The sequence below is a fragment of the Muscardinus avellanarius genome (assembly GCF_963383645.1).
Source record: "Muscardinus avellanarius genome assembly, chromosome: 4".
NCBI lineage: Eukaryota > Metazoa > Chordata > Mammalia > Rodentia > Gliridae > Muscardinus > Muscardinus avellanarius.
Window position 1 is genome coordinate 94,199,807 of NC_137789.1, and position 144,179 is coordinate 94,343,985.

Here is a 144,179-nt window from a genome sequence, read left to right on the forward strand (position 1 = left end):
AAAGTTAGAGCTCATACAAATCCCAACTATCTGCTTCACAAACTATGAAAATGACTGCTATAGTTTTATATACAGCAAGTTTTTCTTCTTTTGCATTTTGGTACAAAAATAGAGGTATGTCAACAAACAGCAAAAATTCAAGAAAAATAATCATTATTGTGTGAGGTTTAATCAGACATGACACAATGTGACTACACATGTTTAAACCCTAAAATAGAAATATGGCACCATAATTTGACACAGACCCAGATAGACTCCAGAATGTCTCCCACCGCAAAGTGCTGAACACAGCAGGGGGCTGCAGTCAGGAGCTCTCTCCCCTAGCTCCCCATGGACTCAAGATGTGGAAAGGGGAAACGCTGGACCTCACTAGTGGGAAATACAGAATACTGTTCATGAGTCACAATTGAACTCTTTTCCTTATTTTCAAAGGCCAGAGCACAACATCTGGACCTTGGGCTGAGCTCACTGTTGAGAATTCACTGGTGTCAAGTCTTTGGAGTCCATGCTGGCATAAAGCCCAGTGCCAAGGCAGAGCAGATGTTCAGCAGAGCAAACTTTTAATACCCAGCCGCACAACATAGTGAGCAGAGAAGGGCTTACCCACCAACGCCACCTGTGGCAGGGTTGGTCCTGGCAGGAGGGGCGGTGTCCTCTGCACATACAGCTTCCCGGCAGGCGATGCACTCCTTTAGTAACCACAACACGCTGCCCTACGCCCGAGGGTACCCCAGAGTGTCAGATGCTGACCTCCACCAGTCACATGCTTGTGCCCAAATGTCAGTGCTACCTGAGGACTTGCTCAAGCAGGACAAGCCTCCCAGAGGCAGGTCACGTGTGCACTTCAAGTACGTGTCACCAGAACCCTGGTGGGCGCCTGTGGTGCTGCCCCACCCTCCTGTCAAGGCATACAGTTCACTGCTGATCAGGTCTGTGGCTTCCTGCCCACATGACTGTGTGCCTATGGAGTGCTTCTGTGGGTCTTCCTGGGATGCATGAGCACTGCCCTCCCTGGAGTGTGGAAACCCTGAGTTGGCAATTGTTAACAGCTTTCATCCTCTGCTGTGACCTGAGGCGGGGTGGGAGATTTAAGAAAAGCAGCATTTTAGCCGGGTGTTGGTGGCACATGCTTTGGAGGCTGAGACAAGAGGACCACAGGTTCAGCCTCAGCAACCTGGCGAGGCCTTTAGTAACTTAATGAGACCCTGTTTTGAAACAAAAAATAAAATAGGGCTGAGGATATAGTGCAAAGGTAGAATGTCTCTGAGCTACACCTCCAACCCCCTTCCCTTTATTATTCTGAGCTGTCTCACTAAGTTGCTGAGGTTGGTGAAGAACCTGCCATCTTCCCCCCTCAGTCTCCCAAATACTGGGATTACAGGTGTGCGCTACCAGGCCCGGCAAAAACTCTTATCTCTTGAGTTGGGGCTGTGGTTTCTTCCAGTGGTGGAGACACTTAGAGCCTCTGTTATTACAGAAGTGGGACTTCAGAAGAACATGGAGCCAGAGAGTCATTGAGCCAAACCTTCCACTCCCCAGGGAGGGAAGAAGAGCTGGCACCAGGGGAGCCATCTGGGCAGGGAAGGGCCCACAGGATGTACTGTAGGGGGAGGGAGCTGCAGCCACTGCCACTTCTCCCTGGCCCTAGGCCAATCCCACTGAGCAAATCCAGCACAAAGAACACTGTCTCCAGAAACATACCCCCTTGGAGAAGATGAACTTATATTTCTTTCCTAGGTGGCATGAAACCTCCTTCAAAGCCCTGACAAACCCTCAGCAACTGTGCAGGCCCTGTGCAGCAGCATGAGCAATTAAACATGGGTCTTCCCGGATACTCAGCTGGCTTTTTCCTCACAGCCTGTCTGCTTCCTATTGTCATAGGAGATTTACACTCTTCAAGGGACCTGCCGCTGCCAACTGGGGCATGCCACCAGTGCCAGCTGATGCCCACCCCATGTGGGCCTCCTCTTTCCCGTCCGCCCATTGGAGCTCGTGTCTGCTTGTGCCCAGGGCACTGCTCTCCTGCCACTGCTTCTGGGGTACTCTAGGCCATCAGTTCTATACCAGCCCCACACCCTTCTCAGCTCTGAAGAGTGTGGACACAGCAGAAGGCCACACTGGCAGCCGGGACCAGCTGTACGTCATCTCTGTGGATAACCAGGCTCCAAACTCCAGCGAGGCTGCTCCAGGCATGCAGAATGGATTTGGCTCTGGCACAAGCTAGCGCTCCCATGGAGGTCATAGAGCACTTACAGAAGACATGTCAGAGCAGCATGGGCCTCACGATGATCTTGGCCCAGTCACAAATTCTAGATGGTCCTATTTGCTTAATCAGTTTTTCCAGTGACACTTTGATGCTGGCTTTTTTAGTTTCTATAACATCTTGGTTTCAAAATTAAACAAATAACATCAAAGGTTCCAAATCCCTCAAATAGAACAAATAAATAATAACAATATTTACATGAGTATGTCTCATTGAGAGATTCCAGTACTGAGGAGTAGAAACACCAGGATTGTGTCCTGGCCGGTGTGGGCCTTAGACCAGGTTCAGGGCCTGGTGTGAAGACACATGGATGCTGGAGGAGGGATGCAGTGAGGAGGGTGGTAGGAGGTGCTGCGCCACCCCCAGGTGAGGTGACAAACATTCAAGTCCTTAGCTGGCCAGATGGGTTGCTCCCTATCAGAGCACTCCGACCCCCGGCACAGGTGGGTGCATCAGGGCTTCTGTCTTAGGGAGCACAAAGCTCTTTAAGCCAGCCACAAAGGACACAGAGGTGAGGTCAGGAATGGTCCCTTCTTCCTCAGGCTATGTGACCAGGGGGATGTGGAATTCATTTGTGTCGAAGATCAGGGGCCTCCTAGGAGGGCTGGGGTCCCGGTCAGCCTTGTGGAGGAGCTTGAAGAGTCCAGTTCCAATGTTCATCGGGATTCCCATGATGATGCACTCGGACACCCCTGGAACCAACCAGAATCGAGGTTAGAGAACTGCTTGGAACACAGCTGGGTTTTCCAGTGCCTACTAATTTGGGTGCTGGAAAGATGAATGCCAACTTCACTGCACATTAGGTGGTTGAACTGGGCAAATCACTTTCCTTCCCAGCCATAAAGTGCAGGGTGGGGGCGGGGGGGGAGGGAGGAAGCAATGGCCCAGGAGGCTGTTGAAGACTAAAAGTCATCTCAGCCAGTTCTCTTCCCTCATCTGTGCCAAAGGCATCCTGTAGGCTCCGCCTTTGGGAACACTCAGCTTAGACAGCGTGGATGCCAAACGCTGCTTGGGAAATGGAGTTTGCCACCCAGTGTGCCTGTAGCTTACGGCCTGGCACAGAAGCAAACAACTGGGATGGCAGAGAGCAGATGACAGTGCCCTTGGCAACTGTAGCAGGTGTTTCCAGCTGTGCTCAGAGGAAGAAGCTGGGCCAGGATTAGCGGAGCCCGAGCATGGAGAGAAAAACTCGGATGGTGGGCTCCTACAGAGTTCTAGGAGTGAGGGGCCATGGGGATTCTCTCTCAAGCTCCAGTTTGGCTTTTAGAGGATGCAAATGCTGGCTCTGCACCAGGCCTCTCATTCTACACAGGAAGTGGTGACTGTGTTCCATGCTTGGTGCTAACAAGAAACACACTGAGTGCTAACAGGAGAAGGGGAAAAGTTCACAGTGGGGTAGGGCAGCGGTGCTGGGTCGGAAGGGGGTGGGGTCGGTGGTGGGGAGAGGCACCAAGCAGAAAGCAAGGCTTCAGTAAAAGCCCAACATCCTGAGGTGCTGGTACTCAGTTCCACAGTCACATAGACTTCCCCTTCTTGTCTGAACCTCTATCCACTCCTATTCTCTGAATTTCCTTCTTTTTGCCTATACCAATCTCTGCTCCTCCTCTCTTTTTACCCTTTTTTACCTTAAAGAATTGTGTTATTTCCCTCTCCCTTTACCTCCAACCTGTCTCCCACCCCTGCTTTTGCTACTGAGGATCAAACGCAGACCTTCACACATGCTAGGAAGTGTTCTACCTCTGACCTTGTGCCCAGTTCCTGTGTCCCTTTTGAAAAGAGAAAGGGCAAAAACGGGTCAACACTGAATGCTTACCTGACCACACCCCATTCGGCAATTCCATAGAAGGAAGGGGAGTATGGCAGGAAACAGCTACCAGAAGCAGGGCTGTGGCTTGGGAATGGCCACTGTGGCTGTAGCTCCTGCTTGGACTGACATAGAACCGGGGGGCAGGTTCCTAAACCTCCTGTGCTCCACCCCCGCACCAGCTCCCACCTGGGGCCCGCAGGGTCTTATGGAGTAAGAAAGACTGCACTGAAGGCCAGTGCTCACTGCTGGCCTCTGGAGAAGGGGCGGCCTGCCAGAAACTCTTTCCTAGGTCAGCACGCCCATCAGAGACATACTTTGTGGTGTGGGAAGGACAGGTGTAGAGCAGGGCAAGGTAAGCTGGCAAGCAAGTTAGGTGGCCCTCGGTCTCACTTCGTTAGAAAGGGCTGGATACCTGCCGGACAGGCTGGGATACCTGGCAAATACGATGTCTAGCACAGGGCTTGATAATGTAAGTGGCATGCCTGCTGCCCTTCCTGGGATGCAGGGACAGCCCTGCTGCCGCCCAGGCCCTGCAGCACTGTGCTCTCTTGTCAACATGCACAGGCTGCAGGCTCAACTCCCACATGCTTTGAGCCCGTCTTTCTTCTTGGACCCTAAGTTGTCAGTACCTACAGAGAGAAGCCTCCTCATAGGTGGGGCAGGAGGGAACGGGGAGTTATAGTCAGGCTTTGGAGAAAAAGGTCCATCAGTTCCAATTCTGAGACCTGGGATTTTACTCGAAGGCTTTGCTTACCCCCAATAAGCCCTGGTCATGGGTTAAGCTGTACATAATAAAGGCATTTTATTTTTCTTTTCTTGGGGTATTAGAAATGGAGCCCAGGGTATCAGACATGCTAACCAAGAGCTCTATCGCTGAGCTACATCTCCAGCCCCTTTTATTTTGGTACAGTATCTTGCTAAGTTGTTCAGACTGGCCTTGAACTTCTGATCAATCTGCCTCAGCCTACTAAGTAGCTGGGGCTACAGGCACGCACAGAGGAGCCCGGCTCAATAAAGGCATTTGATACCACTCCAAGAAACATCAAACCTACCGCACACAGAGTCCTTTTGCCCAAAGTAGGCAGCATCAAAGAGATGGTCAGCAGTCTTCTCAAAGGAGGCCAGCATCAGCACACTCTCCTTCATCTTGGCCAGGCCAAACCTGGTGATGCCCAGGACTTCACCCTGCATCAGGGGAGACAGAGGGTTCTCTAGCCACTCACAAAGTGCCAAACCAAGGCGCCACCTAACCCCTCAACATCAGTAGAAATCAGTTAAGTAACTGTGTTGCAACTGCAGGTTTGAGGTTATCAGTTCAGCCTTACTGTCAAGGGGCAGCTGGTCCCTGAACACATGGAGCCTTAGCCAGGTGCTGTATAAAATTAAGAATTGCTGTATAACAAAAATTAAGAATCTAACTTAAAAAGGGGGAGTGCTTCTTTTGTATTATGGTTCAAAGAACTAAAACCATAATGAGTTTATTTATTATTTTTAATTTTTTTGTGGTAATGAGGGTGGAACCCAGGGGCTTTTCTACCTCTGGGCCATACTCCCAGACCTATTTTATACTTTATTTGGAAACAGGGTCTCACTAAGTTGCTGAGAGCCTCAGTAAGTAGCTGAGGCTGGCTTCGAACCTGTACGATCCTCTTGTTTCAGCCTCCCAAAGGTGCACCACCATGCCCAACTAAACCATAATGAATTTAAAAGCTTCAAGTAGGAAAAGAGTCAATTCAATTTAGACACTGCCATATGAAGGGATATTGTGCCATTATTACAAAGGAATATTTATAGCTGGGCATGATAGTCCATACCTGAAATCCCAGTACTTGGGAGGCTGAGATAGGAGGACTGAAGGTTGGCAGCCAGCCTCAGGAAGTAGTGAGACTTACAACAACTTAGCGAGTTGTTCAAAAAACAAACAAAAAATAAATACATAAATAAAAAGGGCCTGGGGTGTAGCTCAGAGGAAGAATGCCACTGGGTTCAATTTCTAGTATCACACACATATAAGAGTCAGAATAAAAGCTGCATGCACACTGTCTACTCTGACCACATACAGAAAAGTGGTGTATGGATATAGTGTAAGACTGGGGGGAGGATGTGGAACTAATGGCCTTTCCTTGCTGGTGCCCAGCTTTCTCACTTGGTTTCTTTCCTTTTTTTTTGTGATACTGGGGATTGAATCCAGGGGCATTCTACTTCTGAGCTACACCCCTGACCCTATTTTTTATTTTTGTTTTTTCAATACTGGGGATGGAAGCCAGGGACATTCTACCTCCAAGCTACACTCCCAGCCCTATTTTTTTTATTCTTTTTTTTTTTGTGTGATGGTGGTACTGGGATTCCTGGAAACCCTTCTGCCTCCAGGCTACACTCCCAGACCTATTTTATATTTTAATTGGAAACAGGGTCTCTTAAGCCAGAGAGGCTGGCTTCAAACCTGCAGGATCCTCCTGTCTCCGCCTCCCAAGTACAGGGATTACAAGCATGTACCACCATGCCCAGCCTTTATTCTTTATTTTAAAACAGGGTCTCACTATGTTGCAGAGGGCCTCACTAAGTAGCTGAGGCTGTCCACGAACCACAATCCTCTGGTCTCAGCCTCCCGAATGATAGGATTACAAGTGTGTGCCACCACGCCTGGCTCTTATTTTCTTTATTTTGAAGCAACTTAGTGAGGCCCTGTTTCAAAATAAATAATAAACTGGCCATGGTGGCGCACATTTGTAATCCCAGCATTTAGGAGGCTGAGACAGGAGGACGGCGGTTCGAGGACAGCCTCAGCTATTTAATGAGGCCCTTTGTAACTCAATGAGACCCTATTCTTTATTTTGAAACAGGGCCTAAATTGCAAAGGGCCTCACACTAAGTAGCTGAGACTGGCTGTGAAGAGTACTGGGATTACATGCCTGTGCCAAGTATGCTCGGCTCTCACCTGGTGTCAAAAGACATGCAACACAGCGCAGGCTTGTTTGGGAGGCCACCAACACCTGCTGCCCTCTAGCACTGCTAGACATAATGTGGTTTTTTGTGAAAAGGGGAAGAAAAAGAGATCAACCAATCTCAGCAGCACCCTACCTCCAGCATCCCACTTCAGATCATGTTAACTTATTTTCTGCCTAGAAATGGCTATAGAAGTGATGAATGGGTTTAACAGGAAATAATCATACCAGCTCACCAAGAGAATCTCTGAGCTTTTGGAAATGGTCAGTTCTACTTTAGGATAGAAGTCAGGATAGAGATTAAAACAAAACAAACAACAAAATAAACATGCTCTAGCTCTCCTGCTCGCTTGGCCACCTAGGTGTGTTTTCTAGTTCTCAGGTCGGGATTTTACCAGAATACCTGGCCCTACCAAGCTTTTGTTTTTGGGCGAGGGTGACATTTTATTTTCTCTCCATGATGGTCCTCAGTGGTGTATTCTATGTACCTTGAAGCCCCACTTTCTCCTGAGTAGATTTCGAGATGCCCAGGTGGCCAAGGAGCCTACCCCGCCCGCACGAACCTTGTAGGTCATCAGGTCAGACAGCAGCATCACGTGCCTCCTGTCGATGCTCATGCCATGGTTGACCATCGTGTACTGGATTTCATTGATGATGGTTGTCCGGGCAGCCTCGATGCCCAGAGTTTTCTCCACCTAGCGAGAGCAAGGGGGATGAATGGACACAGCCCCTTCTGGATGCTTCTACAATTTCTGCTGACTTCCTCTTCTGTCCAGTGAGTTAGAAGCAAACCCTTTTCCTTTCCTTGAAAACAAACTGCTGGGAAATTTTAGTGGTGGACCCAGAGCAAAAGTGAGGCTCAGGTAAGGGTGCTGGGAGCTACTAAGGGTTTACAGGTGGCATGAGTGAGGGAGACAGCCTGAACCTCAGGTGACCCTGTGTGCTGAGCAGTACCTCATAGGTGTTATTGGAGCTGGTCCGGGTACCCTTCACGCCGTGGGTGGCCATGACTGCACGAAGGTTGTCCCCTTCCACCAGAAGCTTGTACTTCTCCTTCCCACTCTGTTCGTCGATGTGGATGACAGCCCTGGACACCTCTGGGATGCCCTGAACCACCACCTGTATTTAGACACAGAAGCTTGAAACCTGGCAGCTTTCCTGGTCCTGCTAATCGGAGAGCCTCAGAAACCACAGCGCTAAGCCAGGCGTGGCGGCGCACGCTTGTAATCCCAGCATTGGGGAGGCTGAGACTGGAGGATCAGGGTTCGCGGACAGCCTCAGCTACTCAGTGGGGCCCTCTGCAACTTAGTGAGACCCTGTTTCAAAATAAAGAATAGGAAACAAGGCAGGGGGTGTAGCTCGGAGGTCAAATGCCTCTGGGTTCCATTCCCAGACCCGCAAAAAAAAAAAAAAGAAAGAAAGAAAAAAAAAAGAAACCACAGCACTAAGCCAGGCATGGTGGCACATGCTTGTAATCCCAGCATTCAGGAGGGTAAGACCAGAGGATCGCAGTTCGTGGACAGCCTCAGCTACTTAGTGAGGCTCTCTGCAACTCAGTGAGACCCTGTTTCAAAACAAAGAATAAAAAATAGGGTAGGGGGTGTAGCTCGGAAGTTGAATGTCCCTGGGTTCCATACCCAGACCCGCAAAAAAAAAAAAAAAAAAAAAAAAACCACAGCACTGTAAGAACCAGCCTCATCATCCTGCTTGCTGGCAGTGATTATTAAGAATGTACTACACTCAAGAATGCCTGCGTGCTGGGGTCCAGAGAAGAGCACAGGTTCAGGGGACTGTACACCGTCTATAATCAGTCTTTTTCTTTTTCTGTTTTTTTGTTTTTGTGGTCTTGGGGATGGAACCCAGGGTCCTCTACCTCAGAGCTATGCCCCCAACCTGTTTTATATCTTATTTTGAAATAGGGTCTCACTAAGTTGCTGAGAGCCTCACTAAGTAGGCTGGCTTTGAACCTGTGCGATCCTCCTGTCTCAGCCTCCTTCTTTTTCTTTTTGTGGACTGGAGATTGAACCCAGAGGCATTCTACCTCTGAGCTACACCCAAGACTTTTTTTTTTTAAATTAGAAACAGGTTTCCATTAAGTTGCGGAGGGCCTCAATAAATTATTGGGGCTAGCTTTGAAATGGTGATCCTCCCACCTCAGCCTCCCAAGTACAGAAATTACAGTGCCACCACATCCGGCTTTATAATCAGTCTTCTGACACAGCAGAATGGAATCTAACAGGTAGAGTTGGTGTGGCGGTGCTCAGAAGAAAACGGGACCCTGTCCCGTCTTGGGAGTGAACAAGTCCTCAGGCCCGCCTGAGTGTTCACACTGTGGTCTCTTCTGTCTCTTCAGGAGGGCGATCGTGCCTTACCTTGGGAAGATCCTCCTTCAGAAACTGCAGCACATAGTACATGGAACTCTTGCTGTTCTCTCTGGGCGTGACGCACACCACAGCCTCGCCGTGCACGGCCACATCGCCGGGCTTCACGCGGAGCTTGGACGTGCAGATGGAGTACCGCACTGTCTCGGCGTTCACCTGCAGGTGCCAGGTGGGCCTTACTGATGGAGGCTGGAGGCGCCCACCCCAGCGCTTTTCACCCTTTGGTTTGTCCCTACCCATCTAAGGAGCCTTTTTTTTTTGGTGCTGCTGGGAATGGAAGCCAGAGGCATTCTACCTTTGAGCTACATCACTGACTACTTTTATTTTGAAACAAGGATACACTAAGATATTGAGGGCCTCACTAAGTTGTTGAGGCTGGCCTCAAAGCTGGATCCTTTTGTCTTGTCTCAGCCTCCCAAGGTTTGGGATTTCAGGTGTGTGCTACCACCCTCAACTCTAAGAAGGCTTTTTAGTTATTTCCCTCTTACTTATTATCCCTTAACCATTATATTCTAACACCACAGATAAACTACATATCTATTTAAATACTATGTGTATATCTGTGCAGAGATTTTTTCAAACCAAGAATGAATATTTAAGCCGGGTGTGGTGGCACATGCTTGTAATACCAGCATTTGGGAGGCTGAGACTGGAGGATCGTGGTTTGAGGAGAGCCAAAGCTACTACTTAGTGAGGCCCTTTACAACTCAGTAAGACCCTGTTTCAAAATAAATAAAAAATAAAAAATAGGGCTGGGGGTGTAGCTCAGAGGTAGAATGCCCCTGGGTTCCATCCCCAGTACTGCAAAAAAAAGGGGGGGGGTGGAGAGACAATATTTACCCATGAAAATTCATGCTCAGTTCATGACAACACATGTAGCCATTATGAAGGAACTATTTAAAGCTTTGGCAGGGCCATGGCCATTCCTATGCTATGCTCCTGGAGGCAACTAAGACTTCTGATACGGGAGGCTCAAGGCAGGCAGCAAGAGAAAAAAGCTAGAGGAGTCCCTGAACTAGAGAATCGGCAGCTACTCACACTCCACTTTCATACAGGCACCACGTGAGTTTGGTACCTGATGGTGGGCTGACGGATGCTTCGAAGGCTCAGCTCCTGGGGATCTGGGAAGGTACCAGGGAGGTGCCCAGTCTGCCCTGTGCACCTGCCTGTCCCTGAGAAGGACTGCACGTAGTGACTGCTCTCTACCCACAAAGGCGAGGTTCACCTAGCCATCTAAGAAGACTGACTGAGCGGGGAGTAAGGCACACCCGGACCAGGGTCCTCCAGAAACTGAGACAACAGTTATCATAATTCCATGCGTTATGTTTAGATCTGATTTTTTTTTTTTTTCTTTTTTTGCGGGTCTGGGGATGGAACCCAGGGGCATTCGACCTTCGAGCTACACCCCCTGCCCTATTTTTTATTCTTATATTTTGAAACCAGGTCTCACTGAGTTGCAGAGGGCCTCGCTAAGTAGCTGAGCTGTCCGTGAACCGTGATCCTCCAGTCTCAGCCTCCTGAATGCTGGGATTACAAGTGTGCGCCACCACGTCTGGCCTTAGATCTTTTTTGTGTGTGGTTGTGTGATACTGGGGGTGGAACCCAGGGGCTTTCTACCTCCAGGGTATATTCCCAGACCTATTTTATGTTTTGTTTGGAAACAGGGTCTCATTAAGTTACCGAGAGCCTCACTAAGTAGCTGAGGCTGGCCTGGAACCCAGATCCTCCTGTCTCAGCCTCCCAAGTACTGGGATTACAACAAGTATACGCTGTCAAACCCAGTTTTATGTTTAGATCTTAAGTACCCCCAAAGCCCATGTGCTAGAGGCCTGGCTCCCCTTGGTGCTATTGGGAGATGGTACGAACTTTTAACAGGTGGGGCCTAGTGGAAAATCTTTCAGTATGGTGGCGGCAGGGGTGGGGGTGGGGGTGTGTTCTCTTGAAAGGGATAGTGGGGATCCGGACTCTTTCTCTCCCTCTTTTTTGCATTCCAGCTATGGGTTTAGTATTTGCCAAAGTCCAACTGACTGAACCTCCCCTTGAAACCATAAGCCAAAATAAACCTTGCCTCTTTCTCAGGTGACTATCTCAGGTATTTGTTACAATAATGGAAGGCTGACCAACACATAATGCCATGGAAAAATGGGATTAGGGCCCACACAAGGCCTCAACAGGTTTCTCTGTATCCCTAAGATGGCCATGTCTGTCAGGGTCAGCTCAGAAAGACAGAATGTGATGGTATTCGGAGATCACCAACGCCACAAGCCGCGCCGAAGCCTCCACGCCGCTGCTTCTGCCTTGCCTAGCTCTTGCCCTCGTTTGTCAGCACCTCTCTCGGGCTGACAAAATGACTTCCTCCACACATCTAATTATGTGACTCACTTCCAGCCTCAGAAGTCTGATCCGTTCCAGGGAGAGCTTGACGAGAATAAAGCAGTCATCAGGAAGAAACACCTCTTCAATGTACTCTGAGATCTGTGGTGTGGAAAGAGTAGAACGTTAACCACGAGGCTGGCTCCTGGGAAGAGCTAGGGTGGCGGAGCCTGGACAGACCGTTCTGGACAGAAGTCCATGTGCTTCTCCTTTCCTTCTTATCAATAGGAATCTCTCTCTCTCTCTCTCTCTCTTTTTTGTGGTACTGAGGGCTAGAACCCAGGGGCTTTCTACCTCTGGGCTACACCTCCAGCCCTATTTTTTTTTTTTTTAATAATTTCTTTGGAAACAGGGTCTCACTAAGTTGCTGAAAGCCTCACTAAGTAGCTGGGATTGGCTACGAACCTGTGCAGTCCTCCTGTCTCAGCCTCCCAAGCGCTGGGATTACAAGCGTGCGCCACCACTCCCAGCTCCAAGAATAATCTCAAGCCTGGTGTGGTGGTGCACGCTCGTAATCCCAATACTTGGGAGGCCAAGACAGGAGGATCAAAGGTTCATGGCCAGCCTCAGCTACTTAGTGAGGCCCTCTGCAATTTAGTGAAACCCTATTTCAAAATAAAAAATAAAAAATGAGGCGAGGGTATAGCTTGGAGGTAGAATGCCACTGGGTTCCATCCCCAGTACTGCAAAAAAAAAAGTCTTACCTCCCCCAGGAGAGTTTTCTCAATTCTGCCTTTCACGAGGCGAGCGTAATCTGCATCGTCATCCTTGTCCAGCTGTGCTGTGATAATTGGTGTGCTGTGAGGAGGAGAGACGATTACTGCACAAAGCCTATTTGCAGCACTGCCGTGTGACCTCTGAGTGCCGCTGTCATTATATAGCAGTATCTGCAAGTTACTGGGCATTTTTTGGGTGCCAGGCCTGCCACAAGGGCTTGGTGGATGCTCTGACTTAGGCTTACTATTTTTTTTTCAAGCTACCCAGGCAACCTACTCCATCAGTGAATGAAAAGACTTTCAGAAAATTCTTCCTGATGGAGGAAGCCCTATCTTTTCCCCTTCGGTCCTAAGAAGCAGTTTAGTTTTCTATTTTTCCTTCCTTCCTCCCCCTCTTCTTTTTTGTGGTGCTGAGATGGAAGCCTCGGGCATTCTAGCTCTGACTATACCTCTAGCCCTATTTTATTCTTTTTCTAAATTTTGAAACATGGTCTCACTAAATTGCTGAGGCTGGCCACAAACCTGAGATCCTCCTGTCTTAGCCTCCCAAGCACTGAGATTACAAGCATGTGCCACCAGCCCAGTGAGAAGCAGTTACTGTAATTCTTTTCCTTGAGTACAGAGACCACCGCCCCATCTATTTCACCTTCCTCCATCTTCTCCATGAACGTCTCCCTGACCACCAGCCATGAGCTTCAGGCCTTACTGCTCCAGTGTCCCCTGAACACACACAGGGACTAGTCTGACCTGCTACTCTGAATGTCCACAGGTGCTTGTCTAGAACCTGGGCCAACTACTTAACATTAACTGCCATTAGATCACAGGAGAAATAATGATTTTGTCACTGACGGCAATATAATACGTTTCTATTTCTTCTAGTTTCAGATCACCCACAGATCCTATCATAAAATCACCACGGGATTACAGAAGATGGTATGACATCAGGCTTATTTAGGCTAGGGATAATGACTTCAAAGGGATGAATTTCTGACACACTGCTCCAATATTTCCAGTCATTTTTGAGGATGGAACCCAGAGGCATTTTACCTCTGAGCTACACCCCCTGCCCTATTTTTTATTCTTTATTTGGAAACAGGGTCTCACTGAGTTGCAGAGGGCCTCACTAAGTAGCTGTCCGCAAACCGCGATCCTCTGGTCTCAGCCTCCCAAATGCTGGGATTACAAGCGTGCGCCACCACACCCGGCTCCAGTCATTTTTAACATTTCCTTTTTCTTGGGATCTGTGGCCACACACAAAAAAAACTCATTGCTTCCATTTTACTGTATCCATTTTTTTTTTAACAATACTGAGGATTGAACCCAGGGATACTCTGCGACTGACTACACCCCCCTATTTTATTTATTTTGAAACAGGGTCTCATGAAGTTGTGGAGGGCCTCGCTAAGTTGCTGAGGCTGGCAGTGAACCTGTGATCCTCCTGTCTCAGCCTCCCAAGTACTGGGATTACAGGTATATAACATTACACCTGGCTCTGTATCATTTTTATGTGATTTTGAAATAGGATCTTGCTAAGTTGCTCAGGCTGGCCTTGAATTTGGCATCAGCCTCTTTGGCCTCCCAGGTACTCAAGTGACTTTTTAGTCAAAATATGATAAATATAGTAAATATGCTCCCCAGAGGGTGTGAAACAGTTCCATTAGAGCATCACAGGTATGTACAGGAGTCTAGGATTTCTGTTTCTCAAGAAATGGGGCAGGGCCAGAGGAGTCAGAAACCCTGTTTTAAAATAAACAATAAGGCCAGGCGTTGTGGCGCACACTTGTAATCCCAGCATTCAGGAGGCTGAGACCAGAGGATCAAGGTTCGCAGACAGCCTCAGCTACTTAGTGAGGTCCTCTGCAACTTAGCAAGACCCTGTTTCCAAATAAAATATAAAAATAGGTCTGGGAGCATAGCCCGGAGCTAGAAAGCCCCTGGGTTCCATCCCCTGTACAAAAAAAAAAAAAAAAAAAAAAAAAAAGGCAGAGGGTGTAGCTTGGAGGTAAAATGCCCCTGGGTTCCAGAGCTAAAAAAAAAAAAGCCGGGTGTGGTGGCACACGCTTTTAATCCCAGTACTTGAGGCGTTGAGAAAGGAGGATCCAGGTTTGTAGCCAGCCTTATCTACTTAGTAAGGCCCTCTGCAATTTAGTGAGACCCTGTTTCAAAATAAAGGGTAAAAAAAGAACTGGGAGTTTAGGCTCAAAGGCAGAATGCCCTTGGGTCCAATTTCCAGCACCTAAAAAAAAAAAAAAAAAATCCAGGCATGGTGGTGCAGGCCTATAATCCCTGTACTTAGGAGGCAGAGACAGGAGGATGGCAGGTTTGAGGAAAGCTTCAGTTAGTAGTGAGACTCGCATCAACCTAGTGACACCCTGTTTCCAAATAAGAAATAAAATCAGGCTGAGGGTTTAGCTCAAAGGTAGAATGCCTCTGGGTTCAATCCCCAGTAACACACACACACACACACACACACAACACACACACACACACACACACACACACACACGGCTGGGGTGTCAACCGGAGGCAGAATGCTCCTGGGTTCAATCCCAGTACCACAAGCAAGCAAATAGAACCCAGGTGGGGAGGTGGCACCTGATGGCCTTGGAAGCGTTGATGATCTCTTTGATCCGGGGCACGCCCAGGGTGATGTTCATGGAGGCCACACCTGCGAAGTGGAAAGTCTTCAGGGTCATCTGGGTGCCTGGCTCACCAATGCTCTGTGCACAGAGTGCACCTACTGCAGAACCTGGCTCCATCTGTGCCCTAAAAGTAAGCCACTGGTGAGGATACAATGCAACAAAGAAAAGCCTGGCAAAAGTACTAGAGACAGAAAGTACACAGATGCCACTGAGGTGAGGGAGGAATTGGCAACAGGCCAGGCTATGTGTAGGACAGAGGAACAACCCGGCACAAACTAGGAACAGGTGCAGACAGGGGAGTGAGCTGGTCACTGAGGGATCAACAATGTGTCTGTATTCTGTGTGGTCAGCATGCAATGAATGGGCCCCAAATCCACAGCCCAGAGACCTAAGTGGTCTTCTAACAAATGGCACAGAAGGGGGACAGAGAAGCTGGCATCTACTGTATAAAGAGGGGGTTTCTTCATGGCAAGATAACACTGAGAAATTTCTTATCTCTATGTGAAGGAGCATCCAGCCTAGAGACCCACTGTGGCTCTCAAGACAAGGTGATGGATCTGCTCAAACCTGACGTGAGCAAGTGGTGCTGGTGCAGGATTCTGTACCCCTGGGGAGCAGGATGGACACAATACCCATGTGGATGCCTGACAGCCAACAACAATCAGCACGCCCACCTCATGTACTTGTCCCTACAGGTCTCCAGAAATTTTTCTATCTGGGTAGGGGTGATTCGGTCCAACTGGTACAGCACACGGGGCTGAAAGAACAAAATCCAAACGCCTAGTTAGGGCTGTGGCTCCGGCAAAACCCTGTGTCCTAACACATGTGGGAAGGCCATTACCTACCTCTGTTGTGCCGTTATCGTTGATGCCGTATTTATCTCGGGTTTTCTTGATCCTCTCAGAAACCCCCTTGATAAATTTTTTTATTTCCTGAAAGATTACATAGGAAACATCAATTGCATGTCTCTCAGTAACTTGGAAATGATTATTTTCATAAACTTTAGTTATGTGACTTTTATGCCAAATGTGAGTTTTTCATTTGGTATAAAAGATTCAATATAGAGCCGGGTGTGGTGGCACACACTTGTAATCCCAGCATTTGGGAGGCTGAGACAGGAGGATCCGGGATTGTAGCCAGCCTCAGTTACTTAGTAAGGCACTTTGCAAAGTAAAGAATTAAAAATAGGGCTGGGGGTGTCGCTCAGAGAAAGAATGCCCCTGGGTTACACCCTCAGTACCAAAAAATAAATAAATAAATAAATAAAATAAAATTCAATATAGGTACTTTTTTTGTGTGTGGTACTGAGGCTGGAACCCAGAGGCATTCTACCTCTAAGTGACACTCCCAGCTCTATTTTAATTTATTTTAAAACAGGTCACACTGAGTTGCATAGGGCCTCACTAAGTAGTAGCTGAGGCTGTCTGCAAACTGCGATCCTCCTGTCTCAGCCTCTCAAATGCTGGGATTACAAGTGTGTGCCACCATGCCTGGCTTGGTTCTTTTGCAAAATGGTTTGTCAGGGAGCACTCCATTCCGACACCCAGACTCCAGAGGTGAAGGTGCTGCTCAGGCCTCTGTCCAGCCACTCTCACGGCATGCTAGCCCATGCGCACAGGAGTGCTCATTCTGGGGCTCTCCTGGCATTCCCTGTGGCCTACATTCATACCCCCTGCCCCCAGAACAGGCACAACCATTATACTTCTGATCTCTAAACTGATTCTTTTTTGTGGGTGTGGTACTGAGAATTGAAACCAGGGGCATTCTATCTTGGAACTATATACCCCAGACCTATTTTATTTTTATTTCAAAACAAGGTCTCACTAAGTGACTAAGGTTGGCCTCAAACTCATGATCCTCCTGTCTCAGCCTCCCAAGTACTGGGATTACGGGCATGTACCATCATGCCTGCTTAGACTGATTCTTCAAGGTTTCTTCTAAAGTTACGGCGATCGTCAAAAACATCATTGCTATTGTGCAGCTCTGCAGACACTTCATGCATTTCAATCTCATGCGCCAAGCTGATCTCCATTTCTAACCATGCTCGCCAATCCCTGCTTCTCTCCTAGACCCTCACCTCTGCACCATGACCCCACACACACTTAGAGCTGTGCTAGGATTCCTGGAAAACTTTCTCACAGCAGACACGAGAGTCAGTGTATGTGCTGTCCTCTAGAGCAGCACTCTAAGACTCTGGATGATGAAAACACAGGGCAAGGAGGAAAGTGAAAAATACCTCCCTGGGGTGGAGGTCCACAGCACAGGGTCGGAGAGCCCTACTCCCTGTCTTATGGCAACCACTCTAAGGAGAAAACCTGCTTTACTATTCGCAGAGCATCCAGGAGAGAATTCTTTCTCACCATCTCTGCTAAAACCAGAGTGGCCAGTAGCACTCTTGGGCCACACACGCTGGCCAGGGGCCTGGCTCGGGACACGCTCCCAGCTCAGCCAATGCACACAACACGGGGCAGCAATGATTTAGAGGACACCGTGTCACAGCCCTGAAAGCTGGCAGTGGCTGTCCTGTCTTGACCCAGGGATGGTTCTGAGAACACGAGGAAGAGGAAGAGAGGAGAGAGGGTACTTCCCTTCAGAAGCCTTTGGAAATAAAACTTCCAATGATTTTGGACAAATCATGGTGGCAGTGAGCTTAAATGGCACTCTGCTGTATGTGGCTGGCCAACCAGACAGACACACACACATACACAACCAGACACACACACACACAAGTGGGCTTGCATGAGGGTGGAACACATAGTGTGTAGGCCAAAAAGCCTCTTGGGGGCTGCCTTGTCCCTCTCCCCTTTGCTCTCTCAGTAGTACTAGGAATTGAACCCAGAGGTGCTCTACTACTGAACTATATCCCAGTCCACCATTTGTCTTGTCTGTCTATCTATCTATCTATCTATCTATCTATCTATCTATCTATCTATCTATCATCTATTTATTGGTTCTTGGGATTGAACCCAGGGACTTTCTACTTCTGAGTTATACATCCAGTTCTTTTTAAAATTTTTTATTTTGAAACAGGGTCTCAGTAGGTTAATTAGAGTCTTGCTATTGCTGAACCTGTGATCCTCCTATCTCAGCCTCCCAAGTACTGGGATCACAGGTATGCACCACCATACCCAGCTTATTTTTAATTTTAAGACAGTTTTATTACATTGCCCAGGTTGGCCTTGAACTTTCTATCCTCCTGTCTCAGCCTCCCAAGTACTGGGTTCTTATTTCCAGATAGGCTAAAGGGCTGTGGGGAGAAGGTCAGCCTGTAGCCCAGTGTCCAGTCTAGTGGAAGCATCTAGTGGAAGCATCCAGTCCTGAAAAACATTTCAAACACACTGAACCAGACGCCCAGTTTTGCAAAAATGTAAAGTTCTGCAAGGCTTCTATAGAGAAAGTGTGACTTCCTAGCCCAGGTCTACCTTAATACTGCAAGAACAAAATCTTTCCATAGGCTACCTAGCAATTTCTATAACTACCTTTCCCGAAAGCAAAACCCTAGCACTTTATGTTCTTTTTTCTTCTGAGACAAGGTCTGTGCTGCTTGCCCTTAGCTCGGGCGCTCCTCCGGCCTCGCCCTCTTGGGAGCTGAGGTGTCAGGTGCATGCCACTGTGCTTGGGTATGCTCTTATGTCAACAGTGCAGTACCTGCATCCACACAGCCCACGGCGTACATGCCTTCCCCACCCAGGTGCTCTCTGGCTTTCGAGAGTTCCCCATGAAGGCAGCTTGGCACGCGCCCAATAGCCTCGAGGTGGAGGGTCCTGGGGGTGCCTAAGGCCAGAAGCTTTCTCCAGAGTCTGCTGTCTGGGCAGGGGTTTCTGCCGTGTTATCATTGCCCACTGAGAAATAATGCATCCCCCAGGAGCCCAGGTGGACAAGGACTATCTGTGGGGCAGGGGAGGGTGTCTGACACACTCTGGTTGTCCCTTTCCTACGGCCATGGCTTTCTTATGACTGCTTGTGCCCGGCACCCGTCCACATGCTTGCACGGTACCTCCTTATACTTCTCATAGCCTGTCTCAGTAAAGGTCTTGAGGGCGAACAGAAAAGAAGTGAACATAAGCATGTAGAAGTTACAACTCTAATTTATCTTAAAAAATTAAAACAAAGAGAGATTAAGAAAACTGAGGGTAAACCAAAACAAACAACACTGGGAACAGTGGGGAGAGAGTTATGTGGAGGTATGTGGAGGCTGACTGTATAGCTCAGCCATCCTTTTACGAAGAAATGGCTTTAGTAATTCCCTATGAATCTGAAAATCTAAGAGGCAGTGCGTGTGTGTGTGTGTGTGTGTGTGTGTGTTACTGGGGATAACGCAGGGGCATTCTACTTCTGAGTTATATCCCCAGCCCTATTTTTAATTTTTTTAAAACTTTGAAACAGTGTCTCAGTAAGTTGAGGTAACTGTGCCAAGTTGCTGATGAGGCTGGCTGCTATCCTGTGATCCTCCTGTCTCAGCCTCCCTAGTACTGGGATTACAAGTGTGCACCACCACACCTGGCTAAGAGGCAGTTTTAAAAGAAAAACCCTCCAGGCTCATTAATCAGGAGTCTGAGGCCACATTTTCAGTATCAGTTATTGCCAACAGAGCTGGGGGCAGGAGGACGCTATCTCCTGGGGTGCTCTAAGAGCAGGACTATCCTTTGACCCTCCACACCATTTAGTGGGAGAAATTCTTCCACATTAGTGTCTTTTGACCCTTTCCACGGGTCTGGCTGTGGCTGATCCTTATTGCTCCAGAAGTGGCTCTTTGGCCTCTGAGGTAGAAGGTTGCTTCAAGTATTGGCACAGGGTAACAGGAGTGACACCTAAGACCATAAAGCCCAGGGGTTTTTAGTGGTGAGGAGTGGTCAAAACCCAAACCAGCTCCTGGCACCAGGAGTGATACTTTGCAGCTGCTACCACAGAGACAAGCTCCCAGTGGATGTGCCAAAAGAAATGACTCTTTACACTAAGGTTAGAGCAGATACTCTGAAAGTTAGGTTTTAGAAAGCAGACAAAAGCTTACTTTGTGGGAATGGAAACTGAAGTAAGCTACTAAGAATTCGGCAGAATCAACCCATGCATACTAGAGGAAGCCACAGCACAGCAACTGGCAGGCAATTAATCACACAACTAACCAGGCCTTAGACACCACACTCACTCCACAGCCTGCCTGCGAGCACGGGCCCCAGCCTCTGCAGGGCCAGGGCCAGGGCCTCAGGAGGTGCCTGTCGCCAGCTCTGGCATGGGCGAGGGCTGGAGAATGTTTCAGGACTCGGATCTCCCCGAGTCTGTCAGATTGAGAGCTACCAGGGGTGAGAATACGTTCACCCATCTTCACAGCCCAGATCGCAGTGACACATGGTGCAGCCACACCAGTGTTATCTGACAAGACACACAGTGCCAGTCGGGACACCTGTTAAACTCAGTGGCAAGCAAGGCACCAGTCTAAGGGGACGCCCATGCTTGCCAGACCAGGAGGGAAACGTGTCCCCTGGGATGCTGGCAAAGAGCTGGACGCTGCAGGAGTTAACCCCTTCATGCCCGGCACCCGTCCACATGCTTGCACGGTACCTCCTTATACTTCTCATAGCCTGTCTCAGTAAAGGTCTTGAGGGCGAACAGAAAAAGAAGTGAATATAAGCATGTAGAAGTTACAACTCTAATTTATCTAAAAAAACTAAACAAAGAGAGATTAAGAAAACTGAGGGTAAACCCAAACAAACAACAAAAACCCAAAGGCATCCAGCCACACTCTGGATGTTAAACACCTGAAGACCTAGACGAGGCCCTTTGAACCCCTGGTGCCTCCACTCGGAGACTGACCGAGCGCAGAGCACCCCGGACAAAAGCATTTTTACTGGAGCTTCATTTTCCTTTTGACTTTTTGGTTTTGGTGGCACTGGAGATTGAACCCATGAGCATTCTACATGCACGCTACACACACTCCCAGCCCTATTTTACTTTTACCTTGAAACAGGGTCTTGCTTGGTTGATGAGGGTCTCACTACTTGCTGAGGCTGTCCTCGAACACTGATCCTAGCTCAGCCTCCCAAACACTGGGATTAGAGGCATGTGCCACTATGCTGGGCTCTCGTTTGATTTCTGACGGACTAGAAGTACTCTTTCTTGGCTTGCTGATCGTGCTGCGTGTGCATCAGCATCAGTACACAAAGACTGACTTTGGAATCCCTTTGCTTTTGATCCTGTTTATGATTATAAATATCAGGAGCTTTTGGAGCTGGTCAGTACAACTGAAAAACAAAAAACCAACTGACCAAAAGCCCTCAAGAGGGGATCAGGGTACCTGCTCCAGGAAGAATAAGAAGGCTGTCTCAATGCACTGCTATCCATACTAGTAAGAGAAGGAGCAACTAAACACACCTGTCATGTGTTTAGGTATGGTGGCACACGCATGGAATCCTACAACTTGGAAGGTTGAGACATTGCTGGTTTGAAGCCAGCCTAGGAACTTAGTGAGCCCCTCAACAACTTACTAAGACCCTGTTTCAAAAAAAAAAAAAAAAAAAAAAAAGCCAGGTGTGGTGATGCACGCTTGTAATCCCAGCATTTGGGAGGCTAAGACCGGAGAATCGCGGTTCGTGGACAGCCTCAGCTGCTTAGTGAGGCCCTCTGCAACTCAGTGAGAGCCTGTTTCAAAATACAGAATAAAACACTGGGCAGGGGGTGTACCTCAGAGGTCAAATGCCTCTGGGTTCCATCCCCAGATCCACACACACACAAAAAATAGAGTGAAAGTGTAATTCTGAGGTAGAACGTCCTTGCGTTCAAGCCCTAGTACTACAAAAAATAAAAAAAATAAAAAATAAAATAAAAAAAACATGACAGTAAAACAAAACTATCAACCCTAAGGGTGACTGGGAGAAGAAATGGACCACAGGACAAGAAGGTGGGGAGTGGGTTGCTGATAGGGATAAGGTTCAAAAGAGTCAGTTCTCTGCTGGGTGTGGTGGTGCACTACTGTAATCCTTGGGAGGCTGAGATAGGAGGACTGAAGTTTCAAGGATAGTCTCAGCAGCATAGCAAGAATACCAACAACCTAGTGAGATCTTGTTTCAAAATAAAAAGGGAGCCCGGCAAGGGGGTGCACGCTTGTAATCCCAGCATTTGGGAGGCTGAGACAGGAGGATCACAGTTCATAGACAGCCTCAGCTACTACTTAGGGAGGCCCTTTGCAATTCAGTGAGACCCTGTTTCAAAATAAAGAATAAAAAAATAGGGCTGGGGGTGTAGCTCAGAGGTAGAATGCCCCTGATTTCAACCTCAAGTACTGGGGGGGGGGGGAAGAAAAGAAAAAGGGCTGTAGGTATAGATAGCTTGGAGGTAGAATTCCCCTGGATTAAATCTCTAAGACTACACACACACAAACACACAGAAAAAAAATCAGTTCTCTAATGTATTTTTCTTCTAATAAGAAACCGTTTGTGTGAAAGACATGAGACAAATTCTTCATGTTGGCTAGTGAGACTTTTGTCCAGGCCATTCGTGAGCTTGTTTGTTTGTTTACTTACTTATTTGTGGTACTGGGGAAGGAACTCAGGGGTCTTCCACCTCTGGGTTACACTCCCAGACCTATTTTATATTTTCATTAAGTTGCTGAGAGCCTCACTAAGTATCTAAGGCTGGCTTTGAACCTGTGCAATTCTCCTATCTCAGCCTCCCAAGTACTGGGATTACAAGTGTACCCTACCATGCCTGGTGATTATTTTTTTGAGTTTATTAATGAAATGAACGATTATAAGTTAAAAACCAAAGAAAAACCAAACAAAAATGCTACTTTATAATATCCACCTGCTACCGCAGGGCCAACAGACCCCAGTGCTGGTGGCGCATACCTGAAGGAAGCTGTCCTGGCAGCAGAGAAACTCGCTCTTTTTCATGATAGACTCGGTGGTCAGGGTCAGTTCGTTTTTACTGAGTGCAGGCTCGCTCTGACATGGGAACACTGCCTGGGTACCAAGAGAAAATGGTGTTATGTGTGTAGAGCAAGTGAGGAGAGGGGCAGTATTATGATAGAAATTTACAAGAGAAAATGACCTTACCAAGAGGGAGAGTTTAGCAATCTGGTTTCTCTTCCAAAACAAATGGTGTATTCTACCTTTTGTATGAAGGTAAAACCAGTTAAATGGGTTCTCTGCCTTACACAAAGACTTCCGTGCTATTTCCTAACCTTCACCCCAGCCCAGATTTGCATTAAAAGTACATTGTTCTTTCTTTTGGTTCTGGGAATTGAATCCAGAGGCATTCTACCCCCAAATTATATCCCCAACCTGATTTTATTTCTTATTTGAAAACAGTCTCACTAAGTTGTGGAGGGCCTCACTAAATTGCCAAGGCTGGTTTCGAACCTGAGATCTTCTTATTGAAGACTTCCAAATACTGGGATTAAAAGTGTGTGCCACCATGCTTGGCTATGTTGTTCTTAAAAAATAAAAATAAAACCACAGCCAGGTGTGGTGGCACATGCTTGTAATCCCAGCAGTTGGGAGGCTGAGACCAGAGGATCGCGGTTTGCGGACAGCCTCAGCTATTTAGTGAGGCCCTCTGCAACTTAGTGAGGCCCTGTTTCAAAATAAAGAATAAAAAATAGGGAAGGGGTGTAGCTTGGAGGTCAAATACTCCTGGGTTCCTTCCCCAGACCCGCAAAAAGATAAAAAAATAAAAATAAAATAAAAAATAAAAAATAGCCGGGCATGGTGGCACACGCTTGTAATTCCAGCATTTGGAAAGCTGAGACAGGAGGATTCAAGTTTGAGGACAGCCTCAGCTACTTAGTGAGGCCCTCTACAACACAGTGAGACTCTGTTTCAAAATAAAGAATAAGCTGGGCATGGCGGTGCACGTTTGTAATCCCAGCATTCTATTCTAAATAAAGAATAAAACATTTTAAATAAAGAATAAAAAAATAGGGCTGGGGGTGTCATTCAGAGGTAGAATGCTCCTGGGTTCAATCCTCAGTTCCAAAAACAAAACTAAACAAAACCCAGCCGGGCATGGTGGTGCACACTTATAATTCCAGTATTTGGGAGGCTGAGACAGGAGGATCCGGGTTTGTGACCAGCCTTGGCTACTTAGTGAGGTGCTCTGCAACTTAGTGAGACCTGTTTCAAAATAAAGAAAAAAAATGGGGCTGGGGGTGTGGTTCAGAGGTAGACTGCCCCTGGGCTCAATCCCCAGAACCACACACAAAAGAAAAAACAAAAGTCTGGCGTGGTGGCACACACTTGCAATCCCAGCATTTGGGAGGCTGAGGTAGGAGTATCGAGGTTTGCAGGCAGCTTCAGCCCTCTGCAACTCAGTGAGACCCTGTTTCAAAATAAAGACTAAAAAATAGGGCAGGGGGTGTAGCTCGGAGGTAGAATGCCCCTGGGTTCCATCCCCAGTACCTCAAACAAAACAAAACAAAACAAACAACAACAGCAACAACAACAACAACAAAAATCCACCAAATATTTCTAGAGTGAAAATACTTTAACATTTCTCAGGCTCATGATACTTCCACAAATTTTCAAAGGCTGGACATTACGCTGTGTGGGCAGGTCACACTGTCTTTGACCTATCCTCTATTGATAGCTTGCCTTTCCTGTAAACAACTCGGACAAAAATACTCTTGACATGTTAGGCCACTTTGGTAGGGCAAATTTCTTTTAAGTGTAACTGTTGGGTCAAAAGGCATGAATATTTAAACCCAGATCAATACTGTCAAACTATCCTACCAAGTGGCCATTCCAAATTATATCTCAGCTCAAGTATGTGAAATGAGCCTGCCTTTTTACAACTAGGACTTATAAAACTAGTCTCTAGTATGCTCTACTAGACGAAAAGAGAAACCAAAGTCTCTTCTATTGGTGTTTGATTATTACCAATATTAGACTTTCAAATGAAAAATTCTTTCCTTTTAATATTAAGCAATTATGTAGATAGAGCAACACAAGGAGAAAACATATCAATTCCGTGCTTAGGTAGAGATGACTGCAGTATGATTTGTGGTATTCCAAATGGCACCTACATTCTAAAAAGAAAAATCTCCAGAAACACTCTATCTCCCATATAATACTAAACCTTACTTTGATGTTGTCCAGAACTCTTTTAAACTCCAAAGGCTCATCCTTCCCTTCCATAGCTGCAGGATCCAAGCCATCTCCCCCATAAATGAACTGGATGATATCACCGGTGGAGCTTCGGACCGTCAGATCATACTGGGAGCAAAGATCTTCAAGGGATTTGACGAGCCTTCTCTAAAAGGAAAGGAGGAGAAAGCTCAGCTGCTTTGAGAGGACTGATGACACTGCACAGGATGACAGCTGACAGCTACAACTCAAAGGTCCAAGCTTACAGGCACCTCAGTTATTTTTTTGTGGTACTGGAGATTGAGCCCAGAAACATTCTACCTTTGAGCTACGCTCCCAGCCCTATTTTTATTTTTCATTTTGCAACAGGGTCTCACTAAGTTGTGAAGGGCCTCGCTAAATTACCGAGGCTGGTCATAAACCTGTGACTTTCCTGTCTCAGCCTCCCATATACTGAGATCACAAGCCAGTGTCACAATGCCCAGCTTTTTTTTTTTAAACTTTGTGTGTGTGTGTGTGCACGCGCACGCATGCATGTGTGCTGTGGATTAAACTTGCCTAGCATGCGTGCTAGGCAAGTGCTCTACCACTGAGCCACATGCCCCTCCCAAGGTTACAGGCACTTTTTTTGGTGTTACTGGGTATTGAACTCAGAAGCATTCTACCTCCAAGCTACACCCCCAGTCCCTTTTAACATGTTGAAACAGGTTCTCTCTAGGTTGCTGAGAGTTTTGCTAAGTTGTTAAGGCCGGTTTGGAACCTGTGATCCTCTTGTCTCCTGCCCAGCTATAAGCACTTTAATCACAAAAAGCACCTTATTAAGCAAGCTAGGTGTGGTGGCACGCAACTGTAATTGTAGTACTTAAGAGGCTGAGACAGGTTTGAGACCAGCCTCAGCAACTTAAGAGATCCTGTTTCAAAAGAAAAAATAAAATAGGCTGCTCAGAGTTAGAATGCCCCTCAGTTCAATCCCCAGTACCAAAAAAACAAAACAAACACTTTATTAGAAATCCCTTAAAAGCATTCCCTCGCCAGAGAACAAGACCAAGAGGGCCCCACTAGCCCATGTGGTGAAATTCAGAACACGCTCTGACTTCTAACAGGCAGTGTATTTTAGAACACCTGCAATTTAAACTGCATCACCCCCCACAAAGGCCTCTGCAAATGCTGTTTTCCTAGGCTGATTTGCCTTCCCCTCCTTCTCCCTGAGGTATAAATTAATGCAATAGCTTTGCATTTCCAAACACAACTTAAGCCAGGACCCCTGCAGACTTCAATAAGAATTACAGAAGACCAGGCAGAGGCCTTTTTCTGCGACAGAGGAGGAAAGAGGAGAGAACAGGGACAGCATTGTGTCTGAACCAGCAGGCAGCAATCATTTCTCAAATCTGCTGGGGAGAACCTTCCACTAGCAGAACACTCCAGACAGCAGTGATGGTGGCTCGGTGAATGAGAGAGAGAGAGAGATCAAGATTTCCCTCCAGGCAATGTAAAAGAACAAAAGCCCCCTGTGCCAGAACTAATTTCTTCTAGGTTGACATGCTGCTCTGGGAAAGTCATACTATCTATTAGGAAAAGGGAGAGACAAAAAAAACAAAGTCCAAACACATCATGGCAAGACAGGTAAAAGCATTTCAATCTGTTGGGTTTTTGACAAAAGAAGCAAACTCCAAAGCTGAAGGGCAACTTCCCATGAGAAGATGACCAAGACAGTGCCAAGGATCACAGAAGAGCTATGGAGACACGTTTCCTGACTCCCTTTCTCCCTCACCACCCTTGAGCACTCTGGCCTGTCCGTCCGTACCCCTGTTCATGAATTCTGGTTTCCCAGCTCACCAAGGTCATGCTTCCACAGTGAGGACAGACAGAATACAAGGCCAAAGCAAGCGCATGGCCCAGCAACTTGGAGTGCCAATTAACTGACGCTGTAAGGAGTTAAAAACATTAAATTTGGGGGGTGGGAGGAAGCTGGGGCTAGGCCGTAGCTCAAAGGCAAAGTACTTACCTGGCACATAAAAGGTCGTGGGTTCTGCGCATGGTGGCGCACGCTTTTAATCCCAGCATTTGGGAGGCCTAGACAAGAGGATCGTGGTTCTCAGACAGCTTCAGCTACTTAGTAAGACCCTGTTTCAGAGTAAAGAATACAAAATGGCGCTGGGGTGTATCTTGGAGGTTGACTGCCCCTGGGTTCCATTTCCAGTACCGCCAAAAAAAAAAAAAAAAAAAAGAAAAGAAAGAAAAAAAAGGCCTTGGGTTTGATCCCTAGTACTGAAAAAAATTTTCTTCTTTTTCTTTTTTTTTGTGGTACTGGGTATGGAACCCAGGGGCATTCCACCTCCAAACTACACCCCCAGCCCTATTTTTTATTCTTTACTTTGAAACAGGGTCTCACTGAGTTGCTAAGGTCCTCACTATGTGGTAGCTGAGGTTGTCCTCGAAACGCGATCCTCCTGTCTCAGCCTCCCAAACTCTGGGATTACAAGCATGTGCCACCACGCCCAGCTTCAGAAATTTTTTTAAAAACAAATATAGTTAAATTATGGTGTAGATACTAAAAACAAATCCTTTCCTGTGGTCTTATGGAAGAAGAGGAAAGGGATGGACTTTCACTCCTCTGTCATTTGTGGCAGAGTGTGAGAATCAGAAGCACAACTCTCTAGTTTAGCCCTGTGCTCTGGAGCCTGTCATCCTAGAGCTGTGCATCACTGGAGAAGCAGTTTCCCAGCCCTCTGCGGGCCGTGGAGTGGGTGTTGGTGCCAGTTAGCGTGACATTAATAATAAATGACATGCCAGTAATGGTGACTCAGGTGGGAGGCCGAGGCAAGAGGATGGCAAATTTGAGGCCAGCCTTGACAACTTGGCAAGACCCTGTTTCAAAATGAACACAAAGGCTGGGGAAGTGACTCGGAGGTAGTACGCTCCTGGGTTTAATGGCAGAACCGAAAAAAAGAAAGAATAATTGCAGGGTGGAAGCTGAATCCTTTCTCTCACTAATCTCCCCCACCCCACATCGTGTGCTGGGAAAGGGAGGCTCAGAGAGGCTGACTGAGGTGTGCTGGAAACACTCCCAGCACACATTCTCCTCTACGGTGCCCTGGCCTGTGTGGCTCCAGCCTGGTCTTCCTTGTTCCAGGTACACAAGACCACTTGGAACTTAGTACCTTTTCTGGGGTTGCTATTCTTTCTTTCCAGGGCACCTATATTTCTAAAAATTTTCCCTTTAATATTAAGATTGGATAAATGATAGCTCATGTGCAAAGCATATACACACTCAGCAGCCAGAACCCACAGAGCCCCATCCTGCTGTGCTGCTAATGGCCTGCATTTCTTCAGGTTACCTGCATGTATCCTGTTTCAGCTGTCTTTACGGCTGTGTCGACTAAACCTTCCCGACCGGCCATTGTGTGGAAGAAAAACTCCGTTGGTGTTAAGCCGGAATAAAAGCTATTAGCTACAAAGCCTTTGGCAGCTGGGAGCTAAAGAGAAGTAGGAAAAAGAAAAATCAAACACAAAAAAGTTCAAGGTCCACAATTCTAAAATCCATTCAAATCAGAAAATGCCCCACCTTTAGACTATAAATATCTGGCCAATATACGCTCATGAAAAGGCAGGCTTTATATGCCCTTGCCTAAAGGAGAAATAATTTGGACAGATCATCCTTACTAGAGACAAGGAAGGTGAGGTCCCAGCTGGCGCTGGCACTGGAGCAGGTGCCAGTGTCAGGAAGGGCCCGGATAGGGAAACCTAAGCTTGGGCTGCTATCCTGAAAGCAGTTCAGTAGTCAAGGACCACAGGGGTGCCTGTTCCCTGGGAAACGACTCCTTTTAAGACATCCTCCTGCTGCTCATATTTATGGGGTCTCATCCTGGGACACAGACCATCTTTTAAAAGTAGAATGTGGCTGTGGGTACATGATCTGTGAATATACTAACAGTCACTTGGCTTTACACTCAAAAATGAGTGAATAGTATGATATATGAAGTATATATCAACACAATGATGAAAAATATATATACTGGGATGAAATGCCACTTGAATGGCCAATGACTTTGATCTGGATGGGTCTGTGTTCCTCATAGGACAATCTAACAGGCATTCAAAGTTCTACCCGATGCACTACCACTTACCTTTGAGTGTTTCTCAAAGTGAGGCAAAGACCTGTTTTCAAAGCCATCTGGTACCCGAGAGCCACTGATGGCTTGCTGCCCCACACAGGCAATCATCTGTGATATGTTAATGAAGGATCCTAGGGAAACAGGTCAGAAATATAACATCACTTACTGAAATGCAAGCAGACTGGTGGGATAAGACAGGAATATGACTGCAGAGGTCCTTACACTCAACAAGCTCAGACTCCACAGTAAAGGAGAGTAAAACAAGGTAGAGAGAAAGGTAGGTGAATGTCTGAAGTTTGGGCTGGAGAGAAGGCCGGGGGAGCCAGTAAGTCATTAAGAAGGTGGTAGCAGCCGGGAGCAGTGACGCACGTTTGTAATCCCAGCGTTTGGGAGGCTGAGACCGGAGGATCGCGGTTCGCGGACAGCCTCAGCTACTCAGTGAGGCCCTCTGCAACTTAGTGAGACCCTGCTTCAAAATAAAGAATAAAAAATAGGGCAGGGGGTGTAGCTTGGAGGTCAAATGCCTCTGGGTTCCATCCCCAGACTGCAAAAAAAAAAAAAAAAAAAAAAAAAAAAAGCTGAGGATGTAGTTCAGTGCTATATAGTGTTGGCAATCATGAGGAAAGGTACTGGGGAAAAAAGTTCTAATATACATCTAGTTCTACTACACGGCGGCATACATCTGTAATCCTAGCGACTTTGGAGGCTAAGGCAGGAGGACTGCAAGTTCAAGGCCAACCTCAGTGACTTAGGCCTGAGGATGGTACTCAGCAACAACACCCACAAAAAAAAAAAAAACAAACAAACAAACAAAAAAAAAACCAAAAAAACTGCAGTAGCTGCCGGCCATAAATTGGACATCTGGAGACACAAAGGAGGAAGGAAAAAATTAAAAATTTGAAAGTGGGCAGAAGATTGAGATGCAAAGACAAAGGAATGGGAGTATCTGGTATGCACTGGGAGCAGGGATAGGAAAACAATGGGGTCAAAGGCAACAACGTTAAAAAAGAGACTGGGCTTTATTCTGTAACAACAACAACAACAACAACAACCTTATAAACCGGGCAAGGTGGTGCATGCTTGTCATCCCAGTACTTGGGATGCCGACACAGGAGGACTACAGGCTCACAGCCAGCCTCTGCAACTTAGTGAGACCCTATTTCAAAATGAAGATTTAAAAAATAGGGCTGGGAGTGTAGCTCAGAGGTAGTATGCCCCTTGGTTCAATCCACAGTACCACAAAAACAAAACAAAAAATTAGAAACAGGAGAAGCCTGGAGGTTCTGAACGGAATGTAGTATCATGAAACCTAGTGTTTTAAGGGCCTGGGTCATTATGAAATTAAAGAACTTTGTACTTTGTTACTAAATATGTTTTAAAAACCCCTGGCTCAGCTGGGCGTGGTGGAGGCAGAGACAGGAAGATCCCACTGGTCCACTGGTCTGAAGTCAGCCTCTCTGGTTTAAGAGACCCTGTTTCCAAATAAAAAAATATAAAACAGGTCTGGGAGTATAGCCCAAAGGTAGAAAGGTTTCCAGGAACCCCAGTACCAAAAAAACAAACAACAACAACAACAACAACAACAACAACAACAACAACCCTAGCTCTGACAGGAGGATCGCAGGTTCAAGGACAGTCTCAGTAAGTTAGTGAGACTCATCAACCTAGCATGATCCTGTTTCAAAATAAGAAATAAAATCAGATTGGGTGTGTACCTCAAAGGTAGAATGCCCCTGGGTTCAATCCCCAGTACCACAAAACAAAAATAAAAAACAAAAAAGCAAATAACAACAAAAAACCCCTTAGCATTCCTTCTAAAATCAATTTTGCTCAAAGTGTCTTCCAAATCAGAAATCCACCCACATTACCAACCAGTTCCTCCAAAGAACTTAAACTTCCTAAAATATGTAAAATTAAGAAACTATCAATTTATTTTTGTGGTGTTAGGGATTAAACTCAGGTACATTCTACATCCCCAGTCCTATTTTTTATTTGAAACAAAAGCTGGGTGTGTCATTAAGAAGGTGGCAGCTGGGCTGGGGATGTAGCTCAGTGCTATATAATACATTACACTTATAATCCCAATAGTTAGGAGGCTGAGACAGGAGGATCACAGGTTCGCGGCCAGCCTCAGATACTTAGTGAGGTCCTCTGCAACGTAGTGAGACCCTGTTCCCAAATAAAGAATAAAAAACCAGGCTGGGGATGTAGTTTAGCGGTAGAATGCCCCTGGGTTCAATCCTCAGTATCAAAACAAAACAAAACAAAACAGGGTCTGAGTTGCTGAGGGCTTTACCAAGATGACAAGTTTGGCCTTGAACCTGCAATCTTGCTATTTCAGCCTTTCAAGTACTAGAATTACAGGGATGTGTAATTCACATCCAGCTTTTCTGTCTTTGGGATGATTCAAAATATAAGCCCTTAAAGAAATAAAGATCCTCTGCTTGATGTTACGTTATGTTTATATGTGTGTGTGGTACTGGGGATTTAACCCAGGGGCATTCTATCTCTAGCTATACTCTCATCCCCATTGTATTTTTATTTTGAAACAAGTTCTCAGTAAGTTGCTGAGGCTGTTTTTGAACCTACAATTCTCCCATCTCAACCTCCCAAGTATGGAGCTCACAGGTGTGCCATCAACATCCTTAGCTGAAATATACTACTGAAGTAAGGTCTTCTAGAACCCTGCTCACACAGAGGAGCCGGCGCACCTTTGGAGCCGCAGAGAGCCATGGTGAGAGGGCTGTTGCTCTTGTCCAGCTCTCGGAGGCAGGCGCTGCCAGCGTGGTCACGGATCACAGACAGCTCCTTCAGGATCAGTGCCTGGTGGGAGAAAGGAAATCTGTGAGGGTCGGTCCCAGTGACTCTGTGTATCACACATCTTCAATTGGACATTGAGAGGAAAGTGAATACTTAAGCAAGCTGTCAGATTCCCAGTCAATGAAGGTTTCTATGCCTCAGAGGACCAAGATGCTCCAGCTACCTCAAAACTTACATCTTTGGTTCTGGAGTCATTGTACTTGGCCAAAAACACATAACAAAAATCTAAAAAACCCTTTCTTTCTTCTTCTTCTTTTTTTTTTTTTTTTGTGGTGCTGGGGATTGAACCCAGGGGCATTCTACCTCTGAGCTACACCCCCAGACCAATTTTTTTTTTATTGTTTATTTTGAAACAGGGTCTCACTGAATTGCAAAGGGCATCACTAAGTAGCTGAGGCTGGCTGTGAACCCGTGATCCTCCTGTCTCAGCCTCTCAAATGCTGGGATTACAAGCGTGTGCCACAACACCTGGCTCTAAAAAACCCTTTCAATATACCTTAAAGTAGAATGCTCATGGCTTTGTGTACAGTACTTTCACAACAATACTTAATTAATATATACAGCTATGTGTACACTCCCCCCATATAAATATGTAAAAGAGGATTGATTATACTCTCTCTCTCTCTCTCTCTTTCTTTTCCTTCCTTCGTTCCTTTCTTTTTTTTTTTTTTTGCGGGTCTGGGGATGGAACCCAGGGGCATTCAACCTCCGAGCTACACCCCCTGCCCTATTTTTTATTCTTTATTTTGAAACCAGGTCTCACTGAGCTGCAGAGGGCCTCACTAAGTAGCTTTCAGTAGCTTTCAGCCCACCCTCTGTGGACATCCTTTTAGCCAGTGTGAGTGCACTGTGACTGAGCCCAACCACAGGGCCGGTCTAACCTCCAGCGTCTCCTCTGCAGTGCAGCCAGGCTGTTGCTGCAGCTTGCCCGTGTTCAGGGCTTCGATGTACTCGTCACACTTCTTGTAGCCAGCATTCAGCAACTCATACTTGGCTTTCAGCAGTCCCTGGCCAGGTGTGACGTCACCGATCCCAATCGAGAATCCTCGGTTAGCTGTAGGAGAGTTAGCAGGTAGAGCAGGAAGAGAGCCATGTTATTCCGCAAAGCTACTAGGTACAATTTATACTTATTATATACAGCTGGTTCTATACACTAGTCCCCTTTGTCTGCAGAGGATATATTTCAAGACCCCTGCTGACTGCCTGAAACTGCAGAGTACCAAACTCTATTATAAACCCTGAATAAACTTCCCTACACATACATTTCTTCTTTTCTTTTCTTTTTTTGTGATACTGAGGATGGAACCCAGGCATATTTTACCTCTGAGTGACACCTCAGCCCTATTTTTTATTCTTTATTTATTTTTTATTTTTTAATTTTTTTATACTTTATTTGGAAACAGGGTCTCACTAAGTTGCTGAGAGCCTCACTCAGTAGCTGAGGCTGGCTTCGAACCTGTGCGATCCTCCTGTCTCAGCCTCCCAAGCGCAGGGATTACAAGCATGCGCCACCACGCCCAGCTTTATTCTTTACTTTGAAACAGGGTCTCACTGAGTTGCAAAGGGCCTCACTAAGTAGTTAAGGCTGTCTGTGAACTGCGATCCTCCTGTCTCAGCCTCAAATGCTGGAGTTACAGGTGTGCGCCACCACACACAGCTCCCCTATACATACATTTTTATGAAAGTTTGACTCATAAATTAGGTACTGTAAGAGATGAACAATAACTAATAATAAAGTATAATAATTATAACAAAGTACTAAATGAAATACATGGTGAATATGATTCTCTTCTTTTAAATACCTTACTGTCCTGTATTCTCTTTTTTAGATCCTGGTTGACTGTTGGTAACTAAAATTGTGACAAACACAAGCACAGAGAAGGGGGAAACACTGCATATAAACTACTATGTACAGTTTGAAGTACAAAAAGGTTCTTGAAGCCGGGAGTGGTGACGCACGCTTATAATCCCAGTGCTTGGGAGGCTGAGACAGGAGGATTGCACAGGTTCGAAGCCAGCCTTGGCTACTTAGTGAGGCTCTCAGCAACTTAGTGAGACCCTGTTTTCAAAACAAATATAAAATCGGTCTGGGAGTATAGCTCGGAGGTAGGAGGCCCCTGGGCTCCATCCCCAGTACCACAAAAAAAAAAAAAAAAAAAAAAAAAAAAGTTTTTGATTCAAGAGGCTGAGGAGAGGACTGCAAGTTCCAGGCTAGCCTCAGCAACTTGGCGAGACCATGTCTCAAAATAAAAACCAAGGAATGTAACTCAGTGGTAAAGCACCTCTGGGTTCAATCCATAGTACTGAAAAAAAAAAAAAAAAAAAAAAGATTTTTATAGGATTTGTCACAAGTCGATTCAGTAAGAGCTTCCTGTCTCAGTTCCCAGAAAGTTACATAAAATGACTTACTGACTCTTACAACCCCATGGAAAACACAATAATATTCTCAACTAGCTGTAACAGAGCAGAATATTACATTTATATTAATAACACAAATACTAATGAGTGACCTGCAATTGAGCTCTCTGACCTCAGGGTTTAAAATGGCATGGCAGAAACCTGTCTGCCCTTCTATTCCCAGAACTTCTATTCCCAGAAATCACTCCAAAACACAAAGAATAAGAAGTAAATGGGGGTGCTGGTGGTGTAGTTCAGTGGGACAGGGTGTGCGCAGCATGTATGAGACCTGCCTGAGTTCAATCCCTAGCACCCAAAAGGAGGGAAAAGAAAGAGTAACTGTAAACTCCATCTTTGATGAAACTAGGTACCACTGACAATCCTAACTGTAATATACAAAGAAATAAAGCAGGTGATTAAGTGACCTTAATAGGGTTGGAAAGGAGATGCCCAATAGTTTCTACAGGTGAAGGACTAATGTGCCTGTAAAGGCTGAGATGAGACCACCACATTCTGCAGATGCTGGAGAAGATGAAAATGCTGGAGTGGAGAAAAATGACTTCATATTATGAACTTTATTCATATAGTGGCTTAAAATAGGGTCCTTTCTGGACAAAGAGTTTTAAGAAATATAAGTCAGAATTACCCTCTTTGAGGTGAACAGTTTGCTTTGGCTTAAAAGAGATAGAGTACGTTAATCACATCTTTTATCCTATGACTTTTTCTTGGAATGGGATAATTTCCGGATTTCTTTCTTTCTTTTTTTTTTTTTGGTGGTACTAGGGGTGGAACCAAGAGGCTTTCTACCTCCGGGCTATATTCCCAGACTTTTTTTATATTTTATTTGGAAACAGGGTCTCACTAAGTTGCTGAAAGCCTCACTAAGTAGCTGAGGCTGGCTTCGAACCTGTGCGATCCTCCTGTCTCAGCCTCCCAAGCGCGGGGATTACAAGCGTGTGCCACCACGCCCGGCTAATTCCCGGATTTCTTAAAGCAAAATAGTAATAAGTATATTTATTTTCTGCATTTTCCTAATTTTTAGCCTTTGAGATAATTGGTAATTATGAAGATATTCTGCATTTTTAAACCTAATTTTATAAAGAATCCTACTATCTTGGTTATGTAGAATACCACCTACTGGATTTAACAATTTTTGTACTTAGGAACACTGTATTTTCTTAGGAATAAGTTGTTTAGAAGAGTAACATTATAACCTAAAGCTTGCAGTAAAAATGCCAAATACTGTAGTAACTTGGAACCAGTATTTTCTTGTGGTAACAAGAACTGTGAAATAGTTAAAATGTCTTAGCACATAATTAGATTATATACACTTTTTTTTTTGCAGTATCGGAGATGAAGCCCAGGGGCATTCTTACCTCTGAGCCATACCCCCAGCTCTATTTTTTCCAGTTTTTTTTTTGAAACAGGGTCTCACTGAGTTGTGAAGGGCCTCGCTAAGTAGCTGAGGCTGTCCGTGAACTGCGACCCTCCGGTCTCACCTTCCCAAATGCTGGGATTATAAATATGCATCACCACACTTTTGATTTTATTCAACTAACTCACATGGTAATGATGTCCTATACTTTTGGATCAGTTTGGGGGTGAAAATTACAATTTCAGATTTCTTTTAAAGAACTCTTATTTTTTGGTGGGTCTGGGGATAGAACTCAGGAGCATTCGACCTCCAAGCTACAACCCCTGCCCTATATTTTTTATTCTTTATTGTGAGATAGGGTCTCACTAAGTTGCAGAGGGCTTCATTAAGTCGCTGAGGCTGTCCGTGAACCACAATCCTCCAGTCTCAGCCTCCTAAATGCTGGGATTACAAGCGTGCGCCACCACGCCCGGCTTAAAGAACTCTTAAAGAGTTAACAGTAAGTTATACTTCCTAAGTAGTAAAGAAAGATTTAAAATTTTGGAAACTTTTGTAATTGTGCAAATAGGATAAATTATGTTAAAAATGAGAGTGTGGTATAATGAGAAGTACAGAGCTAACGGATCTTTGAGTTAAATAGTATTGTAAGTGGAACTTCTGACTAAAACATGATTTTTCTAAAAGCATGGTCTAGTAATTTTATTCAGTATAATATTTATTAGTATTTTCTGCACATCTGGTAATGAATTTTATGTTGCAGTAATTGTCCAATAATTCTGATTTAAAAATGAAACAAGCTGGGCATAGTGGCTCTGCTTGTAACCTCAGTACTTGAAAGGCTGAGACAGGAGGATTGCAGGTTCACAGCCAGCTTCAGCTACTTGGTGAGGTCTCTGCAACTTAGTGGAATCCTGTTTCAAAATAAAGAATAAAAGAGCTGGGTGTGATGGCACATGCTTGTAAGCCCCCTGCTTGGGAGGCTGAGATAAGTGGATCGCACAGGTTCAAAGCAAGCCTCAGCTACTTAGTGAGGTTCTCAGCAACCTAGTGAGACCCTGTTTCCAAATAAAATATAAAAAAATAGGCCTGGGAGTACAGCCTGGAGGTAGAAAGCCTCTGGGTTGTTCCATCCCCAGTACCCCCCACACACACACACCAAAAAAAAAAAAAAAAAAAAAAAGGGGGGTGGGTGGGTGTGTAACTCAGAGGAAGAATGCCCCTGGATTAATTCCCAGTACTACAAAAAATAAAGAGCTGGGCGTGGTGGTGTGTGCTTGTAATCCCAGCATTCGGGAGGCTGAGACCAGAGGATTGTGGTTTGTGGACAGCCTCAGCTACTTAGTGAGTCCCTCCGCAACTTAGTGAGACCCTGTTTCAAAAAACAGAATACAAAATAGGGCAGGGGGTGTAGCTCGGAGGTCAATTGCCCCTGGGTTCTATCCCCAGACCTAAAAAAAAAAAGAAAAAGACGAGAAAGCCTAAAAAATGAAAACTAGCCAACCAAACAAAAAAGCCCACCATCTACTTTCAAATAAGGGTGATGAAGCCAGGTGTGGTGGTACACGCCTGAAATCTCAGTACTTGGGAGGCTGAGACAGGAAGACTGTAGATTTGAGGCCAGTCTCAGCAAGTCAGCAAGCCTCTTAGCAACCTAGCAAAACCCAAAACAAAAATATAAAAAAACAGCTTGGGTTGTAGCTTGGAGATAGAATGCCCCTGGGTTCAATTCCTTGTCTCTCTCATACACACACACACACACACACACACACACACACACACACACACACAGAAAAAAGAAAAATAGAGAGTCAATCCAGGAGCTCTAAAATGCAGTCAATGAAGTTCCAAAAAGAGTGAACAGGGAGCGGGTGTGGTGGTGATTGTGATGTTTGCCTGTAATCTAGTACTTGGAAGGCTGAGACAGGAAGATTGCAGGTTCAAGGCCACCCTCAACTCAGCAACTAAGTGAGACCCTGCTTCAAAATAAAAAAGGGCTGTAGCTGTAGCTTGCAGGTAGAACACCCCTGTGTGAAATCCCCAGTACCAGAAAAACAAAATAAAAAAAGTGAACTGGGAAGTAAGGGAGAAAATCACCAAATAAAATAAGAAAATTTCTAAAGAACCCATAACCTCAGATTACACAAGTTTAGCGAGCTCCATGAGGGGTATAACTCACTGGTAGGACATGTGCTCAGCATGTATGAGACCCTGGAGGAAGGGGATGCTTAGTCAGTACTTAGCACAATGAATGGAAAAACCTGCATTAAGGATATATTAGTGAACTTTCAGAAGAAAACCAAGAGCGAATTCTATATTTCTAGAATGGAAAAAAAAAAAAACAGTTCAAATACAATATTTGGGAATAAAAATGGCTATCTACTTTAACAGCAGAACAGAGTAGAGTAATACCTTCAAAATTCTGAGGGAAAATATTCTTTCAATGTACAATTTTATATCCAGAGTTGGTCAATCATATGAGCAGAATAAAGATTTGGCATGCCAATCTCATTTGATATATGTCACACTCTAAGTATTAGCAAAGAAAGAAATCAGAAGGAAAAAAAAAAAGAAAGGAAACAGAAGAGAGCAGGCACAGTAAGGCAAAAAATCCTCCGCTCAGACTGAATCATGACAGGCGGGTCTGGGGGTGGAACCCAGAAGCATTCCTCCGAGTTACACCCCCTGTCCTTTTTTTTTTTTTTTTTTTTGCGGGTCTGAGGATGGAACCCAGGGGCATTCGACCTCTGAGCTACACCCCCAGCCCTATTTTTTTTTTTTTTTACTTTGAAACAGTCTCTTGCAAGTGACCCATGAAGGCCTTGATGTAATACAACCCTCTCTGATTAAAAAAAAAAATTGAGTTAATATCATTAATAAAATCGGACATGCTTTAGCCTAGAACAAGCGTGAATGTGCGATGAATCAACAGTAAAGAACAAGTATCACAGGTACCAGGACTCTAACAAGTGTGGTCACAGCATGAAGACGCTGGGGACTCACACAGGTAGACGGGAGCCAGCCGGGCCAGCCGAGACATGGCATCCGCAGCTTCATTCTGCCCCCAGTCTCGCAGCAAAATGTAGAAGATGTTGTTCTTAGATCCGGATCCCAGAGTTCCTTTGTCCATGCTGCCACTCATCAACTCACTGTTCTGGATTGTAACATCTGGAACAATAATACTGATTAATGCACTTAGACAAATTATTACTTTTTTTGTGTATGGTACTAGGGATTGAACCCAGGGGCATTCTACTTCTAACATTACAATCCCAAGCCTATTTTATTTCTTATTTTGAAATAGGGTCTTGCTAGGTTGATCAGTCTCACTACTTGCTAAGGCTATCCTTGAATCTGCTATTCTTCTGTCTTGGCCTCCCACGTACTAGGATTATCAGGTGTGTGCCACCATATCCGGCCTAAATGATAACTAATTACCTGTCTCATTCTAAAGATGAATTTAAGGTAGCTAAGAAAAATATACTTCCAGCCAGGCACAGTGGTGCATGTTTGTAATCCCAGTACTTGGAAGGCTGAGACAGGAGGATCGCAGGTTCCTGGCTAGCCTTAGCTATTATTTGGAAACAGGGTCTCACTAAGTTGCTGAGAGCCTCACTAAGTAGCTGAGGCTGGCTTTGAACCTGTGCGATCCTCCTGTCTCAGCCTCCCAAGCGCTGGGATTACAAGCGTGTGTCACCATGCCCGGCCTTAGTGAGGCCTTTTGGAAACTGTTTCAAAGTAAAAAAGAATAAAATAGGGCTGGGGGTGTAGCTCAGAGGTCGAATGCCCTTGGGTTCCATCCCCAGACCCACACACACACACAAAATGTCGGGCGTGGTGGCGCACGCTTGTAATCCCCGTGCTTGGGAGGCAGAGACAGAAGGATCGCGCAGGTTCGGGCCAGCCGTGCGTGCTGGCTTAGGAGACCCTGTTTTCAAATAAAAATGTAAAAATAGGTCTGGGAGTGTAGCCCGGAGGTAGAAGGGCTTCCAGGAACCCCAGTACCACCACCAAAAAAAAAAAAAAAAAAAAAAAAAAAGAATAATTTCCTGCCAGAGGATTTGGAGAAAGCTCGGATGTGTCATGTGACAAAGCTCATTTCTGGCCACATGTGCTTCTGCCACATGACTGCTCCCCACCACCCCAGTCCCTTCAACTCACAGGAATCATTGACGCAGAGGTCCTCCCCCTTGCCACAGTACTGCTTGCCCTTGGTCCGGAGGTTGGCCCTCACTGGATTGTCATCACTGGGTCTGAGGATGACGCTGAAGATCTGCTTTCCAGTCCACAGGGTTACAGGCTGCAGGGGGCAAGGAAGCTGACAATCAAACACCCTTCACATAAGTAATGTCAGAAGGTCCAGGGGTTGCACGCAAGCCTGGCACCAACATGGTTACACTTATTCCACCAGATGATCCACGCAGACACAAGCATACCCGAGTGCATACCCACACACCTCCTACACACACCTTTAATATTGTAGGGTGTGGGAGGCGAACTTTAATTTTCTCATCCTTGCCAACCAATATTGAAGCAATGATTTGGCATGCCTTGGCTCGGTCGAAGAAAGTGTCCTTGAGCGTGAGGAGGTACGCACCTAAGAGTGGTAAGAGCAGAAACAAAACAAAACAAAAGTAACGTGATTAGAAGAAACACAAGCTTTCAATTTTTTTGTGTGGTACTGGGAATGGAACCCAGGGGCTTTTCTACCTCTGGGCTATACTCCCAGACCTTTTTTATACTTTATTTAGAAACAGGGTCTCACTAAGTTGCTGAGAGCCTCACTATGTAGCTGAGGCTGGCTTCAAACCTGTGTGATCCTCCTGTCTCAGCCTCCTAAGCGTGCACCACCACACCCAGCTTGCTTTCAATTTTAAAATACCAACAGGGTCATATTAAACATAAAACTGCATATTGGCTTTCGCTTCCAACTAGAATTTAAGCTCCACAGTAAAGTGTCTGTTATTTTTAAATTTTATTTTTTATATATACTTTTATTGGTGTAAAAGTATTTTTTTTTTTTTTTTTTTTGGTGGTACTGGGGTGGAACCCAGAGGCTTTCTACCTCCGGGCTATACTCCCAGACCTATTTTATATTTATTTGGAAACACGGTCTCACTAAGTTGCTGAGAGCCTCACTCAGTAGCTGAGGCTGGCTTCGAACCTGTGCGATCCTCCTGTCTCAGTCTCCCAAGCGCAAGGATTACAAGCGTGCGCCACCACGCCCTGCTTAAAAGTATCTATTTTATTCATTGCTATATCTCCTGATACAGGGACAGATTCTAGGCCATCAGACACCAGGCCTCAGAAAATGCCCAGATCATGATGAGAGCTCACTAAGTACTTGTTGATTCAGTGAATAACCAACCAATTAAAAATACCTCAAATAGGCTCACAAGTGAACTTAGTCAACAACAACCAAATTAAACACAGGCAATTAAATAGCTTTTCAAGTTGTTGCATGAATCACTGTGAATGAGAGATACCATATTCCAGTGAGAAGCCTCCCACAAACCTACCTGTTAGAAAATCCTGAATAGCAGCAATGAGTGGTTCCCCATTCCTCGGGGTTACCAGATTTGCTTTAGTCTGAAGGAAAAATAAGCAAAATTAAGTTAAAATAAACACAGTAAGTTAGTAAGTCCAAAGATCTGCATCACAAGGTTTTCAAACTGTGAGCAAATAAAGAACAGCAGGAAGAGAAGCCATCTTATTGCAGAGGGTCCCTGAACCCTAACTCTGCCACTCACTCCCATTTCTTTCATCTGTCAAGGCGAGGTTCAGATTTCTATAAAGAATTCTACATGTGTAGCTGGATGTGATGGCATACACCTATAATCCCAGCACATGGGAGGCTGGGACAGGAGGATCACAGTTTTATGACCATCCTCTGCAACTTAGTGAGACTTTGTTTTAAAATAAAAATAAAAGGACTGGAGGTACAGTTCAGTAGTAGAGGGTCCCTGAGTTCCATCCCCCATAATAGGAGAAAAAAAATTCTACACACTTAAGACTTCATTTATTATTAAAGTGTAGTTCTCCAAAGAAATTTACATCTGTGAATGCTAAGGAGTGATGTGTTACCTCTCAAGTCAACTAATTACTTCCATGTAGTATCTCCACGATGATGGCAGAATTGTTAGACTTCTCATTGTTGAGACACTAAGCTTTAACAATAATAAATTTGACAACAGAATTTAGTTCTGTGGAGCTGGGCATGTAGCTGAGTAGTAGAGCCTAGCTTGCTTGAGGCCCCGGGTTCCATCCCTAGCACTGCAGAAGGAAAGGGAGGGGGCTCTGTGGAGGTCTCTTCTGCATCTGGGGGTTTTTCTGGGCCTCTTCATCCAAGAAGGCAAGGTCCTCTGAGGAAAAGCCTTGATTTACTGCCTGTTTTTAAACCACTACTCAGAGCAGTGACCCTTCACCTGGGATGGGAACAGGACATACTCTACTGTTTTTCTCACTCCTGATTAGAGAACCTCTCTGATGGCACGACAGCAGGTGGTCTGTAGGCAAAAGTAGAGAGGATCGAGTGGAGTTTTATATATTTTGGAAAAATCTCTTAGGTCTAGAGCCTTACTTCCTTTACTGAGAACTGAATCAGAATGGTAGAGAACAAATTTTCTCCCATGAAACTATGGGGATTTGTTAAGTTGGTAAGTAAGGGTTCTTTCACTCCCTATCACAGGAGTCTGTGTTTTATTTACCTTTAGGGGTACTTAGTGAGGCTCTTAGCAACTTAGTGAGACTCTGTTTCCAAATAAAATATAAAATAGGTCTGAAAGTATAGCCCGGTGGTAGAAAAAGCCCCTGGGTTCCACTCCCAGTACCATACAACCACACACACACACACACACACACACACAAAAACACACACAACCCCCCAAAAAAATTATGGAGGGAATATTAATATGTCTAAACCAAAATAAAAGTGTTACATAAAAAAATGGAAACAAATGGGTGCTGGGGTGTGGTTCAGTGACTGAGTGTTTGCCTGGCACACTTGTCAGGCCTTAGTTTCCATACCAAGCACCATAAAAAACAGAATACAACAACAAAAAGTAAAAATATAAATAAAATAAAAGCCGGGCGTGGTGGCACATGCTTGTAATCCCAGCATTCGGGAGGCTGAGACCTGGAGGATCACGGTTCGTGGGCAGCCTCAGCTACTTAGTAAGGCCCTCTGCAACTCAGTGAGACCCGGTTTCAAAATAAAGAATAAAAAAAAGTAGGGCAGGGGGTGTAGCTCGGAGGTCAAATGCCCCTGGGTTCCATCCCAAACCCGCAAAAAAAAAAAAAATAAAAAAATAAAAAAATAAAAATAAAAATAAAAATAAAATAAAATAAAAAATAAAAAATAGTCTCAGTGGTTTTGGAGGTGGGAACATTTATAAGGATAAGACTGAGCAATTTATAGTAGAGAAAGCTGAGCTGGGCACAGTGGCACATGCTTGTAATCCCAGTACTTGAGAGGCTGAGACAGGAGAATTGCAGGTTCGAGGACAGCCTCAGCAAGTAGTGACACTCCCATCGACCTAGCAAGATCTTGCTTCCAAATAAGAAATAAACAGCCAGGCATGGTGGCACACGGTTGTAATCCCCGTGCTTGGGAGTCTGAGACAGGAGGTTCGCACAGGTTCAAAGCCAGCCTCAGCTACTTAGTGAGACCTTGTTTCCAAATAAAGTATAAAAGAGGTCTGGAAGTATGGCCCGGAGGTAGAAAGTCCCTGGGTTCCACCCCCAGTACCACCAAAAAAAAAAAAAATTCCCAGTCCAAATAAGAAATAAAATCGGTCTGGAGCTATATATAGCTCAGAGGTAGCCTGCCTCTGGTTTCAATTCCTAATAACACACACACACACACACACACACACACACACACACACACACAACAGCTGGAATGCTGAAAAAATAAAGCCTGAAGCTCCAATATTTCAATGGCAAAGGACCATTAGGTCTGGGAGGGCAGAGCTGGGCATGCAGGTGCCGTGTCCCACTGTGCTCTGCAGTGCTCAGGAGTGAACAGCACTAACAGTACAGCAGGCAGAGCCAGGTGTGCACTCCCTAAGGGCAACAACAAGCTGTGCTCATCATGGAACCCCTGTAGCTTGAAATGGGTGCACCTTATCCACCTGTAAAACCAGACTGTGGTAAGAGCCATTACAAAATGACTCTCCTTTAAGAAGACAAGGAAGCATGTAATACACGTTAGGAAGTTTTCCATTCAGAATGTCCAGTACTGGTGTATGAAGAATCTTCGGCTACTAGAAAATCCACCTACGTAGGAAATCATCTTCCTGACACTCAATACTGGCATTGCAATACCCTTATCTTTTCTTTTTTTTTCCTTTGAAGATTTAAATGAGTTTACCCTATCTTTTCATAGCTGGTCCTTGTGTACATATTTTTTCTCCCAAGAATCCACACTATAGGTCAGAAAATACCCTTGGCCCCCAATATATACCTGGTAGAATCACTAATTCACTTACATACTAAAATTTCCAGAGATTATTCAAAGGCTCAAAAGAAATCAACGAATAAAACAGATGACATAACACAGGCAGTTGGGGAGTATTAAGAACAGAAAGGACGGCTTCTCTGGTGTTGCGAGTCATGGTGGTGTTTTCACATAGGGTCACCCCCTGCCCCCCTTTCTCAGGAGCTGTCTCACGAAAGTGGGTAACATCTCCTACATACCCCCATCAGAACAAGGGCTTCTGCTTTCGCTTCTTCTGTCTGAGGAAGATGAAGGTTCATTTCATCACCGTCAAAGTCCGCGTTGTAGGGGGTACAGACACACTCGTTAAATCTGAAGGTCCGGTGGGGTTTGACCCTGGCCTAGGAAACACAGAACAAACAAGAAAAGCATTCAGGCACACATTGGAGAGCATCTCTGTTTTGAAACATTAAAACATGGTTCCTGGGAGACTGGACAATTTGGATTAAGGAAATACATTTCTAGCATGTTCTGTTGAAACATCTATATCTATCTCATGGACTCATGGAAGAAACTAGGTAAGATCAAAACAAATCAGTGAAGTCAGGCGTGTTGGCACATGCCTGGAAGCTGAGAGAAGAGGATCGCAGGTTTGAGACCAGCCTGGAAAACTTAGCAAGACTCTGTTTTGAAGTAAAAAATAAGCCAGGTGTGGTGGTGTGTGCCTATAATTCAGTACTTGGGAGGCTGAGATAGAAGGATTGCAGGTTCAAAGCAACTTTGTGAGGCTTTGCAACTTAGCGAGACCTTATTTCAAATAAAAAAAATAAAATAGGGCTAGGAGTATAGCCCAGAGGTAGAATGCTCCTTGGTTCCATCCTCAGTACCACAAAATAAAGTAAAATAAAATAAAAAAATAAAGGGCTGGTGATGTAGCTCAGAGGTAGAATGGTGCATGCTTGCAATCCCAGCATTTGGGAGGCTGAGACAGGAGGATCGCAGTTCACGGACAGCCTCAACTACTTAGTGAGGCCCTTTGCAACTCAGTGAGAACCTGTTTCAAAATAAAGAATAAAAAAAAAAAAAATAAGACGGGATGTAGCTCAGAGGTAGAATGCCCTTGGGTTCAATCCCCAGTACCGCAACAAAATAAAATAAAATATAAAAACTACAACCACTGACAAAAACCCAGGAGATTTAATACTATGAAGCAAATACCAACATGAGAGTCAATGTGAATAGCTCCCACTGGCAAGGATGTTGTGGCTTCATGTACTAAAATGTGTAATAGTAGCCAGGTACACTGGGAGCCAGCTACTGGGAACCCAAGGGAGGAGGCTCTCCAGATTGAGCACAGGCTGGCAACTTAGCAAGATCCTGTCTCAAAAACCAACATAAGTTGATTAAAACACACTGGTAAGCTGGGCGTGGTGGCGCACGCTTGTAATCCCCGCGCTTGGGAGGCTGAGACAGGAGGATTGCACAGGTTCGAAGCCAGCCTCAGCTACTTAGTGAGACCCTGTTTCCAAATAAAATATAAAATGGGTCTGGGAGTATAGCCCAGAAGTAGAAAGCCTCTGGGTTCCACCCCCAGTACCACCAAAAAAATAAAATTAAATTAAAATTTAAAAAACACTGATAAAATCCCTAGCCACACGTGGTGGTACATCCTTGTAATCCCAGTACTTGGAAGGCTGAGACAGGAGGATCACAGGTTTGCATTCAGCCTCAGCTATTTAGTGAGGCCCTCTGCAACTTAGTGGGATTCTGTTTCAAAATAAAGACTAAAAAAGCTGGACGTGGTGGTGCATGCTTGTGACCCCCGCGCTTAGGAGGCGGAGACAGGAGGATCGCGCAGGTTCGAAGTCAGCCTCGCTTGCTTAAGAGACCCTGTTTCCAAATAAAAAAGTATAAAAATAGGTCTGGGAGTGTAGCCCGGAGGTAGAAGGGTTTCCAGGAACCCCAGTACCACCAAAAACAAAACAAAAAAGACTAAAAAATAGGACTGGAAATATAACTCAGAGGTAGAATACCCCAGAGTATCAATCCCAGTTCCGCAAAACAAAAACAAAAAAACCCCTGAGCTTATAATGACAATGGAAAGGGGAAGCCAAAACACAGAAGAAACCCACACCACTTTTTTTTTTTTTTGGTGGTACTGGGGTTCCTGGAAGCCCTTCTACCTCCGGGCTACACTCCTAGACCTATTTTTACATTTTTATTTGGAAACAGGGTCTCCTAAGCCAGCGCTCACGGCTGGCTTCGAACCTGCGCGATCCTCCTGTCTCTGCCTCCCAAGCGCGGGGATTACAAGCGTGCGCCACCACACCCGGCTGAAACCCACACCACTTTAGCTGGCAGCAGTTGGGCACCAAACTTATGCCTTCAACTGATAATAAAGGAAAGAATGAGCCATCCATGTTGCTTTCCTTTATGAGCTATAGTTGTAGGTAAGCAAAGGACCCTAGTTGACAAAGGAAAAAAACTTTGTTACTGGAATTTGAGGTAGTAAATGTGAAAGGAACAAGTGAGACTCCATTTTGCAGCCCTGAAACGCCTGAATCTCTAACCTTAGCACAAGTGGACTTGGGGCAGCCAGACCAAACATGCCCCAAGTGAGCCAAGAGGAAATAACCTGCATGACTTACTCTTGCCAAACAGCTGAACCGCAACCTGGTCACGTCTTCAGACTAATTTCCAGATTTTAGGAATAAAAGAAAAAAGTGAAGAAATACTTCACCTCTACAGGCGAACGGAGAACATGAGATATTCTTCAGAAATGACTTGGCTTCTCCAGCAATGGCACTGGAATTTATTTATTTATTTACTTACTTATTTCTTTTTGTGCTACTAGGGATGGAACCTAAAAGCTTTCTACCTCTGGGCTATACTCCCAGAGACTATTTTCTATTTTATTTGGAAACAGGGTCTCACTGAGTTGCTAGGAGCCTCACTAAGTAGCCGAGGCTGGCTTTAAAACTGGGCCATCCTTCTGTCTCCGCCTCCCAAGAGCTGGGATCACAAGCGTGTGCTACCACGCCCAGCTGACACTGGAATTTAAAGAAGGGAGGGCGAGGGCTGTTCAAGAGCAACAGAACAGAGACATGTAGCAACTAAGTGTAAATACTCTTCATGCTGACTGAACACACTGCAGTCAACACTGCAAAAATTAAACAAAGGCCAGCCAGGCACTGTGGCATATGCCTGTGATCTCAGAACATGAGAGGCCACAAGAGGAGGATCCCAGGTTTGAAGCCAGCCTCAACAATTCAGTGACATTCTGTTTCCAAAAAGGAAGAAGTTTTGTTAACTTTCTGCATCCCTACAATCACAAACTGCTTCTTTGGTTTTTTTTATTAAGTAATGAAACTGATGTAATGTGTTCATAAGCTACTCCCAAACTAAATCTAGAAAAATTACTGCCATAAGAGTCTGCTTAAACACTGTTTGCAAAGGCGCTCAGATTTTTTTTTTGTTTGTTTTTTTTTTGGTGGTACGGGGGTTCCTGGAAACCCTCCTGCCTCAGGGCTACACTCCCAGACCTATTTTATTTTTTAAAATTTTTTTATTTTTTATTTTTATTTTTTTGGTGGCACTGGGGGTGGAACCCAGAGGCTTTCTACCTCTGGGCTATACTCCCAGACCTATTTTATATTGTATGTGGAAACAGGGTCTCACTAAGTTGCTGAGAGCCTCACTCAGTAGCTGAGGCTGGCTTCGAACCTGTGTGATCCTCCTGTCTCTGCCTCCCAAGCACGGGGACCACCAAGCGTGCACCACCATGCCTGGCTTCCCAGAACTATTTATATTTTTTATTTGGAAACAGGGTCTCTTAAGCCAGCGAGGCTGGCTTCGAACCAGCGTGACCCTCCTGTCTCCACTTCCCAAGTGTGGGGGATTACAAGCGTATGCCACCATGCCCGGCAAAGGCTCTCAGATTTAACAGCTTTGCAGATAGAAAAACTTATATTTAGCAAATTAAAGTTCCATCTTGGCGCACGCTTGTAATCCCCACGCTTGGAAGGCTGAGACAGGAGGATCGCGCAGGTTCGAAGCCAGCATCAGCTACTTAGTGAGGCTCTCAGCAACTTAGTAAGACCCAGTTTCCAAATAAAATATAAAAATGGGTCTGGGAGTATAGCCTGGAGGTAGAAAGCCTCTGGGTTCTACCCCCAGTACCACCAAAAAAATAAAAAATAAAAAATAAAAATAAAGTTCCATCTCATTACCATTTCATTTTTTATTTTATTTTATTTTTTTTGCGGTACTGGGGATGGAACCCAGGGGCATTCTACCTCCAAGCTACACTCCTAGCTCTATTTTTTAGTCTTTATTTTGAAATAGGGCCTCACTGAGTTACAAAGGATCTCATTAAGTAGTAGCTAAGGCTGTCTTTAAACTGTGATCTTCCTATCTCAGCCTCCCAAATGCTGGGATTACAAGCTTGTGCCACCACACCTGGCTTCATTTCCATTTTAAATCTCCAGAAACAAAAACTGCTTTATAAAACTAAATCACACACACAGGCTTTAAGGTTAAAGTTGAAGTACTACAGTGAAAAATCTTTTAAGCATTTTATTTACTTCCTTAGTTAATATGCAAAGTTATATCAAAAGTTAAGTGTGTGCCATATCTACTTTACATAAGTTTGTGCACCCAAGACACACACATTTTTGTTTGCAAGTGAAATCATGCTAGTCACTTTCACACTAATTTTCAATTAGATCCTCTCTGCTGTAGTGATATGTATAAATATTACATTATACATATTAAAACACTGAAAGAAAGCTTGAAATTAAAAAGTTTGACTTCAACTAAAAAGTGAGTAGAAGAGGGAGGGCAAAAGTTATGGAAATTTGAGATTTCAGACAATTTTGATTTTGAGTCGAGAATTTAGCACAGTAAATTCCACTTGCCAGAAAACAATACAGCAAGCTCTCACTCACCAGATGAGCCATGATGCTCAGCTTGTGAAGCGAGGGCTGCCGATTGAATAGCACCACATCTCCATCTATGAGGTGTCTCTCCACAATATCACCAAACTTCAGCTCCTGAGCCATTTTTTCTCGATTCCCGTATTTCAAAAACCTGAATGTACAGTGATAGAGAAGATCTGTGAGGTCACGGTTCTCTTCCCAGATTTCTTCCACTTCAGATCAGGATTCCATCTCTACAATGAATGTTGTTCATTAAATCTAGGTGCTTCCACTTGTCAGTCATAACATTGTATGTGCCACCAAACAAAAGCTATCTATTAAACTAGGACAAAAGCTAAGCATGGTGGCACACGCTTGTAATCCCAGCATTCGGGAGGCTGAGACCAAAGGATCGCAGTTCACAGACAGCATCAGCTACTTAGTGAGCCCTCCGCAACTTAGTGAGACCCTGTTTCAAAATAAAGAATAAAAAAATAGGGCAGGGGATGTAGCTCAGAGGTCAAATGCCCCTGGGTTCCATCCCCAGACCTGCAAAAAATATAAAATATAAAAAATAAAAAATAAAAAAATAAACTAGGACAAGCCGGGCGTGGTGGCGCATACTTGAAATCCCTGCATTTGGGAGGCTGAGACAAGAGGATTGCAGTTCAGTTCGAGGCCAGCCTCAGCTACTTAGTGAGGCCCTTTGCAACTCAGTGAGACCTTGTTTCAAAATAAAGAATAACAAATAGGGGTGTGGGGGGGTGTGTGGCCTGGAAGTAGAATGCCACTGGGCTCATGCCAGAGCCAGCCAGCAAAAGTACGGGTTCCAAAGAGAGGAGTGAGGATGAAATAATATAACTCTAAGAATTTAATTCAAATAATATTTATTTCTAACATGGAAGGATCGCCATTCCACTCCTGGGTCGATATCTCTACTGGCTGATCATGGGGTTCATTCTCTTTTGGTATTTATAGTTTTTAGCTTCAGGTTACCCCGATGAAAAAGAAAAGTCCAAAGTCCGCACAGGTCAAACAATACCCTGGTGCAACGCAAACAACACAAACCTAATCTTAGCTCAGACAGAATAGCATCATTAGTTCTGAGAGAGTCTTAATTACTTTGAAACCTCTATGACCCCAAACCTTGTTGACTCTGGATGGAAGGACAGTCAGAAGTATACTTTTAGTAAAGATAAGGGGAAGACCTTAATGGCTCCCCACAGGTTCAATCCCCAGTACTGCAAAAATAAGTAAGTAAATAAATAAACTAGGACAAATTGATGTAAGATATATCCCAGTTCCAGAAATTTTAAATCATAAAAACAATGTTTCTAAGAATCACAGATATATAGATGTAGCTTCTCCCACAGGGGTCTGGTGATCAAAGCCACTCCTGAGACACTTCATCTGGCCGTCCAAGCCAGGCGTGGTGAGATGTGTGCCACTGGGCTGGAGTGCTGCGCAAGCCTCAAGAGCACAGCCACACAGGGAACGGCCGCTCCCATAACCCCAGGTGTTCAGGCCAGGAAGCCAACGAGTACTTCATGGATATTCACAAATCAAGCACAGCAAATGACGCGCACTAGCCTACTAAAATTGAAACAGGTACTTTTTTTTTTTGGTGGTACCGGGGATGGAACTCTGAGGCTTTCTACCTCTGGGCTACACTCCCAGACCTATTTTATATTTTATTTGAAAACAGGGTCTCACTAAGTTGATGAGAGCCTCACTAAGTAGCTGAGGCTGGCTTCAACCCGAGAGATCCTCCTGTCTCAGCCTCCCAAGTACTGGAATTATAAGTGTGCGCCACCACGTCCAGCTGAAACAGGTATTTTTCATGTACTAAAATGTCAGTCGTTGTACTCTAGACTGCATTCTATGGTTGAGGATAGTGATGGTGAACTCTGTTATGAGAAGGCAGTTAACTTCAACGAGACTGAGAAGTATTACCTTTTCATCTGTGTATGTCTCTGCTGGATGAAATTAGCCCCTGGGTGAACTTCAGGGCCATTTCGAACCAGTTTCCTCATAAAATTGATGTTTGCTTTGTTTACCTGCAGGACCACAATAAAAAACAATGTAAGATACTCTCAGGTTTCTAGAAGATAGCAAACCATATTGATCGCGACCTAATCTTTCCTTGTGTAGATTCTAGGAGAAAGAGAGGCACCCCTCGGCAGCCTGCTGCCTCTGTCCTTACGTGTAATGTTCTTGAGTCAACATTAACAATTGACTGGCCAGCAGGAGCCCAAGATCAGTCTCCACTTGGTCATGTGGTTGTTGAGAGACTGGCCAAATTATTTCCTGGCCTTTGATTTGCCCATCAGTAAAAGGAATAGGTTGGATGATGTATAGGGCTCTTTCAGCATGTTCTGTGGCCCTACAAACAGGTGGTAACTTCATTTGCAGGTCTTTACTAGGGGCTTCTAGCTGTGATAGCAGCACATGTCTCGGAGACGTTTTATAACCTCTTGGGCAGCTGTCTCGTGGAACCGCATTTCAGAGAAAGAAACTAGGATCATTTTGAACTCAACTGAAGACACTCAGCACAAGCATTACTAGAAGTATCTCTAATTTGGGCTATTGAGAACTGAAAGGGCACAGCCAATCACTATGCTTATTGTTATCAGCAGGCCCTGGAAAGAAAGAAACTGTAAATACCATTTCACACATACTAAGCGTAGGAACTGACTGAGCACTGCTATAGCCTTTCTGGTACTCAGAAATGACCTTAAAATGTTCATCGGCCAGGCACAATGGTGCATCCCTGTAATCCCAGTACTTAGGAGGCTGAGAAAGGATTTTAGGTGGTAGGACAGTCACAGCAACTTAGCAAGACCCTGTTTCAAAACAAAAAATAAAAAAGGGCTTGGGGTTGGGGTGTAGATTGAAGGTAGAATGCCCCTGGGTTCAATCCCCTGTACCAAAAAAATAAAAAAGAGTATCTTTGTCTATTAAGCGAGGACAGTTCCAGACCTATTTTTTTATGTCTTATTTTGACCAGGGCTCACTAAATTGCATGGTCTGACTTAAGCTGCTGAGGCTGGCTGCAATCCTGCGATCCTCTTGTCTTAGACTCTCAAGTACTAGGATTACAGGTGTGAATCACCATGCCCAGCTTAAAAAAAAAAGCTGTAAAATAATAATTCATTCCAAGAAAATTACTAGGGATGGTTTACCATTTGGTTACTTTAAAATATGAGCCTTAAATCAACACAGAATGGTGTCCAAAATGTTAAGAAGAAAAAAGTTGCTGGGTGTGGTAGTACAGGCCTGTAATCCCAGTTCTTGGGAGGCTGAGACAGAGGATCTCAGGTTTGAGGCCAACCTCAACAGTTTAGGAAGACCCTGTTTCAAAATAAAAAATAAAGCTGGGCGTGGTGGCGCACACCTGTAATCCCAGCATTTGGGAGGCTGAGGCAGGAGGATCCAGATTTGCAGACAGCCTCAGCTACTCAGTAATGCCTTTGCAACTCAATGAGATACTGTTTCAAAATAAAGAATAAAAAACAGAGCTTGGGATATAGCTCGGAAGTAGAATGCTCCTGGGTTCCATCCTCAGTACTGAAAAAAAAAAAAAAAAAAAAAAAAAAGAAAGAAAAGAAAGAAAAGGGGGGTATAGCTCAGAGAGAGAATGTTCCTGGGTTCAATTCCTAGTACCACACACACACAAGGGGAAAAAAAAGAGAAAAGCTGTAGAACAGTATGTATACCAAACATATACACATATATATTAATATATATCAATATATGTATATATATGCAAAGCCAAATATAACTATGTTTGTATATGTGATAGACATTATGCTTTATTTATTTATTTTTTATTTTTTAGTGGTGCTGGGGATGGAACCCACAGGCTTTCTACCTTCAGGCTACATTCCCAGACCTATTTTCTATTTTAACTGGAAACAGGTTCTAACTAAGTTGTTGAGAGCCTCACTAAGTAGCTGAGGCTGGCTTTGAACCTATGCAATCCTCCTGTCTCAGCCTCCCAAGCACTGGGATTATAAGCATGTGCCACCATACCCGGCTGACATTATGCTTGCTTGCTTTATTTATTTATTTATTTATTTATTTATTTAGTGTGTGTGTGTGTGTGTGTGTGGTACTGAGGGATGGAACCCAGGGGCATTCTACCTCTGAGTGACACCTTCAACCCTATTTTTTATTCTTTATTTTGAAACAGGGTCTCACTGAGTTGCAAAGGGCCTCACTAAGTAGCTGAGGCTGGCTTCGAACCTGTGTAATCCTCCTGTCTCAGTCTCCCAAATGCTGGGATTACAAGTGTGTGCCACCATACCCAGCAGACATTATATTTTAAAACAAATGGAAAGGATATATGGATATACTCATATAAAACAAACTGTGGGTTGGGTTGGTTAATTGGAGCTTTCTTCTGTGTGTAGTTTGGAATACCAAAATACAATACAAAAGATTGGATTTAAAATAAAGGATATTGAGACTTCCGGGAAGATGGCGACCGAGAAAAGCGGGGCTTAAGAGTCCCGCTAACAACCAATCTCCATTACCACAAAATCAGCGCCTTTCATAGCCAGAAAACACCATCACCAGAAAAACAAAAAAACCACCAGGCTCCAGAGAGAAAGCGGACTGAGAACAGAGCTCAGGGCCACAGAGGAGACACACGCGCCCGAGGACGCGGCAGCAGCGCCATACTGCCGGCGGCAGCGGCGAACTCAGCGGACGGCTACAGCAAGCCGAGGTGAGCCGATGCGGAACAGCCAGGCGGGATCTTTCAGCGCAGAGAGCATTTAAAGCTCCCAGTGGCTGAGCTCAGCACACGCTGCAGGGATTCAGAGTAGAAATCAAAACCAGAGAAGAAAAAATACGCCAGCCTCATGGCCGAGGGCGTGGCAGAGGCGCCATATTGCCACCGGCGGCGGCAGCAGCAGTGAATTCACCGAGTCCAGTACAGCTACATCTACGTACTCAAGAACAGTGAGTCAAATTGCGGGCCACAGAGGAGAAATCCCAGTATTGTGCCTCCTGGGACTTGACCCAGTGAGGGAGTGGTGGTGGCAGAGATATCACACCATAGGAGAGCGTGCAACCTGGCACCCCCCGTAGTTTAAAGCAGCCTCTATCGACTCCCTGGGTCGGAGACTCTGTGATACAACCCAGTAAAGGAGTAGTAGGGTCTGAGATAATACAGACTCGAGATCCAGAGCACCTTAAGTGAAGCCATAGTGACCCAAGGGAAGAACCCAGAGAAGGCACAAACCTCCGAAATCATGGGAAAGAGGAATAACACTGAAGTAATGAATGTGCACAACCCCACAACATCAGAACCTGATAAAACAGAAAATCAGAGATTGCTAGAAGATCAAATCAGGAAAATAACTGTAGAAATAATAGAGGTGCTTCGAAAAGAACTCAGAGAGAGCCAAAAAGAGATAAAGGATGCAATTAATGAAGTAAAGGCCTCAATTCAAAGCACAAACAACCGATTAGACCACATGGAGAACAGAATCTCGCTCTTAGAAGATGAGCAATCCAAAAATGAATGCATAGTTTCTAATCTAGAAAAAGATATCCAACAGCAGGAATCTGACATTGAAGAAATATGGGCCCATCTTAAGAGAGCTAACCTAAGAATAATTGGAATAGAGGAGGGAAAAGAAAGTGATACCAAAGGGATCAACAATCTCTTCAAGGAAGTAATAGCAGAAAATTTTCCAAATATAGAGCAAGAGGTTGATACACAGATCCAGGAAACTTATAGAACTCCCTTTAGACAGGATCCGAGAAGAGGATCCCCACGCCATATAATTGTCAAAATGACCAATGTGGAAGCCAAGCAGAGAATCTTAAAGGCAACAAAAACAAAGGGCCAACTGACATTCAGAGGCAAACCAATTAGAATCACTCCAGACTTCCCAAACCAAGTCATGAGAGCCAGAAGGGCTTGGAGTAACATATTCCAAACTCTGAAAGAAAACAACTTCCAGCCAAAAATTTCCTATCCAGCAAAACTTTCTATCAAATTAGATGGAGAAATAAGAAGCTTCCATGACAAACAGAAACTGAAGGAATATATGTCTTCAAAACCAGCGCTAGAGAAAATACTCAAAGAGATTAACTACAAAGAAGAAATAGGTAACACTCACCAGAACCAGAGAAACAAGAGTTTCCATCCAACAGACAACTAAGATTGGTTATCTGTGGAGATTCATTATTTATGTTAGTCTTTTACCTATCTCTAAATTGTATTGTTTGCCTTTATTGTTGTTAATTTTTAGGATTTCTAGTTGGAATATTAATATATCTTCAGATATAGCATTTGGAAATATTTTATCCAATTCTATTAGTAACTTTTAACTCTGTTTACATTGTCTTTGGATATACAATATTTTCTTTTATTTTTTAGGGAGTTTGTATATTCTTCTGTTGCCTGTGCCATTGAAATCATATCCAAGAAATCACTGCCAATTTCAATGTTGTGAGGTTTTATGACCCAGATTTTCTCCTAAAAGTTTATAGTCTTAAGATTTATATTTAGGTCTTTTATCTATTTTGAGTTAATACTTGTATATGGGATTAGGTAAGGGTCCAATTTTATTCTTTTCCATGTAATTATTATTTTTCAACAATATTTAGTTAAAAGAGTATTATTTCTACCACCAAATCTTCGTGGAAACCTTGTCAAAAATAACTTGACAATATAGGGAAGAATTTAGCTCTAGGCTTGTATTTAACTCCAATGGTCTATATATCTGCCTTTAGAACAGTACTACACTGTTTCAATTATTGTAGCTTTATATGGTTTGAAATCAGAAAATATACATCTTCTAGCTTTGTTTTTGCTTCGAGATTGTTTTGGGTATCTAGAGTCCATATTCCATATCAGGATAGATTTTTTTTTCTGAAAAATAAATATATGATAGTTTCACCTAAAAAAAAGAAAAAAATATTCTCTGGTAAGAAAGAAAGCAAAAAGAAATATTGAAATGTTATCTTTAAGTCATCAAAAGCTTGGTATCAGACAAATGAAACTGTTATGTGAGATTATCATTTTTAATTTTGGATAAATTGCTATAATACTAGATGTCAACCACTAAGCCAAGCATGGGAGGGAGGGATGGGGAGAGAATGGGGTGGGGATCGGGTGGGGGCTGACTGGGCGATGTGTGCATGTATGTCTACAAAAGTTTGTATCCCACTATGATGTATGAATACAGTGCACCAATAAAATAAAATAAAATAAAATAAAATAAAGGATATTCAGTGGCACTTACCTTCTCAGGGAACGTTAGAATTTTGGCCACGTGAACTGGTACAGCTACCTCATCAATCCGCAGGTTGGGGTCAGGAGAGATAACTGTTCTGCCAGAAAAATCCACTCTTTTCCCTGAGAGATTGCCTCGAAATCGACCTTAAAAAAAAAAAAAAAAAAATATATATATATATATATATATATCTACACACAATATATATATATATATATATATATATATATATATATGTATACACACACATATATGACATAGGTCCTCATGGCATAAACGCCCTATTTAGAAGTAATATGAACCTTAACATTAAGAAAACCTGTGATTTCCAACTAGATAAGCCAGATACACACTCCACAGAAAGGTACCCAAGTCCACACAAGAAAGCTTCACCATCAGTCTCACTAACACACACGGGGAGTGAAGAAGGGAGAGGTGACTAATGGAGGGACATACTCCAAGCGAGGTGTACATGTATGTTTGTATCACTTTGAATCTCAGTATGATATATGATTATGTTGCACCAATTAAAAAACAGAAAAACAACAGAAATAATGGTACCTAAGGCAGTGGGCTGTCTTCTGGGTGACTTGTCAGAAACCTACCCTGCTTTCCCTTCAGGCGCTGGACAAAGCCTCTGGTCCACTTTTTGGGTGCCATGTTGAGGGGAATGCCTGAGAGCTCACTGTTGATGTAGAGGGCGCACTGCAGCTGCAGGAAATCCCAGTCCTCCATGATCATCTGGGTCTTGGCTCCAGAGATTCGATGCTAAATGAGCAGTGCCATATAGAAATCTGGTCAGTTTGACTTTTCTTGCATTTTCTTGACCAGAGTTTTTGTGTAGATATACCTTGAACCTTACAAGCCAATGGGAAGCACTGACCTTCTTAATGACATCATTTAGGAAAATGATTTCAGTCAGTTTCATCGTTAGGTCATCCTCATTGGTGCCAGACTTCAAATCACTCACAACGGAGGGTCTGATGCATAAGGGAGGCACCAAAAGCCGCGTGAGAATCAAATCGGAGGGCTTCCCAGCCTCGGGGTTCATCAGAAGCAGTGGGACATCTTCAGCTGGGATTCGTTTAAACAAATTCAGAACTATTAAGGGATTCAAGTTTTCCTAAGGGAAGGAGGAAGGGAAGGAACGGACAGAGTAGGTTAGCTTCCTAGAGGTCAGGCAAGGTTTTCCTTCTCCATGCTCTCTAACCTACCACTACTTAGTTTAGGATAAGCATACATGATACCAGAGAGTTCTGTTGACATGCTAAGCTTAATGAACCTTAAAAATGGGCAGGTAGCAGCACCATGATGATACATGCCTGGAATCCCAGTACTTGGGAGGCTAAAACAGGGGCTTGCAGGTTTGAGGCCAGCCTCAGCAACTCAGAGACACCCTGTTTCAAAATAAACCATAAGATAGGGTTGGGAGTGTAGTTCAGAGGTCAAATTCCCCTGGGTTCAATTCCTATTACATCACCTTAAAAGAAAGTAACAGGCTTTTCTTTTTTCTTTTTTTGGTGGTACTGGGGTTCCTGGAAGCCCTTCTACCTCCAGGCTAAACTCTCAGACTGATTTTTTATATATTTTTTTGGAAACAGGGTTCTTAAGCCAGCGCGGCTGGCTTCGAACCTGCGTGATCCTCCTGTCTCCGCCTCCCAAGTGCGGGGATTACAAGCGTGTGCCACCACAGCAGTAACAGGCTTTTTAATCCTAAATATCTAAGCCAATAATTCCACCCTTGTAATTATTCCAAAGCATATAACTTCAGAAATGAACACAATATTCAGCTACAAAGATGTTTGCAATAGCTGTTCCTCCCCCTCCCCTCCTCAAATAATACTAGGGATTGAACCCAGGGCCTCATCCATGCCAGGCACACATTCTACCAGAGCTACATCCCCAGCCCTTTCCTTTCTTTTCTTTTCTTTTTCTTTTTTTTGGTGGTACTGGGGTTCCTGGAAGCCCTTCTACCTCCGGGCTACACTCTCAGACCTATTTTATATTTTTGAAACAGGGTCTCTTATGCCAGTGTGGCTGGCTTTGAATCTGCGCTATCCTCCTATCTCCACCTCCCAAGCGTGGGAATTACAAGCGTGCGCCACCACGCCCGGCTTCATCCCCAGCCCTTTCTACATTTTTATTTTTGATAATACAGGAGATGGAACCTAGGGGCATTCTACCTCCAAGCTACACACCAGCCCTATTTTTTTTATTCTTTATTTTGAAACAGGGTCTCACTGAGTTGCAAAGGGCCTCATTAAGTAGCTGAGCCTGTCCTCGAACTGCAATCCTCCTGTCTCAGCCTCCCCAATGCTGGGATACAAGTGTGTGCCACCATGCCCGGCTCTGCTTTTATTTTGATAGGGTCTCACTAAGCTCATCCAGCCTCAGCCTCTTGAGTTGCTGGGATTATAGGCCTGTGCCACTGTGCCTGGCTAAAAGCTGCTCTTAGTGGTGAAACAACAGAAATAGCCTAATGGGTTATTGCCAGATGAAAATAACAGTATAAGCCGGGCGTGGTGGCTCACACTTGTAATCCCAGCATTCGGGAGGCTGAGACAGGAGGATCACGGTTCGTGGACAGCCTCAGCTACTTAGTGAGGCCCTTCGCAACTCAGTGAGATCCTGTTTCAAAAAAAAAAAAAATGGGCAGGGGTTGTAGCTCAGAGGTCAAATGCCTCTGGATTCCAGCCCCAGACCCTCAAAAAAAAAAAAAAATCACAGTATATCCATACTGGAAGACTATGAAGCTATATAAGAAGAAGCTATAGAAATACAGTTATTAGCTGGGTGTGGTGGTGCACGCTTGTAATTCCAGCATTCAGGAGGCTGAGACAGGAGGATCACGGTTCGCAGACAGCCTCAGCTACTTAGTGAGGCTCCCTGCAACTTAGTGAGAACCTGTTTCAAAATAAAGAATAAAAAAATAGGGCAGGGGGTGTAGCTTGGAGGTCAAATGCCCCTGGGTTCCATTCCCCAGACCCACAAAAAAAAAAAAAAAAAGAAATACAGTTATTGACATGAAAGCTATTCATAAGATATTGACAAAGCCAGGTGTGGTGGCGCATGCTTGTAATTCCATTACTTGGAAGGCTGAGACAGGAGGATTGTGCAGGTTTAAAGCCAGCTTCAGCTACTTATTCAGGCTTTCAACCACTTAGTGAGACCATTTCCAAATAAAATAGGTCTGGGAGTGTAGTCTGAACGTAGAACCCCTGGGTTCCATTCCCAGTACCACAAAATAAATAAATAAGTAAATAAATAAATTAATTAATTATTGAAAAATGAAATAAGCATGTATGTGTCATCTCAGAGAAAAATGTACATCTTTGAAGTAAAGAATGGAAACATTTACTGAGGTATTAACAGCTGTCTTTAGATGAGGAGAGCAGAATTATAATTTTTTTGATACTTAAATATTTTAAAGGAGCTTAAAATGCCTTTAAATCAACTTCATTAATTAAAGTGCTATGCTGTTAAAATCTTACTCATAGGAACTATGAAAATGATCAGAGATCCAAAAATCACCACATGTCTACTAATTAGTAACTTCCTAGGGACCTAAGATTAAGTGATATATATGTACATGTGATGCAGGAAGGGCAAGGTCAAAGGGCAATGTTGAGACGGCATGCAAGCAGCTAAGGGACAGGGAATTTAGCGGAGGGGCAGGACTCCCTGAGCTGAGGGATACTGTGAGCAGGAGCACACAGAAGGGGATGGGATGGAACCACACCTATTTTATTGGGATTATGATAGGAGTGACGGAAGCAATGTCAGTGCTACTGCAGTAGGTAAGCTGCGTGAAGCACTTGCCATGTGCCAGGCCCCATGCTAAGCACCTGACCTGAAATTCACCTCTTCATCCTCACAGTAGCCCTACAGTGGTTACTTTGAGAGAGAGACAGAGAGAGGGGGAGAGAGAGAGAGAGAGAGAGAGAGAGAGAGAGAGAGTGTGTGTGTGTGTGTGTGTGTGTGTGTGTGCATGCGTTATGAGGGATTGAACTCAGGGGTGTTCAACCTCAGAGTTATGTGCCCAGCCCTATTTTCTTTTCATTTGGAAACAGGGTCTTGCTAGGTTTATGACAGTCTCACTATTGCTGAAGCCGTCCTCAAACCTACAATCTTCCTGTTTCAGCCTCTCACGTACTGGGATTACAGGCCTGTGCCACAGACATCTAGTTTTTCTCCTCCTCTTCCTCCTCCTCCTCCTTTTTTTGTGGTACTAAAGGTGGAACCCAGGGGCACTCTCCTTCTGAGCTACACACCCAGCCCTTTTTATTTTGAAATAGAGTCTAGGTTGCTGAGAGTCTTACAGTGTTGCTGAGGCTGGCCCCAAACCCGCGATTCTCCTGCCTCAGCCTACCAAGTACTGGTATTACAAGTGTGTCCAACCACAGCAGATACTCAATTCCTGCTATAAAAAAAAGAAACTAAAATCCAGGTTGGGTCACATGTCCCAGGTCAGAGTGGGTAAGCAGCAGAGTTGGGCTTTAATCTCAGCTCTGTCTGATCCTGAAGCCAAGCTCTCGTCCAGCGCTCTCAATTGCTAGTGTCAGCTTGGGGCAAGTGGTGTGGGATGGACAGAAAGCAGCAGTGGGATGTCCTGAGGGTCAAACTGGATGCACTGGACAGGAGTGGGGGGTCTGCTGGGCCAAATCGCTAGGAAACTTTTTCAAAGAAAATGCTTCCTAGGCCCTGGAAAACAATTGGTGCTATGCAGAGAATGGATGGGGTAGAAGAGGTCCCCAAAACCAAGGATACTGCACACAGGTTCCTGAGCAGAGAACTAGCAGGAGGGTCGCAGTGGGTGTCATGGAGGCAGTCTGGGGGCAGAGTAGAATGAGTGCAGAAAACTGCAGACAAGGCACAGTCAGGAGAACGCATTACCCCTCAGGCTCACTGAGCAAGGCAGCCACTAGCTTGGAGAGCTCCTTATTTCCATGGTGGTAGGACAAATTTGCCTTCTTAGGGTGTACTAACCTCCTTCTGGAGGCCCTAATTCTAACTACCTTGGGGACACCTTACCCTGAGTCATTTGCTAAAGCTGATGCCCTTTTCCGGGAGCACCATCCTTGGCTTTTTTTTTGGTGTGTGTGGTACTGGGGACGGAACCCAGGGCATTCTACCTCCAAGCAACACCCCAAACCCTATTTTTTTAGTCTTTATTTTGAAACAGGGTCTCACTGAGTTGCAAAGAGCCTCACTAAGTATTAATTGAGGTTGTCCGTGAACCGTGATCCTCCTGTCTCAGCCTCCCAAATGCTGGGATTACAAGCATGAATTATAAGCGTGCCCGGCTCCTTGGCTCATATTTTATTCCTTCCCTCCCAACTGTGTCTCCTCAGTGATTGACCAATAACCCATGTCTATTCTTATTACATAATTTTTTTTCTTTTCTTTGGTACTAGGAACTGGACCCATGGCCACTCTACCATTGAGCTACATTCCCAGCCCTTTTTTTTCCTAGAGGTACAACAGCAGGTTCATTTTCGGGTTCCTCAAAGTGCCTCAGGGGATGGAAGATGAGACAGAAGAGAATGTAAACATTGGGTTCCACCCCCTGGAGCACAAGGGAAGACCCCTTACTCAGAGAGGGGCATGAGGGATGGAAGGGAACAAGAGGAAAGGTGGAGGGTCCTGGTGAAACAGAGCAGAGGAGGCCTGAGAACGCAAAGCAAGGTGAGTCCCCCAGCCCTTTTTATTTAGAGACAAGCTCTTGCTAAATTGCTCAAGTGGCCTCAAACTTGTATTCTTCCTGCCCAGCTTCCTAAATTGTTGGGATTACAGGTGTGCGCCACTACATCTGGCCCTTTTTATTTGGGGGTGGGGTCTCCCTAAATTGCCCAGGATGGCCTTGAAATTTTGTTCTCCCTCCTTCAGCCTCTCGAGGAGCTGAAATTACAGGGATGTACAACTGTATCCAGCCTGCACTGATTTTCTTGAACTTCATTATCTAAGTGAGGAATGTGGGCTTTCTCGGCTTATGCCCTTTACAGCTATAAAACAATCTTGTACAATGAAGAAACACTTGTCACCATCACATGAGTGTTTCTGGGAGCTATCTACTTAAGTGAACTTCTGGCTTGGGAAGAAGTGGCTATAGCGAGGGCGGGAGGTGTGAGCAGGGAACAGGCATGACTTGTGGGATGGTGCATGTGCAGGGCGGGCATGTGTGCTCAGGCTCACCTGTGCCCTTCCCAGCAGTGGCTCTACTTCTTTGTTATGCTCAATGGCTGTTTCAAAAGACTGAAGAAAATTTGATACAATAGGATCCACCACTTTTTTGTTGGTCTTGTACTTCTCATGAATTATCTTCAGTAAGCCACACTTCTTTACAGTACCTATAAGAGTCAATTCATTTATCAAGGATAACACATTAGGTACTCAGACTGGCCAGGTCAGAGTCGGGTTAATGGAATCACAAAAATTGCCGCAGTGATGGTAAGCTAGTAGGCCTGCTGCTAGGCTCTTATGCTAATCCACAGGGAAAGAGCTGACTTGAAGGCATTCCACAGAAAGAATTTACTAGAGAGAAGAGAGCGAATGAAGGGTGGGGCTGAGCTCCAGCACAGCCCACTCACCGTTGAAGGCACCGCAGTGGTGGCAGGTGCTTTTTTTCCGGCATTTGTCAGAGATTTTCTTTTTCAGGCCTCGCTTCTGTAGGTAGGTCAGGCCAGGCCTCTTTAGGTAATCCAGAAACTGCTGCCTCTCCTCCTGAGACAGCATAATGTGACAGCAGGTTTTGCAGATCATCTTATCAAATTTAAAGAGAAGAGATAAAAAGGTAAGAGAGGATGAGTTCTTTCCTTTCTAAAATTCCATCCCAGCCGGGCATAGCGGTGCACTCCTGTAATCTCAGTATTTATTTTTTTCCTCTGGTTCTAGAAATTGAACCGAGGGGCATTCTACCACCTCTGAACTACACACTGGCCCTATTTTACTTTTTATTTGGAAACAGAACTGCTAAGTTGAACCCGCCATCCTCCTGTTTTAGCCTCCCAAACATTGAGATTACAGGTGTGGGCCACCACACCCAGCTTAATCCCAATATTTAGGAGGCTGAGACAGGAGGACTGCAGGTTTGAGACCAGCCTTAGCAAATCAGTAAGGCCCTGTTTCAAATTAAAATGGGCTGGGGGTGTACCTTAGAGGTGGAATGCCCCTGGGTTCCATCTTCAGTACAAAACAAAACAAATAAACAAAAAATAAATAGAATGCCACCCCCTCATCCTGTACATAGAAATGGGTGACCACCTACACAGACCTGCATTAGGTCCACAGTGAGAGGCAGCCTACGTCCCCAGAATGTTAGCAGTACTCAAGGGTTAGGTGGAAGAATTTTTGCTAACTTCTTTTTCTTCTTGCTGTTCTGTATGGCTTGAATTACTATTATTGTTATTTTTTTTTGCCATTTATAGTTGCCATCTTCTCAAGGGAAATAAAGGGGAAAAAATGTTAAAGAACTTAATATAACATAAGAAGAAAATATTAGGTACCTAGCATAAAAATTTTCCTTGGATGCATCCCTCATTGCTCACACTCCTGAGGAATGCCCCTGCTCTACTGCTCTAGACATTATCTCTTGGCTAACCCGACTTGTGTGCTTACCTGTAAGATGCCTATGACGGCTCTGAAGTACCCCACATGAAAACAGGGCAACTCCAGGTCGATGTACCCATAGTGGCCCAGGCAGTCAGCTAAGTTTTTCCCACAGGTTTCACAAGGACGGTCTTTCTCACTCGTACCCTTTGGAGGAAAGCACAGGCAATGATCAGTGGAGACCACCGGACGGGCCGGGAGCTCAGCATCAGAGCTGAATGGGAAGCTGCAGTATCTTCACATCTGGCTGACTGAAGGCTGGAGGCCCTGACTGCTCTCAGATGTACAAGGGGAGCAAGGGAAATGAAATAAGCCTTGGCTCCTCTAATCTGGTAACCACCAGGTTTCTCAGCAGGTCAAGACTCAGACACTGGGAGAGGGCAGAGGCCTTACCATCCTATGGTCAAGCACCCCATAGAGCAAGGGGGCATGGTTGTTGTCCTGGCTGTACAGGTTCTTACTCACAACCTGGATGTGCGCCTGCTGACGCATCTCCTCGGGTGACTTCATCCCAAAACAAATGTGGCTTCTGGAATGAAAAGAAACAGGGAACTACTATATCAAAACCTGTTACCAACCCAACCATTGTACTTAGGACTTACCAGAACCAACCTGTCCTTCCAACTCTCTCTACCAGCTCTTCCCACAGTATTAAAGTCACTCAAACCTCTTCTATCTTCCCTTCAAAACATCCCTGAATCCCACTGGAGTCAGTTTCTTCTCTTCCCATCACATAAATGGTCCTCACCAAGGTTACAGGGGTGACCTGCTTACTGCTGAGTTGTAAGAAATCTCTCATTTTACTGCTCTGTGGAGTTAGTAGTCCCTCTCAGTGGTCTTGAAACCCTTCCCTCTCTAGGTTCCAGTGACACCAGCCTCCTCCCTTTCTAGCTGCTTCTCTAATCTTTTTGTGTCCCATCCTGTCCATGGTTACAACCTTCACCCTATTTTTTCATCCTACACATTCCTCCTAAGTGATCAAATTACTTGAGGTATGTCAGTATCTGCCACATCTCTATCTGTAGATCAGCCCCCTTCATTCAGGTGGAGGCTGCACAACACAACCACACTGGACATTTCCACTTGGATACCTCACAGGCACCTCAAACTAGACTTATCTAAATTAGACCCCAATGCTTTCTCTCCCACATCTGTCCAATCATTCATTCTTCCAAGAACCTGGGTCTTTACTATGTGCTAGGCACCATTCTAGGTGCTGAGGATACAGAGTAGGTAACACAGGCAAGGTGCTTGCCAACGTGGAGCTCACAGTTCAGGGTGGGAAAGACAAATACTATACACATAGGTACTACCGGACTTCGGTGCCCATGGATTCTGCATCCACAAATGTGACCAACTATGGTGGAAAACATTAAAAAAAAAAAATTGTGTAGCTGGGCATGGTGGCGCATGCATGTCTGCAATCCCAGTACCTGGGATGTTGAGACAGGAGGATCGTTGGTTCATAGTCAGCCTCAGCATCTCAGCAAGACCCTCAGCAACTTAATGAGACTCTGTTTCAAAATTTAAAAAAATTAAAAGGAGGCTGAAGGTGTAGCTCAGAGGTAGCATACTCCTGAGTTCAATCCCAACTATTACACACACACACACACACACACACACACACACACACACACACACTGCATGCCTGCCCAGAACCATGCCATGGCCCGCAAGATCTCCCTATGTTAATTCTTTCCCTGGTGAACCAAATAAGAACTTCCAGAAGGAGAATTCTTCTGAAGACACTCCCTGGGTTATTTCTACCTGCTAACTTCTTTCTTTGGGTCAGCAAAAACTGCCTGGGCCTGCAGCAAAACCCGACGTAGTCAGTCCGTGCCCTTCAGAGGTTCCCCACTGCCAGAAAGATAACTCCTTCCCAGCGTCGTTGGGTTCGTTCTCACCATGCACCCTCCTTCCCTCCAGCATGCCTGAACCCATGACCTGCTCTCACAACCCCTTTTGCTAACCCTGCTGTTGTACCCATACCCAAGGCTGACTGGTCTACCTTCTCCTACTAGACTAGGCAGCTGAGTTCACGTGCATGCCGTGTCTTCAGTGCCCAACCGCGGGCGTACCACACAGCACCCTCAGTATCTGCTGATCCCCCTCAGTATCATCTGAACGATGGATTCACTTTTTACCGGGAACACTGAGGGGTCATACCTAGTAAATAAGCTCGGAAGAAGAAAGCCCAGATGAGCAGCTTCAATTCTGAGACTGTCACCCATCAGGCAATGGGTGATTTCTACCTGCTAACTTCATCCTTTGGTCAGCAAAAACTGCCTGGGCCTGCGGCAAAACCCGACTTAGGCCGTCCCCGCCCCAGACCGCTCTCCTCGCTGCTGCGGGGAGAAGGCTCGCTGAAAGAAGGGGCTTCGCGCGACCCCGGGGGGCCCGCGCTGGGTCGGGGAGCGCGCTCGCCCAGGCTCCGCCATCAGCCGCTGCGCCAAGCCCAGGGACCCCGGGAGCCAAGCCCTCCGCCTGCCCAAGGGTCTGAGTCTCCCGGTGCGTCGACGTTTCGGGGACGCTTCCCGCTCACTCCTGGCCCCCCGTGACCCTTCGAGGTCCGGGACCCCTAACCTCGCCCCTGGGCAACCTCGTCCCTCGGCCCTTTGGCCCCGTCTTACATTTTCTTGGCCACATCGGTCTCTCGGAACTGTTCCTTCACCATGGTAGCGGCAGCCCGAGCGGCCTCCTCGGGGCTCAGATCAGAGAGAACAGTACTCCTCAGACTTCTCGGGGTGCTTCTGGCCTCCGGACTCACATCTGCGGAGCCCCTCGGCCACCGTAGAGCGCCCCACGTGTCTGCTTCCTTTTCCGCCCCGAGTGTCTGTCAAGAGAGGCTTGGTGCGCGCCTCTTTTTGCCTTCTCCCTATACCGCCACCTGGCGGCCCCTTCTCGAAATACACTAAGGCCTCACAGATCTTCAAAAATAGCATTTTTTTTTTTTTACATTTCTCCAGGCCTTAGACAAAGCGGAGAAAGTACAATCCTTTGCCTCAGCGCTTTTAGACTTCTTTTGTGTGTGTGGTACTGAGGGTGGAACCCAGGGGCTTTTCTACCTCCGGGCTATACTCCCAGGCCTTTTATACTTTATTTGGAAACAGGGTCTCACTAAGTTGCTGAGAGCCTCACTAAATAGCTGAGGCTGGCTTCGAACCTGTGTGATCCTCCTGTCTCAGCCTCCCAAGCGCTGGGATTACAAGCGTGCACCACCACGCCCGGCTACCTCAGGACTTTTAGACAGCTAGAGAGACAAAATTTGCATAAAATGGAAAATCATAATCAGCATCATTGTGTGTTTGTGTGTGTGTGTGTGTGTGTGTGTGTGTGTGTGTGTGTGTGTGTGTGTGGTACTGGGGATTTTTTCTTTTTTTAGGGACTGGAGATGGAATCCAGGGGCATTCTCCCTCTGAGAGACACCCTTAACCCTATTTTTTATTCTTTATTTTGAAACAGGGTCTCAATGAATTGCAAAGGGCGTAAGTAGCTGAGGCTGTCCATGAACCGTGTTCCTTCTGTCTCAACCTCCCAAATGCTGGGATTACAAGCATGTACCACCACACCCGGCTGGTACTGGGGATTGAATCCAGGGGCTTTCTACCTCTGAACTACACCCCCTAGCTCTTTTTAAAATTTTTATTTATTTTTATATTTATCTTTATTTATTTGTTTATTTTGGGTACTTGTATGGAACCCAGGGGCATTCTACCTCTGAGCGACACCCCTAGCTCTATTTTTAGTTTGAAATAGGGTCTCACTGAGTTGTAAAGGGCCTCACTAAGTAGTAGTTGAAGCTGTCCGCAAACTATGATCCTCCTGTCTCAGCCTCCCAAATGCTGGGATTACAAGCATGTGTCACTGTGCCCGGCTACTTATTATTTTTATATGTGTTTATTTGTGCATTATAGTCTCACATCATAATATTTTAATTTTTATTTTGGAACAGGGTTTCCCTAGGACGATGAGTGTCTCACTACTTGCTGAGGCTGTCCTTCAACCTGTGATCTTCTGTCTCAGCTTCTAAGTACTGGGATTGCAGGTGTGTGCCACCACTCCCAGATCAACATCAATATTTTGTGAACTAAGAGCTTCTAATAGTTTATGGAAAGGTGGAAACTAAAATCAACTTGCCCAAGGAACTGAAGGGCATAATCTTGTCAACTCAAAAGAAAAATAAATGGCAGAAAACACCTGCATGTGAGCCTCCAGTTCATAAAGTTATTATTTTGTAGTACTGGGGACTGAACCCAGGGGCATTCTATCTTTGAGCTACACTCCTAGCCTTATTTTATTCTTTATTTTGAAACAAGATCTTTTCACTAAGTTGTGGAGGGCCTCACAAGTTGCTGAGTCTGGCCACAAACCTGTGATCCTCCTGTCTCAGTCTCCCAAGTACTGGGATTACAAGCGTAAGCCACTACACCTGGCTCATAAAACTTATTTAGTGGGAAAAATTAAACAGGTAAAGAATCTGGAACGGATTCCTCACTATTTGTGAGAAACTATAAACAAACGAAGTCAGCCTCAGGTACTTAGTGAGACCCTGTTTCCAAATAAAGTATAAAAAATATGCCTGGGAGTATAGCCCCGAGGTAGAAAAGCCCCTGGGTTCCACCCCCAGTATCACAAAAATAAATAAATAAATAAATTAATTAATAAATAAAAATAGGGCTGGGATGTAGCTCAGAGGTAAGAATGCCCTTGGGCTCATTCCCCAGTACCACTAAAAGAAATTAAAAATTCTATGCATCATGGATCCCCACTAGTAAAACAGAGTCACAAACAGAAGCAAAGCAAATCACGTTTTACTATCCTATTTGAGTAGCCAAGCACCCAATATATCTTTGTACAATTGTATCTTTAGGTTTCACATCTGCAGTGGATTCAATCAAATGCAGATTGAAAATATTAAAAAATATGCAAGCCAGGTGTAGTGGCACACACTTATGATACCAGTACATCTTAGTGAGACCCTGTTTCCAAAATAGGAAAAAATAGCCTGGCGTGGTGGCGCAGGCTTGTAATCCCAGCATTTGGGAGGCTGAGACAGGAGGATTGAGGTTTGTGGACAGCCTCAGCTAATACTTAGTGAGGCCCTTTGCAACTCAGTGAGACCCTATTTCATAATAAATAAAGAATAAAAAGTAGGGCTGGGGGTGTAGCTCGGAAATCGAATACCCCTGGGTTCCATCCCCAGACCCGCAAAAAAAAAATTAGAAAAAATAGGGGCTGGGGGTGTAGCTCAAAGGTAGAATGCCCTTGAGTTCCATCCCCAGTGCTCCCACACATAAATGCATCCATACTGAACATGTACAACGTTTTTTAAAAAAATTTCAATTCGTCAAATACAGTAACAAATATGTGATCGTATTTACATTGTATTAGGTATTACAGGTAACCTAGAGATGGTTTAAAGAATATAGAAGGGCTGGTGTGTGTGTGTTGCTCAGTGGTAAGAGTGGATAAAGCCTTGTTTAATCCCCAACACACACACAGCCGTTTATGGTGGCACGCTATAGATCCATATACTTGACAGGCTGGTGCAGTACAGCCTGAGCCAATCTTGGCAACATAATCCCATGTACTCAGATTATGGGCGTGTGCCACCACGCCTGTTCTAAAAGCTTGTTTGTATAAGAACAAAGATTGCACAAAAGGACAAACTAAATAATTAAGTGTTTTTAATCAAAGAATCACCAGCCAGGTGTGGTGGTGCAACCTTGTAATCCCAGCTTTCGGGAGACTGAGACCGAGGGTCGCGGTTCCAGGACAGCCTTAGCTACTTAGTGAGGCTCTCTGCAACTCAGTGAGACCCTGTTTCAAAATAAAGAATAAAAAATAGGGCTGGGGGTGTAGCTAGGAGATAGAATGCCCCTGGGTCCCATCTCTAGTCCCGCAAAAAAAAAAAAAAGTCACCACAAAAGGCTCAAAAATAGTACTTATGGATAATACAACTTTCAGTGTAGACTACTTGAAATAACAAAGGCTTTCAGTCAAATTTCTGTCGTTTCCACAGCTGTAAAATGAAGAGCTGCCCGAGACGAACTCCTAAAATACCTTCCCGGTTTACCCAACTATAAATCGGATGAGAGCAATTTAAACCTTAATTCGGTTGACCCCTACATTGACTGACTACAATTCAACATCACGAATTGGACAGAAACGGAACACGTGCTTCCGTGAACTTATTCCGCTTTTGGATTGGCCAGTTCACAACACCAGGGGTGTGGCCAAGGGTAGCAAGACAGGGACCTAGGCACTTTTAATCAGGCATGACGCGGTCGGCCCCAGGCCCTGGCCACGCCCCCACGCCGGCGTCGTTCGGGGTCCTTCCGTGCGTGTTGATATGATTGGACAGCGGGAAGACGCTCTCTTTTCCTCCTTGCCTTCCTGAGGTTCTGCCGCCATCATGGTGAGTCTCCCTAAACCAGTGCGGTCATCCGCTGCAAATCTGTGCCATCCTGCGTTCCTTAGTCCCGTGGCCGAAGCTGCAGCCACTCGAATCCCTGCTCCTTTTTCTGGTGGCGTCTTACGGAGGCCGGTTGCCCGGTGGCCCAGAGCCGCTGGCGCGGAATCGGAGCTGGCTGGCGCGCTGCGCTGTAGTCCAAGACACGCCGGGCTTCGGGCTACTGGGCCCGTGGATGGGAAAGCTGCCACCGTGCTTGTCTTCGTGCAACATGGTGGAAAGGGTGGGGATGAGCTCAAGGGAGCATCTCGCCTTCAGTCCCAGATGGGGTAGGCAGCTTGCAGATGTTGACAGTCCGAAAGTGAAGAAGATGCAGCCCAGTGCCTGGGCGAGTTGTGCCGAGGGGATCATACCTACGAGTAAACTAGGAAACCTGTCGCTGAATGGATCCCCCTGCCTCTTGTTGGGGAAACTTGAGGCCCTGGAGAGAGATTCCACCAAAAGGTGGGCTTGTCCGAAGTTTATTAGTTAGCTCCATCACTAAAAGATAAGCTCCTGTGTTTAGCTCCACCTAGAAGCTATTTTTCCTCTTATCCTTTACTTTTAAGAACAATACTTTTGCAGTAGATTTAATTTCCTGTGATTTCTAAAACTGAAATGGGAAGTTTGGCTGGTAAGAACCTTCCCACTCGTCTAATAAAATGTTGACCTTCTAGTTAGTCCAATCTTGCTGAATGCCCACGTTCTTTGAAGATAGAGAGCTCTTGGGTCATTCAGAAGGGGAAATGGGGTTCTTGTGAGAAGTTTTCTTTGAGGAAGTGTAGGTTACATTCAGGTAGAGTGTGGAACATTTTAAGTGTCACATTTGTGCGGGGGTTATAACCAACTTTCTGTGAGTGTAACTGTCACAAGTCACTGTAGAAATGTTTCTCATCTGGAGGTGACATCTAAGGAAACAAACTGCAGACATTCTGGAGACATTTAGTCACAACTGGAGAATAGACCCTAGAGGATGCTAGTGATATCCAGTGGTTAGAGGCGGAGGTTCTTAACATACATAATACCTAGGATAGTCTCAACAGTGAACTATCTGGACTAAAACATTCCTATTGCTGATGTTTAGAAATTGCTAGAGTTACAACTTAGCAAGTGAAGAAAGATATACAGGTTGGGAACTGGAGAACTATGGAGTGCATCTTGTTTGGGTTTTAGGCATGTCCTGTGAGTTTGGGTGGAGGTGGGAATTGACCTTTTTTGCAAAGCGATTCTGTCACTAGCTCTTCCAGTTCTTGAACATTTGCACTATTGCAACTGAGGATTTGTCTTTTAGATAATTTACTTGTAAGTATTTAGCCATGTGTCTAGTGGCTACTAGATCAGCACTGTTGTAGATACTGGAAGGACACTGCAAAGACAAAAGGATGAGTAAGATTTTTTTTTTTTTTTTTTTTTTTACTAGTAATGTGCTCTCTTTGCAGAATGACACAGTAACGATCCGGACCAGGAAATTCATGACCAACCGTCTACTTCAGAGGAAACAAATGGTAAGAAAGGGTGCATCAAACTTTGTTATGTCTTTAAAAATGTGTTTTATGCCGGGCGTGGTAGCGCATGCTTGTAATCCCAGCATTTGGGAGGCTGAGACAGGAGAATCCGGGTTTCAGACAGTCTCAGCTACTTAGTGAGGCCCTCTGCAACTCAGTGAGACCCTGTTTCAAAATAAAGAATAAAAAAATTGGTCAGGGGGTGTAGCTCGGAGGTCAAATGCCCCTGGGTTCCATCTCCAGACCCGCAAAAAAAAAAAAAAAAAAGTGTTTTATTAGCCGGGCATGGTGGTGCATACTTAAAATCCCAGCTCTTGGGAGGTTGAGATAGGATCGCACAGGTTCGAAGTCAGCTTCAGCTACTTAGTGAGGTTCTCAGCAACTTAATGAGACCTTGTTTCCAAATAAAGTATAAAATAGGTCTGGGAGGATAGCCCGGAGGTAGAAATGCCCCTGGGTTCCACCCCCAGTACCACCTCCCCCAAAAATGTGTTTTATTATAATGAACATTACTATTTCCTTCCAGGTCATTGATGTCCTTCACCCTGGGAAGGCAACAGTACCTAAGACGGAAATTCGGGAAAAATTAGCTAAAATGTACAAAACAACACCAGATGTCATCTTTGTATTTGGATTCAGGACCCATTTTGGTGGTGGCAAGACAACTGGCTTTGGCATGATCTATGATTCCTTGGATTATGCAAAGAAAAATGAACCCAAACATAGACTGGCAAGAGTAAGTATCTTTGTTTTTATGTTGAGTTTGGTAGAATGAGCCCGATCCTGCAGCCTGGGGAAAAATAACAGACTTACAAAGACCTTTATGGGGATTGAGAGAGGAGGGTCTTTGGTTAACTCACAGGTAGAGGTTTGGATTTGAGTCTCATTTGAGCAGAAGGGCAGACAAAATAGTTCTCATGGAGATAGACTAAAGGTGGGAAGTAGGCTGATTTTGGTAAAGTAACCTGGCTCCAAATTTTGTGAGATCTTTTGTTTTATATTTTCTGCCATACTGAAAATTGAGTCCAGAGGTAATCTACCTCTGAACTATACTCCCCCCGTTTTTTTTAAATCTTGAAACAGTGTCTTGCAACATTGCTGAGCTTATCAGGAACTTTCAGTCTTCTCTATCTTCCAAGTACTAGGATTTTAGATCTGTGCTGCCATGCCTGGCTCTGAGATCTTTTATACCAATTGTTGAATTTGATGGACTTGATGGCATAAATAGCCAGGAACCACAGAGTGTGTGTGTGTGTGTGTGTGTGTGTGTGTGTGTGTGGTGCTGGGGATTGAACTCCGGGGCATGCTACCTCTGAGCTACACCCTCGGCCTGATTTTTTATTCTTTATTTTGAAACAGGGTCTTTTTTTGTTTTTGTTTTTGTTTTTTTGGTTTTTTTTTTGGTGGTACTGGGGTGGAACCCAGAGGCTTTCTACCTCCGGGCTATACTCCCAGACCTATTTTTTATACTCTATTTGGAAACAGGGTCTCACTAAGTTGCTGAGAGCCTCACTAAGTAGCTGAGGCTGGTTTAGAACCTGTGCGACCCTCCTGTCTCAGACTCCCAAGCCCAGGGATTACAAGCATGCGCCACCACGCCCAGCTTGAAACAGGGTCTCACTATGTTGTGGAGTGCCTCGCTAAGTAGTTGAGGCTGGTCATGAACCCGATCCTCCTGTCTCAGCCTCTCAAGTACTGGGATTACAGGTGTGCGCCACCACACCCAACTTAACACGGAGGTTTTTGATTATTAACTGAGCATAAGCACTACAGAGTAGTCTACACTACCTTGCTTACAGTTTAGCAGAGACATTCCCTTGATACTTTTGACTGTCCCATTTTATCTTACTCTGTTGCCAGATAAATCTTCCACATGCAGTGTGAGGGAAGTTGTGGCGATTTGCTAGATGTTGCACTCTTTTTAATTGGGTGTTCTGGGAAGGGCTTGCTGTGGAGGTGATTTAAAGCTGAGATCCTTGTGAAGAGGTAGGAGCTATTTTTGGGCAGGAGGAACAGCAAGTGCAGAAGACAGGGAAGTGGTGGCACACGCTTGTAATCCCAGCATTTGGGAAGCTGAGACCTGAGGATCGTAGTTCGAGGACACCCTTAGGTACTTAGTAAGGCCCTCCACAACTTAGACCCTCTTTCAAAAATAAAGAGTAAACCGGGCACGGTGGCGCATGCTTGTAATCCCAGCATTTGGGAGGCTGAGACTGGAGGAACGCAGTTTGCGGACAGCCTCAGCTATTTAGTAGGCCCTGTTTCAAAATAAAGAATAAAAAATAGGGCAGGGGGTGTAGCTCGGGAGGTCAAATGCCTCTGGGTTCCATCCCCAGTACCAAAAAAGATTAAAAAACAGGGCAGGAGGTGTAGCTCTGAGGTAGAATGACCCTGGGTTCTATCCCTAGTACCAAAAAAAGATAGGTAGATTGAAATTTCCATGGTGAGCCCAGTGTGGTGGATGCTTGAAATGCTAGTACTTCGGAGGCTGATACAGGAGGATTGCAGGTTCAGGGCCAGCCTCTGCAACGTGTAGAACCTTCTGTAACTTAGACCCTGTTTCAAAATATAGAATAAAAGCTGGGTGTGGTGGCGCACGCTTGTAATCCCCGCGCTTGGGAGGCAGAGACAGGAGGATTGCGCAGGTTCGAAGCCAGCCTTGTTGGCGTAAGAGACCCTGTTTCCAAATAAAAAGTATAAAAAACAGGTCTTGGAGTGTTGCCCGGAGGTCCAAAAAAAAAAAAAAAAGATTGGGCTTTGGGGGTGTAGTTCAGAAGTTTAGAATTCCCCTGATTTCAGTCCATAGTACTACAACAACACACAAGAAATCTCCATGTTGGGAGGGTAGAGCTTTTTTCTTCTTCACCCCAGGGCATTCTATCTATGACCTACACCCACAGCCCTACTTTTTATTCTTTATTTTGAAATGGGGTCTCACTGAGTTGCAAAGGGCCTCACCAAGTAGTACAAGTAGTAGCTGAGGCTGTCTGTGAACAGTGATCTTCCAGTCTCAGCCTCCCGAATGCTGGGATTATAAGTGTGGGCAACCATGCCCGGCTTGCAGGGTAGAGCTTGTTGATAAGGCTTCACTGTCCTCAAGAAACAGAACTGAAGTGGGGAGACACTAAAAATGGGGAGACACTTGGTAGTTCGTGCCAAAGGAAGAACAGAAATTTTGGTTTGGGAAGATGTATTTTGTATTCTCTCACCTACCCCATTTCCCTACCAAAGTAGTGGGTAATGAGGTTACTGTTTGGAGATTATCTAGGTACTTTTCTCTTTTAGCATGGCCTGTATGAGAAGAAGAAGACCTCAAGAAAACAGCGAAAGGAACGCAAGAACAGAATGAAGAAAGTCAGGGGGACTGCAAAGGCCAATGTTGGTGCTGGCAAAAAGGTATAGTTCAGGAAAAATACAGAAATGTCATTAAGTGTAGGTTTCTAGAAAAGAAAGGCTTAATTTTCTTAATAACCTTTTTAATTTTTTTTCTTCTTCCTTCTCTTCTGGATTACAGAAGGTAATGTGTTTAGAAGCTGCCTAGCATAGTAGTGTCTTTACACCTTAGACTAGTTTGGCCCACATTAGCAGCTCATAGATTAGCATAGTCCGAGGGCCACATTGGTCCAGTGATTCTGGTGAGCAAACCTTTTAAGCCCTGTAATGGGAACTTTTCCTTTTTACTGCTAATTGGCTTGGACCTTAAAGAGGGAGCAGATCATCATGTTTACTGGGATTTAAAACATTTCTTAACATGGACATTGGTTTAAGAAGCAGTTGGAACAATGTGGCCTGTTTTCCTGGCGTGCTGGAGAGGCATCCTGGGGACACTCCTAGATCTCAGGATTGCTTTCCTCTCCAGTTAGCCAAGACCTAAATGATTGTAATGGTAGCAGCTTTGTATCAGCTTTGCAAGCTAATTGTAGATAGTTGAATGGAATTAAGGTGATGGGTTGTTAAATTAAATAATCAAGTGTTCTGTGACTTTTTTTGTTGCCTTTTCCCTCTACTTGGATTTCTTGTTCATCAGAAGTGAAGTGTCTAGCAGGTACTGAGACTGAGCACGGTGTGGGGTGCATCACCTTCACTGAGTTTGCCTTGATGCCTTGCATGTTGCCTTTTGGATGACAGTCTTACAGGGTGGTCTATAATAATGCCAGTGCTATTTTAAAATAGTATCATGAGCAAAGGAAGTGAGTCATGTTTATTTTGAAAGCACAAAAAAATGCATGTTATGGTGAAATAACTTGGAGGAAGGTAGGTGACCTACCAGATGTGTTCCTTTTCACTTGGCAGGGAGTCACATGCTCACATAATGGCTTTAGTTAACATGGCTTGGGAAGACCCTCTCATCCATGGAAGTTTTCCCCTTTGGAGTTATGAGACCAGTGAAGTATTTTGCAGCTCTGTTCCATAAAGCTGTTCCATGACATTTGACAAAGCCTCCCTCCTGGTAGCTATCCACCCAGAGTTACTTTTTACCAAATTTCCATTGTGTCTTTAAATTTTTTTTTTTTTATTTTGGAATTGGACATTGAACCCCAGGGGCATTCTCCCTCTGCGCTATATCCCAGGCCTTTTTATTTTTTGTTTGGAAATGGGATCTTGCTAGGTTGCTGAGGCTGTCCATCAAACTTGCAATCATCCTGTTTCAGCCTCCCAAGTACTGTGATTATAGGAATGCACTACTATGCCTTCCACTGCTTATTACTTAATCTCCAACATTTTTATCTGGTGCCCCCTAAAGATCAAAAGATCAGACACCTTTTTTTTTTTTTTAAGGCACTGAGGATTGAACCCAAGGGCATTTTGTATTTTTTGTGTGTGTGTGTCGGGGTCTGAGGATGGAACTCGGGGCATTCCACCTCTGAGCTACACCTCCTGCCCTTTTTTTTTTATTCTTTATTTTGGAATAGGGTCTCACTAAGTTGCAGAGGGCCTCACCAAGTAGCTGAGGCTGTCAGCAAATGGTGATCCTCTGGTCTCAGCCTCCCAAATGCTGGGATTACAAGTGTGTGCCACCATCCCTGGATGGCATTCTACCTTTGAGTTATACCTTCAACCCCTTTTTTTGTTTGGAAACAAGGCGTTAATCCGTTGCTGAGGCTGTTCTCAAACCTGCCATCCTGTCTCAGCCTCCCAGGTACTGTGGTCAGAGTTAATATGTCAAATTGAAAGTGTTGGCCACTGTCCCTGTGGCTCTAAGACCCCTGATTGGCAAGGCAAGAAACCTGGTATTGTCTACCTGTGGTCACATTGACTTTCCAGCACCGTGGAGTTAGTAGTAAAGAACAGGCTATCTGAAATAACTCACTGCATTTTAAAGTAACGTTAACAGTGAGAATTATATCTTGCAAGAAAACAGTGTGTCCTTTGACCTAGGTCTGAAGGATATTTTTTTATGTACTGGGGGTGGAGCCTAGGGACATTCTACCCCTGAGCTACACCCCTAGTCCTATTTTTTTATTCTTTAATTTGAGACAGGGTCTCATTGAATTGCAAAGAGCCTCACTTAAGTAGCTGAGGCTGTCTGTAAACTGTGATCCTCCTGTCCTCAGCCTCCCAAATGCTAGGATTACAAGCATATGCCACCATGCCCAGCCTGAAGAACATGTAAGACACTAATTTTCTTCATTTAGCCTTGAGTCCAGATGAGGTAGTTCTTATCTTTATGGAGAGGCTTTCTGTGGGGACCTGAGCCATGGCTCCTGCTTCAAGTTGCACTCTTGGTAACACTGCCAAAAACCAACCAGAAAGAATGCATAAATGAGCACTTGTATTCTGGCTTCAGAAAAACAGGCATAGCAATGTTCCTTTTAATTTAGTTTTGTTCACTATTAGAATTGGAATTTGTGCTTTTGGCTACAGTGGGTTTGTGTTTATTTGGTACTATGGATTGAACCCAGGGGGATTCTCTTCCAAGTTGTCAACACTGACCCCTAAGCTGTGAACCTCCTGTCTCAGCCTCCCACGTACTGGGATTACAGGCCTTGTACCACAGTATCTTGTTATTTGTGTTTTTACTTACACTAAATTTTGCTTCTTGTTCAATACCATTTTGTTTTACTATTGTGGCTGTAAATTATGTCTTTTACAATGTTGAACTGAGATAGCTTTAAAAAGACTTGCCTGACAGGGCATGGTGGTACACACCTCTAACCCCTGGTATCTTGGAAGGCTGAGGCAGGAGGATTGCAAGTTTGAGGCCAGTCTCAGCAATTTAGCGAATCTCTGTCTCAATAAAAAATTAAATGGGTGGGGTGGGATTGTATCAGGAAGTAGCAAAGCACTCTTTCTTGGGTTTATTAACCAGTCTAGAAAAAAGCTGGATCACTGAGATCTATCCAGTCTGGTGGATACCAGGTCTGGGTGGTATTGGTGTGCCCAGTATGGTACTGGGCAGAGTAGAGGACATACATAGGCAGTGACAGCCTGGATTTGGTACCAGATTGCCATAATCTCTTCATTGTGAAGTCATTATGCCACTTTGTTAACATTAGAACCTCAGTAATCAAGCAAGGTGTTCTCAGGATTGGACAGAAAATCAATGGTTGTGTTGTTATACAACACATGGAAGCAGTCATATATAAGTTACCTGTTGCATGCACTTAAAATGGGATTATTTTGGAGTTTGAAAAGGGACCATTAATGAACTGTTTCTTCCCCTCTTTCCTCTTCCTTTTCCCCTTTCCCTGCCACTGATTCAGTGAGCTGGAAATTGGATAACAGGTATAATTCAAGCTCTTACTGTAGATCAGTAGTCTCATTGGTTTACTGATGTGTAGTAGTTTAAAGGAACACATTAAAGCATCTCTAAGATTGTAACATTTAAATACTAACTGATGTGATTTTGTTTTAGAATTTAGTTTCTTTTTTTGTTCCTCTAACTTGAATGTTTTTATTTTTTTATGCTTATATTGTTATGGTCTTACATAACTCTTCTAGGTTACTAATATTTGTTCTGCATGAATGTCATTTTTGAATTTGAAGACTGATCTTTAATTTTTAAAAAACTATCATGGCAGTTACTGATTAAACTTCTTTTTCTTGATTCGCAGCCAAAGGAGTAAAGATCCTGAAATGACTTTATCTGCAGTGACTATGTGAATTTTTCATGAAGATTAATAAACTATAAAAACTTGCATGTGTCTGGCTGTTTGTTATGAGGTTGCTGTGGGTGTAAATTGCTGCCTGTGTTCACATGTTACGTTGAGTGGTCAATGGCAACGCAGTGCTAAGGGTGGTGCTTGGACTTCCTTCTGGCAGTGGGCAGGAAGGTGGCAGGTGTGGTGGATGCACCAGGAGTCTGGGCCAGTCCTGTGTCCCCATGTTAGTGTTTGCCTTTACTGTAGGTGACATCTCAACCTGTTTTGGATGTTCCTGGATCCCACTTTAATTCTTTTTTTTGTGTGTGTGTGGTATTGGGAATTGAACCCAGGGACATTCTACCTTTGAGCTACACTCCCGCTCGATTTAAACGGGGTTCTACTAGGTTGAGAGTCTCACTACTTTCTGAGGCTGGTCTTGAGCCTGTGATCCTCCCAAGTTTGGTTACAGGTTTGTGCCACCATGCCAGCTTTCCCACTTAGTTGTGACTACTTAAATATTTGTTGGCCACAGTGGCCATAAATCACATCATCACTTTGTGAAATATTTATGTGGTGGTTCTCTTTTTTTTCCAGAATGAGACAACCCAGGGGCATTCTACCTCTGAGCTATACCCCAAGCCCCCCCCCCTTTTTTTTTTTACTTATTTTGAAATAGGGTCTTACTAAGTTGCAGAGGTGTCTTCACTAGGTACCTCAGGGTGGCTGCAAACCTTCAATCCTCATGTATCAGCCTCAAGTACTGAGGTTACAAGCATATACCACTATGCCAAGCTTCAAATTGGGTTTTTTGGATGTCAAAATAAGGGCCTGTTAAGTGGATTATAATACATTTGTCAGGTTGAGATTTAGGGAGCTTTGTTCAGGGAACCACATAGGCAGAGTTGATTCTGAAAGCTTGTGTTAGGCCAGGGTGGCTTATGAACCTAGGGGCATTCTACCTCTGAGCTGAATCTTCGCCCTGATTTATTTGGAAACCATCTCAAGTTGCTGAGGCTGGTCTCAAACCTGTGGTCCTGTCTCAGCCTCCTGAGTACTAGAGTTAGAGGTGTGTACCACTACCACCTGGCTGGCCTATGGGTTTTATTTAGATCCTTTTTTCTCTGGAGATTGTTTATTGGTTGGTTTATGCCTTTGGACTCATTTGGGAATAGGACTTGTGAATGTGGCTAAGAACCAGGTCTGGCTGGGTGTTGCTGGCACATCTTAATTCCAGTACTTCGGAGGCCATGACAGATTGTCAGGGTTGAGGCCTGGCTCAGCAATTTGAGGCCCTCAGCACTGTGACAAGGTCCTGTTTGAAAACAATGATTGGGGGGTATAGCTCAGAATGCCCCTAAAATCAGTCCCCAGTAAGAGGGTGGTGGTGGGGGCCACATGTGTGGATGGGAAGCTAGAGAAATTTCAGGAAGCAATAGATTGCCCAAAGACCTGGTTGGGCAGGAAGAGGATTCAGGCAAAACATTAGCTGTGGAAGCAGAAGGGATAAGAATCACTAGAAAAAGTTTTGTAGAGCTCGATGAGGTCCTGGGCCAGAAGGAGCTACAGACTTCAAGGCTGGGGTGTAACTAGGGAATTTGGGCTGAGCCTATGGGCTCCAGTGTGCCTGAAGTTTGGTGCTGCTGAGCCTCCAGACTTAGGAGTGTGGAACTCTAAGGGCCAGGAAATAAAGGTGGCCTGCTGGTAAGGCGAGTGTGGACAAGGTGCTGAGGCCTGGGGGCTTCAGTTCTGCTTTCTCCAAGGTGGATACTGGAGCAGCAGTGCTTGGAGGCCAAGGGTGGTGCCTGCAGGCACCAAGAGTTTCCGTGGAAGGTGTGTCATGTGAGCCAGGGGAAGTGGTGAGTGGCCTGTGGGTGAGGATCCTTGCCCATCATGAAGGCGATGTTACATTGGGGCTGGCTGGGAGTGGACTTGAAGCAATGGAGAGAACGGAAGGCAGGAGGTGGTTTTCTTGGAGCTGGGTAGCAGGCCAATGTGAAGAAAAGGCAAAGCTGCAGGGTATCACAAAGTGGAGGATTTTCTTTTGGGCTGTGCTCAGGGGGAGGTCACATGCAATTATATAGCCAGTGGCTTCTGGAGAGGGAATTTTTGTTAACTTGGGGTTTGCCTATTTTTCAAAGAAGCCACTAGGAATAGGAAGTAAAATTGGCTGTTTTCCTGTGTGCCTTCTTAGACACAGATAGCATTTGAAACTTAGTTTTACATGAAGGTCCAGGTTTCCACCCTCCTGGAATAACAGCAAAGCTGGTTGGGTCCCCTTCCTGTGTCATGACGGTATGGTTAGAGGTTTGACTGTGTCCATCACCATGGGTATCAATTTTCCAAGTCACCATAGCCTCTGCTATGCCAGCCCACACCCTCATCTGCCCTCTGGCCTGTTCCCTCTGCACAATTCTTCCATCTAGTCCATCTGGATGTTTTAAGTCCCCTAAATTGGGGGCTTCAAAGGTACCTGCTCTGCAGCCCTGACTCAGGCTGTTTTGAGGCTCAAAGGATGTAGTGTCTGTGAGAACCATTTAGAAACTGAAGTGCTAAGCAACTGACAGGAAGCAGGGACTTGCAGGAACTTGCTTTAAACTGTGGACAATTGAGCTATTGAACTTGAGGATTCTTGGAGATTCAGCACTTTGTTGGCTCTGACAGTAACCAGACAGCACTCTGCTGTCAACAGGCTTTGGAAGAGTCTTGGTAAGAATGCAAAGTTGACTAAGCGGAATCAAAGCGAGCACATCCCTTCACTCCACTTGGCACTGGTGGAAGCTGTGGCTTAATGAGAGGTAGTGGGGATTGATGGGCAGGTACTTTGCCACTGAGCTGTGCTCCCAGCCATGGAATCTTTGAAGAATGGTGAGAAGGGGAGCTACAGGTGGTTCTGGAAAAGGAGCAGCTAGTGTCTCCAGTGAAGATGTGAAGTACTTTAGGCTTGCACTGACACTCGGATTGTGTTTGTAGCTGGATATACTGAGTAATCACGTATATCAGTTGAAAGAGCTTTTAACTCCCTGCTCTCTTTCCTAGCAAGTTGATTACTTTGGGCTCCCCTTAAAGACAGCATTTTTTTTTTTTTGTTATATAGCTGTTTTATTGTACGTAATTATAAAAGTAACACTTCTGCTTGGGGAATAGTTTTTACCTAGTCAACCACATATTTTTTTGTATTACTGGGGTGTGAACTCAGGGGCATTCTACCTGTCAACCACACTCCCAGCCCTCCCCTTTTGTGTTTTGTTTTGAAATAGGGTCCAGCTGGTTTGCTGACAGTCTCACTATGCTGCCAAGGCTGTCTTTAAATCTGTAATCCTCCTGTTTCTGCTCCCAGGTACTAGAATTATAGGCTTGTGCCACCTCACTACCACATATTTAAAAATATTAATCATTAAGTATAAGCCTAGACTAAGACTAGGTAAGATGATAACTACTGGGCCCATAACAAGAGCATAGTTCTTGCCTGTGTGGAGAAATTACAGGACCTAAAAAGGCGGGTTCTCTGGTTTTACCTGGAATAAGAGTGGCGGCAGAGGTCAAAGGGGCAGGATGTTATTTCTGCTTCATTCATACTTTTTAGTTTTGGCGAAAATTAAGACTGAGCACTTTACTGTCTATTTAACTTCAAAACAGAAAGCCAGGCACATCCCAGTTTGCCTAGGGGTGGATGTTCCCTAGCCAAACTAAAAATGGGGAATACTGGTTTCATTTAAACATTTTTTCTTTTTGTATACACTTATTAGCTAGAACATTTTTGTCATGACAAAATGCAACTTTATCCAAAGTGAAAAAAATTTTTTAAGTCATAGGAACAAAAGTGATACAGGCACTCAAAAACTGGTCCTCCCATACTATTCTAGGGGCTTGGTTTTTTTGTTTGTTTTTAATGGGTAGCCGTACTGCTGACCTGAGAGAAGAGTTACCGCTTTAAGGTAGAATTATTTGTCCTTCTAGGTAGAGGCTATAGTATCCTTCCTCTTTGCATAGAGGATAGGAACTTATATTGTGCTCTCTGAAAATAGACCCACCTGGAGCTCAAGGACAGGAGTGTTCACACAGAAACTTTGATTTGTAGTTATCTGGCACTGGCACCTATTTCTCATAGGGGACTTTGGATGGAGTCTTGGGATATGGGGAAAAAAAGGGCAAATGGAGTATTTATATTAGTGTAGAACTGAAAACCAGAAGAGGTAAAATAGTGAAGGCTAAGTAGAAGAGGAGTGATGTATTTAAGATGGAAGATGTCCCTGAAAGAATTCAGGTGCTTTGGTCCTTTCTGTCCCTGTCAAGTTATTTGCTTGGAGCGTCTGTATGCCAGTCGTCGCCATGCATCTGGATGGAAGATCAGAGAACTCTACCAACCATCCCCTCACCCTTTATGACATTAAGAGCTAAGTGTTGAACTAGGGGTTCACTAGCACGCTCTTAAATAGTTGGGAACAGTTTCACAAAACATTTAACATCTCTACGGTGTCTGGCAATGCACACAGCCTCTTGCACTCTTAAGAGACAGATCCAGATCTACAAATGCACTCCTGAATGAATTTTGATTCAGGAGAACAACAATTACATAGTCCCTGAAGAAGCGCTGCTCTGCTTTTGAAGAAACTCCTGGTAAATCTTTAGTTTCACTATACATGTCAACGTGAATTTTGGCTCGCCTTGCAATAAGCAAGTTAACAGTTCTTTTACATGCTGGGGATGTGCACAGACTGAAAGACAGCATTTTATACCATACACTTGTGGAGCAGAGGCAGGTGCTACTGTAAACCATATAAACTGTGATCTTCAGTCTGCAATGGCCTAAGGCAGGTCTCACTGGGCCCAGGTCTCAGCTGCTTGGTGGGGCCAGGATTGTAATGCAATTGTGTGATACCAAAGCATAGCTGTATAGTTACTCATTTAAGCATTTAAATATCAAGCAACAGCCAGGCATGGTGGTGTTCACTTGTAATCCCAGAGCTTGGGAGGCTGAAACAGGAGGATATCACAGGTTCGAAGCCAGCCTCAGCTACTTAGTAAGGCTCTCAGCAACTTAGTGAGACCCTGTTTCCAAGTAAAATATAAAATAGGTCTGGGAGTAGAGCCGGGCATGGTGGCGCATGCTTGTAATCTCCATGCTTGGGAGGCTGAGACAGGAGGATCGCACAGGTTCGAAGCCAGCCTCAGCTACTTAGTGAGGCTCTCAGCAACTTAGTGAGACCCTGTTTCCAAATAAAATATAAAATAGGTCTGGGAGTATAGCCTGGAGGTAGAAAGCCTCTGGGTTCCACCCCTATTACCACCAAAAAAAAAAAAAAAAAAAAAAAAAAAAAGGTCTGGGAGTAAAACCCGGAGGTAGAAAGCCACTGGGTTCTGCCCCCAGGACCACCAAAATAAATAAACAAGTAAATAAATAAATAAAAATATCAAGCAGCCAGGCATGGTGGTGCATGCTAGTAATCCCAGCATGTGGTTCGTGGACAGCCTCAGCTACTTAATGAGGACCTCTGCAACTTAGACCCTGTTTCAAAATAAAGAATAAAAAATAGGGCAGGGGGTATAACTCGAACGTCAAATGCCCCTGGGTTCCATCCCCAAACCCGAAAAAAAAAAAAAAAAATCAAGCAACAGCTTTCTATTGGGCATATGATGGTATGTAAGACTCTGCTGCTGTGTTCAGTAAGTTGCCATTAAATGCCCAACCAAATCCCCATTCACTTTGTTACTGTGTGTACTAGTCCTTGTTCTGGGAACTGGGGAGATAAAAAAGCTGTCATGTAGCCGGGCATGGTGGCTCATGCTTGTGATCCCAGTCCTAGTGTTGCTGGAGCAGGAGGATCACAGATTTGAGACCAACCTCAACAAGTTAGCAAGACTCTCAGCAACCTGGCAAGAGCCTGTTTCAAAATACGTGCTTGCTTGGGGTGTAGAATGCTCCTGGGTTCAATCTATACTATCACATACACACACATGAAAAACAAAGACCAGAAACTCTCTCTGCCCTTAAGGCTGAAAGCAGGTTAAACAACTCATGATCTCATGGCCTGACTCCTGTTCTTCACCATGGAGTAGCAGACAGTGACATGGGAATTCAGAGCCAAGATCAGAGTAGGGAGGCTGGGCCCTCTGGAAGGCATCTGGGAGAAATAATACAACAGGGCAGGAGACTTGATCTCATTTAGAGGTACAAGAGCAGGGGTCTCATGAGGCCACAAAAGATGGGAGCAAGCAGGCAGGTATGAGACCAGCCTTTCTGTAGAGGGAGTGTGCCAGTGGGCATTCTCTTCCTGAATCAAAGTCCTGCAGGACTTCGGTGGCTTCCAGCAGAGTTTTGCACAATACATTTCTGGGAGGAGAAATTCTGTTTCAAAAATAGACTTCAGGTTGGCTGCAGGAGTGCAGAAGTATGACACTTGATTCATTTGTGCTGGCAAAGCAGAAAGCTCTGTGTTCTAGAGCTCTGTTCAGGGAGTGAACATACCTCCAGGCATTTATTCATCTCCCCATCCATTTACCCTTGGACTCCCTGCAATCCAGTCACGAGGCTTCATCCCAGTGGCCACAGGCTGTGTGGGAGTTAGGGTACAAGTGAGGTCCTGATGGGAAAAGAGATTGGAGAGATGAGCAGGGAACAGATCAAGGAGAGCCTTGTATGCCAGGCTGAGGACTCTCGTTCAATATTTTGGTTGAGTAAACGAAAATGCTGGAGAATCAGATGTTTAGCAGTGGATCGAGTGTCCTTGGCACATGCTGAGTTCCTTCACACAGGAAATACTTAAAACTATTTGATTGCTCATCATACATATCAGAGAGATTTGTGCTGAAGGATAGGAACTGATGAAGTGGTGTCCAAGCAGTGTAGCTTGGAAAAAGGTTCAGACCAGGAATCAGAAAACCAGTTCCTGTTCCTAACTCAGCCTCTAGCCAGCGAGGGGAGATGGACAGGTAAAAGACTTCCAGCTTTCCATTTCCCTGTCTGCATCATGTGCAAGCCTAGGTGAGTAGTTCCCAAGCCTGCACTTTTTTTTTTTTTAAATACAAATGCTCAGCCTCTAGCCCCAGGTTTTGATTAGGTCTGTGAGGCACCAACATACTTGGAATTCTAACAACTTCCCAGGTGTTGCTGCTAAGCAGCCAGGTGTGGGAAAATTTGGATTAATGGTTCTCCAAGGTCCATTTTTCCTCTGGAAATTGTGTGTCTTCAGTGGGACACTGTCCTTGTCCACAAGGAGCTGGCAAGGAGTGGCAATACTATTTTTATTGCTAATAAAAATGCTAGGAGAGCCGGGCATCATGGCACACGCTTGTAATCCCAGCATTTGGGAGGCTGAGACCAGAGGATCGCGGTTTGTGGACAGCCTCAGCTACTTAGTGAGGCCCTCTGCAACTCAGTGAGACCCTGTTTCAAAATAAAGAAAAAAAAATAGAGCAGGGGTGGTATCTCGGAGGTCGAATGCTGCTGGGTTCCATCCCCATACTGGCAAAAAAAAAAAAAAAAAAAGTAGGAGAATAGCAAGCATTTATTGAGTATATTCCATGTGCCAGGTACTGAGCTAAGTAAATCTCTTGTACCAATTTACCTTTTACAAACACTCTGAAGAGTTCTATTATTGAGGCTCAAAGAAGCTAAGGAACTCGGTAAAAGTGTCCTACCTCTGACATTCTCTAAGCCTGGAGGCTTGAAGGGAAACATCTCACTAAGGAGCCAGAATTGGTGCTGAGCGTCCACTGGTACACAGGGCTCTCCACATGTATATCTGCATCAGCGTCACCTGGGACCTCGTTAGAACTGCGTATTCTAAGGTACCATTTCCAGAGTGACTGAATCAGAAACGGGAGGACCCAGCGACCTGTGAGATTTATATATATATATATACATACATACATACATACATACATACATACATACATATATATGTGTGTGTGTGTATATATATATATATATATATATATGCGTGCATATGTGTGTGTGTGTGTGTGTGTGTGTGTGTGTGTGTGTGTATTAGGAAATGAACCCAGGGGCACTCTACTTCTGAACTACACCCCAAACCTTTTATTTATTTTTTTCATTTTGAAACAGGGTCTTGTTAAGTTGTGATGGTGGCCTTGAGCCTGCTATCTTCCTGTCTCAACCTCCTAAGTACTTGGATTACAGGTGGATGCTACTATGCCTGGCTGCAACCTGTGTTTTAACAAGCCCTGAAGGTGAATCCCCTGCAGCTAAAATTAGAAGCACTGAGCTAAAGGGAGGGGAGGACATTGCAGAAAGGCACAGTTTAGGAAGGATGGTGCTATCCCCTGCCCCAGTGCTGGCCTTGATTTGGTGGAACATGAGGTCCTCCTACAGATCCCCACGAGGGGGCACTGTGGGCACAGGCTTGGAAGCTGCCTGCCTTATTGTCAAGGCCCCTACCCTCCTGCAAGCTTGAAGAAAGCCGGATGCCAGATCAACTGGAGAGGTCACTCTTTCTTCTCCAAGAAGGTCTAATGGGGGTGGTAATCTTGTTTATAGGATTCAGCCCTCATAGGGAAGCAGAACCTGGAGGGTTTTCTGTTATTCACTTGCGCGCAGTGACGTCTGCCCATCTCTGTGGCCAGGTCTCCGCAGATCCTGTGCAAACAGCATTCTCCTTTTGTGGCTCCCCAGTGAGGCAGCTTGCAGTTTCTTTGGGGGTTAGAGCTCTGGAACCCCAGCAGCCTATTATGGTCCAGTGTTCAGTTCCCTACAGTGCTATGCTTCCTTTTTGTTCTTCGACAGGCTTGGGTGAGGGTCCCTTAGTGCTGGGTCCGAGACCAGGCTTTAAGCCTGTGTCCTCCCCCATCCCGAGCCCCTCCTTTTGTGATCTGAAGCAAGGCCCCTTTTCCCTCTGCATCTCAGTCCCCTGCTCTGGGATGAGGGAGTGGCTCTGAGGAAGCGGCTCTCAGCAGCTTTCTCTCCACATCTCAAATCCTGCCCTGGAGAGTGGAGGAAGCAACAGACTGGTGCTGCTCGCAGGCCTGGATTGCAGGGGAGCTGTAAGCCCTGCCTCATGACATCCGTCTCCTGTATCCATTTAAGTAAGCGTTTCCAGGGACTTGCTGCAAGGCAGTAAGGTGGAACCTATCAAATTGGATTTTTAAAAAGTCCAGATCTTTAGACATCCAGGATTCGCCTCTATAGATTTCTGTTCTGCGTTGTTTGGAAGATGGGAAGATTTACACCATGTTCTCCTCCTCTCAGCTTCAGTGTGTATTTCTTCTAAAACCACGCTCCTCTGAGGGGCTTCCTCATTCACCTTGTTAATTCAGGGGTGGCATCCCGCACTGACTGAGGCCGCTCACCTGCGGAGCCGCTCTGCCTGGGGAGCAGCCTCTGCCATCGCCTTCCTACATGCTGTGAGTGCGTGCATCCCAGGGCCAGGAGGGGGTTCTAAAATGTGTCTGCCCCCACCATCTCTAGTGATATTCAGAGAGTTTGGTTAGAGATTGCCCAACCTAAGCCGGGCGTGGTGGCGCATGCTTGTAATCCCAGTGCTTGGGAGGTTGAGATAGGAGGATCCCACAGATCTGAAGCCAGACTCAGCTATTTAGTAAGGCTCTCAGCAACTTAGTGAGACCCTGTTTCCAAATAAATTACAGAATAGGGCTGGGGTGTAGCCCGGAGGTAGAAAGCCTCTGGGTTCCAACCCCCAGTACCACACACACACACACACAAAAAAAAAAAAACAAAAAACAAAAAAAAACAAAAACAATTGCCCAAACCTAGCCGGGTGTGGTGGCCCATACTTGTAATCCCAGTACTTGGGAGACAGGCAGGAGGATCGCAGGTTCAAGGACAGCCTCAGCTACTTAGTGAGCCCCTTTGCAACTCAGTGAGACCCTGTTTCAAAATAAAGAATAAAAAATAGGTCTGGGCATGTTGCTTGGAGGTAGAATGCCTCTGGGTTCTATCCCTAGTACCACACACACACACACACAAAATTGCCCAACCTAAGCCAGGCATGGTGACATGTTCCTGTAATCCTAAGTACTAAGGAGGCTGAGACAGGAGATCACAGATCGAGGCCAGCCTCAGCAACTTAGTGAGATTATGTTTCAAAGTAAAAAAGGAATGAGGGTGTAGCTTGGAGTTCCTTGAATGTCCCTAGGTTCCATCTCCAGCACAAAAAAAAAAAAAAAAAAAGAAAAAAAAAGAAAAGAAAAGAAAAGAAAAGAAAAAAACGAAAGAAAGAAATTACCCAACCCATAGACAATGGGTAGAGGAAACATGTGAACAAGATGCCTCTTTCCCTTAGGCCTCCTTGCAAAAACCAAGGCAAAACAAACTCTTTGCTGACCTGGCACTTCTGTGCAGCATGCAGGTATTGCTGCCTTTTTATTTATTTATTTCTGTATGTGGATGAGGCCACGGAGGCACAGACAGGCTAGCCGACTTGCACAAGCCTGTCAGCTCATTAACTGGGCTTCAGGCCACTTCACCTGGAGCTCTCCCCTCCTGATGGCAGGGGAGCCATTTGCTACTTAGGTACTTTTTACACACACACACACACACACACACACACACACACACACCTACACACACACACACACACACACACACCTACACACACACACACACACACACACACACACACATGCACGTGCGCGCATGTGACTTGTGGTGCTAGAGATAGGACACAGGCCCTTGTGCATAAAAGGCAAGCACTGTACCATTGAGCTATACCCCCAGCCTGTTGTTTTGTTTTATGGAACTTAGGGTTGAACCTCTGAGATATACCCTCAATCATTAATTTTTTGTGACACTGGAGATGGACCCAGGGGCATCCTACCTCCAAGCTACATTCCTAGCTCCATATGTTCTGGTGCTGGGCTAGAACCCAGGAACTCCTTAACATGCACTCTACCACTGAGCCACAGGTATCCCCAGACCAGTTTTTAAAAATTTGTTTGTTTATGGTACTAGGGATTGAACCCAAGGCCTCATGCATGCTAGGAAAGTACTCTACCTCTGAGTTATATCCCCATCCTCTATTTTTTAATTTTGAAACAGGGTCTCAATAAGTTGTTGAGGCTGACCACAAATATGAGATCCTCTTGTCTCAGTATCCCAAGTACTGACCTTATAAGCATGCCCTGCCACACCTAGCTTTAGTTGTTTAATTGTTTATATATATATATTTTGGAGGTGCTGGGGATTGGACCCAGGAGTGTTCTGCTTTTTTTCTTTCTTCCTTTTTTCTTTTCTTTCTTTCTTTCTTTCTTTTTTTTTTTTTTTGCAGTACTGGGGATGTAACCCAGGGGGCATTCTACCTCCAAGCTACACCTGCAGCCCTACTTTGCATTCTTTATTTTGAAACTGAGTCTCACTAAGTTGAAGAGGACCTTACTAAGTAGCTGGTTCTGGTCATGAACCTGCAATCTCCCTGTCCCAGCCTTTCAAGTACTGGGATTACAAACATGTGCCACTATGCCTGATTCAGGAGTGTTCTATTTCCAAGTTAATAGCACAAGCCTTATTTATTTATTTATTTATTTATTTATTTATTTATTTATTTATTTTTGCAGTATTGAGGATGGAACTAGGGGCATTCTATCTCCAAGTTACACCCCCAGCCTATTTTATATTCTTTTTTTTTTGTGTGTGTGGGTCTGGGGATGGAACCCATGGGAATTTGACTTCTGAGCTACAGACCCTGCCTTATTTTTTATTCTTTATTTTGAAACCAGGTCTCACTGAGTTGCAGAGGGCCTCACTAAGTGGCTGAGGCTGTCCGCGAACCGCGATCTTCTGGCCTCAGCTTCCCGAATGCTGGGATTACAAGCGTGCGCCACAAGGCCCGGCCCTTTATTCTTTATTTTGAACAAGGTCTCACTGAGTTGCAAAGGGCTTCACTAAGTAGCTGAGGCTGTCTGCGAACCCTGATCCTCCTGTCTCTACCTCCCAAATGCTGGGATTACAAGCATGTGCCACCATGCCCAGCTCTAGCCCTTTTAATTTTTATTTTTTTGTGATACAGGGGATTAAACCCAGGGGCATTCTACCTCCAAGCTATAACCCAGCCCTAATTTGTATTATTTATTTATTTATTTATTTATTTATTTATTTATTTATTTTTGTGGTACTGGGGATGGAACCTAGGGACCTTCTACCTTTGGGCTACACTCCCAGACCTATTTTTTTTTAAATATATATTTTATTTGGAAACAGGGTTTCACTAAGTTGCTGAGAGCCTCACTAAGTAGCTGAGGCTAGCTTTGAACCTATGGGATCCTCCTGTCTCAGCTTCCCAAGTACTGGGATTACAAGTGTGCGCCACCACGCCTAGCTTGTATTCTTTATTTTTGAAACAGGATCTCACTAAGTTGCAGAGGCCTCACTAAGTAGCTGAGGCTGGTGGCAAACCTGTGATCCTCCTGTCTTAGCCTTCCAAGAACTGGGATTACAAACGTGGGTCACCATGCCCTGCTCTATTTTATTTTATTATTTTTATTATTTTTAAACTTTATTTTTAAAACAGGATATTGCTAGGTAATGTGTGCTGGCCTCGAACCCGTGATCTTCCTGTCTTAGCATCCTAAGAACTAGAATAACAAGAGTGGCTACTGTACCTGACTCAAACATTTAAAAATTTTTTTTTTTTTTTTTTTTTTTTTTTGCTGTATTTGGGATTAAACCCAGGGGCATTCTACCTCCCTGGCCCTATTTTATTCTTTATTTTGAAATGGTCTCACTAAGTTGCAGAGGGCCTCACAAGTTGCTGTGGCTGGGTACAAACACAAGCGTGTGCCACCACACCCAGCCTCAAGCATTTTAATTTTGATAAATTCTAAATTAACTAATTTTTTAATCGCTTGTGTTTTAATATACCAAAAGAAACTTTGCGATTGGACGTGGTGGCACACGCTTGTTATCCCAGTACTTGAGAGGCTGAGACAGAAGGACTGCATATGTTAGAAGCCAACCTCAGCTACTGTGTGAGAATTTCAGCAACTTAGCTGTTTTCTTTTTTTTTTCTTTTCTTTTCCTTTTTTTTTTTTTTTTGGTATGTGGTCTGGGGGTGGAACCCAGGGGCTTTTCTACCTCCAGGCTATACTTCCAGACCTATGTTATACTTTATTTGGAAACAGGGTCTCACTAAGTTGCTGAGAGCCTCACTAAGTAGCTGAGGCTGGCTTCGAACCTGCGCGATCCTCCTATCTCAGCTTCCCAAGCACTGGGATTACAAGCATGCACCACCACACCTGGCAACTTAGTTGTTTTGAAATAAAAATACTAAATAGGTCTGGGAGTATAGCCTGGAGGTAGAATGCCTCTAGGTTCCATTCTCAGTACCACACACAAAAAAAAGAAATAAAAAAAAAAAAGAAAGAGAAAAATAAAAAGAAAAAAAGAAAAAGAAAAGAAAAGAAAAAGAAACTTTTCTAGAGCCAGGCCTGGTGGAGCATGTCTATAATCCCAACACTTGGGTGGCTGATACAGGAGGATCACAAGCTTAAGACCAGACTCAGCAGTTTAGCAATTCCCTTAGCAGCCTAGGAAAACCCTGTTTATTTATTTATTTATTTATTTATTTATTTATTTATTTATTTATGTATTTTGTGGTACTGAGAGTAGAACCCAGGGGCTCTTCTACCTCCAGGCTATACTCCCAGACCTATTTTATACTTTATTTGGAAACAGGGTCTCAGTAAGTTACTGAGAGCCTCACTAAGTAGCTGAGGCTGGCTTTGAACCTGTGAGATTCTCCTGTCTCAGCCTCCCAAGTGCAGGGATTACAAGCATGTGCCACCACACCCCACCAAAACCCTGTTTTAAACCAGAATGTTGGCACATGCTTGTAATCCTAGTATTTGGGAGGCTGAGACAGGAGGATGGCAGGTGCCTCAGCTACTCAGTGAGGCCCTCTGTAACTCAGTGAGACCTTGTTTCAAAATAAAGAATAAAATATTGGGCTGGGGGTATAGCTCGGAGGTAGAATGCCTCTGGGTCCAATCCGCAGTACCGCAAAAACAAAACAAAACAAAAAACCTGTTTTAAACACACACATGCACGCACGCATGCACATATGTATGCACGGGTTGGAGTGTAACTTGGAGGTAGAATGCCTCTGGGTTCAGAAAAGAAACTCTTGTGAAATTCAAGGTCACAAAGATGTGCTCTTATGTTTTCTTTTATGACCAGTGTTAGCTCTTACCTTAGGTCTCTGATCCATTTTGAGTTAATTTTGAGATGGTATGAGAAAGGGTCTGATTTTATTCTTTTGCTTGAAGATATTAAATTGTCTTAGCAGCATTTCTTTCTGCCTTGAATTGTACTGGCGCCTTATTGTAAAATCAGTGGACTCCTGCTACCTCCTGGGTTTCCTGTTCTTGGAAGCTGCTGCAAGGTTCGAAATGTAACAATAACGCCTTCCTTTTGTTTAGCACATACTCTTCACTCTTCTAGGCACCTTATACATGTTAACAGTTTTTCTTTTTTTTTTTTTTTTGGTGGTACTGGGGTTCCTGGAAGCCCTTCTAACTTAGGGCTACACTCCCAGACCTATTTTATATTTTTGAAACAGGGTCTCTTACGCCAGCGCGGCTGGCCTCGAACCTGCGCGATCCTCCTGTCTCCGCCTCCCAAGCGCGGGGATTACAAGCGTGCGCCACCACGCCCGGCATGTTAACAGTTTTTCAAGGTGGGAATTATTGTCCCCATGACAGAAATAAGCAAACTGAGCTAGGCCTGATGGTGAATGCTTATAATCCTATACTTGGAAGACTGAGACAGGAGGACAGCCATAGCAATTTAGTGAGGCTTTCAGCTACCTAGTGAGACTCTGTTTCTGTTTCTTTTCTTTTCTTTTTTTTTTTTTTTTGTGGTACTGGGGGATGGAACCCAGAGGCTTTCTACCTCTGGGCTATACCCTCAGCCTTATTTTATAATTTATTTGGAAAGAGGGTCTCACTAAGTTGCTGAGAGCCTCACCAAGTAGCTGAGGCTGACTTTGAACCTGTGCAATCCTCCTGTCTCAGCCTCCCAAGTGCTGGGATTACAAGCATATGCCACCATGCCTGGCTGCCTCCTCCTCCTCCTCCTCCTCCTCCTCCTCCTCCTCCTCCTCCTCCTCCTCCTCCTCCTCCTTCTCTTCCTCCTCCTCCTCCTCCTCCTCTTCTTCTTCTTCTTCTTCTTCTTCTTCTTCTTCTTCTTCTTCTTCTTCTTCTTCTTCTTCTTCTTCTTCTTCTTCTTTTCTTCTTCTTTTCTTCTCCTTCTCCTTCTTCTTCTTCTCCTTCTCCTTCTTCTCCTTCTCCTTCTTCTTCTTATTCTTCTTATTCTTTCATTTTTTTTTTTGTGGTGCTAGGGATCGAACCTAGAGGCATTTTACCTCCAAGCTACCCTCATAGCCTGATTTTTATTCTTTATTTTGAGACAGGGTTTCACTAGATTGCAGAGGGCCTCACTAAGTAGCTGAGAATGTCTGTGAACCCGGATTCTCTTATTTCAGCCTCCTAAGTACTGGGATTACACGTGTGTACCACCACACCTGGCTGATCTTGTTTCTAAATAAGAAATAAAATCAATAAAATCAGTCTGGGAGTATAGCTCGGAATGCCTCTAAGTTCAATTCCCAGTTATACAAAATAAATAAATAAATAAATTTTAAAGAAAAGAAGCTGGGAGTGGTGGCACACATGTGTAATCCCAGCATTTGGAAGGCTGAGATAGGAGTGGGCTTGTGGACAGCCTCAGCTACTTAGTGAGGACCTTCACAACTTAATGAGACTCTGTTTCACAAAAAAGAATAAAAAATAGAGCTGGGAGTGTAATGGGAGATAGAATGTCCCTAGGTTCCATCCCTAGTACTGCAAAAAAAAAAAAAAAAAAAAAAAAAAAGCAAACAGAAACAGGATTTAACCCATTGGCTAAGAGTCACTCAGTAAGAGGCAGAGCCTTAAACATAAGTCGGTGTAACTCAGCGTGGTGGCTGTGGTCAGCTCCCAGGAGGTCCTGTCCTGCTTGATTTTCCTCTGGTGTTCTTTGGGGTCATGACCAGCCAGATACATCAGTGGCAGAGATTGTGATCTAATATAGACTCTTAAAAAAAAAAAAAAAGCACACGTTTCCCCAGCTGCCTCTCTCTATAGGAGGTAAGGAGGTAGGTGCCTGGGGTGCAGAAATGCGATTCTGTTCTGTCCTATCCCTGGGCCCTCCTGGAGCCATGTGACTTTTGGAAGTCTTGTTCAGTAGAGTATCAAGGTGGGGCCTGCCTTCAGATGGTGGAGTGCAACCTGTTGAAGGGGCTCTGGGTATTTAGCTGGAAATGAGAAGAGAGTGGTTCTGTCAGTCAAGGGTTGTCTTGGGGAAAGGGTGAGCTCTTCCTGGAGTGGAAGCCATGGGGAAGTGGGTTTGGCTGGAGAGGAGGAAGTTTTTACAACTCTGAACTAGTGGAAGAAGGCAGGGGCTGCCTTGAGGACATCGAGCTTCCTGCCTCCTTGGGGAGATTGCCAGAAAAAAAAAAAAGCCTCTTTGGCCTTTGGTGAAGTATATGCCTTTGGGGTTTTAGAGTTTCCTTTAGCCTCCAAAGCCTGCACGCTATGGATTTTGCTTTTATAGGGACTTCCTGTCCACGCAGCTGGGATTGCTCCCAGCCCAGATCTGTCATGTCTCACCGATCCCGAGGGCTAAATTTGGAATTTAATAACAACACTGTGGATTTATGTAGCCCGTTTCCTTGGAGGCACTTCATCTGTTATCCCACTAATTCTTATAACATCCCTGGGCGGAAGGTGAGGGAGGGTGAGTGAGGAGAAGGAATCTCTTTGGCTTCTTCACATCCTGAAGGTGAGAGTTGGTGGGAGCAGAAGGAAGTAGAGACATCTCAGCCCCTCTGGCTGGCCTCCTCACAAACAGACTGCCCGCTGGATCAGGAGCCCATTTCCCTGCGGGATGCACATGTCTTAGGCCCAAGCACGTTGGCAATTTGATTCCACAGAAAGTTTAAGACACACCCAGATGTGTGAGTCTCTAGGTAGACACGGTGGTGGGTGGGAATGGGTGAGGATGAAGAGGAGCAAGATGAAGCCTGAGTCCAAGGTGTGGTCCACTGCTTGTACCCCCAGCTGGCAAAGGGGAGGGTCTGCAGGCAGCATGATTGCATCCTGGCGGGAGGAAGGATTGGAACTCAGTTTTGAAAGCATTGAAAGGAACCTTAGGCTTACTGTCTGGCACTCAAAGTTATAGACTGGTTTCCTATCTCCTGGTCACGTGATGTGGTATAGTCCTTATTCTGGTTCATTTTGCCCAGGGGAAGAATGGCCTGGGGTGCTCTCTATAGTGCAGAGTCCTGATCTGGAGGCTCTTGGAGGGATGGATAGGGATCCTGAGCATGCCCAGAAGGGCATGTGGGGCTGGCTGGGAAGGTTGGGCAGGTATAGAAGGGAAGGGGGCCCAAGTGGAGAATTTTCCTGGGCAAAGACAAACTACTCCAGACCATGCTGCCAACACTCCTGTGAGCACCGTGAGGTCTGGCCGTGAGGACTGGCTGGAGAAGGTGGAGAACAAAGGGACCTAAATGACACGAAGAAAAGAGAAACATGCCCTGACTATTACCCTGCCCCAAGATGACCTGGTCACTAGCCCACCAACCAGCAGCATACATGGCTACTCCTGTATCCCCTGCTTTCTTGTTCCGTAAAAAGCCCCTAGTCTATCCAGGTGTGGTGGCACACGCTTGTAATTCCAGTATTTGGGAGGCTGAAACAGGAGGATTGCAGTTCATGGACAGCCTCAGCCACTTAATGAGGCCCTTTGCAATTCAGTGAGGCCCTATTTCAAAATAAGAATAAAAGCCGGGTGTGGTGGTGCATGCTGTAATCCGACAGCCTCAGCTACTTAGTGAGGCAACTCAGTGAGACCCTGTCTCAAAAGAAAGACTAAAAAATAGGGTTGGGGATGTAGCTCAGAGGTACAATGCCCCTGGGTTCTATCCCCAGTACTGCAAAAACAAACAAACAAAAAACCAAAACCAAAATAAGAATAAAAAACTGGGCTGGTGGTGTTGCTTGGCGGTAGAATGCCCCTGGGTTCCATCCCCAGTACTGAAAAAAAAAAAAAAAAAGCCCCTAGTCTGTAAGGAACAGGGGCTCCTGACTCTCATGGATTCTCTTTCCTGGTCAGTCCCCCTCCCAGGCTTTACTCCAAATAAAGCCTGTTCTTTTTTTTTTATTTTTTTATTTTTTTTATTTTATTGGTGCACTGTATTCATACATCATAGTGGGATACAAACTTTTGTAGACATACATGCACACATCGCCCAGTCAGCCCCCACCCGACCCCACCCCATTCCCTCCCCATCCCTCCTTCCCATGCTTAGCTTAGTGGTTGACATCTAGTATTATAGCAATTTATCCAAAATTAAAAATGTTAATCTCACATAACAGTTTCATTTGTCTGATACCAAGCTTTTGATAACTTAAAGATAACATTTCAATATTTCTTTTTGCTTTCTTTCTTACCAGAGCATATTTTTTTCTGTTTTTTTTAGGTGAAACTATCATATATTCATATATTTATTTTTCAGAAAAAAATCTATCCTAATATGGAATATGAATTCTAGATACCCAAAACGATCTTGAAAAAGAACAAAGCTAGAAGATATATATTTTCTGATTTCAAACCATATAAAGCTACAATAATTGAAACAGTGTAATACTGTTCTAAAGGCAGATATATAAACCATTGGAGTTAAATACAAGCCTAGAGCTAAATTCTTCCCTATATTGACAAGTTATTTTTGACAAGGTTTCCACGAACATTTGGTGGTGGAAATAATAATCTTTTAACTAAATATTGTTGAAAAATAATAATTACATGGAAAAGAATAAAATTGGACCCTTACCTAATCCCACATACAAGTATTAACTCAAAATAGATAAAAGACCTAAATATAAATCTTAAGACTATAAACTTTTAGAAGAAATTCTGGGTCATAAAACCTCACAACATTGAAATTGGCAGTGATTTCTTGGATATGATTTCAATGGCACAGGCAACAGAAGAATATACAAACTCCCTAAAAAATAAAAGAAAATATTGTATATCCAAAGACAATGTAAACAGAGTTAAAAGTTACTAATAGAATTGGATAAAATATTTCCAAATGCTATATCTGAAGGTATATTAATATTCCAACTAGAAATCCTAAAAATTAACAACAATAAAGGCAAACAATACAATTTAGAGATAGGTAAAGACTAACAAAAATAATGAATCTCCACAGATAACCAATCTTAGTTGTCTGTTGGATGGAAAATCTTGTTTCTCTGGTTCTGGTGAGTGTTACCTATTTCTTCTTTGTAGTTAATCTCTTTGAGTATTTTCTCTAGCGCTGGTTTTGAAGACATAAATTCCTTCAGTTTCTGTTTGTCGTGGAAGCTTCTTATTTCTCCATCTAATTTGATAGAAAGTTTTGCTGGATAGGAAATTTTTGGCTGGAAGTTGTTTTCTTTCAGAGTTTGGAATATGTTACGCCAAGCCCTTCTGGCTCTCATGACTTGGTTTGGGAAGTCTGGAGTGATTCTAATTGGTTTGCCTCTGAATATCACTTGGCCCTTTGTTTTTGTTGCCTTTAAGATTCTCTGCTTGGCTTCCACATTGGTCATTTTGACAATTATGTGGCGTGGGGATCCTCTTCTCCGATCCTGTCTAAAGGGAGTTCTATAAGTTTCCTGGACCTTTGTATCAACCTCTTGCTCTATATTTGGAAAATTTTCTGCTATTACTTCCTTGAAGAGATTGTTGATCCCTTTGGTTTCACTTTCTTTTCCCTCCTCTATTCCAATTATTCTTAGGTTAGCTCTCTTAAGATGGGCCCATATTTCTTCCATGTCAGATTCCTGCTGTTGGATATTTTTTTCTAGATTAGAAACTATGCGTTCATTTTTGGATTGCTCATCTTCTAAGAGCGAGATTCTGTTCTCCATGTGTTCTAATCGGTTGTTTGTGCTTTGAATTGAGGCCTTTACTTCATTAATTGCATCCTTTATCTCTTTTTGGCTCTCTCTGAGTTCTTTTCGAAGCACCTCTATTATTTCTACAGTTATTTTCCTGATTTGATCTTCTAGAAATCTCTGATTTTCTGTTTTATCGGGTTCTGATGTTGTGGGGTTGTGCGCATTCATTACTCCAGTGTTATTCCTCTTTCCCATGATTTCGGAGGTTTGTGCCTTCTCTGGGTTCTTCCCTTAGGTCACTATGGCTTCACTTAAGGTGCTCTGGATCTCAAGTCTGTATTATCTCAGACCCCACTATTCCTTTACTGGGTTGTATCACAGAGTCTCTGACCCAGGGAGTCGATAGAGGCTGCTTTAAACTATGGGGGGTGCCAGGTTGCACGTTCTCCTATGGTGTGATATCTCTGCCACCACCACTCCCTCACTGGGTCAAGTCCCAGGAGGTACAGTACTGGGATTTCTCCTCTGTGGCCCGCAATTTGACTCACTGTTCTTGAGTACGCAGATGTAGCTGTACTGGACTCGGTGAATTCACTGCTGCTGCCGCCGCCGGTGGCAATATGGCGCCTCTGCCACGCCCTCGGCCGTGAGGCTGGCGTCTTTTTTTCTTCTCTGGTTTTGATTTCAACTCTGAATCCCTGCAGCGTGTGCTGAGCTCGGCCTTGGGAGCTTTAGACGCTCTCTGCGTGGAGAAATCCCGCCTGGCTGTTCCACAGTGGCTCACCTCGGCTTGCTGTAGCCGTCCGTTGAGTTCGCCGCTGCCGCCGGCAGTATGGCGCTGCTGCCGCGTCCTCGGGCGCGTGTGTCTCCTCTGTGGCCCTGAGCTCTGTTCTCAGTCCGCTTTCTCTCTGGAGCCTGGTGTTTTTTTTTTGTTTTTCTGGTGATGGTGTTTTCTGGCTATGAAAGGCGCTGGTTTTGTGGTAATGGAGATTGGTTGTTAGCGGGGCTCTTAAGCCCCGCTTTTCTCGGTCGCCATCTTCCCGGAAGTTCAATAAAGCCTGTTCTGTTCTCGTCTGTCGAGCCGTGTTTCCTTTACCCCATATTCCCCAACAACTCCTACTCCTACTTATACTCCCACAGGCACCTGACTTTTTCTGGGGGGCTATTAGGGATTAAACCCAGGGATGTCCTACCTTTTTATGTTGATAAATTGTTGAGACCGGCCTTGGACTTGTGCTCTTCTTTCTTCAGTCTCCTGAGTAGCTGGGATTACAGGTGCGTGCCCCCATGCCTAGCTTTCATTTTTTTCCTCTTTTTCTTGGAGTGCTGAGGATTGAACCCAAGCCCTCACCCAAGCAAGCACTTTACCACTGAGCTACACTCGCAGCTCCTCCCTTTAAAAACAAATAATTAGTTAATTTACTAATTTTGACACTGGGGTTTGGGCCAAGGGACATTCTGCCACTGAGCTATACTCCCAGCCCTTTTTTATTTTTTATGTTTTGTTTTGAAACAAGGTCTCATTACGTTGCTGAGAGTCTTGCTAAATTACTGAGGCTGGTCACAAACCTGTGATCCTCCTGTCTCACCTTCCAAGGACTGAAATTACAGGCATGCGTCACCACACCTGGCTCTAGCCCCTTTTTATTTTATTTTTAAATTTTGAGACAGGGTCTCACTAAGTTGCCCAGGCTGGGCTTGAAGTTGTAATCTTCCTCCCTCAGCTTCCCAAGTAGCTGAGATTACAGGTGAGCTGTGAGCCAGCATGGAATGGCCCCTGGACAAAGTGACTGACTGAGGTTGGTTCAATCAGAGTTGGCGAGAAGGCTTCCTTCCATCTGATGGTTGGCATCGACCTGCCCTTCTCCAGGCGGTGTGACATGCAGACTCGAGGCTTGGAACCACTGTAGACACTTTTACATCAGGAGGGAAGCCTGCCTGGGGACAGAGGTGAGATTCAGAGCAGGACAGAACTAGAGGATAACAGGAAACAGCTAGAGCATGGCCTGAAGGTGCGTGCCACTGGGCTCCAGTTATGAGAGCTAATAAATCTTGCCTAGGGTAAGTAATTGTAAGTACATTGTTTAAGGCAGTTTGAGTTACTTTATCTGTTACTTGTCACTGAAAAAAATCTAATTTTTCATTTTAATGAAAATTATATTGTACTAAGGATTTTCTATGTGCTGGTTCTGTAACATAGCAGGGAATAATGTTCTCCCTACTCTCTGAGAACACACAGTCCAGAAGCTTTGAGAGGACAAATACCAAATGTCACATGTGGTCACAGGCGCGCACAGCCAAGATGAGTAACAGCAACACCCAAACAGCCTCTTGAGTGGATCATGGTCAGATAAAAATCATTTATTTGCCTGGACTCTACCCAGTGAGCTGGCTTCTTATTGGCGTTCTCCACACCAGTACTCACAAATCCTGGGAGCCCTGGAAAATCCTCACCTTTCTGTGACCAAGAGAGGGTGAAGCTGATCAGGTACAGGGTCCTGCTACCACATCTCATGCAGATCTTGAGAAAGCTCGATCAGTGGATCTGCAACGATGTAGATCCCCCATGAAGAATGTCTAGCATTCCTTTCTTTATAAAATTATTTTAGGATGATTTAAATTAATATGTATAATTGGAATTTTATGTATAAACATTATAACTAAAACTGATGGGCAGCGGCTTGTGAGAGATTCAGGCAGCAAAGATTTTTTCCCAAGGATAAAGATACTGGGCCAAATATTAAGTTCAAACTGACCTTAGTTAGAGCCACTGTATAAGATTAAGTTTGAGTCAGCCTTGTGAAGTGAGACAAAGCATACTATGATTATTTAAATGTCTGACACCCTTGCCCTAAACTTTATAGAAAATAATAACTTTTACTGTCCTTGCCAATCCTGCTTGCATGGCTATGCCCTTGCTTTTCTGCCAAAAAATAAAGTATAAAAACTATAACAAATCCTGAATAAAATGGAGAAGGTTGAATCTAATTCATGTGGTCATCTCTCATCAACCTCGGCTTCCCCTCATCAACACATGAACCTCAACTCTGCTAGGGCTGGACCCCGGCAGGGCCCATCTATGTGAAGGGGCGTGACTAGTCGCTGGCCACCACTGTGTAATCCTGGCATCAAGGAAGAAGCCCTCACTGGTATTTGGGTGGCAGGCAGTGATGGGGGGGGGGACAGTGGCCAGAGCCAGATGCGGCTTTTGCTTGGAATGTGCTCCAAAGCCCTGCCCAAGTTCCCACCCTTGGGAGAAGCTTGCTCTCCCATCAGGACTAGAGAGTATGCAGTAAAAATCGCTCTGAGGTGTTTCTTCCTGAAAATGTGTCGGCCTGGGCTGCCAGCATGGCTCCTAGCATTGCTGGGACTGTGGGGGAAATCTGCCATCTGTAGAGTCTTGGTGGTCACCACCATACAGAAGCCTGTCTGAGGACAAAGCTGACGGGGGGGGGGGCTGATTTTTGATTTTTTTTTTTGTCTCTCTATTCCTTTCTCCTGTGGGCATAGCTCTCTTGGGAGGTTCTCACTCAGAGGGAACAGCACCTGCCATGCTTCTGGAAGAGGTCTCTGCACACATCTACACGAACACTGCTGGAGTCACAGTGGCTTCCTGCCAGCCCAGGCATTGGATCTTTTTGCCATTTAGTGGGTGATGACCAGTGTGCTCCTTCCTAGAATATTCATCAGTGTATAAAAAATATGAATTGCATGCAAGGCATGGTTAGGATATGTAATCCCAACACTTGGAAGGCTGAGACAGGAGGATCACAGGATCGAGGCCAGCCTCAGCAACTTAGCAGATCCTATATATATTTTTAAGTCATGCTGGGAGTGTAGCTCAGAGGTGGACTAACCCAATCCTCAGTACCAAAAACAAAACAAAAACATGGATTTACAAAGAAAACCAAGTCTGCTCAAGTACACTTAGCAAAACATCTAAACATTTGTGATGAAATAACATGAATGCTTCTTCCTTAATGCAATAATAGCAATAGCTTGTGGCAGGTCTGATCACTACTAGAATTCAAAGTAGCAAGGAAGTGTATAGCAACATTTTGAGACATCTGTAGCAGCTGTGATGTATGAAATACTCAAAATTGCTATTGGCCAGAGTCATTGTAACTGCTTAAACTGTGGGATTTGGTGTCTATGTTTGCAATGGAAAAATATTAGAGGTGGTGAAAATAACGATGTAATTGTTTTTCCTTCCTGTTCCTGGGCCTCATATATTTTCTATCTGGATGCCATGGGGTGTCTGTGAGCCCCAAGTTAAGAGCCCCCCAGTGAAGGTAGTTAAAAAAGCTTCTCCTTATGTCTTCAGTCTTTATCATATGAAATGATGCAGTCATACACACCTGCATAGTTACATATGAAGATCTGCCCACACACAGACACAGAGGACACCTCTGATGTCCCAGGTGGACCTGCTGTGCTTACACATGCGCACAACCATGAGTATGTCCAGAAACACATTGCATGTATGTGCACATGTGCACACCCATGTCCTGCATACACATGTTCACAGAAGTACACAGAGGAGCTGTCTAGACAACACACACACACACACACACACACACACACACACACACACACACCTGGCTCTGTACCCAGAACTTCCTATATACATGTGCATACTATCCCAGGTCACAGGCAGGGTGGACAGACCCCTGGGCTCTGGGTGGCTGCTGTGTGGCTGCTCCTATGGGCAGAAAAGGTCAGATTAACACCATCTGGACACTGACCCCAGGCGCAAGGAGGCTCAGACCAGGAGGACACGAATACTGCCCAATCCACTCTCCTGAGAAGGCACTAACTAAGAGCCAAAGAAGCCCTGATCTGCTTCCTGATGGGCAGCAGGATTTGGCTGGCACCGTAGTGTCCCTGCGAGTGGGCTGCCAGGGAGCCTCCACTCGGGCTCGGCTGACCCCATGGGGACAGCGGGCCTGTGGGCCCAGTGCAGTGCTAGGGTGTCCTCGGAGGAAACATTCTTCATTGGTAATGAACATTATGTCTGCAGAAACTAATGGCCCAACCTCCTATTCAGTTTATGTAAAATAAAACAGGCCATATGCTGCTGCTTTCAGAGTTTGGGTGTTTAAATTAAATGTTGTTTAATGAATATTCAAACCCATTTGCTCCAAAGTTGTGCTCAATGTGGCGATGGCTTTCATCCCCCCTCCCTCGAAGCCCCCTCCCTGCTCCAGTACCCAGGGTATTAAGCCATTAGAACGGGGTGTGAACATCCAGGCATCTGTCTTCCAAAGGAAAGTTGGATATTAAAATGCCGGAACAGATGACAGTATAAATAACGACATACAGTGAGAGGCTTGTCTGGTTATTTTTTTGTTTGGTAATTAAGACTGAGGAGGCTTGGACTTAAGTTCTCTCTTATTGAGAAGCAGAGATGGGGAGCAGAGACCTGTCTGCCTCTGCCCCCTTTGCCCCTCAGCCCAGAGAGCGGCTTCCACACCAGCCTGTGTGTAGCTGGTTAACTGCCGAGTGTCAGGTTGGTGGTGTGGAGATGTGAAATGCTTTCATTTTTCTCCAGCCTCTTCTTTCTGCTGAACTCAGTCAAATTACCTTTAACACCAGCTGGACTGGGGTCCTTAGCTTTATGGCCATTAAAAGGCTGATGTTCAAAACTACAGGCTCATTTCAGTTTGGAATTCTCCTCTTCCCCACTGGAGGCCACACCTGGACTTGAGGATGGAAGGTGGTGTGGGGGGCAGTGTGTGTTCTGTCATGTCTTCATCCACCCAGGGCCTTGGGTCCCCTCTGAGGTGGAGTCAGGGCATACTGGGGTGGAGGGAGAAGAGCATCCTGCAGGTCAAAGGCTCCTCTGCTCTGGTCCCATCTCATCAGTGACTGACATGGTGTTTCTGTGTAGATTCTGGGACTGGGGTCCTTGGGGGCAGAGTCCAGCTCATTCCAGCAGCCTGACTGCCTGCTTTCCTGCCTTCCTTCCTTCCTTTCTTTCTCTTTCTCTTTCTCTTTCTTTCTCTTTCTTTTTTTTTTTTTTGTGGGTCTGGGGATGGAACCCAGGGGCATTCGATCTCCGAGCTACACTCCCTACCCTATTTTTTATTCTTTATTTTGAAACCGGGTCTCACTGGGTTGCAGAGGGCCTCACTAAGCTGAGGCTGTCTGCGAACTGTGATCCTCTGGTCTCAGCCTCCCGAATGCTGGGATTACAAGCATGCGCCACCAAGCCAGGCGATTTCTTGAGAAAGGAACAGCTCTCCTTTCAGGTCCATGAATGGTGCACACCTGTTTCCTCTCTGGGTAGGGCATAGTTTCTCCTCTGTTGTCCTGGGCTTCCAGCCCATCAGCTCGCCTCTGCAACCCTAGGTGGTTACACAGGAGAGCCTTTGGAAATGGGGTGCAGAGGCTCCCACCCTTTTCTTCCTAGACCCTCTGTGCCCTGCTGTGGTGAGGGCTCTTCCAATGCACTTTCTGCTAGCAGAGATCTAGCAGGTATGGCGCTCCATGCTCACATATATTCCCAAGCTCCAGACATTTGGGTCAAGCTCCTCCAAACTCCACCTGCCTAGACTTTGCTTCTCTCCCCTAGAAGCATCAGGACAGGGCTGCAGATTTTTTTTGTTGTTTGTTTTGTTCTGTGGTACTGGGGATTGAACCCAAGGGCATTCTACCATTGAGCTACATCCCCAGCCCTTTTTTCTGTGTGTGGTACTGGGGATGGAACCCAGGGGCATTCTAACTCCGAACTATACCCCCAGCCCTATTTTTTGTTCTTTATTTTGAAACAGGATTTCACTGAGTTGCAAAGGACCTCATTAAGTAGTAGCTGAGGCTGTCCACGAACTGTGACCTTCCTGTCTCAGCCTCCCAAATGCTGGGATAACAAGCATGCACCACCATGCCCTGCTTCCCCAGCCCTTTTTATGTGGAGACAGGATCTTGCTAAATTGCTCATGCTGGTCTTGAACCTAGGTACCTCCTGTCTCAGCCTCTCAAGTCCTGAGATTACAGAAGTATGCCACCATGCCCAGCTGGGGCTACAGATAGCAAAGCTCAGCAAGCACCCGGCTGGGGAGGGAACACCAGCTTCCCATCTCTTGGGCACCCCTATTTCTCTTTTTTTTCTTTTTCAGTACTGGGGATGGAACCCAGGGGCATTTTACCTCTGAGCTATATCCCCAGCCCTCTTATTTGTTATTTATTTTGAAACAGGGTCTTACTGAGTTGCAAACGACCTCACTAAGTAGATGAGGCTGTCCTCAAACAGCAGTCCTCCTGTCTCAGCCTCCCAAATGCTAGGATTACAAGTGTGCACCACCATGCCCTGCTTGGGCACTCCTATTTCAATTAGTGATTTTCTTAGAGATTCTCTCATCAAAACAATGTATTCTTTACAAGATTCATCTGGACCCTTTTCTTTGCTGTTTTTTTTCCAGTCTTTTATAAGAGAGAGAGAGAGAGAGAGAGAGAGAGAGAGAGAGAGAGAGAGAGAGAGAGAGAGAGAGAGAGAATGTGTGTGTGCATGTGTGCGTGTGATGGTTTGAGTTGGGGCTGGTATTAGAGGGAAAGGTTTATGATCTCTTTTTCTATGGTACTGGAGATTGAATCTAGTGGTGCTCTACCTCAGAGCAACACTTTCAGCCCTTTTCATTTTATTTTTGAATTTTGAAACTGGGCCTTCCAGAGTTGCTGAAAGTCTTGCTAAGTTGCCAAGGCTGGTCTCAAGCCTATGATCCTCCTATCATAGCCACCCAAGCATTGAGATCACAGGTATGCATCACCATGCCTGGCCCTGGTTTATCTCCTTGACAAAATCCTTGGGGAGCTGACTGCCACTGGTGGCTCTCTTTAGTGTGTGATAGTGAGCTCTGTCTGTCCTCACCTTGTGCCCCAGTGTCCAATCCTGGGGCAACAGTATGTTTGGGGGTAGGGTTTGTCTATGCCTGAAACAATTTCAGGTTGTCACAGGGGGACACACTTTCTTCCCTCTCTCCTGTCCCCAAGTCACCTTTCCTAACTCAAAGAGCTCAAGTGGCCCCCACACCTCTGCTTATCAGCTCCACATGGGAAAGCCCCAGGCCTCTTTGACCAGCCTGAGCTCACTGTGGCTCTGTCTCTACTTGGGACATCCCATCGAATTTCAAATTTCAATCTTCCCGAATCCAACCTTATCATTTCTCCCTTGTTTCCGACTCCTACAATCCAAGTCAATGTTTTCTCTGCAGTAAGAACTCACCCCACTAGCACTAACTGAGCCACTGCTATACACCAAGTCCTGTGATAGGTGCCAGGAATCTAAGGACCTAAGGAGAGACTCTTGGTGTGAAGTGGTATGAAGGGCTCAAGCACAGCGGCCAAGACATTCAGCCTTTCCTGGAAGCCTGCGCTCAGTCTTGAGTCCTAATAATTAGAAAGGAAAGAACTGTAGACGGGAGCAGAGCATGATGGTGCGCACCTGTAATCCTAGTACGTGGGAGCCTGAGACAGGAGGATCACAGGTTCGCAGCCAGCCTCAGCAACTTAGCAAGTTCTCAGCAAATTAGCGAGACCCTGTTTCAAAATAAAAAAATAAAATAGAGATGGGGATGTAGTTTGGAGGTAGAATGCCCCCAGGCTCAAGCTCCAGTATGGGGATGTTGGAGGAGATGTAGGAAGGGCGTCTGGGGAAAAGGAATGACTAGAACAAAGGCGTGGAGATGTGAATAGTTTGCTGTGTGCTGAGGGCTGGGCAGTGCCGTGTTCCTGGGGTCTAACATGTAGAGGTGGGAGTGGTACGTGCAGGCTGCTTTCCTGTCCCTGTTCCTGCACTGCCCTCCTCCTGGTCCTTCACGTGCAAACTGTGGCTGACTCCTCTTCAGCACTGCCACCATCCTGCCCCGGGCTGGGCATCTCACTCCTTTATGTGGTGTCATTAGTGGGTGAGTACAGGGCTCTCTCTTCCAGGTGAGGTGGCTGGAGGAAACACTTGAGGCCGGGAAACTGTCTGGGAAGCTAGCTGGGGCAGGCTGCTACGCCAAGGCCAGCTCCTGTGCTCTGAGGCTGATTCTTCTTCTAGGTTCAGTTCTTGATTTGAATTCCTTTTTATTTATTTATTTTTTTGTGTGGTCCTGAGTATTGAGCCCAGGGGCATTCTACACCTGGGCTACACCTCCAGCCCTGTTTTAGTTCTTATTTTGGAACAGGTTTTCACTAAATTGTTGAGGGCCTCACTAAATTGCTGAGGCTGGCCTCAAACCTATGATCCTCCTGTCTCGGCATCTCAAATACTAGAATTACAGGTATGTATCACCATACCTGGCTTTTGGTTTGAATTCTGAGTCTCCTTGATTCTCTTGACTTCCCATTGCTTTCTTGGCTCCAGAGTCTGGCTCCCAGATTCCATGTGGTCCCTTGAATAGGCAGCCCAGGTGGACCCATCTCCGATGGCATTTGGCATTTTGCACATGGTAGTACACACCCTCAGGGGAAAGGGCCTCAAGTACCCTGATAGGTCTCCTGGCCTCTGCCCACTGTCCAGGAGGATTGGGACCTTTGAGGTGAGGTCAGCTCGGTGACTCTCTTCCATGCTGTGTGTGTGTGTGTGTGTGTGTGTGTGTGTGTGTGTGTGTGCACACGTGTGCACGCACTTGCATGGACATGTGTGTAAGAGATGTCAGTGTCCCAGCTGTGAATCATTCCTGGGGCTCAGCGGAAGCTGTGTATGCCTCCCCACTGCCCCAGCTCCTGATCCTCTGCACGAGCAGTCTCCACAGTGGCTTGCTAGATCATAGTTTGATAGAAGTCCTCGTTCTGAACATGTGCCTAGGTTCTTGGCTCTTCCGGGCGACTGGTGGGGACTCACAGAATGCATTTTCATGATAACAAGAGCCAGACAGTTCTGGAGCTGAGCAAGCTATGAGGAAACCATTCATTTGTTTCTTCATTCTTTCAATTGCACCAGAGCCTGCTCTGGGAATTGAGGGATAGCAGAATGAATAAGATATGGCTCCTGTTCTCGAGGGCCCTGTGGTCTAGTGAAAGCTGTGAGCAGGTGCTGTGATGTGCGCATTTAACGGCGTTGTGCATAACAGCTGGCCACCAGCACAGGGTAAGGAGGGCTATCGCTTTTTAAACCTTGCTTTGTGCTTCCGTGGGGTTGAGCTTGTCTGCATCCTCACTACCGCCTGGTGAGCTCAGTACCATTCCAGCAGAGGAAGCATGCTTGGGAAGGGCAAAGAAAGTGCTTACTGTGGCACAGCATGGAGCAATGGGGACAGGCTCTGAATGTGGAGGAACCTGGAGACCCCCTCAGTTCCTGGGTGCCTACAGGCTCTGTGTGGAGGAGGCTGGCCACTAGGCACAGAGTCCTACGTCAGGCTTTGGGGTGTGGCTCCTATTGTGTGAAATATGTTTGGGCACTACCGGGAGAGAAAGGCTCTAGACTTTGCACAGGAAAGTGATGCTGGTGTTGACACAAGTGATTTTTTTTTTTTTTTTGGGTATTAGAGATTAAATCCAGTAGCATTGTACCTCCAAGATATGGCTCCAGTCTATTCATTTATTTATTCATTCATTCATTGTGGTACTGGGGATTGAACACAGAGGCGTTCTATCTCTGAGCTATACCCTCAGCCCTATTTTACTTTTTTTCTTTTGAAACAGAGCATGCCAAGGGCCATGCTCAATTACAGAGGCTGGCCTCAAACCTTCTAAGCCTGTTCCTGTCTCAGCATCCCTATTCCTAGGATTACAGGTGTGTGACATAACAGCTGGCTCTTTTATTTTTTATTTTGAAACAGGCTCTTATTAAGTTGCTGAGTCTGGTCTTGAACCTGTGATCATCCTGTCTCATTCTCCAACATACTGGCCTGTTCCACCATATCCCACAAGCATAATTTCTCTTTGTGTCCCTGGGCAGAGGCACCTGTGTTTGGCTTTCTGAAACTTACAGTCAGGTCCCTCTGACTCCCAGACCTATTCCAGGGACCTTTCTCATTACCTAGGGACAAAAGAAGGTGGTTTCAAGGCTTGGATCCTCCCAGTGATCTGAGGCTTGTAAAAAGGCAATGCTCACAAAAGGGACAACTGGTCACCCAAGTTTACTCTGGCTTCCCATTTTGGGGCCTCCTGCAAAGGAGAATTGGATTATGCTGGTGAGGGGTGACAAAGATGACCAGCAGTCAGATGCTTCATCTGGGAGAAGGGAGAGCAGTTCTGCTTCCCCCAGTGGTGGTATGAGTACATGAGATGTTATTTGTGAAAGCACTGGGAAAAGATTATTCATACTTCTACCTGAACACCTCTCATTTTAGTTGGTTTCTCCCCCAAATTAATGAGTTTCTTAAAATCAACCAACTTTACAACATCCCCATCACAGCACGTTTATCTAGTACCTACTTATTGCTGGCTACTTATAATGAAATAAAGGTAAACAGACAAACAGAACACCATTTGCTATATTGGTCAGATCCTATCTCCACAGGAGATGAGAAGTGTGTGTGTGTGTGTGTGTGTGTGTGTGTGTGTGTGTGTGTGTGTGTATGTATGACTGTGTGTTCCCGGGGATTAAGTCTAAGACCTCTCACATACTATGCACATGTTCTACTACTGAGCTGTAAAACCAGTTCCCAATGAGTCATTTGAGCAACAGAGAGATTAGGTAATTTTCCTGAAGTCATAGAATTAGTTAGTAGCAGAGCTATAATTTAAACCAGCATCTTTTGACTCTAAGCAGCTTGCTTGCTAACAGTGTAGTAGCCTTAAAGGGTTGTGTTTTTATTTAGTGGAGGAGACTCTTTCAGTTTCAGGCCTTCACAACAAATAATCCTTCATGTCATGGCCGGATGTAAGATTCCTCAGTGAAGGTCAGTAACTGCAGGATATATTACAGATCTTTCCTCTCTTTTCCAATGGCAGTTGCGCCATGACATCCTGAACTCTGTGGCGGCATAATCTACAGGCTCATCCTTGGAATTTGGGGAAATCTTTGCAGGCATGGGCTGTGGAGTCATCTCTCATACACCATGGCCAAATGGCCTTGAAGGACACATTTCTGCTCCTGCACAGGCGCTTCATGGAAAGCACCAGGCCCGGCATTGTTGGCTGAGATTGTTGAGTTGCACGGAGCACAGCCCACTGGGCAAGCTTATGCACTGGGGGTTGGCAGGGCACCATCATTAGAGTAGGACAGGGATCTCTAGATGGAAAATGATGCTGGACAGCTCAAGGGAGCCAGATCTGGGAGGCCACCAGGGAGCAAAACACCTTCTGTCTGTCTGTCTCCGGTCCCTCTTCTTTCTTGGGTGGGTGTCTGCTCTCTTTGTCTCTACTCTGCTCCCTCTCTGCAGGCACTTCCTCCCTTGCTTCCCCGCCTCCAGCTTGTCTGAAAGTGGCTATGACTCTGACTCTCCCTGGTCCCAAAGTTCTGTCACCATCTCACCTGGCTCAAAGTCCTTTTCCTTTCTAGGTGTTACACTTTAAAGACAGGTGAGCAGTTCTGTCAAACACGGGAGAAAAGCAGTGACACTGCAGCTGTCTGGAGCAGCCTGGGAACCTAACTCTGGAGGGTAGAGCAGGGGTGCTGCCTGCACGGGGACAGTCAGCAGGGGGACAGGTAAACCCGCAGTCGCACCCAGGCCTGGAAGGGTTTTGCGTGGGTGTTTGACAAGGTGTGACAGTTTTGAAAAGTTTTTCTCTAAAAAGTTTTCTAGGCCCTTCCTTCCTTCCTTCCTTCCTTCCTTCCTTCCTTCCTTCCTTCCTTCCTTCCTTCCTTCCTTTTTGTGCTGGGGATTGAAACTAGGGTCTCATACTTGGTTGGTAAACACTACCTCATCCCCACCTTCATTAATGCTTTCTTTCTTTCTTTCTTTCTTTCTTTCTTTCTTTCTTTCTTTCTTTCTTTCTTTCTTTCTTTCTTCTTTCACGGGTCTGGGATGGAACCCAGGGGCATTCGAACTCCAAGCTACAGCCCCTGCCCTATTTTTTATTCTTTATTTTGAAACAGGGTCACACTGGGTTGCAGAGGGCCTCACTAAGTAGCTGAGGCTATCCGTGAACAGCGATCCTCTGGTCTCAGCCTCCCGAATGCTGGGATTACAAGCGTGTGCCACCATGCCTGCCTGCCTGCCTGCCTGCCTGCCCACCTGCCCTCCCTTCTTTTCTTTTCTTCCTTCCTTCCTTCCTTCCTTCCTTCCTTCCTTCCTTCCTTCCTTCCTTCCTCCCTCCCTCCCTCCCTCCCTCCCCCTCTCTCTCTCTCTTTCTTTCTTTCTTTCTTTCTTTCTTTCTTTCTTTCTTTCTTTCTTTCTTTCTTTCTTTCTTTCTTTCTGGAATTATTTAACCCAGAGGCATTCTACTTCTGAGCTACACTCCCAGCCCCTTTTAGTTTTTGTTTTGAAACAGTATTTCAATGGGTTGCTGAGAGTCTTACTACTTTTTGAGGCTGGTTTTGGACCTGTGATCCTCCTGTCTCAGCCTTCCAGGTACTGGGATTATAGATGTGTGCCACCATACTTGGCTGCTCCATTAACTTTCATTTTAAAAACAGTCTACAAGAATGAGGAGGACTGTGGTTTCCAGGAATGATGGCATTTAACAATTTATGTACTTCTCCTTTGAGGCCTTGGAGCAGCTGGGGTGAGGTGTGATGGGGAGGAGCTCCCTGTAAACACTGGGACTTGATTGGGCCAAGGACTATGCTGGGCAAAGCTAGAGGTCCTGAGTTGAAGAAATGAGTGTCCCTCCAGACACAAGCCTTGGGAGACTTGGTGTGTGCTCCTCCCTCCAACCACAGAATAGGACACAGCTAAAAACCAGAAGAGACACTCAGGAAGTGGATACTAGGACCCTTCCTAGCATCTTGGATGAGAACCAGCTTTGAACAAGGATGCTGGTGGCCTCTCCTCCTTTAAGTCTCTGGAGCTGAGGGACAGGACAGGGGAGCCAAGAACAGGGAGAGGGAAGAGGGGGGAAGTAGTCAGCAGTGAGGGCAGGAGGCAGGCACAGAGGTGTCTTCTTGTCCCATCTTCCTTGAAAGCTTAATGGTTGTCCATTTTGCCAGGCCTCCTGCCTCTCAGAGAGGCTGAGGTTCTTAAAGTTGTTTTTTTTTTTTTAGGTTTTGGTGGAATTGGGACTGAGCCCATGGGTGCTCTACCACTAAACTATATCCCCATCCCTTTTTTTCTCTTTATTTTGTGACAGGGTCTTGCTGAATTACAGATGCTTCAAACCTGTGATCCTCCTACCTCAGCCTCCTGAGTCACTGGGATTACAGGCCTGAACCACCAGGCCCACCTCTTCCTGTGGTTCTTAACCAGAGATTACCAAATTTATAAGGCTTACCACCCTCTTTTCAGAAAAGGAAATTATTCAACATCCCTCCATAAATATACATTTTTTGCTGGGCATGGTGGCACATACCTATTATCCCAGTATTTGGGAATCTTGTACTGAAGACAGGAGGATTGCAGATTTGAAGCCGGCCTCAGCAATTTAGTAAGGCCAAACAAATTAGTATTTAGTGAGATCAAACAATTTAGTGATTTCCAAACAAAAATAAAGTAGGGCTGGGAGTATAAAATAAAAACAAAGCCGGGCGTGGTGGCGAACGCTTGTAATCCCAGCACTTGAGAGGCTGAGACAGGAGGATTGCACAGGTTTGAAGCCAGCCTCAGCAACTTAGTGAGACCCCTGTTTCCAAATAAAGTATAAAATAGGTCTGGAAGTATATTCTGGAGGTAGAAAAGCCCCTGGGTTCCACCCCCAGTACAATAAAAAATAAATAAAATAAAATAGAGAGGAGGTACAATGTCCCTGGGTTCGGTCTTCAGCAACACACACACACACACACACACACACACACACACACACACACACACTCTACCTTTATGTGAATATAATAAGCAGAAAGATGCAGTGAAAAATTTGTGCTCTATTCTATATTCTAAGGCCTTCCCTGGAGGCCCAGTGTCACCCACTTTATGAATCTGTGTTCTTGACAATGGCACTGTACCATGGCCTGCCTGCCCATCCTGTTCTCAGCATGGGCAGCAGGGCAGGAAAAGCTGGAGTCCTTGGAGCCACTCTGGATGTGGCTAGGGCCTCACTGCACTTGTCAGCCCTGTGCAATGGGGAAAGCTGCATGTGACCTTCTTGAACAGGTGCCCCTCTAGAAGAGGAAGATGGACGTGTCTGTGACCACTGATGGCAGATGATGTCAGCTTCGTGCTTCTGTGCGTGTGGTTCATCTCATCCTTGCGAAGTGCCAGGCCACTCAAGACTGCACAAAAGATGATGCTCTGACATCCTTAAAGCACTGTATCCAATTCTTAGACTGCTGACTGCTCATATCCAATACTTTGAAGTGTGAGGCCCTGAAGGCGAGCAAGTCTGCATGATGCCTGTGGTCTCCACGTGAGCCATGGCCTGATCTGCTGCAGGACAATGCAGTTGCTCTGGGCCATGGGCTCCAGGTCATTCAGACAGCATGTGGCTGATCTGTTCAACCTATGGGTGTCCAGAGCAGGCCTCCCGTTGAGCAGGTAGACCACGGGCAGCCCAGAGCCTCTGGATGGAGGCTTTCAGGAGCACATCCTGCCTTGTGGTGGTACCCGGGGTCACCTGCATGGGAGAGGTCAGTGGAATCAGTCTCCAGGCTGCCTGGGGCCTTCGTGTTGACCATTACAGACTGGACAGTGTTGCTGTCGCGACCCACCCGCATGCCAGCACCGCTTCCCTGAGTTGCCATCTTTTTGGATTCTCTGCTCTGAAGTCCTTGGGGAGGAACTGTGGTCCAGTCAGGAGAGAGCGTGTGATACGGCTGTGCCTACCTACGGATGCCCCTTCTGCTAGGCTGTGGCAGGGCAAGGTCATGGAACATGTCTGCCAGAGACCCGGAGTGGGCCCAGGCTGTGGCCTTACTCCAGACCGTGAGTTTGCAGAGCCTGTTGCAAAGCCATCAAGGCTTGGCTTCCCGTGTTCTGACTTTCTCAGAACGAATGGCTGCCTCTGAGGGTCTGGCTAGGGGAGGTTGTGCTTTGGGGGACGACTGCAGGACCACCATTTCTACCCACATGCACGTCCTCATGAGCGCTTGATGGGAGGAGAGCACTGTGGGAGACACCTTGACCAAGAATCTCGTCGTACCATCTCCTGAGCATCTCCCATGTGATGCACGGTGCCCAACATTTTACACCTGAAATGGAAAAATGGGCCTGATGACTACCAAGATACAAATGAAGAAGCACTCAGACGTTCGTAAAGTACTATATTTATTGAGTGTCTACAGATTACTAATGATGTTGTACATACAAAGATTATAGTGGGCCGGGCATGGTAATACATGCCTATAATCCCAATACTTGGGAGGCTGAGACAGGAGGATCACAGGTTCAAGGCCAGCCTCACAACTTATTGTTTCAAAATAAAAAATAAAACAGGGCTGTGGTTGTAGTCCAGAGATAGAACACCCCTGGGTTCAATCCCCAGTGCCAAACAAACAAACAAGATGTAATGGTGCACATATATTTACCTTTTTTTCTTGGTTCTATTTTAGATGAGTCAGGAGAAGGAGAGAAGCCCATGGGTTCTTGTTGAATGGAGATTCTCATTTCAGCTGAGGAGGGAAGATATCGATGTCAGATCACCAGGCTGGCAGAAGGAAGTGTCTTTGATGTCATAAAAAAAGCACTAATTTAGGAGCCAGTGGACTCCTCTGATAAAGACCATGGGTCTAAGTCCTAGCACATAGTAGCTCATAGCACACAGCTCTTAGTGTGGGTTGAGCATTCTTTTCAAGCACTTTGCATATTTTAAATCATCCAGTGTTCACAAGAAGAGGCGCATTATCTCTTTTACTTCACAGTTGTTTCAACTGAGGCCCAGAGGGGGTAGTGATCTCAAGGTCACAGAGCCAATCAGTGTCAGAGCGGCCAACCACATCCCTGCACGTGGCCTGCTGAGAGCCCAGGGCCAGGCCACCGGGCCTGTAGTGATCGGTCTCCAGTGCCAATCTGGGGACTGTAGTGAGGCCGTGAGACTCTCCCAAGGGTATGAGATGGAGGTTTGGGGAGTTTCTCTTCCCAGGGACAAAAGAGCTGCCTAGAAGATGTTTGTGCTGAGCCGCCCCCGCCAGCCTTTCCTGCCTGATCATGCCAGTCATCAATCCACATGCGAGCTCAGTGTGGGACCGGGCTCCAGACCCTGTAGTCACTGCCATGTTTTCACGCGTCTGATAAACGATTCTGCTGCAGAGGCTTGAAGGGCATCTGTGCAAAGTGGTTCTGAGCAAGATTTGTGAAGACCTTTCTACTCCTCCCATCCATCCTTGGCCGCCCTGGGACCGGAGGAATGCGCATGCCGGCAGAGCTGGGAGCCACGCCAGGGGCCTCTGGTCTGCAGTCAGAGGCCAGCCAGGGCGTCTCCCAGCAGTTAGAGTGAGGGTGGCCTGGGAGAGTGTCCAGTTCATCTCTTTTCACTGGAGGAGACTCTGATCTCCAAAGAAGAATGTAGTTTAAGCTTCCCAGCACTGGAACTCTTTTTCTTTTTTTTCCTCCCTTTTTTGGGTACTGAACATTGAACACAGGGACATTCTACCTCTGAGCTAAACATCCCAGCCCTATTTTATTGTTATTTTTATGGTCTTGCTAAGCTGCTGATGCAGGTCTCGAACCTGTGATCCTTTTGTCTCAGCCTTCCAAGCTGAGATTATAGGCACGTGCCACCATACCAGCCGCACTTGGGCCCTTAAGACTACACCTGTTCTTTTGAAACACTGTCACAGCACCTCATGTAAATTGTCTAATTTTAATTCACACAATCCAAGGAGGTATGTCTTGTAAAGTCCTATTGATAGACTAGAAAATCGAGGCCTAAATGGTAGAACTGAGAGATTTAGTACCAAATCCTTCTGTATTATTCCTTTTTCTTTTTTCAGTACTGGGGATGGAACCCAGGGGTATTCTACCTCTAAGTTACACCTCCCAGCCCTATTATTTTATATTATATATATAATTTTTTTTTGGCGTGTCTGGGGATGGAACCCTGGGGCATTTGACCTCCGAGCTACAGCCCCTGCCCTATTTTTTATTCTTTATTTTGAAACCGGGTCTCACTGAGTTGCAGAGGGCCTCACTAAGTAGCTGAGGCTGTCTGCGAACCACGATCCTCTGGTCTCAGCCTCCCGAATGCTGGGATTACAAGCGTGCGCCACCACGCCCAGCTTATTCTTTATTTTGAAACTGGGTCTCCATGAGTTGCAAAGGGCCTCACTAAGTAGCAGAGGCTGTCCTTGAACCTCGATCCTTGGGTCTCAGCATCCTGAATGCTGGGATTACAAGCGTGCGCCACTACGTCCAGCCGCTTGTGCTTCCTTTTACTATTCTGTCTCCAGAGCACTTTTTCTTTCAGGTTGTTTACATGGTGGCAAGAATTCCCAAACCTACAATTTCCCATTAGATGGCTTGTCTAATTTCAGGCAGTACAGGTTCAAATCCAGCATCACCTTTTTCTACGTGTGGCCTTGAGAAGGTCATGCATGTGACTCAGTTCTGGAAATCTCAGTTTATACATTGTAAATCAGGGATAATAATGTGAAAACATTTATATTTATATTTGGTACACAGGGCCATTCTACCTCTGAGCTACACCTCCAGCCCTTTTGATTTTTTAATTTTGAAACAGAGTTTCACTAAGTTGCTAAGACTGGCCTTGAACTGGTGATCCTCCTGTCTTAGTCTTCCAAATACTGAGATTACAGGTGTATGCCATCAGGCATTCCCTCCCTCCCTCCCTTCCTCCCTTCTTTTCCTTCCTTCCTTCCTTCCTTCCTTCCTTCCTTCCTTCCTTCCTTCCTTCCTTTCTTTTTCTTTCTTTCTTTCTGGTAATGGGGTTCCTGGAAACCCTTCTATCTCCAGGCTACAATCCCAAACCTATTTTATACTTTTTTATTTGGAAACAGGGTTTCTTAAGCCAGCAAGGCTGGCTTGGAACCTGAGTGATCCTCCTCTCTCCGCCTCCCAAGCGCGGGGATTACAAACATGCGCCACCACGCCCAGCTGCCACCAGGCATTTTATTTTATTTTATTATTATTATTTTTTTGGTGGTACTGGGGTTCCTGGAAGCCCTTCTACCTCCGGGCTACACTCCCAGACCTATTTTTACATTTTTTGGAAACAGGGTCTCCTAAGCCAGCGCGCGCGGCTGGCTTCGAACCTGCGCGATCCTCCTGTCTCTGCCTCCCAAGCACGGGGATTACAAGTGTGCGCCACCATGCCCGGCATCCACCAGGCATTTTAAAGGATGAAATGACACAATTCTTGAAAGGTATCTATGATAATACCAAGTATGTAAATGGTAGTCATTAAATGATTATTATTATTAAGAAAGAGTGCCACTATTTGATAATTGAATCTGATTCTAGAAATCTGGAATAAATTTGCCCTAACTATAGGCTATAGCTTTTGGCTAATTTCTAAAGAAGGCCTGATTACTATGATTTCATTTACTAAGGTCTGTGGTTGAATAATGGGCCCTCCAAAAGGGTACAGTCCTAATTCTGGACCCTGTGAGGATGTTACCTAGCAAAAGAGATTTTGCAGATGTGGTTTAATGAAGGGTCTTGCAATGAGGAGGTCAGCCCAGGATGTCTGGGTGGACCCAAGAAGGACACAAGAGGATGAGAATTATAGTAGACATAATTCTGCCAAAGGTCAGAGAGTGACAAAGAATCTCAAAGGTGGTTTACTGTTGGCTTTGAAGGTGGAGGAAGGGTCCTGAGCTAAGAAACACAGGCAGCTTCCAGAAGCAAGGAAGAAATGGGAACAGACCCTTCCTAAAGCTTTCACAAGGAAGGTAGCCTTGCCAATCCATTTTAGACTTCTCATCTCTAGAGCTTTAAGGTAATACGTTTGTGGTGTTCTAAGCCACTAAATTTGTGGTCATCTGTTACCACAGCAGTAGCACCTTTGTATAAGATTCTTATTTAATTTTCTATTTAAATTTCGCAGGCATTTTCAAGCCCTTCTCCTAGGCCAGCCCTGTGCTAGGTACTTCACCTGAATGCATTTCTATAAGCAGCATGATGAGTGGATGCAGAGAGTGGAGATCTGAGCAGGAATCCCAGTTTTGCACTTTCTTAGTGTATTTTTTGGCCCCATGAACTCTCTGAGCTTAGTTTCTTGTCTAACGTAGACAGTTTAATATGTGAAAAGTACTTGGCATAGGTTTGGCACTCAGTAGATTCCAACCCAATTAATGGATGTCCATGCCTCTCTCTCCTGGGAAAGCCCTTTGGTGTGGTGAAAGCAGACACTTAGAGTGACCTTGAGGACCTCCTGTCTTTGGGGCTATCTTGGGTGCAGCCAGCTTGTCTTGAGGTCCCAATGGAAGAATTAAGGCCAGGCAGTGCAAAGAACTTGCTTTGGGCCAGGACTTCCCAGAGGTGGAACTGGCTACTGGATACCTTCCTTGTTAGGGGGAACTCCAGTGTTATGACTGTCCTTACCCAGGGCCCGTCCCCTGGCGACCTGCGTAGGACATTTGGCTCAGACCACCTTATATTTAGGAATGAGTTTCTGCCAAGTGTGGTGGTGCATACCTATAATCATAGTACTTGGGAGGCTGAGATAGGAAGATCACAGGTTAAGGACAGCCTCATCAAATAGTGAGACATGAGACTCTCATTAACCTAGTGAGACCTTGTTTCAAAATAAAAAGATAAAAAATAGCGCTGTTGATGTAGTTCAGAGATAGGATGGCCCGCGTTCCATCCCCAGTAACACACACACACACACACACACACACACACACACACACACACGAGTTTCTTTTGTGGTACTGGGGATCATTTCCACAGAGCTAACTCCCCAGACATTTTTTTTTTTTTTGTAATACTAGGGATGGAACCTAGGGGCACTCTACCTCTGAGCTAAATCCCTAGCCTATTTTTTTTTTTATCTTTTATCTTTTATTTTTATTTTTTGCAGTACTGGGGATGAAATTCAGAGGCATTCTACCCCCGAGTGACACCCCAGCCCTATTTTTTATTCTTTCTTTCTTTCTCTCTCTCTTTCTTTCTTTCTTTCTTTCTTTCTTTCTTTCTTTTTCTTTCTTTCTTTCATGGTACTGGGAGTGTAACCCAGGGGCTTTCTACCTCGGGGTTATACACCCAGACCTATTTTATATTTTATTTGGAAACAGGGTCTCACTAAGTTGCTGAGAGCCTCACTCAGTAGCTGAGGCTGGCTTCAAACCTGTGTGATCCTCCTGTCTCAGCCTCCCAAGCGCGGGGATTACAAGTGTGCGCCACCATGCCAGGATTTTATTCTTTATTTTTAATTAGGATCTTACTAAGTTGCAGAAGTCTTCACTTCTGCCAAGGTGGCTTTGAACCTGTGATCTTCCTGTCTCAGTCTCCCAAGTACTGGGATTATAAGCATGAGCCACCATGCCCAGCTTTTCCAGACCTTTTTATTTTTCATTTTGAAATAGGGTCTAGCTAAGTTGCACAGGCTGGCCTGATCTTGTGATTATCCTGCCTCAGCCTCCTGAGTTGCTGGATTAAAGGCAAGCACCATCGCACCAGGCTTCCGTTCTCTCATCGCAAAGGGCTTCCGGTGGGCGTTTTTGATTTTGGGTAGGCTGTTTTGTTTGCATCTGGCTTTGAGCTTTGGTGAGTTTTTATTTTCCATTCTGCTCAGAGGTTCAGGAAATGGAAGTAGTCAGAGTCAATCTCAATCTCAGGAAGGCTTCGTCCTCCCTCCATCCAAACCTCTTGCAGTTGACTGGAGGCCCCTCTTTCAGGGCTTTGAGTCACTCGTTACCTCATGCAGTGCTCTGGGTCTCACAGGGAGGCATTGTCGTTCCCTGGACCCAGAATGTTCAACCAGAATACACAAGAGGGGGACTTACTGCCGGCATCCGTTCTGATCGGGCAGGGCCTGGGCAGTGTGGATAGCTGCTTGTTTGAACAGCACCCCGGTTATCCCCACACTACAGATGAGGGGACACAGGTGGGTAAAGGCTATGAGGGAGGCCCCACCCTGGGCTGATGCTGGATTCTGAACCCTCCAGCTTTTCTCTGTCCAAGCTGCCCCTCTTTATGGCAAATTAAATCACACTGGCTTTAAAGGCCCCATTACAATGCTTCCATTTCTTTTCTTTTTACCACCTTGGAAGTGGCTGTAAAAATATTAAAACCAATTGCCATCATCTTTCAGACCGCTGCGTTTATGAGATGTAGCTTTCAAATGAATGGAAATAATCGGAAACTCCCTCCCCATTCCATTCTATGGGGGCATTTCAGATTTATACAATATTTCTGAAAGCTCTTATAATAGGGCATATGCACTTAGGGCATTAATGAAGTCAGCTCAGTGCTGGCTGGTCTCATTTCATGGAGCTAATTGTTAAGTGTTTTGCATACTTACAATTGAACTAAATTATCCCAAGCTAGCTGGTTTCAGGAAGTGTTAATTATATTTCAGTAAAGGAAAATCAAGGCTAAAAAATCATCCACTTAGAGCTTATCTATTTATGAACATCTCATTCTGGAGATCTCAAACATATATTTTAACACCACGTGAATATTGAGATTAATATTTCTTCACCAAAGAAACCTTTATTCTTTCTTTGAATAGCCCCCCCCCCCAATCCTTCCAGTTTTATTCAGCAGCCGAGTCTGGAGGTTGAAAGAAACCTTCCTTTGTATTTCTGGCGCCTTGAATCTTTAAGTTGGATGCCAAGAACAGCATTAGCTCCATTCATCTCGAGACCAACTGGCCTTCTGTAAATGATATTAAGTAATTAATTTATGGGTCCTGCACAGGCCATTTAGGACCAAGTGCTCCCTTGCTTCTTGGGGTTTGAGGAAGTCGTTGGGACAGACATTTGCACTGGGGACTCAGGTTGGAGTGGCTAAGGGCTGCCCCTGGGGTCTGAGCATAGGCTGGGGGTGGGAGCAGGAGCCCGGACACTAGTGGGGGAGGGCGTCTACAACACCTGCATTGCCCTCCCTCCTACTTCTCTTCTTTCTCATTGGATAGCAGTCCGGTGAATGTCTAACAGCTCTCTCTGCTTAGCTTTCTGTTCACTCATTGGTGCCTGTGTTCCTTCTCTCATTCAGCACACACCTTCGGGACTGTGGAAGGCCCTTCACGCAGGAGCACTGGGCCAGGGCTAGGCATGGAGAGCTGAGGGCCGCGGGGCCCCCAGGCTTGTACTTACATGTGAGTATAGTTCTTCTGTATTGGTGGGTGATCTGGTCCATGATTTGCCTTGGTTATTAAAATCCAAGGATGCTCCCGACCCCTATAAACCTGGCGTGGTGGCGCACGCTTGTAATCCCCGCGCTTGGGAGGCTGAGACAGGAGGATCACACGGGTTCTAAGCCAGCCTCAGCTACTGAGTGAGGCTCTCAGCAACTTAGTGAGACCCTGTTTCCAAATAAAGTATAAAATAGGTCTGGGAGTATAGCCGGGAGGTAGAAAAGCCCCTGGGTCACACCCCCAGAACCACACACACACAAATATTTTCTAACTGACTGTGGTGGTGCATGCTTTGCAATCCCAGTACTTGGGAGGCTGAGACAGGAGGACTATAGGTTAAAGATCAGCCTCAGCAATGTGGAGAGACTCTCAACAATCTAGGGTGACACTGTTTCAAAACAAAAATGAAAAGGCTGGGGGTATAGACTGGAGCTAGAATGCCGCTGGGTTCAATCCCCAGTAACACACACACACATACACAAACACACACACACAAATACAACACACACACACACACAAACACACACACACAAATACAACACACACACACATACACAAACACACACACACAAATACAACACACACACACACACACACACACACACACACACACTCCTACCCCATTTGTTTGACTCTGTGGATGCAGAGCAAGAGGATACTGTAGGCCAGGGCATCAGAAGCACCCAAGGGCTTGCTAGAACACAGGATGTTGTCCTCCCCAGGCTTCTGATTCATCAGGTCTGGGAAGGGCTGATAATTGTCCCATCTGGCAGGTTCTCAGAGGATACTCTCGTTCTGGTCCAGGGATCATCTTTTGAGAGCCAGTGCACTCCTGAGATTTAGGAGGTTATATCCTGAGATCATCTCAATTTATATCTAAGTTCATGCACACCATTGTCACGGGTTCTTTTTGACTGGCATCTCATGAAAGAGGCATTTTTTTTCCACCATAAAGAGTTTTTTCCTCACTGGAAAAAGTCACTTGATTTTTATAAATAATGACAAGAGAATAATGCATATGTGTTGAGATGTAGATGCTGAGTGGCCGCCTGGCCTTGGGAATCAGGAGCTATACTCCTCTACATACCAGCTAGAATGAGAGTCAACCCCCTACTTCTTCAAAATGGCAAACTCATCCTTTTTCAGGGGTACTTGTTCTTATTTGTGACTGTGAGTGGAATTAGTATGCAGAATAGTGATGTGAATGTCAGCTCAGTGGTAAGTCCTCATGCCCATGCCTGGGCTTGGTGCCTGGACATTGGAATAGACATGGCCAGCTGGAAGAGAGAAGGGGATCAGCAAGGTCAGGGGTAGCCATTCATCTGGGGTTGAAGGAAGATGGGATGGAGAACATTTTAGGCTGATGAAATAATCTTTGCAAGGTAGAGAGGTAAGAGAAATAAAAACTTGTTCAAAGAGCAGAGGAAGAGTATTGGCCCTGCTGTGTGTCTGTTGAAGGGGAAAGAGGAATAGAGGGAGATGTTGCCATGTTAAAAACACCCTGACTGCTAGGCTGAAGAGCTGGACTTCATCCTGCAGCAAAGAAGATAGAGGGTCACTTGATTTTTCTTTTTTCAGTGTTGGAAATAGAACTTAGGGCCTTGCACATGCCAGGTATGCGCTCTACCACGCCCAGCCCCTATCACTGGGGAACAGTGAGTGGGAGACTGAGGGAGAGTGACTCAAGACATCTGTTGGAGCTGGGCATGGCAGCGCACACCTGGAATCCCAGCACTTGGGAGGCTGAGACGGGAAGATCGCAGGTTTGAGGCCAGCCTCAATAAAACCCTTAGTGAAACCCTGTTTCAAATTTAAAAACTAAAATCCGGGTGTGGTGGCATATGATTATAATCTCAGTATTTGTGAGGCTGAAATAAGAGGATCACAGCTTTGTAGCCAGCCTCAGCTAATGAGGCCCTTTACAACTTAGTGAGCTATGGGTGTAGCTCAGAGGAAGAATGCCTCTGGGTTCCATCCCCAGTACTTAAAAAAAAAAAAAATATATATATATATATATATAGCCAGTTGGAGGTGTAGCTTGGAGGGAGAATGCCTTTATCATCAATCCCCAGTAACCACAAAGACACAACACACAACAAAACACTGCCATTGGATAAGATTACAGAGGAAGTCTGGTGGAGCTGGTAGACCAGTTGGAGGTAAAACAAATTAAAACAGAATAGAACAATTTTGTCCTTAAGTAGTAACTGCCACATCCCAAGGGCTCTGTCACCATGTGGGTGTAGTGGATGCTATCGGTCAGTGCAAAGAGCTTTGCCCTCACTGCAGAAGGTTCTGTTGGACAGGGCAGGCCTGTGAGGGAACCACAGGGTGTATTTGGGTTATCCATGGGTTCCTTGCCTCAGGAGAGAAGGCTGTGGCCAGATGCTGGCTGGAGAGGAGCTTTCCAAGCTCAAGGACAGGGTGAGTGGGCCAGTTGGAAGGTCTTTCCTTAGACCCTGGAGGTGGAGGCTGGACCAGAGGCTGCCAGGTTTGCGTGGCTGCAAAGGCTGCTGAAGCCTTACTGTGGACAGAGAGGAAGGGAGAGGCCTGTTTCCCGGAAGTGACGGAAGCAGGGAGAACAGAGCCCCATCACCTTTCCATCCTCATGATGCCCTCCTCTTCCTGTGACACCTGGGTAGCTTCACAACAGCATGGTCTCTGCCTTTACACAAACTAGTCGGAGAAGTTTCTGAATCTTTCAGCCCAGTGATCTCTCATCACCCAACAAGGGAATGGGCACACACCAATGCCCAATCAATGCTTGTCCAATTAACTTGGGACAAGCGAAGGGAGGAGGAGGCCAGGGGTCACCTCTCCACCTCACTGAATGAAGATGAAAATACTGGGGATGGCCACTACAAAGATGTCCTCTGTCCCCCTCAACTCCTTTTCTTGAAGCTACATGTGTGTGGCTTGCTCTGTTTCTGATGTCTTCTCTCACATCACCACCCTCTCACATCAATTCAGGTGGCGGTTTAGAGCCAATTAAAATTTATAAGGCACAGGTACTGAGTGAAATCCAAAGGATTAATTTGCTCAGTGAAGTATTAATCTGTGTAATGTCATAGGCGCTCCTTCTGCAAACGGTAAGATGGAGACAAGGACCAGGAGGCACAGCCCCTCCTGTGTTTGGCTGTAAATGTTCTAATTGGTCCCACTGGGCTGGGTGGGTGTGGCTCCGCCTCCTTTGAGCTCTGTGAAAGGGCAGAGTCAGCTATGTGAGCCCAGGACAGAGCTGCCCAGAAGCCAGCTCCACTTCTTGCTCCCAAGTAGGCACAGGGAGGCCACCCCTCTCCTGGCTGGCAGAAGGATGCCCTCTCTCTGGCCAGCCCCCTTTGGTCTGCACTGCCCTCAGGGCAAAGCAAGTGAAGGAGCAGTAATGGGCAGTTTCCACCAGCTCTCAGGACTTTGCTTTCAGGGGCTTTGTAATTAAAATCCTTCCCAATTAGGAGGCAAGGTAAATCTGCATCCAAGCCGATAATATGGCAAGGCCCAGCTGTCCAGCTAGCCACCCTGTCCCTGAGGCAGCCCAAAGAGCAGGAGAGAGGACTTAACCAGTGATGAGATTGCAAAATCAGGGTTCTGTGTTGGGCTGGATGTGAGACTGTCTGTCTCATTGCTGGAGGTACTGGAGACTTTTCTACTTAAATTTCATTAACCACAAGAACATCGCTCAAGAGGACTGTGTGTGTGTGTGTGTGTGTGTGTGTGTGTGTAGGGGGGGATTTAGTGTCGGATGCCTGGAAGGTCTCAACTTCAGTGTCGTAAGCCAGAGTGATGACCCTGGAGCCTCGAGGGGCTTATGTGGTCTGTTCAGAGACTCAGGTAGTGGCCGGCAGTGGGAGGGTGTTTAGAATAATTACTAAGCGGTCTGGCTTTAGAGTCAGACAGAACTGAATTCAAGTCCTTGCACTGTGCTTGGCAACTGATGCCCTTAGGCACATTCATTAACCGTTCCAAACTTGTTTTCTTATTACTAGAATGGAGATCAAAATCCTACATTGCAAGGCTGTATGGAGTACTTGCATGGCACTTGTGAATAGCCTGACTCTAACAAATGGTGGCTTTTACTATTATTGTTAATAGTAATAATAACAAAAAATATCCTCAAAGGACCTTAGTTCCAGCGGTCTTGCTTACCTCTCCTTTTGGCTTCTACCAACCTTATCTGCTAACAAATAACCTGTCCTGTTACCTCACCTGTGATGTGACATGAAGTAGGGTGGTGGACAGGACAGCTTTGAAAAGTATATAATTACTTCCGGGAAGATGGCGACCGAGAAAAGCGAGGCTTAAGAGCCCCGCTAACAACCAATCTCCATTACCACAAAATCAGCGCCTTTCATAGCCAGAAAACACCATCACCAGAGAAACAAAAAAATCACCAGGCTCCAGAGAGAAAGTGGACTGAGAACAGAGCTCAGAGCCACAGAGGAGATACACCGGCCTCACGCCCGAGGATGCGGCAGCAGCACCATACTGCCGGCAGCAGCGGCGAATTCACCGGATGGCTACAGCAAGCCGAGGTGAGCCGCTGCGGAACAGCCAGGCGGGATCTTTCGGCGCAGGGATCATCTAAAGCTCCCAGTGGCTGAGCTCAGCACATGCTGCAGGGACTCAGAGTGGAACTCAAAACCAGAGAAGAAAAAATACGCCAGCCTCATGGCTGAGGGTGTGGCAGCGGCGCCATATTGTCACCGGCGGCAGCAGCAGTGAATTCACCGAGTCTAGTACAGCTACATCTGTGTACTCAAGAACAGTGAGTCAAATTGCGGGCCACAGAGGAGAAATCCCAGTACTGTACTCCCTGGGACTTGACCCAGTGGGGGAGTGGCGGTGGCAGAGATATCACACCATAGGAGAACGTGCAACCTGGCACCCCCCACAGTCTAAAGCAGCCTCTATCGACTCCCTGGGTCGGAGACTCTGTGATACAACCCAGTAAAGGAGTAGTGGGGTCAGAGATACTACAGACTCAAGATCCAGAGCACCTTAAGCGAAGTCATAGTGACCCAAGGGAAGAACCCAGAGAAGGCACAAACCTCCGAAATCATGGGAAAGAGGAATAACACTGAAGTAATGAATGTGCACAACCCCACAACATCAGAACCTGATAAAACAGAAAATCAGAGATTTCTAGAAGATCAAATCAGGAAAATAACTGTAGAAATAATAGAGGTGCTTCGAAAAGAACTCAGAGAGAGCCAAAAAGAGATAAAGGATGCAATTAATGAAGTAAAGGAGTCAATTCAAAGCACGAACAACCGATTAGACCACATGGAGAACAGAATCTCGCTCTTAGAAGATGATCATTCAAAAAATGAATGCAGAGTTTCTAATCTAGAAAAAAATATCCGACAGCAGGAATCTGACACTGAAGAAATATGGGCCCATTTTAAGAGAGCTAACCTAAGAATAATTGGAATAGAGGAGGGAAAAGAAAGTGAAACCAAAGGGATCAACAATCTCTTCAAGGAAGTAATAGCAGAAAATTTTCCAAACATAGAGCAAGAGGTTGATACACAGGTCCAGGAAACTTATAGAACTCCCTTTAGACAGGATCGGAGAAGAGGATCCCCACGCCACATAATTGTCAAAATGACCAATGTGGAAGCCAAGCAACAAAGAATCTTAAAGGCAACAAAAACAAAGGGCCAAGTGACATTCAGAGGCAAACCAATTAGAATCACTCCAGACTTCCCAAAACAATTCATGAGAGCCAGAAGGGCTTGGCGTAACATATTCCAAACTCTGAAAGAAAACAACTTCCAGCCAAAAATTTCCTACCCAGCAAAACTTTCTATCAAATTAGATGGGGAAATAAGAAACTTCCACGACAAACAGAAACTGAAGGAATTTATGTCTTCAAAACCAGCGCTAGAGAAAATACTCAAAGAGATTAACCACAAAGAAGAAATAGGTAACACACACCAGAACCAGAGAAACAAGATTTTCCATCCAACAGACAACTAAGATTGGTTATCTGTGGAGATTCATTATTTGTGTTAGTCTTTTACCTATCTCTAAATTGTATTATTTGCCTTTATTGTTGTTAATTTTTAGGATGTCTAGTTGGAATATTAATATACCTTCAGATATAGCATTTGGAAATATTTTATCCCATTCTATTAGTAACTTTTAACTCTGTTTACACTGTCTTTGGATATACAATATTTTTTTATTTTTTAGGGAGTTTGTATACTCTTCTGTTGCCTGTGCCATTGAAATCATATCCAAGAAATCACTGCCAATTTCAATGTTGTGAGGTTTTATGACCCAGATTTTCTTCTAAAAGTTTATAGTCTTAAGATTTCTATTTAGGTCTTTTATCTATTTTGAGTTAATATTTGTATATGGGATTAGGTAAGGGTCCAATTTTATTCTTTTCCATGTAAGTATTATTTTTCAACAATATTTAGTTAAAAGATTATTATTTCCACCACCAAATGTTCGTGGAAACCTTGTCAAAAATGACAATATAGGGAAGAATTTATCTCTAGGCTTTTATTTAACTCCAATGGTTTATATATCTGCCTTTAGAACAGTACTACACTGTTTCAATTATTGTAGCTTTATATGGTTTGAAATCAGAAAATATATATCTTCTAGCTTTGTTCTTTTTCGAGATCGTTTTGGGTATCTATAGTCCATATTCCATATTAGGATAGATTTTTTTTTCTGAAAAATAAATATATAAGTATATGATAGTTTCACCTAAAAAAATAGAAAGAAATATTCTCTGGTAAGAAAGAAAGCAAAAAGAAATATTGAAATGTTATCTTTAAGTCATCAAAAGCTTGGTATCGGACATATGAAACTGTTATGTGAGATTATCATTTTTAATTTTGGATAAATTGCTATAATACTAGATGTCAACCACTAAGCCAAGCATGGGAAGGAGGGATGGGGAGAGAATGGGGTGAGGATCAGGTGGGGGCTGATTGGGCGATGTGTGCATGTATGTCTACAAAAGTTTGTATCCCACTATGATGTATGAATACAGTGTACCAATAAAAAAAAAGGAAAAGTATATAATTGATGTGTAAGTGTAAAGGATTACTATTCATACAAATAAATTACATGGATTTTTATACAAAATAAATTATCAGAATCCTTCAATGATATTGTCTTGGTCCATTTTATGTTGCTATACTTTATTTTGGATAATTTTATAAAAAATAGGTCTGGGGATGTGGCTCAGAGGTAGAATGCCCCTGGGTTCCATCCCTAGTACCACACACACACACACACACACACACACACACACACACACACACACACACAAATAGATCTGAGAGTGTAGACCAAGGATAGAAAGACTTTGGGTTCCATTTTTAAAAATTTTGGATAATTTATATAAAAAGACTTTTATTTTGGCTTATGGATCTGGGGATTGGCACCAATATTTGCTGAGAATCTGGAAAGGGCCACATGCTGCTCCAAGCATGGCAGAGAAGTATGAAAGGAAGCAGGTACACATGGAAGAGAGGGAGAGAACAAAGGGGCAACTCAATTTACAACAACTTTTTCTCAGAATAACTAAGACTTCTCTTCATGAAGGTATAGCCTCAAGATCCCAACTACCTCTTTTTTTTTTGTGTGTGTGGTACTGGGGATTGAACCCAGGGGCATTCTACCTTCAAACTACACCCTCAGCGCCTTTAATTTTTTTTTTTTTTTTTTTTTTTTGCAGGTCTGGGGTGGAACCCAGGGACATTCTACCTCTGAGCTACAACACCTGCCCCTATTTTTTATCCTTTATTTTGAAACAGGGTCTCACTAAGTTGCAAAGGCCTCACTAAGTACCTGAGGCTGGCTTCGAACCTACACGATCCTCCTGTCTCAGCCTCCCAAGTGCTGGGATTACAAGTGTGTGCCACCATGTTGGGCTCTTTATTTTTTATTTTATTTATTTATTCATTTGTTTATTTATTTATTTTTGCAGTACTGGGAACAGAACCCAGGGGCATTCTACCTCCAAGCTACACACCTAGCCCTAATTTTTATTCTTTATTTTGAAATGGTCTCACTGAGTTTCAAAGGGCCTCACTAAGTAGTAGCTGAGGCTATCTCAGCCTCCCAAATGCTGGGATTACAAGCATGTGCCACCATACCCAGCTTTATTCTTTATTTTTGAAACAGGTTCTCACAAAGTTGCATAGGGCTTCACTAAGTACCTGAGACTGGCCACAAACCTGGACCTTTCTGTCTCAGCCTCCCACCTTTAAAAAATTTGAAACAGGCCAGGTGTGGTGGTGCATGCTTGTAATCCCCGCGATTGGGAGGCGGAGACAGGAGGATCGTGCTGATTCGGAGCCAGCCTTGCTGGCTTAAGAGACCCTGTTTCCACATAAAAAAGTTAAAAAATAGGTCTGGGAGTGTAGCCCGTGGGAGTGTAGCCCAGAGGTAGAAGGGCTTCCAGGAACCCCAGTACCACCAAAACAACAACAACAAAAAAAAAATAAATAAAAAATTTGAAACAGGGTTTTGCTAGGTTGCTGAGAGTTTCACTATGTTGCTGAGGTTGTTTCTGAACATGCAATTCTCTTGTCTCAGCCTCTCAACTACTGGGATTACAGGCAGGTGCTACCACTCTCAGCTTCCAACTATCTCTTATATGCTCCACGATCTGTTCCACTGGGGACCAAGTTAGTATGATAATTGGTGGGAATAAGCATATTCAGACCATGGCAGATGGCTCCTTCTCTCTGATGACATGTGGGAGAAAGTTCAGGACAAGAGTTCCTGGAAGTTTTAGAAGATTAAGTGACTTTGGGGTGAGTGTCAGTCCAAGTTAATTGTTGCCAACAACAGAAATTGACTCTGTCTGATTAAAGTAGTGAAGGGATGTGTTAAAGAATACAAACTCAGAGCATTATTGGGAGAGCTGGGGAGCCAGGAAGGCAGTAGTAGAGGCAGAACCACATGTGAATTGTGTATGGAGAAGGCTTAAGTGGGGCTTGAATCCCCTCCATTCTCACTGGGCGAGTGCCTGGGACCCCACCTGCATGCCCTGGGACTATGGGCACTATCTGCCTCGGCGAGGTGTTCTCTCTGGAATCAGTCCTGAACATCTGATCCACTCTTCCTTGGTGACATGCTAGGCTCTAGCTCAAAGAGGAGCAGTCGGTTCCGCCTTGCTTTTGCACTAGGAGGAGGGCTCTGTCTCCTGAAGGCTCATGTTGTAGGATGACTCAGATGTGGGGCAGCCAGAGAGGGATGTGTGCCAAGGGCAAGTGAGGAGGAGAGATCACCAAGCATCCCCAACCAGTGGGTCATGGTGACATCAAAGTCTTCTTGCTTGAGGTATTTTTGAGTTGACTGGAACATTTGTAATTCCTGCTGTACCGAGAAAGGGACATGGGCTCGCTCCTGAGAACTGAAGTCCAGATCCTGAGATGGGCAACATGGCTTCTTGGGAATTTTAGGGTGGGAGAGGGAAGTAAGGGAATTGGTCATGGCTGGATCTGTCCCTGCCTTTGAAGGTACCTGGTGAGCAAGGCCGGGCCCAGGGCAGAGTCCAGCTATGAAGGGAGCCAGCGAGTCAGAGCCACGGTCTCAGAGGAGAGGAAAGAGCTGGCAGTGTAGTCCTGTTGGAGAGACACCATGCTTCCTGTTTGGGGACACACTTGGGTGGTGATACCCGTCCTCACTGGGTTTCACTCTGATTGAGGAAGAGATAGGTTGACCTCCTATCATCTGTTCCAGTTATATTTTAGTATATATTTCTCCAAACTATATAAACATTTAGGGTCTTGATATGTTGTCCAGACTAGTCTTGAATTTCTGGGGCCAAGTGATCCTCCTCCCTCAGCCTTTTGAGAAGTTAGGAGTACAGGCACACAACTATGCCTGGCTCCCCCATACAATATTTAAATAGCTCAACACCAAATAAAAGAATAAAAGCCAGTCTTCTAATTGTATTTGTACAAAAGAAAAAGAGTCGCTTTGCTCAGATCATAGGTGGGAGAGAGGGAGAGGCCAGAGCCCACAGAGCCTCCTCTGTGTCATCTGAAGCAACAGTGTCCTCAAAGGGTGGCCCTACACAGTGGCCTTAGCCTCACTTGGGAATGTGCTGAAAAATGCAGACTCCCAGAGCCCAGACCAGACCATGGAGCCAGGAGCTGGGGCGGCCCAGCACTGCTAGCCAGCTGTCTAGGAGACGTTTATGCCTGAGAACCATCACCTACAGGGGGAGGGGCTACTCCCCTTCTCTAAGGGCCTCAGTTTCCCCATCTGTAAAATGAAGTGTTGGATTTTTTTTGTACTAGGCATTGAACGCAGGGGTATCCTGTATCTGAGCTACACCCCTACCTTATTTATTACTTTAAAATATGATCTCATTAAGTTGCTGAGGGTGATCTTGTCTCAGACTCTCAAGTACTGGGATTACTGGTGTGTGTCACAACAACCACGGTTACATCATACAGTAAAACATTGTGCCGCTGAGTGTGGTGGCACACACTTGTAATCCCAGCATTTGGGAGGCTGAGACAGGAGGATTGTGGATCAAGGCCAGCCTCAGCTACTTAGTGAGGCCCTTTGCAATTCTGTGAGACCCTGTTTCAAAATAAAGAATAAAAAATGGGGCTGGGGGTGTAGCTTGGAGGTAGAATGCCCCTGGGTTCCATCCCTAGTACTGCAAAAAAAATATTATGCATCATCAAAAAGAATGAGGAGAATCTGTATTCACTGATTTGGACTGGTCTTCTCAGATACATTAAGTGAAAAAAGCAAGAGAACAATATGTACAATAGGTGAAAATGTTTGTTTAACAGTTTGCATACCTAAACCTGTTTGTCTCTATGGAAGCTATCTCTGGCTATAGCAGATGCCTCCATGGGAGGTTTCCTTAGGAATGGGTTGGTGGTAGGTGGGAACAAGTCTACTTTTCACTATCCCCTTTGGTTTGGTTTGGGCTTAGGATGTACACGTATTACAATATTAGCTTTTTTGCTGCTGTGATCAAAATACCTGATGAGAACAACTTAGAGGGGGAAAGGATTATTTGACTCAAGGTTTCTGGGATTCAGTCCATGGTTGGTTGGTCCCAAGGCTGAAACATCATGGCGGCAAGGTGCAGTGGAGGAAAGCAGCTCAACTTAAGGTAACTGGAAGGAGGAGATGTGGGGAAGAGAGAGACAGAGAGACAGAGACACTTGTAGGCCCCAAGGTTACACCCCCAGAGACCTCCCTCCTCCAGCCACACCCTACCTACTTATAGTAACCATTCAGTAATTCCATTAAATTATTAATTCACCAAATGGATCAATCCATTGATGAAGTCAGAACCCTCAGGACTCAATCGTTCCACCTCTGAACATTTCTGCATTGCTAACACATGTGTTTTTTTTTTTTTTGACACATTCCGTATCTAAACCATAACATACTAAAACAAAAAAACAAAGCAATAACCACAAAGAACCAGAGTCCTGTCTCACTCTCTCATACATTGATCCCTGGAGTGTTGGTGGCCAGGGCTATATGTCAAGGATGAGCCAGGCATATAGGGTGCCCCAAGAGAGGAGTGGGTGGCAGCCACTGTTGGCTGCGTTTCCCATGACACACTCACAAATGGCCCATCTTCCCTGCCTCTTTCTGCAAAGGAAAGTGAGACAAAGAGGTGTAGGGGTTCCTGTACTCACGTTGTGAGCTTTGCTGAGACAGAAGCCCTGCAGGGCAGAGCTGTGTTGCCTGGCAGAGGGAACCCTGCTTCATGTGGGCTGTAGCCAGGCACTGCCGTTGGAGTCCTGGGTAGGAGAGTAATGCCAAGCACAGTATTGCCCTCACTTGTGTCCATTCACAGCTCCTTCTCCCTACGTGATGTGATGCATGCTCATGATGAGGGATTATATTAACTCTACATAGTAAGAAATGAAATAAGGGCCTGTTTGCCTTAACCCCCTCCTAAGACCCATAGCTGGAAGTGGCTACACTGTGATTCTAGGACTCATTGTTTCCCTATCCTGGTGATGTGAATGATGAAAAGAGGTCATAGGCTCTAACGATTATTTGCTCAGGGAATGGGTGTTACCTTCTGATAGCCCAGAGACTTTCCCTTGCTTAGGCCGGGCTGCAAGAGTTCACGATCGAAGGTAAGAGCTAAAAATTCTTAGAAATGTCCTCACGGCTCTTCCGCCGCCATTTTAAATCCAGCTCCATACAATGCTCTGCTGCCACTGCCGCTGGGACCCGGACTGTGCACCAGCACACCCCTGCCGACAGCTCCGCCACCATGGAGGACGTGAACAAGTACAGCAACACAGAGGAGTTCACAGAGGGGTCCAAGATCAATGCGAGCAAGAACCAGCAGGATGACAGTAAAATGTTTATTGGAGGCTTGAGCTGGGATACAAACAGGAACGATCGACCGAACATTTGCCTCGATTTGGGGAAGTGGTAGACTGCACAAGTAAAACAGATCCAGTCGTTGGAAGATCAAGAGGATTTGGTTTTGTGCTTTTCAAAGATGCTGCTAGTGTTGATAAAGTTGTTTTTTTTTTTTTTTTGTGTGTGTGTGTGTGTTATTGGGGACGGAACCCAGGGGCATTCTACCTCTGAGCTACATCCCCAGACCTATTTTTTTATTCTTTGTTTTGAAACAGGGTCTCGCTGAGTTGCAAAGGGCCTCACTAAGTAGCTGAGGCTGTCCTCGAACCGCGATCCTCCTGTCTCAGCCTCCCAAATGCTGGGATTACTAACATGTGCCACTACGCTCAGCTGTTGATAAGGTTTTGGAACTGAAAAAACATAAACTTGATGGCAAATTGATAGTCCCCCAAAGTGCCAAAGCTTTAAAAGGGAAAGAGCCCCCTTAAAATGTTTTTGTGGGTGGATTGAGCCCGGATACCTCTGAAGAGCAAATTAAAGAATATTTTTGAGCCTTTGGAGAGATTGAAAATATCGAACTGCCCATGGATACCAAAACAAATGAAAGAAGAGGATTTTTCTTGATCACATATACAGATGAAAAGCCAGTAAAGAAATTGTTAAAAAGCAGATACCATCAAATTGGCTCTGGGTAGTGTGAAATCAAAGTTGCACAACCCAAAGAAAGAGGTATATAGGCAACAGCAGCAGCAACACAGCGAGGATGAGGTGCTGCGGCTGGGGAAGAGCGGTACTAGGGGTCGAGGCCGAGGTCAACAAAGCACGATGGCAAAGCATCTCGTGGGGGTGGCAGTCACCAACATAATTACCAGCCACACTCAAGGAGGATGCTGGGGAAAACGGGAGCTGCTAAAGGAAACCATCTTTGCAGGATGGCACTGAAGACTGGTCTTCTGTTGATCTAAGATGATTATTTTGTGAAGACTTTCCAGTGCGCAAGACACAACTGTCCAACTGTATGTAGCCGCCCTTGAGTTTTCTGCTTTTACTTTGTCCTTTACTATGTGTTATGACTCTATGTGGATTTGTGTTTATACAAATTTTATTTGTATGATTTCATGTTAAACCTCAAATAAATGCTTCCTTATGTGAAGAAAAAAAAAAAGAGAGAGAAATGTCCTCACAGTGGGGAGAAAGATGCTCTGAAATGCTGGAGAGAGACCATCTCCCATGGCCGAGTCCCATTTCCCTCTTCTCATTACAAAGTGCCAATCAGGTCAGACACATGACAAAAATGAATATTTTCTGCCTCCGGAGATCCCTTATTCCTTTAGTCCCAGTCCAAATGCCCTCTTCCCACGGCAGATTGTCCGGCCAGGTTCAGAGGCTCATTTCTTTGCTCTGCACAGCTAGAACCTAGGCAGAGATAGATCTCACCTCGAGAATGCGCCAGGATTTGCATCTCTGATGTCGCCCACCCTGTGGCAAGTTATAGGCGAGCAGCATTGTGCTGTGAAGGCTGAGAGGTTTCCTGTTCTCATCTCTTACTTTAGATGGAAATACTTCAGGGTGAGCTGTCTCCTATGGCTAGGATGGGGGTATGGGGCAGGGCGTAGAGGCGGTGGGAGGCATGAGAGGGGCTGGATCAGGCTGCCTGGTGAAGGGCTCTCTCTGGCAGTGGTTAAGGTGGAAGCCCAGGTCGCAGGGACAGCCCTGATGGGGACAACCAGAGGACTCAGCTGGTTCGGGGACACTTACCAAGTCTGGAGTAGGTGTTAGGCATTGGGGAAGCCTAGTGAAATTAGCAGTCAAGGAAGAGGAGGAGGAGACAGGAAGAAGGGGCAGGGACACTTAGTTTTCTGGTGGCCTCTGGTGGGGTCAAGGGGTAAGTAATGAAGAGTCTTAAGTACAAGAGGGTTGAGAAGTTTCAAAACCTGAGGATACACCCCAGTTTTGGGTACTGGTAATTGAACCCAGGGGTGTTCTGTCTCTTAACTACATCCCCAGCCCTTTTTAGTTTTTTTTGTTTTGAAACAGGATCTCACTAAGTTGCTGTAGGTCTTGCTAAGTTGCTGAGGCTGCCTTCTAACCTGCACTCCTCCTCTTTAGTCTCCCAAGTACTGAGATTACAGACTTACACCACCATGCCTGGCTAGGACACACCCTTTTAAAAGGGGACAGTGAGCCAGGCGTGGCGGCGCACGCTTGTAATCCCAGCATTTGGGAGGCTGAGACCAGAGGATCGTGGTTCATGGACAGCCTCAGCTACTTAATGAGGCCCTCTGCAACTTAGTGAGACCGTTTAAAAATAAAGAATTAAAAAATAGGGCAGGGGGTGTAGCTCGGAGGTCAAATGCCCCTGGGTTCCATCCCCAAACCCAGACACACACACAAAAAAAGTAAAAAAAGGGGACAGTGACCCACTTAGCAGGCCACTGCGGGGTGCGGAGGTCATCCTGGAGGGTTGGTGGGGACAGCTGGAGTGGCAGTGAAGAGGCCCCTGCAGGCTGGAGTGAGTTTTCTGTAGTGTGATGGTGGCTAAGCCAGGCTGCAGAAGGAGAACGGCAGGCAGTGGGTGCCCAGCATAGGCCCACAGCTTCATTGATTCTGCTTCTTGCATGACACAAATAGCCAGAAATACAAACACTACTGCATTCAAGCAGTAATACCCCTTGGCATTACTAATTAGCTAGGAGCTGATTCCTTGCAAGGGAGCAACTCCATCACATCGGAGCAGGCTGGGCAGGGAGGTAGGTTGGGTCAGCCGTGTCCACAGTCACTTTCCCCAGTCTGTCTTCAGAAATGCCCCCAAACAATCACCTAGCCATGCCCCCCGGTCCCACCTTCCCAAGGTGATGGTGCTTAAGTCTTATTAGTTAAGAGAGGGGCTAATTTGTGTAATGGAGAAGTCACGGAGAGAGAATGTGGTGTAAATGTTAATCGTTTTTTTAACTTCGCATTATGTGATCCGTTAACATTAATATTTAATTTAATGCAGTCAAAAGATTAATGCTTGTGTTTATTTCTAAAAAAGGCAAGGATGCTTCAGGCTGCTTTTCAGCTTGGTTGAGCTTTGAAAAAAAAAAGTAAACCCACACACACACACAGAGAAAAAAAAAAAAACACCCACCCAGAGCAGAAGAAATGTATTCATGCCACAATAATACAAATATCCTTTCCCCCCACCCGCTTCTCTCTCCTCGACTCCTAAAAATAAGCCACAGGGTTCTAATGGGGACACTGATTAAATATTCGGCTCTGTAATTTATGCCCAAGTGAATCCCAACAGGAACCAGAGGCCCTGGAAATCTGTTGTGAAATAATTATCCTGAATGACATTGTGGAGCTGGTCTGCGAGGGTGCTGTCAATAATGCATTAGCCCAAATCTGTTTGAAATACGGCAAGGAAATTACACGATCTTCATGGGAACCTGAAAGAATTATCAGTAAACAAATTTAATCAACTTGATGTTATGCATACCACTCAACCTCTTATTATCTGATCATCTGGGTTTAGAACACGCAGGGGAATTGAATGACGTGGGATGCGCGAGGCTGCGGTTGTGTGTGTGTGTGTGTGTGTGTGTGTGTGTGCGTGTATCCATGCTTGATGGAATCAGCCTCAGGTCTCTGCATTTCTCTTCCTTAGCTGCATTTCATTTGCATTTTTTTCTCTGGCCTTATTGTTAGCTGCCAGCTCTCACTCCAGCCTGGCCCTCGAACACCCATTTTTCCTAGTGTCTGAACCCTCCGTAGAAAAGCCAGAGGCCTGCCCACCCTTCCTCAAGATGCCCTTTCCTCCTCTCCTGTGTGGTGAGCCCTCCTGACATTTCAGAAGCAAAGAGGCAAGGGAGGGAGTGATGCTGGTACCTGGGGAGACGTGTCCTGGTGGGGAAGAAAGGGCCCTAGAGCCTTGGGTTCTAGGTGAGTGTCTCACTAATCTTCCGGGCAGTCTTACTTGTGTCCCTTCCACCTCTGAGTCTTAGTTTTGTCACCTGAACAGTGGGGCTTGTGTTGATGGTCCTTGTGCTTTCATGATGTCTTGGTAGAAGCTAGGCAGTGTCTCATTTGTGTGCATTGTTCTCATCTTTGAATGTGATGGGGACCCTGGAGGGAAGGGGTCTCTCATGACCACTTGGGAAGTTGAAGGCAGATTCAATATGTAAACTTTTAGATCCACTTCTCACAATGACCCTGGACCCTAAGACAGACTATTGCTTTTCCTCTGCACTACAAGCTGCAGAAAGCATTTTCAAGCCTGGTGTAGTGGCACAGGCCTGTCATCTCAGGACTTGGGAGGCTGAGACAGGAAGATCCAGATTCAAGGACAGCCTTAGCAACCTAGAGAGACCCTGTTTCAAACAAAACAAATAAACAAAAAAATCTGGGGGTGTAACTCAGAGGTAGGATGCCCCTGGGTTCAATCTCCAGTAAAACGTACACGCACATGTACACATCCACATAGCCATTCAGGGTAAAGCATTTCCACGTCTATTTCTTTTTCTTTTTTTTTTTTTTTTTGCAGGTCTGGGATGGAACCCAGGGGCATTCGACCCCTGAGCTACACCCCCTGCCCTATTTGTTTTTATTCTTTATTTTGAAACAGGGTCTCACTAAGTTGCAGAGGGCCTCACTAAGTAGCTGAGACTGTCCGTGAACCGTCATCCTCCGGTCTCAGCCTCCCAAATGCTGGGATTACAAGCGTGCGCCACCACGCCCGGCCCAAGTCTGTTTCAAACTGAGCCCTTGGTTTCATGTCAGGGGACTTGGGCAGTCCTTCCTGAGTCTGCAAATCTCCTTCTATTTCTAGACCTAGTTTTCTATCTGAATAACAAAGGGGTTGGAGGACACGGCCTTTCAGAGACCTCTTATCCTAGCCCGGGCAATTCTATGTTGTCATCTGATATTTAAGGTCCTCAACTGGCTATAACTTTGTACTTCAAGGGAGAGAGTCTAGCATCTACTTCCAGACCAGAACCCCCTGTTTCTTCCTTGTGAAGGGGAAGTCTATTCCTGTTGAGAATATGCTGTCTCATTTTCCAGGGCCTGTGTGGAAGACATGCTCAGGAGTCCAACTTTGTGATGCTCTGGGCCTGATGTTGCCTTAACTTGATGGGGTCTGGGAAGTTCTACTTGTGGACTAAGTTAACACCAATTCGTCTCACAGGTTTTATTTATTTTTTTGTACCTACTGGGTGTCTGTTTTTACAGTTGGCATTAGGTGGGAGAATAGTGACATTTTTTGAATATGGACTATATGTTATGTAATTCTCGAGCTAAGTAGTCCATGTTTTTCAAAGCATAATGGAGGAGTTGTTCCCATTCCCTAGGAAATGGGCCATTGGGAATAAAAGGTAGAAAATGAAGAAGGCTGTCTGTGGTTATAAAGAACACCAGAAACAAAGGGGTGCCAATAGCTCTCTAGAAGCTATTGAATTGTCTCTTCCCCCTCCAGCCATCACCATGGGCCAGGCCTTGGCCACCCATAGTCCCAGTCTAACAAATGAAAGTGTAGGTCTGGTGCGGTCCAGTGTGGTAGCCACTAGCCCAAAGTAGCTATCGAGTATTAAAAATATGGCTATTCCAGATTGAGATATGCTGTAAATGCAATTTTGCAAAGATTTGGTACAAAAAAGAATACAAAGTATCTTATTTATAACATTTTATGTTGAAATAACATTTTATGTATATTGAGTTAAGGAAAATATAATATTAAAATAAATTTTAGTTGTTTATTTTAACTTGTTTCATGTGATTACTATGAAGCTTAAAATTGTATTTATGGAGACTTCCGGGAAGATGGCGACCGAGAAAAGCGGGGCTTAAGAGTCCCGCTAACAACCAATCTCCATTACCACAAAAAGAGCGCCTTTCATAGCCAGAAAACACCATCACCAGAAAAACAAAAAAACCACCAGGCTCCAGAGAGAAAGCGGACTGAGAACAGAGCTCAGGGCCACAGAGGAGACACACGTGCCCGAGGACGCGGCAGCAGCGCCATACTGCCGGCGGCAGCGGCGAACTCAGCGGACGGCTACAGCAAGCCGAGGTGAGCCGATGCGGAACAGCCAGGCGGGATCTTTCGGCGCAGACAGCATTTAAAGCTCCCAGTGGCTGAGCTCAGCACACGCTGCAGGGATTCAGAGTGGAAATCAAAACCAGAGAAGAAAAAATACGCCAGCCTCATGGCCGAGGGCGTGGCAGAGGCGCCATATTGCCACCAGCGGCGGCAGCAGCAGTGAATTCACCGAGTCCAGTACAACTACATCTACGTACTCAAGAACAGTGAGTCAAATTGCGGGCCACAGAGGAGAAATCCCAGTATTGTGCCTCCTGGGACTTGACCCAGTGAGGGAGTGGTGGTGGCAGAGATATCACACCATAGGAGAGCGTGCAACCTGGCACCCCCCATAGTTTAAAGCAACCTCTATCGACTCCCTGGGTCGGAGACTCTGTGATACAACCCAGTAAAGGAGTAGTAGGGTCTGAGATAATACAGACTCGAGATCCAGAGCACCTTAAGTGAAGCCATAGTGACCCAAGGGAAGAACCCAGAGAAGGCACAAACTTCCTAAATCATGGGAAAGAGGAATAGCACTGAAGTAATGAATGTGCACAACCCCACAACATCAGAACCTGATAAAACAGAAAATCAGAGATTTCTAGAAGATCAAATCAGGAAAATAACTGTAGAAATAATAGAGGTGCTTCGAAAAGAACTCAGAGAGAGCCAAAAAGAGATAAAGGATGCAATTAATGAAGTAAAGGCCTCAATTCAAAGCACAAACAACTGATTAGACCACATGGAGAACAGAATCTCGCTCTTAGAAGATGAGCAATCCAAAAATGAATGCATAGTTTCTAATCTAGAAAAAGATATCCAACAGCAGGAATCTGACATTGAAGAAATATGGGCCCATCTTAAGAGAGCTAACCTAAGAATAATTGGAATAGAGGAGGGAAAAGAAAGTGATACCAAAGGGATCAACAATCTCTTCAAGGAAGTAATAGCAGAAAATTTGCCAAATATAGAGCAAGAGGTTGATACACAGATCCAGGAAACTTATAGAACTCCCTTTAGACAGGATCCGAGAAGAGGATCCCCACGCCATATAATTGTCAAAATGACCAATGTGGAAGCCAAGCAACAAAGAATCTTAAAGGCAACAAAAACAAAGGGCCAACTGACATTCAGAGGCAAACCAATTAGAATCACTCCAGACTTCCCAAACCAAGTCATGAGAGCCAGAAGGGCTTGGAGTAACATATTCCAAACTCTGAAAGAAAACAACTTCCAGCCAAAAATTTCCTATCCAGCAAAACTTTCTATCAAATTAGATGGAGAAATAAGAAGCTTCCATGACAAACAGAAACTGAAGGAATTTATGTCTTCAAAACCAGCGCTAGAGAAAATACTCAAAGAGATTAACTACAAAGAAGAAATAGGTAACACTCACCAGAACCAGAGAAACAAGAGTTTCCATCCAACAGACAACTAAGATTGGTTATCTGTGGAGATTCATTATTTATGTTAGTCTTTTACCTATCTCTAAATTGTATTGTTTGCCTTTATTGTTGTTAATTTTTAGGATTTCTAGTTGGAATATTAATATACCTTCAGATATAGCATTTGGAAATATTTTATCCAATTCTATTAGTAACTTTTAACTCTGTTTACATTGTCTTTGGATATACAATATTTTCTTTTATTTTTTAGGGAGTTTGTATATTCTTCTGTTGCCTGTGCCATTGAAATCATATCCAAGAAATCACTGCCAATTTCAATGTTGTGAGGTTTTATGACCCAGATTTTCTCCTAAAAGTTTATAGTCTTAAGATTTATATTTAGGTCTTTTATCTAGTTTGAGTTAATACTTGTATGTGGGATTAGGTAAGGGTCCAATTTTATTCTTTTCCATGTAATTATTATTTTTCAACAATATTTAGTTAAAAGATTATTATTTCCACCACCAAATCTTCGTGGAAACCTTGTCAAAAATAACTTGACAATATAGGGAAGAAGTTAGCTCTAGGCTTGTATTTAACTCCAATGGTCTATATATCTGCCTTTAGAACAGTACTACACTGTTTCAATTATTGTAGCTTTATATGGTTTGAAATCAGAAAATATACATCTTCTAGCTTTGTTTTTGCTTCGAGATTGTTTTGGGTATCTAGAGTCCATATTCCATATCAGGATAGATTTTTTTCTGAAAAATAAATATATGATAGTTTCACCTAAAAAAAAGAAAAAAATATTCTCTGGTAAGAAAGAAAGCAAAAAGAAATATTGAAATGTTATCTTTAAGTCATCAAAAGCTTGGTATCAGACAAATGAAACTGTTATGTGAGATTATCATTTTTAATTTTGGATAAATTGCTATAATACTAGATGTCAACCACTAAGCCAAGCATGGGAGGGAGGGATGGGGAGAGAATGGGGTGGGGATCGGGTGGGGGCTGACTGGGCGATGTGTGCATGTATGTCTACAAAAGTTTGTATCCCACTATGATGTATGAATACAGTGCACCAATAAAATAAAATAAAAAAAATTGCATTTATGTCTTGCATTGTATTTCTATTGGACAGTGCTGGTTTAGATATTCAAATATTTCACAGAGCAGGGAGCCCTGGGAGGATAGCCATATGGCTTTCTCTTTCCATTTTTCATGGGGAAGGCTTGAGGGCAGTTTGTCCCCAACCCCATGTAAAGGATTCTAAGAGAATCAGTCAGAAAGATAAGGAAAAAGATCCTGGATATGAAGGAAGATTAGCATTTTATTTCTTATTTAATTACTTAGTCAAGGGAATTGCTGATCTGCCTTTTGTGCTTATTTGAACAGGGCTAAAAGATAATTGGAGAGTTGGTAAGTAGAATAATGGCCCCTCAAAGATGTCTACCAGCTCATTCCAGCAACCTGTGGATATGTTACCTTCTATGGGAAAAGGAACTTTGCAGATCTGATTAAGTTAAGAACCTTGAGATGGGAGATTATCCCAGATTATCCAGCAGGGCCTAATATAATCACAAATATTTGAAAACTGAGAACCTTTCTGGGCTGCCATCAGAGACGGGATGACCGGGCTGATGAAAAAGAGGCAGGAGAAATTAGAAGTGTTAGAGGAAGTGAACTTGCCATCTTGGACTTTGAAGCTAGAGGGAGGGGGTTATGGAACAAGGAATGCAGATGGCCTCTGGAAGCTGAGAACAGCAAATAAAAGAAAACAGCGCCTCCCAACACTTTCTGACCTATAGAACTGCAAGATATAACTGTTGTTTTAAGCCATTAAGTTTGTGGTAATTTGACATAGGAGAAATAGGAAACTAATACAGAGAAAGACATTGGGTTGGGGAGAGGGTGCTGCATTCTGGCACAGTGAAATTGTGTGACTTGAGGGGCCATTTTAGAATGCAGCTAGATTTGAGACACTCTACCGAGATCCATCCAAGCATCTGGCTGAGAGGGAAGCCATCTTAATACTAAGAGGCTTTGGAATAGGCCACCAAGTTGGGGTTTGAGGTGCATCAGAGGAGGTCAGGTTGAGCAGCTTTTGGGGATATGT

At 45.1% G+C, this 144,179-nt stretch overlaps 2 protein-coding genes and 1 pseudogene across 3 annotated transcripts; 2 read left to right on the forward strand and 1 right to left on the reverse strand.

Moving 5' to 3' along the window:
• Positions 1 to 2,806: 2,806 nt before the first annotated feature.
• On the reverse strand, positions 2,807 to 66,792 carry POLR3A (RNA polymerase III subunit A; the record flags this gene model as incomplete). Its single annotated transcript, XM_080694071.1, has 31 exons — positions 2,807 to 2,955; positions 5,123 to 5,255; positions 7,579 to 7,710; positions 7,970 to 8,134; positions 9,388 to 9,552; positions 11,779 to 11,871; positions 12,474 to 12,567; positions 15,081 to 15,251; positions 15,802 to 15,884; positions 15,973 to 16,059; positions 22,969 to 23,082; positions 25,201 to 25,371; positions 28,542 to 28,679; positions 29,331 to 29,449; positions 32,030 to 32,141; positions 33,020 to 33,192; positions 38,911 to 39,075; positions 40,069 to 40,207; positions 40,377 to 40,504; positions 41,427 to 41,496; positions 44,605 to 44,745; positions 49,291 to 49,432; positions 51,214 to 51,317; positions 56,523 to 56,659; positions 57,119 to 57,281; positions 57,397 to 57,636; positions 62,706 to 62,860; positions 63,101 to 63,272; positions 64,128 to 64,265; positions 64,512 to 64,647; positions 66,749 to 66,792. 31 exons carry the CDS (start codon positions 66,790 to 66,792, stop codon positions 2,807 to 2,809), a joined length of 4,173 nt encoding a protein of 1,390 aa, XP_080550197.1.
• A 3,717-nt stretch (positions 66,793 to 70,509) lies between these two features.
• Positions 70,510 to 79,212, forward strand: RPS24 (ribosomal protein S24). Its single transcript, XM_080694481.1, has 5 exons — positions 70,510 to 70,536; positions 72,009 to 72,074; positions 72,601 to 72,810; positions 75,360 to 75,470; positions 79,130 to 79,212. The coding sequence occupies exons 1-5, from the start codon at positions 70,534 to 70,536 to the stop codon at positions 79,139 to 79,141; spliced, it is 402 nt and encodes a 133-aa protein (XP_080550607.1). The 5' UTR covers positions 70,510 to 70,533; the 3' UTR covers positions 79,142 to 79,212.
• Positions 79,213 to 134,402: 55,190 nt separating this feature from the next.
• LOC308262358 (heterogeneous nuclear ribonucleoprotein D-like) lies at positions 134,403 to 135,579 on the forward strand (annotated as a pseudogene). Its single transcript has 2 exons — positions 134,403 to 134,762; positions 135,005 to 135,579. The product of its transcript is annotated as a heterogeneous nuclear ribonucleoprotein D-like (transcript).
• Positions 135,580 to 144,179: the final 8,600 nt, after the last annotated feature.

Excerpts from the sequence above, each read along its gene's own strand:
- RPS24 (XM_080694481.1), top strand. Across the intron at positions 72,075-72,600 it reads TACTTCAGAGGAAACAAATG|GTCATTGATGTCCTTCACCC; the intron begins GTAAGAAAGGGT and ends ATTTCCTTCCAG. Across the intron at positions 72,811-75,359 it reads CCAAACATAGACTGGCAAGA|CATGGCCTGTATGAGAAGAA; the intron begins GTAAGTATCTTT and ends TTTCTCTTTTAG.